The 144,179-nt window shown below is 36.0% G+C and overlaps 1 protein-coding gene, 2 long non-coding RNA genes and 1 pseudogene across 5 annotated transcripts; 2 read left to right on the forward strand and 2 right to left on the reverse strand.

The window, feature by feature from the left end:
- Positions 1–10,040: 10,040 nt before the first annotated feature.
- Positions 10,041–10,562, reverse strand: LOC102967760 (annotated as a pseudogene).
- A 32,485-nt stretch (positions 10,563–43,047) lies between these two features.
- On the reverse strand, positions 43,048–118,026 carry CHD1 (chromodomain helicase DNA binding protein 1). Of its 3 annotated transcripts, XM_042990748.1 has the most exons (38): positions 117,437–118,026; positions 115,159–115,354; positions 108,788–108,845; positions 92,562–92,763; positions 91,494–91,607; positions 90,385–90,449; positions 87,579–87,728; positions 87,178–87,449; positions 85,273–85,498; positions 84,715–84,815; positions 84,311–84,489; positions 83,166–83,293; positions 82,183–82,399; positions 81,409–81,498; positions 80,174–80,364; positions 79,270–79,458; positions 77,356–77,518; positions 76,136–76,288; positions 73,228–73,299; positions 72,622–72,771; positions 66,453–66,601; positions 65,965–66,061; positions 65,742–65,837; positions 63,562–63,738; positions 62,228–62,388; positions 60,889–60,930; positions 59,658–59,788; positions 58,816–58,954; positions 58,449–58,599; positions 57,339–57,461; positions 56,384–56,512; positions 55,668–55,931; positions 55,176–55,316; positions 49,914–50,092; positions 48,117–48,213; positions 47,077–47,128; positions 46,362–46,572; positions 43,048–44,589 (listed from the first exon to the last, which is right to left on the reverse strand). In XM_042990748.1, the coding sequence occupies exons 2-38, from the start codon at positions 115,205–115,207 to the stop codon at positions 44,244–44,246; spliced, it is 5,454 nt and encodes a 1,817-aa protein (XP_042846682.1). In that variant the 5' UTR covers positions 115,208–115,354; positions 117,437–118,026; the 3' UTR covers positions 43,048–44,243. The 3 variants fall into 3 exon arrangements, with proteins under 3 accessions (XP_042846682.1, XP_042846690.1, XP_042846693.1); XM_042990756.1 differs by lacking the exon at positions 108,788–108,845; XM_042990759.1 differs by lacking the exon at positions 55,668–55,931.
- Positions 87,580–102,458, forward strand: LOC122239745. Its single transcript, XR_006219146.1, has 2 exons — positions 87,580–87,748; positions 102,195–102,458. It is a non-coding gene; the product is annotated as an uncharacterized LOC122239745 (long non-coding RNA).
- A 581-nt stretch (positions 118,027–118,607) lies between the features above and the next one.
- Positions 118,608–140,545, forward strand: LOC122239737. The gene is made up of 3 exons (XR_006219145.1): positions 118,608–119,965; positions 136,793–136,916; positions 139,340–140,545. It is a non-coding gene; the product is annotated as an uncharacterized LOC122239737 (long non-coding RNA).
- Positions 140,546–144,179: the final 3,634 nt, after the last annotated feature.

A 144,179-nucleotide genomic window follows, 5' to 3' on the forward strand; every position in this document is an offset into this window, starting at 1 on the left:
AAGGCTTTCAAAGCCTTTACACAGGAAGCAGCAAGGTAGTAACCACTGCCAAGGACAATAAATTTATTTTCTAGCAAGATTTTCTTCTGAGCTGTCAAATAACAATGCCATTAATACATTGTTGGTGATTTGTGCAGTAAGGACTATGGAGAGATCTATTCATTTGCTCATTCTAAGTACAAGGGATACATTCTGAGCCATGAATGTTCATCCTCCATCTTGGGAATAAAAAGGAAAGAGTAGTCAAATAACTTGGGATGGCACAAAATATAAGATTCTGAGTTTTCTGTCAAATTGGAAATTTGGTTGACATTTGGAGGTTGGGAAATAGGTGAAAGTTTATTTGGGGAGCTGGGAGGAAAGGAAGATATGTTCATTTTGGGGAAGTGGCAAACCCTTGAGCTATTCCTAGAACTAAATTTGCATTTATGCCCCTATGAACGTTCCAGAATCTAGGTCTGGGTCAAAGTTCCAAAGACACCTAAGTTAGACATATCCATAAGGGGGATGAACTTGGTACCAGGGCTTCTAGAAAAATGAGTGAGACCAAATGCAAAAGTTGCGCATACCACATGACTCCTGCTTGCCTCCTGATGGTAATGCCCCAGAAATCTCAGCATAAACTCTGTAAGGCCCTAACTGAGAGTAATGATGACCTGCAAACAACTATTTGCCCTGGACAGAACCTTAGGGATGAAGAGTGGCCTGGGGACAGGAAGAACTCTGAAGAAAAGCTGCTACCAGAGAAATTATTGCAGATTTCTGGTCGTGTATTATGCACTTCAGCAAGTAAGAGTCCCAGTAGAGTATCCAGCTTTGGGAAAGGACACTCTAAAATGTTTTCATTGACTGGGTTGCACATAGAGTGTTTGGAGACAGGTCCCTGCAGTGCTTACAACGTAACCTTAGCTCTTGTCTGCAGATCCCTTCCAATTGTTCAGACTAGGCCAGGGATAGCATTTTGAACTCTTCAGAACTGCTTGCAGTAGAAAATGGCAAAAGGAAGGCAGCCTAGCCTGGTGGTTGAACAAGTCTTTCCACTCTCTGATCTTACAATTTTTTCAAAGGTAATAAGTGAGAGGAGACAAATGTGAGAAATTGCACACAGACGCTCAATAAAAAAGCAACATGGACAAAAGTTAATGAAAAGATGTTGAAAAGGACTATAAAAATAACAGAACTGGGAAGAAGAAAGTGACAAAGAAGTAAACAGTGAAGGAGGGACAAGTGAAAAAAATTGTACATAGCTAATAAAAACACAGAATGGAGTTATAAAAATGCAGGGCAATACTGGAGATATTTACGAAAAAAAGTAGTGGCATAGAGTAATCCCATATCCTCTGTATCAGTCAAGGTTCTCCCTGAAATAGAACCAATGGAATATATAATATATAACAACATGTACATATATAAATATAGATAGGTACAGATACAATGTGTATATAACCAAATGTGTATGTATATACATGTGTCTGTGTATACACACATATATATGTAGATGTATATGTAAAAACACAACAGTTGACCTTTAAACAACACAGGTTTGAACACAGTAGTACTTGGGTCTACTTAGGATTTTCTTAATATTTTATCTAGCTTACTTTAAGAAAATGGAATATAATACATATACAAAATATGTGTTCACAACTGCCTATGTTATTAGCAAAGCTTTCAGTCAATAGTAAGCTATTAGTAGTTAAGTTTTGGGGCAAAGTTATATGTGGATTTTTTACTGTGTTGGCAGTTGGGACCTCCAGGCCCCATGTTGTTCAAATGTCAGGGATGTGGGGTGAGGGAAGGGAATTTGTAATAGAAATTTGCTCATGCAGTTATGGAGTTTGAAAGGCCCACAATCTGCCATCTGCAAGCTAGAAAACTAGGAGAGCCAGTGGTGGAATTTAGTCTGAGTCCAAAGGTCTGAGAAATGGGGAACAGCTGGTATAAGTCCAAGACTCTGAAGGCCTAAGAAGCAGCAGCCCCAATATGCAAGGGCAGGAGAAGATGAATGTCTCAGCTCTTGAAGAGAGAGAGAATTCACCCTTCCTCCACCTTTTCATTCTGTTCAGGTCCCCAGTAGATTAGATAAAGCCTACACACATCGGTGAGGACAGATCTCTACTCATTCTACTGAATCCAATACTAATTTCTTCCAGATACACTCACACAGACATATCCAGAAGTAATGTTGTACAGTCTGGACATCTTTAGTCCACTCAAATTGACATATGAAATTAAACATCACATCCTCCTTTCATATATTTGCTTTTAAAATTTATTATACATCTCTTAGGCATTGGAAGGGATAATAACTGATCAAGACTCTATGATGTCCTCAACACAATCCAATTTGAACTACCTCAAGCACAAAAGCACGAGGGATTTATTGTAAGGTTTCAGAAATATCTTATGCAACCCCAAGGGCAGGAATGGAGCCAGACCCACAAGGCTGGAAACTGCCTGGAAAGCTGTTAGGGTCTCATTTCTGCTTTTGATTCTACAAGTACTTTTTATTCTCTCACTCTGCAAGCCGGTTTCTCTACTTCACAGGAACTCTTACTGGAACGTGGCCACCTGTGGTTCCAACTACCTGCAGAGAGTTTACATTCTTGGGAGCAATCTCTTTGTTAGGTGAACATAACACAAAATGGGCAGTGAGCCTCTCCCTCACTTCACCACAGACCTTCATGAAATTTTGTCACTTTGGTGCTCTACAACTTTGGTGTTGCCCACTTTATTCAGTTTCTGAGAGGAAGGAAGGGAGGAAGGAATAATTCAACTTAGTAATGCCACAAGAGTAGAACTAGGACTGAAATTAGAAGAAACAAAGAAGGAAAGAGTCAAGAATAAGTTGACAGATGTAACTGAGATCATTGTAAAGACTCCAAGCTCGTGGTAGCCACTTTTTTTTTTGACCCTAACCTATTAAGAATACCAACATGGAGGCTGTGTGAAAGGGAAAAATACTAGAACTGGACTGATCCTACACCAACAGAGGGAAGCAAAGGGATTTTTTTGATCATCTATCATGTCAATGCAGGCACTTTGCAAACTCTAGGAGATTTGAAGAAAATGAGCAGAGAGGTTGACTAATTAGGGTGTGATCACCAAGCAGTAAGGGGTGGAGCTTGTTTACATTAGCATCCAGGTTCACTGAGATTATCAAGTCAATGCTTGCCATGTAAAACCATGCTGAGTCCAATAATGTTTTGTTGTTGTATATGATTTAAAGTATAGTTACCTACCTGAAAGAAAATGCTAAGACAGTCTATTATCATTTTTTATGAATTAGTAAATACTACAAATTATCATTTTGTTAGTTAACAATGCATCTAAAATATTTGAGAATATTATCATAAGAAGATAAATCACACACCCATAATCTTAAATACTTTATTTAGTTACTATAAAAAATGAACTTCACCATCCTGTTTGAATCAATAGGGTTAAAAAATTTTAAATATTTAGACTGCTTTATATATAAATACTGATATAAACTCATGTGCATGTATATAACATCAATAAAATCTTATATAAATATCAACATTACTAATCACCTCACAAAAATGTGCTGGAACTTGTCAACTCATCAGAATCACATTCTTTGGCAATCATGGGATAGGACTATAAATTCACTATATAAAATAACTCACTGCAATTGAAGACATATATTAATGAGTAGAAGAATTGGATTGAAGGTAATATTAAAGGGAAGAGTTATTCAGTTAACAAATGTTTGTTGAATACCTACTAAATACAAAACACTGTTGAATGCTAGAGAGTCAAAGCTAAATAGTCTTTTTTTTAAAGCTAAATAGTCTTATTTCCTTACCTAGAGAAACTTACAATCTAGGATACACATTTCTATGATGTGTATCCACGGTTTCAATAAAGTAAAGTACCTTGTCTCATGGTTCTATGGATTAGCTGGGTTCAGTGGGGTGGTTCTTCCTTGGGATCTCTCATTCGGTGGTAGTTAGAGATCAACTGAGGATACTGTGATCTAAATGCTCACTTGGGCTGGACATCCAAGATGGCACACTCAAATGGCTGATAGCAACTTCACTGGGGGATCAGCTGGGGCTGCTAACTAGAGTACCTGCACATGGCTTTTCTATGTTGACTTTGCCTTGGGCTTACATACATAGCATGGCAGCTCTAAGAGGGAGATAGTATAAAAGCAGAGAAGATAAATAAAATGGAGTTAATGGCTATACCAGGACTAGCACAGTGTCACTTCCACTGTATACCATATGTCAGAGCAATCACAGGGCTTATCCAAATACTGTATAAGAAAATAGAGAAATAAACCACCTCTTGGTAAGAAAGTATAAAAATAATATTGTAGAAGATAATGTAGGACTAGAGTTATCTTTAGACATCTTTGGAAAACACCATCTGACACAGATACAAAAGCATTGTTTTGGCAAATGATTTATTTCAAATCATTTTAACTTACTATTAAAACTTTGTATGCAGTAAATTACTATCTATCTAACAAATGAAATTATCCTATCTATACTTTCCTGAGGGAAAGAAAGAAAGAAATGCCTCATTTAGGGAAAGAACCCCCTACAAATAGTAAGATAATACTAGTTTGTGTCTAACATGTGTATCACACACACACACCCCACATAGAACAAAAACAAGTCTTTAATACGCAGGGCAAGATAATAAATCCAAACACAACCTTCACTGATAATGAATCTAAGTGCTTATCTTAGAGTGTTGTATCTTTTCAGCTCTTCATCAATTCAAACTGAAATTAATCTATTGAAATCATCTATATGATACTGTTACATGTTTTAGAATATATAATCATGTCTTCTTGGCATTTACAACCTATGTCCAAGAGGAGAAAAATGCTCTCTCTCCTTCATGAAGAGTCTTAACAATGGTTAATGTGTCTATTACTGAGTGTTTGGTTTTTGGCTCTTTCCCCCCACCCCCAATGGCTACCAAAAAAAGTTACACAAAATACAGAATTGAGTGAACTGCCTCTTAACCTACATTAATTTTGAAACAGGTTCAAGCATCTCTTCTTGCTCATCAATAGACATGAGATCACTGTAAAAGTCTCAAAATTTTTCCTATAATGCTCTGTATAAAATAGAAATGTGAATCATAAATTTGGTGAAACTTCTATCAACTCTTCATTTTTGAATAGGGTCATTAGATAGGCATGGAAAACCCAAAAATATCCCCCTGCTTAAAAATGTCTTCCTAGTTCTCTACATATTTTAGTCTTCTTATAAAGACAACTTACTTAAGTGGAAACTTAGAAAATCCCAGATGGTAAATATATAGGTTCTTCCATGGCCAGAAGAAAGAAAAGTATATTAAAATATTGCAGTTTTTCTGAGAAGAACCACCTCCTCCCTCACCTTTTGGTACAGCGGAGAGAAGTCTTTCTTTCACCTCATGTTCTCCATGAGCAAAAATTCAGTCCTCTTTCCTAGCTCTCATCCCCAGTGTAAGCCTTGCAGCCATTTATCAGTGAAGACAGTCTTGATAGCTTCCAAGCTCTCTGAATGATGAGGTTAGAAAGAAGTAGAAGGCGGCTGATTCACTGGAGGGCATGTTGAATCAATACCCAGCATGTGTTGGGTATGCAAGTCAATGAATTCTGGGAGTGGGCTCAGGTGGCTCACTGAAGAAGGTTTCTTCCTTAGGCTACCTTTGACCTCAATTTAAGCAATTTATTTATAGTTGGGACAATGTAGTGATTATATGACCTCAAAGTAAATTGAAGAAGCCCATTAACAATGCAATAATCACCCATTATGAAGCCCATTTTTTACAAGAAAGATGCATTTATCTCTTGGATAGAACTTGATAGGGACCAAGATGGTAGAAGCGTGGGGAAAAATTTCAGAAACAAACATAAACGGTTTGTTTTCTGAGGAATAAATACGTCAGGGTTCCAAACACTCCATTTCATTAATCAACTTGGCAGGAGCATCAACAAGCTCAATTGTAAATTATTAAAATGGGAAAATAATACGCCCAAAGAGGTGGGAAGAGTGGTCTAAATTTTGTAACATTTTAAAATACTCTTAATAAATTCTTCACTGACGGTGCAAGTAATATGTTGGGTAACACTTTTTTTGGCCAAAAAAAAAAAAAAATGTCAAGGATTTATTTCTTCATTACAGACTATATATCCCTTATTATCTGGAGAATCTTACTTCACTTCTCAAGTGTACTGAACTATATTGATCCACTTATAAAACTAAACTGATTTCAGTTATCCTTGTTCATGATGCTAAAAATGAATTCCTTAAGGTCATATTGTGTTATATTGTCCATGCATTTTGTTGTGCCATTCTCAAATATATCTAGGTTACTAAAAATAATTTTGGTAAAACAATTAAATCACTTAATGAAAATTAGATACAATATGCAAAACATTCAGAGAATAAAGGAACATTCTTTTTACTCTACCCACAAAATATGAAAACGATGAAGAGAGGCAATGACTAACCCCAAACTCTTGCTCCAAGGACAGGCAAGCGATGTTTCAAATGGGTACAGATGGATATCTAGGACATTCAATTTCCAAGCCCTGAGCCTTCAACACTTCTGTCTCCTACGTTAGATGACTCAATGCTACAGTCTGGTTTATCTAGTCTCCACTCACCTGGAGCTCTTGCTTAACTAATCTATTATGTACAATAAGAGGACTTTCCCAGAAACACTTCTACAACCTCCTCCTCATGCAATATTTTACATGAAAGCTCTCCCTTTGACCCCTTACTCAGCATAATACTGTATCCTGTGTAGATTAATATTGCATTTGTCTGAGGATCAGTTATCTGCAAAACTCTGCTATCCAGAACACAACCATGATTAAATAGGAAGACAAGAGGTCAGGTGAGCCAAAAAAGGAATCTTACAGAGCATGTACACAAAATTGTGCATTTTACCCACCCTCTGGTCATCGCTCAGGGCTTATTTACTTCTATGTTAGGTACAATTCTTACATCCCAATAAGCCAACTTCTTATTCACCATCAGAAGGAAAATAACAGATATACAAAGGGAAAAGAGAAGGCTAAGAGAAGCGGCACACACACAGTAATAAAAAAGAAACCGGACAACTACTTTGGATGCAGAAGTGAGAACTTCAAAACATACATCAGAATAAAAGATACATCATTGTGAAGCAGAGTGCAGGAGCAGACAAGCTTGTGCATCTCACCACCCCCCGAGGCCATTGGTGATGTTCACTGTGGTGGAACTGAGTCATCCGAAAGAGGTTAAGTTATATTTTGAATTTACCCAAATAAGAAGGCAAAATGTGTATCACCCATTATATAATGTTTTTCAATAAAATGGCTGAAATTACTCATTAAGTGGATTTTGAGTGTTTATCATGTGCCAGGCTCTGCTCCCAACGCTGCCTTTTGTTTTTAATTTTAGGTAACTGAGTCCTGGAAGATAAGCTGCCTTCCTAAGGACATTCTCCAAGTCAGTCCTAGACTAAGCCAGGCCATAAAGATAGTCTGTAACCAACCCAGCGGTCCACCTTCTGTAGTTTGCTGCAGACCCAGATTGCTCTCAATGGTATATTTATGATGTGACTGAAAAGGATAATGACACATAGGCCAATAAAACCTGTTGCTTCAATAACTGCAAGAAACTTTGGGGAAACAATAGATATTAGGACCCAGGGATGTATTTATCTCTGCTCTTCATATAAGGAACAATACTAGCTCTTGTTTGTAAGTTATGGGCTCTATGAATCATATAACTGATTGCCTTTCTATTTTCTCTTGGAAGCATAAAGCTCAAAGCTAAGACTGTGATTCTGCTTCCTATTAACGTAAAGGATTTCATGGGCATGTTTTTGTGCACTGCATTTTGTCTTCAAACCTTTTGTTTTCCATATGTCTCATCCTCCTCACTTATTTTGACTTTATATCTTTTTTTTGTTATGTTGTTTTATTTTTAAAAACTTGTATGGGATTTGCCATGTGCTGGACACTGTTCTAAGCACTTTACAAATATTAACTCAATGATTTCTCATAATTATGCCATGTAGTAGTACCTGTTATATCCACTTAGAGGTGATTAAAAACTGAGGTACTGAAAGATTAGTGAAACATCAGTGATTTGATGTTTCAGAGTATACTTCTTCCTGGACTTCTGAGAGATATGTTTCCTTATTTAGAAATCTATAGTATCTATAAGTGCTCTAGTGAATGTCCTCCGTCATTCATCTTATTGCTTTATTAAGCAATTAAGCAATTAAGTCCTGTTAGCTGCCTGAAACTAAGTATTCCACATCTTCAAAAATCCTGAGAACTTGGGAACAGGATTTCCGTGAGTATTTTAAGGATTCTTTTTGAGGATTTTAGTGCAACATGCTATGAATACTTTCTTGAATTATTAAGAATCATGGGACATCTGGATTAATTAGCAGGGCAAATCTGAATGAGTCTTTTACTTCCAAAGCACAGTGCTCTTCTCCTCCTGGGTTGATATTATGCCCTTGACTTTGGCTGTGGACAATTCAGCAGCTGAAGGAGGAATTAACAGTTCAGACAAGACTAATCCCACTACCAAGAACAAAATGGCAAAGAAAATACCTTTTGATCCCTTATTCACTTTAAAATCAGCCCAAAAATGGGAATAAAAGAAAGTCAATTTTAGATGATCCTAAAATAAATCCACATTCCCTAAACCATGTTTAAATCAGAAGTGAATAGGGGAATGGGAATGCATTTACCAGACAAAGAAACACCCAATGCAGGTAAAGGTAGATACCAGTGGAAAACAAGTCAATTTGCCCTGAATCATTTCTGAAAACCTCAGGAAAAGGAGATACCAGGTACCAAGAAAGGTATGGGTGATTCCAGAAGTGAACGCAATAAGAATCCAGGTCTCCCCTGAAAAACTGGTCCAGAGAAACAACCTGTAGATAACTACTCCTGGAGGAGACCAATAAAGAGTGACAAATGAACACACTACTGACCTACAGTGAAGCTTGTCAGTAAGTGGGTCAGTAAGACCCACTACTCACAGGGAGTTTTCAGTGAGCCTCTGAATGTCCATGCTTACACATGAATGGGAAACCTAGGGTCACCAAGAGGTCAAGGGACACCCCTTCCTGAATGAGAAAAAACCCTCACCTCTAACCCACCCAGCCCTGCCATGAGCTTAAAAGGTGTCAGGGAAGGGGGAGAAGCAGGGGAAAAACAAACTGCAGAGAAGAGATTTTCAGATGTACAAGATTTCACAACCACAACCAAAGAATTGGATCCTATTTTTTTTAAATCTTGAGAACAAATGAGGAATTCTGGAAGACTAAAAATATTATAGCAGAATTAAAGATACCCCTAGGAGACATGGAAAATAAGTCTAGGAAATCTCTAAGAAGGTAGGACAGAAAAACTAAGTAATGAACAAGAGGAGAGAAAAGGTTTGTTTGGTTTGGTTTTGAGTATCAAACCTGGATGTGAACATTGACTCTTGAGAGTTGCAGAAAGATTGAACTAAAAAATCATTTGGAAAAGACAAAGAGGATTGAAGAATGACAAGCAAATGAAACCATGAAACAACTCCTGGTGGGGGAGTGGGGCACTACTTGGTCCACTGAAGAAAAATACTTGAATATACTAACGGAAATACTACATGAATTTAACTAAAAAATTATGTTGTGGTTGTACCATATTGAAAAAAAGAGGTGGACAAACTATGTAAGAGGGCAAAAATTATTATTTGCTATAAACACAGAAAATTCTTAGAATTGATGAATTAAGAGAAAGCAATAAATATATAGAGATACAAAGGTAAATACAGAGGACAAAATCTAACAATTTAAAGTGGTTGCTTTGTTGTTGTTGTTTAGCCTTTATTTCATGATCATAAACTTCACTCTGCAATCCAGCTAAACTTAGAGGGGAGTAAGGAGGACACGGGACCCATAGAACTGCGGCGGGAGCACAGCGACTCTAGATTTCGAGCACATGGGGGCGGAGGGGCGCACTCCCGAGCTACAGAAGGAATGGTCTGGTAGTTAAGATAAAACACGAGTCAAATTTATTGGATTTGTCCACAGTCAGCATTGGTGATCTTCCTGCTGGTCTTGCCATTCCGGGACTCAAAGGGCTCCACGGCTTCCACGATGTTTGTGCCCTCCTTCACCTTGCCAAACACCACGTGCTTGCCGTCCAAACACTCGGTCTTGGTGGTGCAGATGAAAAACTGGGAACCGTTCGTGTTGGGTCATGCCATGGACAGGATGCCAGGACCTGTGTGGTTCAGGATGAAATTCTCATCGTCAAACTTCTCCCCGTAGATGGACTTGCCTCCGGTGCCATTATGGCGTGTGAAGTCACCACCTTGGCACATAAATCCCGAGATGATCCTGTGAAAGCAGGAACTCTGTAACCAAATCCTTTCTCCCCAGTGCTCAGAGCACGGAAGTTCTCTGCTGTTTGGGGGACTTTGTCTTCAAACAAGTCGAAGGAGACGTGGCCCAAAGGCTCGCCGTCCACGGCTATGTCAAAGAACATGGTGGGGTTGACCATGGCTGAGCCGCACGGGTGATTCCAGGGCGTCAGCGTCTGCCTAAAGTGCTTGCTTTTAAAGAGTGGGATTTGGAGGTGAGGGACATGGATACTGTATGGGGTTTTTTAAAGCCTTTTCATACTTAAGTTTTTTAAATTTTATTCTGAGAGAGAGAGAGAATGCATGTAAGCATGGGAGGGGCAGAGAGAGGGGGAGACAGAATCCCAAGCAGGTTCCACGCTGTCAGTGTAGAGCCCAACATGCTGCTCGATCCCATGAAGAACCGTGATATCAAGACCTAAGCCAAAGTCAAGAGTTGGACACTCAACTGACTGAGCCACCCAGATGGCCCCATACTTAAAAATTTTTTAATCTGGGGCATGATTACCATAAAGAATTAAAAATACAATTACAACATCTACATAAACTTTCCAGATCACAAAAATGACTATCCTTTGATAAATAACTATGTTCACTGGAAGCATATGGACAGTATGATGATCTATCATAGGGGATTTCCTGGGTAACAAGATGAAATTTAAGGTAATACTTGCTAGAATATAAGTCTGGCTGCATTTGAAGCTGTTAGTACAAGTCTCTTGTCAACTCACAGGTCTTTAGGTTGTTTGAGTTTTACTTTTCTGAACACAGTATAGAGCTTTTAAACTGTGAAGTAAATGCTTTAGGACAGTGTGTTTCAAAGTGTTTTCCTCAGTCCCTGGATGGTTCCTCATAGTCTACGAAGGATCCTCAGTCTGGCAATTGTAACCTTTTTTTTTTAATGTTACATTTTTTTCCCATTTATTTCATAAATTTGACACTTAAGGTGAATTTTAATTTTTGCTAAGATCTCATTAGATCTTAACAATGTCTAAGCTTTTAGAGTTGTACATGTGCTTTTTGCACTGTACTCATCACAAAATCTTGTATAACATTCAACTATATGAAAATACTGTCTGTTCACAGTGTTTTCAAGTCTACTGAATACTGTCATTTCAATTTGTTAAATATGCATTTTTCATCGTCCAAATTTAAAGAAAATATATCCATAGTATAAAGTAGTTCACTAAAGATTAAAAGGAGTGACGAAAATGGTAATGTACATACTGTGACTCATAATAAAAGCAGAAAAATAAATAGGGTGCAAAACATCAGTATAAATATAGAAAGTGAATCTGCATAAGTGAAAGCAAGAAAATCTAAACATGTAATGCTATTCCACAAGCAACCAATAAAGAAAATTATATACAGTGAAAAATATAAGATAAATGAACTTTATTGGAAAATTGATCCACTGCCTCCAGCCCTAGTGCATTATCTGTTAAAATACTTGTCTACAGTAGCATATAGCCCTAGAGGGTCTTATGCATAGTGACTATTCTTGTAAACTTAATCACATTTTTGTAAAACTATGCAAAATAATGTTATTCAATATACAGTTGCTTAAATTTTTTTTCTGAGAGCAGATGAATGACCAAACTACATACTAGTATTTATACACCTGCTACCCTTTATAGCTGTGAAGATTTAAAAACCAAAAAAGGGGGTGCCTGGGTGGCTCAGTCGGTTAAGCGCTTCAGCTCAGGTCATGATCTCGCAGTCTGTGGGTTCGAGCCCCGCGTCAGGCTCTGTGCTGACAGCTCAGAGCCTGGAGCCTGTTTCAGATTCTATGTCTCCCTCTTCCTCTGACCCTCCCCTGTTCATGCTCTCTCTCTCTCTGTCTCAAAAATAAATAAATGTTAAAAAAATTTAAAAAAATAAAAAAATAAAAAAATAAAAAAAAACCCAAAAAAGGTCAACGTCTTGTTATATCAAAAACAATGTCTTGTTTTCTTGTTATATGTTTCAAGAAAAACATCTTCAAACAACATGTCTTACCATGTATCAATAATTTATATAACATCAAAACAATAAAACAATGTGATACTGCCTCAGAATGAGAAAAATAAGCCAGTGAACAGAAAAGAGGTAAGAAGTTGACCTAAGCATACATAGGAACTTGATATATTATGGGGATCTGTTGAAAGTTTTCCAAGGATGAAAGCACTAGCAGGCACCGTTTTTTTGGCCCTTCCCTTCTACCTAGCTGGCCTGGCTCTCATGGAGCTCTGATACTCTCTCCATCTACTTACTCACTCCAGCATTTCCTGCAGACTCAATGGCCCATGCCACCCACGTGGCCCAGAGCCCCTTCCAAACAGCTCACCACCCTGCCACACCTGACAGGCCCCCATGGCCATCACCAGAGCCCTTTTCAAGGGGCTCACCACCCCCACCACTCCCAACAGGTGGCCTCAGCCAACACCAGAATTCTTCCTGGGCACCTCTGTCTGAGGGGATCAGCCCAGTACACTAAAACATCTACAAAAGTTGCAGCCAGACCTCACAGCAAGTCTCACTGGAGGCCTATCTTGCCCATCGGTATGCTATCACTGTCACAGCCAAGCCTGTAGCCAGCTATACCAAGAATTGACAGCACACCCAGTGGGCCCATAACAGTCATATCCAGGCCTCTCAGTGAGAGAAGCCAGGGGCCAGCCCTGATTACTGGTATGCCAACAGCAGTCACAACAAGACCTCACAGACAGATGCACCGGGGGGACAGTCCTGCAAAACAGTGAGTCTGCACCAATCACAACCTAACCACAAAAGGAAGGTACATGCAGCCCACACAGGGGGTACTTCTAGGGCAGCTGGCTCAGGTTACCAAGGTTACCCATAGGACTCCTTCTGCACAAAGCCACTCCTTTATGATGGGGAGACATAAATGATCTACCTAACACAAAGAAACAGGAAGTTAGGCGAAATGAGGAGACAGAGGGATATGTTCTCAAGAAAAGAGCAAGAAAAACACCTTAGAAAAAGAATTAAAACAAAGCTATCTGTCACATTAAGAATTCAAAGTAATAATCATAAAGATATTCACTGAACTCAGCAAAATAATTAATGAACACAGTGATAACAGTGATAGGAACTACAAAAAAGAACCAATCAGAGGTGAAGAATACAAAAACTGAAATGAAAAATACACTAGAGGCAATCAATAGCAGATCAGATGACACAGAAGAATCAATCAGTGATCTGAAAGATGGGATGATGAAAATCACCCAGCCAAAACAACAAAAAGAAAAAGAAGAGGGGGAAAAAAAGATAGCTTAAGGAAACTCTGGGAGAACATCTAGCATAATAACATTCACATAGTAGCGGTCCCAGAAAACGGGAGAGAAAAAGGCTGAGGAAAACTAGATGAGGCAATATTGGATGAAAACTTCCCTAATTTGGTGAAAAAAACAGATATCCAGGGGCACCTGGCTGGCTCAGTCCATGGAAGAAGCAACTCTTAATCTTGGGGTTGTAAGTTCGAACACTATGTTGGGTATAGAGATTACTTAAAAATAAAATCTTAAGGAAAAGAAAAAAGAAAGAGACATCCAAATCCAGAAAGCACTAACAGTCCCAAATAAAACGAACCCAAAGAGACCCACACTAAGACTCATTATAATCAAAGAATCAACAGTTAAAGATAAAGAGAGAATCTTAAAAGCACCAAGAGAAAAACAAGTAGTTATTAATAAGGAAACTTCCAGAAGAATATTAGCTGATTTTTCAGCAGAAAATTCATAGACCAGAAGGAGTGGCATAATATATTAGAAATGCTGAAAAGAGGGCACATGTGTTGCTCAATTAAGCATCCAACTCTTGATTTTGGATCAGGTCATGATTTCATGGTCATGAGACTGAACCTTACATCAGTCTTGGGATTCTCTCTGTCCCTCTCCCTCTGCCCATCCCCTGCTTGTGTGTGCCCTCTCTCTCTCAAAAAATAAAAAGTTTAAAGAGTACTGAAAGGGGAACACCTGGGTGGCTCAGTAGGTTAAGTGTCCAACTTCGGCTCAGGTCATGATCTCATGGTTTGTGAGTTTGAGCCCCGCATAAGGCTCTGTGCTGACAGCTCGGAGCCTGGAGCCTGCTTCAGATTCTGTGTCCCCCTTCCTCTCTGCCCCGCCCCCGCTGGCACTCTGTTTCTCTCTCCTTCAAAAATAAACATAAAAAAAAAAAGTACTGAAAGGAAAAAAATACCACCAAGAATATTCTACGGGACAAAGTCATCACACAAAATTGAAGAAGGGATAAGGAGATTCTCCAACAAACAAAAGCTAAAGATTGTCAACACCAAACCGGTCTTACAAAAAATGTTCAAGGGACTTCTTAAAATGAAAAAGAAAAGGTCCTAACTAGAAAGAAGAAAATTATGAAGGAAAAAATATCTCACTGGCAAAGATAAACATATAGTAAAAGTAATAGATCAACCACCTATATAACTAGTATGGAGATTAAAAGAATAAAATAGTAAAATCATCTAGACCTAAAGTAATTAGTCAAGGGATACGCAAAATAATAAGATGCAAATTATAACATCAAAAACATAAAATATGGTGAGGGAGAGTAAAAATGTACTGTATGTATGTATGTATTTTTATATTTGAGAGAGAGAGAGAGAGACCAGGGAAGGGGCAGAGAAAGAGAGAGACACAGAATCCAAAGCAGGCTCCAGTCTCTGAGGTGTCAGCACAGAGCCTGACATGGGGCGTGAATTCACAATCAGTGAGATCATGACCTGAGCCAAAGTCAGATGTTCAACCGACTGAGCTACCCAGGTGCCCCCCAGAAATGTAGTACTTTTACAATGCATGAACTTAAGTGACCATCAAATTAGACTGCTATATACATAAGATGTTATATATGAACCTCATGCTAACCACAAACCAAATACCTTTGATACACAAAAAATAAAGAGGAAGGAGTCCAAGAATAACACTAAAGAAACTCACCAAATCACAAGGAAAGAGAACAAAAGAAGGATAAAAGAACAGAGAAGAACTACAAAACCACAAGAAAGCAATCAACAAAATGGCAATAAGTATGTATCTATCAATAATTACTTTATTTTTTTATTTTTTATTTTTTTTAAATTTTTTTGACATTTATTTATTTTTGAGACAGAGAGAGAGAGAGCATGAACAGGGGAGGGTCAGAGACAGAGGGAGACACAGAATCTGAAACAGGCTCCAGGCTCTGAGCTGTCAGCACAGAGCCCGATGCGGGGCTCGAACTCACAGACCGCAAGATCATGACCTGAGCCGAAGTCGATGCTTAACCGACTGAACCACCCAGGCGCCCCTCAATAATTACTTTAAATGTAAATGGACTAAATGTTCCAATCAAAATACATAGGGTGGCTGAATGGCTAAAAAAACGGACGTGCATACCTGTTGCCTACAAGAGATTTATTTCAGAGTTAACAACACACACAAGGTGAAGTGAAAGTGAAAGGATGGAAAAGTTATCTCATTCAAATATAAACAAAAACATAAGGCAGGATACCAATACTTACATCAGACAAAACAGACTCTTTTTTAAAATTATTTCTTATGTTTTATTTTTTATATTTGAGAGAGAGAGAGAGAGAGCAAGCAGGGGAGGGGCAGAGAGATGGAGACAGAATCCAAAGCAGGCTCCAGGCTCTGAGCTATTAGCAAAGAGCCTGATGCGGGGCTTGAACTCTTGAGTGGTGAGATCATGACCTGAACCGAAGTCAGACCCCCAACTGACTGAACCACCCAAGTGGCCCCAAAATAGACTTTAAAATAAAGACTGCAACAAAAGACAGAAAAGAGCATATGTAATAATCTAAGTAGGGGATATACAACTTATGAATATCTATGCACCCAACATAGGGGCTACTAAATGCATATAGCAAGTATTGACAGACATAAACAGAAAAACTGACTGTAAAACAAGAGTAGAAGACTTTAATATCCCACTTACATTAATGGATAGATTATCCAGGCAGAATGTCAATAAGAAAACATTGGTCTTAAATGACAACATTAGACGAGATGGACTTAATAGATGTATACAGAACATTCATCCAAAAACAGCAGAATTCACATTCTCTCCAGTACACACAGGGCATTCTCCAGGACAGATCACATGTCAGGCCACAAAACAACCCTCAATAAATTTAAAAAAAATAAATTTTCAACCACAAGGGTATGAAACCAGAAATCAGTTACAAGAAGAAAACTGGAAAAACAAACATGTGAGGCTAAAAAGCATTCTACTAAACAACGAATGTGTCAATGAAGAAATCTAAGAGGAAATAAGAAGAAATACCTATTTACAAATGAAAATGGAAACACAGCTTTCCAAAATCTATGGGACTCAGCAAATTAGTTGTAAGGGGCAAGTTTATAGCACTATAGGCCCAAGTAAACAAACAAGAAAAATCTCAAACAATCTTAAACTTGCACCTAAAGGAACTAGAAAAAGAACATAGTAGAAGGAATGAAATAATAAAGATCAGAAAAAATAAATGAAATAGAGACTAAAAACAATAGAAAAGATCAATGAAACTAAAATGGTCCTTTGAAAAGATAAATACAACTGATAAACCTTCAGGCAGACTAATCATGAAAAAAAGAGAAATGATTCAAATAATTAAATCAGAAGTGAAAGAGAAATTTCAACCATACTATAGACATACAAAAGATCATACAAGACTTCTATAAACAATCCTATGCCAACAAATGGGACAGCCTAGAAGAAATGGATAAATTCCTAGAAACATACAACATTTCAACACTGAATTAAGAAGAAATACAAAATCTAAACAGACTAATTACTAGTAATAAATTGAATCAGTAATCAAAAAACTCCCAACAAACAAAAGTCAAGGACCAAACGGATTCAAAGATGAATTCTACCAAACATTTCCTCAAACTATTTTGTTCCAAAGGAACAAAAGAAGAAGGAGAAGGAGAAGGAGAAGAGGAGAAGGAGAAGGAGAAGGAGAAGGAGAAGGAGAAGGAGAAGGAGAAGGAGAAGGAGAAGGAGAAGGAGAAGGAGAAGGAGAAGGAGGAAGAGGAGGAGGAGGAGGAGGAGGAGGAGGAGGAGGAGGAGGAGGAGGAGGAGGGGAAGAAGAAGAGGAGGAGGAGGAGGAAGAAGAAGAAGAGGAGGAGGAAGAAGAAGAGGAGGAGGAAGAAGAAGAGGAGGAGGAGGAGGAGGAGGAGGAGAAGAAAGAGGAGGAGGGGGAGGAGGAGGAGAAGGAAGGGGGGGAGGAAGAAGGAAAGTTTCCAAACACATTCTATGAAACCAGCGTTACCTTGATACCCAAACCAGAAAAAGATACCACAAAATAGAAAATTACAAGCCAATGTCCCTGATGAACATTGATGTAAATATTCTTAACAAAATATTAGCAAACTGAACTTAACAATACATTAAAAGGATCACACACCATGATTAAGTGGTATTTATTCTAAGAATGCAAGAATAGTTCAATATCCACAAATCAATCAACATGATACACCACATTAACAAAAAGAAGTATAAAAATTCTATGATCATCTCAATACATACAAAAAATTTGGTAACATTCGACATCCATTTACAATTAAAAAAAAAAAACTCTCAAAAAAGTAGACATAGAGTGAATGTATCCTCAACATAACAAAGACCATTTACGAAAAACCCACAGCTAACATTATACTCAATGGTGAAAACCTGAAAGCTTTTCCTCTGATTAAGAACAAGACAAGGATGCCCACTCTTTCTTGCCACTTTTATTCAACATAGTATTGGAGGTTTTAGCCATATTAATTAGGCAAAAAATAAAATAAAGAAAATAAAGAAAAGTAAAACAAAACAAAATGAATTCAATTTTAAAAAATAAAAAAATTATAAATTAAAAAATAAAATAAGATAAAAGGCATCCAAATTGGAAAAGAATAAAACTATTTGCAGATGATATGATACTATGTACATAGAAAACCCTGAAGAGCACCAAAAAATTACTAAAACTAATAAATACATTCAGTAAAGTTTCAGGATACAAAATTAATAGGCATAAATCTGTTTCATTTCTATACACTAATAATAAACTATCAGAAAGAGAAACTAAGTAAACAATATCATTCATAATTTCACCAAAACAATAAAATACCTAAGGAATAAATTAACCAAAGGGGTGAAAGACCAATACTCTAAAATCTATAAGACACTGATGAAAGAAATTGGAAGAACAATACAAATGAAAAGATATACCATGCTCATGGATTAGAAGAATTAATATTGTTAAGATGTCCATACTACCCAAAACATTCTACAGATTCAATACCATTCCTATCAAAATACTAATGACATTTTTTCACAGAATTAGAACAAATAATCCAAAAATAGCCAAAGTAATCTTGAGAAAGAACAAAGCTGGAGGAATCCACTTCCTGATATCAAACTGTATTACAAAGCTTTAATAATCAAAACAGTGTGGTACTGGCACATACATATCAATCAATGAAACAGGACAAAGAGTCCACAAACAAACCCATGCTTATACACTCAATTAATATTCAACATAGGATGCAATAACATATAATGGGGAAAAGTCAGTCTCTTCAATAAATGGTGCTGGGAAAACTGGACAGGTACATAGAAAAGAATGAAACTGGACCTCTTTCTTACACTGTATATGAAAACAAACTCAGAATGGATTAAAGACTTACATGTAAGATCAGAAACCATTAAACCCTTAGAAGAAAGCATAAGCACTAAGATCAGAAACCATTAAACCCTTAGAAGAAAGCATAAGCACTAAGCTCTTGGACATAATCAGTCTGATGAATGGTTTTGTGTGTGCGTGTGTGTGTGAGGATCTGCCTCCTCAGGCTAGGACAACAAAAACAAGAATAAATAAATGACACCACATTAAACAAAATACTTTTCAACACTGATAAAAATCATTAACAAAATGAAAAGGTAACCAAGTTATTTGTAAATGATGTAACCAATAAAGAAAGAGTTAATATCCACACAACTCAATATCAAAAAACACCAACAATCCAATTTAAAATAAAAGGGGGGGGGCAGAAGACCTGAATAGACATTTCTCCAAAAAATACATACAGATGGCCAACAGACAAAAAAAAAAAAAAAAAAAAAAAAAAGTGTTCCATATCTCTAATCACTGGGAAAGTGCAAATCAAAACCACAATGAGATATCACTTCACATCTGTTAGAATGGCTATGATCAATAAGACAAGAAATAACAAGCATTAATAAGGATGTGGAGAAAGGGAACCTCATGCACTACTGGTCAAAATGCAAAATGGTAGAGCCACTATGGAAAACAGTATGGAATGTGTTCAAAAAATTAAAAATAGAACCACCACATGATCTAGCAATTTCACATGTGGGTATTTATCCAAAGACAATGAACACACCAATTAAAAATATATATATGCATCCCAGGGCACTTGGGTAGCTCAGTCAGCTGGGCGTCTGACTTGGGCTCAGATTATGATCTCCCAGTTCATGAGTTAGAGCCCACTTTGGGCTCTGTGCTGACAACTCAGAGCCTAGAGCCTGCTTTGGATCCTGGGTCTCCCTTTCTTTCTGTGCCTCTCCCCCGCTGGTGCTCTCTCTCTCTCTCTTAAAGTTAAATAAACATTTTTTTAAAATATATGCATCTCAATGCTTAATGCAGCATTATTTACAATAGCCAAGATATGGAAGCGACCCAAGATGCTGTGGTATAGATACACAATGGAATATTACTTAGCCATAAAAGAAAGAATCAAATCTTGTTATTTGTGAGGACGTGAAGGAGTTGGTAGCATGCTAAGTGAAATAAATTAGACAAAGACAAGTATGTATGATTTCATTTATATGTGGAATCTAAAAACATAAAACAAACGAGCAGAAAAAAACTAAAACAAAATAGAAACAAATTCTTAGATTTAGACAACAATCTGGTGATTGCCAGAGAAGAGGGTGAGGAGACAGGCAAAATAGGTGAAGCAGATTAAAAGGTACAAACTGTGCTGACAGCTTAGAGCCTGGAGTCTGCTTCAGAATCTGTGTCTCCCTCTCTCTCTGCCCCTACCCCGCTCACGCTCTGTCTCTCTGTCTGTTGGGATGAGCACTGGGTGTTGTATGGAAACCAATTTGACAATAAATTTCATATTAAAATAATAATAATAATAATAATAATGATAATTAATAAAACGTTAAAAAATTTAAAAATAAAAATGAAAGGTACAAACCTCCAATTATAAAATAAATAAGACACAAGGGTACATGTACAGCATAGGGAATATAGTTAATAATATGTAATAACTTTGTATAGCACAGAGGGTAGCTAGTTTTCCTGGTGATCACTATGTAATGTATATAAATGTTGTATCACTATGCTGTGCATCTGAAACTCATAATGTTGTATGTCAACTATACTCCAATAAAAATTAGTAAACAAAATTTTTTAAAAAGCAACCTATGTAAAGAAAAAGGTTGATAAATTTGAAATCTTGAACTTTGATATGAAATTTTAGAACACATTTACATACAGAAAATATTTTTAAAATGAATCATTGACTTGGGAGAGGTCAAAAGGGAAACAGATTCAGAGAAGATACCCAGGAGATTCCATTATGTCTATAGACTTTCTCCCAAATATGTGTGCTTACGCATGTATAGCAAAATGCTATTGTGTGATAAAGTTAACTTACTGGCGTGGGCTATAATATTTTCTAAAATTTCTCTACTTTATGAAAATAGTTCATAGAAAAAACACTAAAGAATGTTTCAGAAATGTGGCAAGTAGAACGTGATTTCCATCATTTGTGAAGTATGAGCTGCAGAAGGAAATGTGAGAGTGAGTGGGAGAGTGGTATTCTCAAAGAGATAATGGCGAGATACTTTTTAAAATGGATGAAAGATATGAATCAAGATTTAAACACACCCTTTGTGAATTCTCGTGAACACACACCTTTCTTAAGGAAATATTAAGCTTGAACTAAGATGTGTTTGGCTATAATTTGTACCAGAAGAATCAAAGCATCTGGGCTGGGATGGAACAAATTTATTATCAAACTGGAATACCAAACATTAAGTATTCTTATCTGCCTGCCAATGAACAAATAGAAATTAAACCACTGGTAAAATTCCCTTTTTAGATGACATGGTTAGATGTTATACAATAGAAAGGACATACAGTGTGGAGGAGCAATCATTTTTTTCTGTGTGCTAGCAGCTAATTTACTTCATTGTTTATCATTGGTGATCAAGGTGATGATTTAGATTATGTATGTAACACATATAAGGTAGAAATATTTGATGATAGATTCTTGTTTTGTTTATCACTGAAACCCCAGACTATATGAGAATAGACTTTTCATTTGGTAACTGGTTTTTTGTTTGTTTGTTTATAAATGTTTGTTTATTTCTGGGAGAGAGAGAGAGAGAGAGACAAGGAGAGAGGGGGACAGAGGATCCCAAGCAGGCTCCGGCTGACAGCAGAGAGCCAGATGTGGGCTTGAACTCACGAACCACTAGAACATGACGTGAGCTGAAGTTGGATGCTCAACCGACTGAGCCACCCAGATGCCCCCAGTAACTGGTTTTTGTTTGTTTTTCTGTTTTTGTTTTTGAGCCATAATATAGGTGGGGGTGGGGCGGTATTAAACTATGGCCCACAGGCCAAATCTGACCAACCACTTGTGAGCCCCCTAGCTAACAAAAGCTTTTATACTTTCAAATGGTAAAAAAATAATAATACTCATAATAATTAACACTAAATTTCCTGATATGTGAAAATTATGTGAAATTAAAATTTCAACATTCGTAACGGTTTTTAACACAGGCACTTTCCTTTATACAGTGTTTCTTGCTACTTTGATGCTACAAACAGTAGTTGCAACAGAGAATGTAGGGCCTGTAAAACCTGAAATATTAACTCTGCAGCATTTTAGAGAAAAAGTTTACTAACCCTCCTGCCGTAGACTCTAAACGTGTGTCTCAAAACACTCCAGCTGATATGCAGAAGGAAGAGACATAATTGGAAATCATCTATAGATTGATACCAATTTATACACTGCTTAATTCACAGAGAAGAGTTAGTTACGTAGAGAATATGACAATCATGATTCAGCACTAATTGAAATTGTGAAAAATATTACTATAAACTGTGGTTATGACTGTAACTCCTTCCCATAAGCTATGTGAAGAAATATGAGCTAGTAAGTTTCTCTGCTTTTACATTCTACAGTAAACTGGCTTTGAAGGGAGAGTTGCTTGCGTGAGTTTTTGAAAGGAGGGATGACATGAACACACTTGATGCTACCATTGGAAATGCCAGCAGGCAAAACATTTTTAGTTTAATGTTGTATCACTCCAGCGAATAGCCAGTTTCTAACAGCTCAAAACCCATATCCCCACAAATTTTGTATTGAGAATAGCATAAAACTGTTTACAGGAAGACAAAACTGTAATTCAAATTATTGCATTGTGGAGTTTGACTCTGCAAACACTTGGTTTTGGTTTTTGGTTTTTTTTTTTTTTCATTCTTTGGAAAATGTAATAAATAATTTATTTTGGGGCCAAATGTCTCCAGATCTAAATGAAACTTACAAGTTCAACTGCATATGTCAAAGCAACCAACGTTAAAAGTTAATTGTTGCTATTGCTGTTTTTAGTTTGACGGCCCACTTATAGTGTGCAACGAAGCGATTGAAAGTAAGCAATCTCTTTTAACTTTGAGATTCCTGTTCAATTCAAACATGAAAACCCAATTGTTATCAGTCGCTCCCATTCTCAGTTATACACAAATGTGATTTTTTAATTAAAATAAAATTGAGCTGAAGATAACAAATCCCCCAGATATGGAATTTCACTATGCTAATTTCATGAAGACCATATACTGTCATTCGTCTCTACGATTTCAAACAAAGATCATACATGGTTTAAGTAGTGTTCCCCTTTTAAAGTTGTGATGAAGTCTTGTTTTTTGTTATCTCCCTAAATATTGGTTGCTATGCTTTACATATAAAGTGGCCCAAAGCTACTGGAAGTTTGCATTAAATGTTCAAAAATAAAGTTTTTTTAAGAAGTATATGGTAATAATAGCATGAAGCAAATAGGAACTCAAGTAGGAATTCAAAGTCTTTGCTAATAGATATGTTTCAAGGCCCAGAAAATTATACAATCAAAAGACAGAGAAGTATGAAACGTCACGTACATTTGTGAGTGGTGAGTAGACCAGTTCCCTGGAGTGAAAAAATTAATATATGGAAGACTGTGTTTCTGGCATAATGGATAAAAGAAGTAGGAGAAATGTGCCATAAATAAGGACAAAGATTGGAATGTATCATGTTCTACTAACCCCATTGATTACAAAAAAAGCAAAAAGGATTTTCAATCTAGAATTCTGATGTCTTCCCTATTATCCATTAAGTTGGAGGTTTCAAAAAACACATTTTTAGAAATACGCTATCAGAAACTTAATTCCTATTTACCCTTTTTCAGAATGCTGTTGGAGGATATGCTCCACCAAAATAAGGGGATAAACCAAGAAAGGACATATGTGATCCATGAACCATCCAACACAGGAGGGAATCAAACAGGATCCCAAAATGAGGTAAAGGAAGATCCTAAGACTATCTCTGTGCAAGAAGCTAGAGGCCCACCCATCCCAAATGAGAAACATCAGTAGACTTGGAAAAGGCTTCTAAAGATGGAATTGGAAGAGTACTTAATGTGTTGGAACACAGTAATTGAAGATTTGTACAATTGATGGAGAATTTGGAAGTGAATTGAGTACATAAAGCTATGTAAATGATAAATAAGATGTAATTCCAAGAAAAACAAAATATTGTGTAGATGAGACAGAGTAATCACAATGTACTGTTTGTTTGACTCAGCAGCAGACAGTGTTCACTAGGTCATCATAATATGAAAACTGAATATTATTTATATTAAGGTTCTATCTATACAGGAAAGATCACCATGGCAACTCTGTGTGGGGCTAAGATGGAGTAAAATTGAACTAAATCCTCTTCTTTCTAAATGAAAAGTTAATAGTGAATGCCTAAAATGGTAAGACTGAGAAGTAGCCTCACACACATTGTATTTAGGTATATGTTAGTTACAGCCATTGGATCAGGCAGGAGAGTCTAAAAAGGCAGGCAAATAATGTGAGGGGTAAGTGGGGCAGACAGAGGATTACTCTTTTTCATAATAGGCTTCTGGAGGTATCTAGGTCTTTATAATATATGTATTTTTAATTTCAATAAAAATTAAAAAGTACATTTCAAACAGTTAAAATGCAGAATACAAAATAATATCTATTGTAATATGAACAAGAATTAAAAGAAGGTATGAACTAATAGGGACACCTGGGTGGCTCAGTTGGTTAAGCCTCTGACTCTTCATTTTGGCTCAGGTCATGATCTCATAGTTTGAATCCCACGTTGGGCAGAACCTTCTTGAGATGCTTTCCCTCTTTCTGTCCAGAGTGCATGCGCGCTCTCTCTCTCTCTCTCTCTCTCTCAAAATAAATAAATAAACTTAAAAAAAAGAAGGTACTAATTAATAAATATATTGATTTGGAGAAAGAAATTTCTTCCTTGAAGAAATAAACAGGATGTTTATTTAGATACAAATGAAATATGGGGCTTGCATCATTCTCAGTGTTCATCACATGTTCTCAACTCAATTGACCTCAAAGTTCTAGATGTGATAAAAGCCTTGTATTTTGTTTTTAGTTAGGCAACAAACTTCCAACTAGCTTACATTAATACTTTTCACTGTGCCCATGATTTCCAGATTCGCTTGTTTCCTTTGTAGTATGTCCTAAAATTGTTCTGCCTGAAGACATCCTTGGGGTTGAAGACAATGCTGGTTTTTCTTGCCCATTCCATCTACGTAACTGCCTTTCTCCCAATATACAAAATGAAATGCATATCCTTCACTCATCCCTCGTTTAACCAAGGGACAGTGCCATGGTTTGAAAAACCTCTGGAGCATCAAGCCCTGGGACAAGTCAAAATACTACTTACACAAGTGAATGACTCTCATGAATGGGGAACAAGCATTTTCCAAATCAAGTCGTTTTCAATTCTTTCTTACCACCAAGTAGGAGTATGTAATCCAGTCATTAAACTACTAGACCATTAAAATATTTCTGACGCTCAGTCACTGTGATTATCAGCCTATGACATGGGAAGAGTTTAAGGAATCATGTTATTGCCTCAGCAAAACACTTTCCATTTTTATCTACATATTTATGTGATCAAGTTTGTCAGAGTAGAAGAAATAAAATTGATGCTGAATCCTGTATCATTCTAAAATAAATATCTCCTCATCCATCTCATCAACATCTACATTTCAAATACAGTTTTACTTTTTAAGTTCAATAATTATCAACCTTCATAATATATTTATGCTATCATGATTAATTTTATATTAGTAATAACTAATAATTATGGTCACTTGATTTATTTTAATATAAACTCTTTCAGTTTTCTATTTGTTGCAGGAAAAAGTTGAAAGGGCAATCTAGAAAACCCTACAAGTATATATGTTGTGATGGAAGTGGAATTTATATATAAGAAGTAGAAAAGTACAAATTTTCCAATATTTAAAGGAAGATTTTCCTTATAACTTTTTTAAGGAATTGCAGAGGTTGTTTGTTTTCAATTTATGATTTTTTAGGGATTACAAAGTTTGTTTATTTTTGTTTTTAAATTAGTTAAATACAAGGGTGAGTCCAGGCAGGGCAGGAGTAGAGGACCACCACCCATAGAAAGCACAGTCCCTTGGGACCTCCCTCCTCTGTACCCCACCATCTTAACTTTTATATGGATGGTGATATCTATCAAATTGTCATGTGTTTATATTCCTTTGGATGTATAGAAAAGATTATATACATTTTATTTCAAAATGTCAGTATTTAAAAATGTATGAGAAATGACATGTTGTAACATAAAAATTATGCCTTCATCTTGAAAATTTTTAGATACCAATATAAATAAAGATGGATTTTAAATATCTTAAATTTAGTTATCAATTCTCTGAGGGGATTCACAGTTTTTGAAATTATTTTTAAAAGTCTGAGAGCAAAAATTTTGCAGAACCCCTGCCCACTTTAATGGGTGGATTTCCACTGCCCTCTTGTGGTTTCACTGGTGGAACACATGAAGTACAAACCTGGACATGTGGCATTTTGGAAACACAGGAATTGCACTTCCTTGTTGTTGCATTGAATAAATAGCAACTGGTCATAGAGATGACTACATCTCACATACTCATACTAGTTTTATGAAATGAAGATATAGTAAAAGGATTTGAAAGTTAGTATATAACAACCAAATGGGTCAAAAAAACCCAGCTTGTCTGCATTCAATAATTGTGATTTGGTATTGACAAAGTAACAAGATTTTTGCTTTCCAGAGATATCTAGACTGTACATAAGAGTCTAGACCCATGATGTGGACACTCCATCAGCTGAATGCAAAATCAGCCCATACTCTCGGGTTGTTCCCTGTGCAAATGTGGAGTTTACCTCCTTTCCAGTTTCTGCAACAACTTCCTCCTTCCTTGCCCTTTCCCTCCTATCTCTACCCCCGGGGGCCCCCCATGCCCTGGTGCTGTCAACAACTACAATATCCATTATGGAGAGAGTGTGGCATAGTAGACGGACCAGGGGATAATGAAATCGGAAAGAATAGTATCTGAATTTTTACCCAACCCATCACTAACTGTGATCTTGGTAGAATTAATAGAATTCTCTTGGACAGTTTCTACAGCAGTAAATAACCGACCTCACGGATGCCATGTACAACTGTAAAAACACACAGATAAGGTGCTCAAAAATAGCAACCAAATGTAATTATTGCTATTTTACACTCATGACAGATAAGCAGGTCTTTCCATTTGGAGGACACAGAATATAGTCACAAGGAATCACTCCAGGTATCTTGGTCATTTTGAGTTATTCAGTCACAGCAGTGCCATCACATATATCTTCCTTAGTGTTTTTCTTCCTACCCTCTGAGAGAAATATTTCACCTTTTTTCTATCTGTATTAAACTTGCTCACTCTCCTCCCTTCCTCAGGTGATTGAACGTGGTTTGTAACAGGAAACTAGATGCAGCCTCCACAATTACCAGCCTGCCCTTAGTCAAACGCCGACAGCTATGCCATGCTCACTTCTTTCACTATGGGGAGGACCTGCTCTCCTTGCATGTTCCGACACTCCACCACTCTTACCTTCATGAAGGCTTGACCACTGCAATTACCCATTCTCCTCTGCATCATCTTGTTTCCTTTCTAACGAAAAATATCCTCATATATCTGCTTCTCTTTCAAACAAACAACTTGTACCCACTAAAAAAAAAAAAAAAAAAAAAAAAAAAAAGCTTTGTATTCCACATAACCCTGAAGATAATGATTGATTTCTCTGCTCCCTTCATCATTAAACATCTTGAAAGTGTTGTCTATATTCACAGTTTCTATCATATGCTTTCTTCAATCTACTCCATATGGAATAATGTCCTTCCCCTTGACTGAGGCTTGTCAAGGTGAGAAATTTAATTCTGACACCAAATCCAATAAACCCTTCTCTGTTCTTAATAGATTCCTTGGCAACTTCTGACAGTTGACCGCTCAAATGAGCAAAAAAATATGGCGGATGCAAATGGTATCTTAGGGATGATTTGATGGTAAAGAATATAAACTCACCCAAAGTAACTTAAGTAGACAAAGATTCATCTGAAAAACAAAAATCTCTACTGTCTCACAAAATCTAAGGGCAGGAAATACAGCCAAGCCCTAGAAGAGAATTCACTGGGCCTCTCTGAGTACACTTAGTCTCTTGCTCCTCCTTGTCTCTGCATGTCTGCTTCGTTCTTCTGCTCCTTTGAATACTTCCAGTATATAACTTTTTAGGTCAAGGGATCAATAAAGACCCACAAAAGTCTCTTAGGCTCCCTCAATAAATGTCCATAAGAGAGACCGGATTAGTCTAAGCTTAAATTGTGCATCTTTTCTCAATTAGCTATGGCCAAGGAGTGGCAGGGTCACTGTGATGGTTAATTTTTACATCAATTTGCCTATGCTATGTTGCCCAGTTGTTTGGTCAAACACCAGTAGATATGCTGCTTTGTAAAGGCTTTTTTAGATGTGATGAACATTTAAATCAGTAGACTTTGAGTAATGCAGATTAACTCCCTCCTCCCTCCCCTAAATTTGAGGGAGCCTCATCCAATCAGTTATAAGCCTTGAGAGCAAAGACAGTTTTCTCAAAGAAGAACTTTTGTTTCAAGTCTGCAGAATAGAAATTCTCAGCTTCCAGCCTTCGGACTTGTTATAAGGATTTGGGACTCAGTAGCCCCCAAAATCATGTGGCCCAGGGCCTTAAAGTTAAATCTTTCCCTCTCTCCCTTCCCCTTCCGACCCCTTCCCTTCTCTGTCTATAAATACAGATAGGTAGATAGGTAGATATAGAGATAGATATTGTTTCTCTGGAAAACCCTGACTAATACAGTCACAAAGAGCAAACCTGACCACAGCAGTCTCTCCTGTTACTGGAGAGCAGGTGTAGGAGACAGGATACGAACAGAGTGGCCCCAGCTGTGTTATATACATGAGTATCAGAGAATCTCTAATTATTTATATTTATAGTTCATTGTACATGCTTAAGTTTGGAAATGATGCTCTTTCTGTGTTTATTGACAGCAAGGCTACACCACTGGAGCTCAGTCCCACTGTTATTAAATAACCCCTGCCTCAGAGTATTCAAATGGTTCAAATACCAGGCATTTCTAATAAAACTCAATGTATTCCTGTCTCTCAACCAGTGCCCTTTTATTTAAGCCCTCTAAGAGATACTCATCTTTTTCTCCTTACTTCTTTCACCTCTATTCTTTTTGGGCTGAGATTTCTTAAGAGAAATATCATGCTAGAATTTCTTTCTCCTGAAAGGGGGAGATAATTCTAGAATATGATAGCAGCATCCAAAATCGGCAACCAGATGAATCTAATAACCCTTCATCATCTTTGTTCCATCTCTGAAAACACTAGACCTAATTTTAAAGATATTAACAATTGTTCCCTACTGTATCTTCTGTAGAGCATCACACCCCAATAATAAAAGATTATAATAAAATATTATAAGAAGGTTCAGGGCCTCGTTACTTCTGCCCTGGGGATAAGACCTGCCAATATCTCTTTGCTTTGATTTAGGACAGAAAACATTACAACTTCACAGTAATGCCCAAGGATTTACCAAAAGTCCTTCCTACTTCTCCCCAAATTTAAAAGCAGTTTTAGATGATACAGAGTTACTAACCTGAAGGCTCTGTTTTCTGACCATTTGCAGACGACTTGCTTTCTGTGCTCTCCTTCTCAGGGCTCTTCAGAGGAAGATAGCATCCACCTGTTACAACTTTTAGCCTTAAGGGGACGCAAAGTCTTCATGGAGAAATTGCAATTTGCTTACACTAAACTTTGCTATTTGGGGCACCCAATTTCAGAACAAGGGCTACATTTAGATCCAAATAGTTTCCATGGCATCTTCAACTTGTCCAAACCGAAAATTAAGTGCCATTTACAAGGTTTTCTCAGACAAGCAGGCTACTGTATGAAAAAACAACACATATGACCCTATCATTTGGGAAGATCAGGATGATTTATCCTTTAAAACCCTAAAGGAAAGCTTAAAGAAATCCCCTGCTCTTGATCATCCCAATGACCAACTTCCTATTTTCCTCTCCCTCCTAAACTCTCATCACACTTACCCACTCCCCACATAACTAATCTTCACCCTGCTACCCTCCCTCCCTCTTCTGTGGATGGTGCTCTCAGGACTATTTGATAGATCACCCCCCTGACCCTGCCTGATGTCTTACCAGAAACTCCTGGATATACTAAATCAACTCCTTTTGAAGTCATCTGCCCTTGGTTACCTCGGCCCAACAGTCTGAACTGTCTTACTTCGGCCTGTATTTTAGCCAAAAACAAAACTGCATATTCCTATAGGACAATAGGTATGCTTTGCAGTAGCTCATGACTTTAGAACGCCACAAAGAGCACTGCTCTCAAAGGAGCCAATAACCAAACTCCTGTCGTGGCCCAAGAGATGTTCCTCCAAATGATAATCTAGAAATGTTGACCAGAGATGCCCAACAATTGGATCTAGAAAAGGAAAACCAATATTGGAAATCTACTAATTGTTTTTTGGTTAAAAAAAGAAAACTCTGGCTTAGGCCAAATAATAATCCAGTCTTGCCAGAGACTCTGAATTTCCATTACTGACTGCTATCCATGCATTGAATCATTGGCATACTGGGAAAAAAATGATAATCTTCATGGATCAACACTGGTGGTGAAATATTAATATGGCTGCAAAAAGTGCCTACTTTGCTTGCCTACCCCACCTGCCAAAATGCAATTCAAGAAAACCTGTCCACACTGCTCCCAGGTACTTTACATTCCCTAAAGGGGGTTTGATATTCGGGGCCCCTCACTTCAGAACAAGAAAAGATCTTGATCTACTAGAAGATTATCCCCACCTGAGGAACCGCCCTGGAACTTCATAGTGATGGGGGAACTCACTTCACTGGGCAAATGCTTGTAAAGGTCTGTGCTGTTTGGTTGGCCAGTTTTATACTTCCACTGTGCTTACCACCCTCAGTCCTCAAGCACAAAAACTGCATAATTAAGACCCAATTAGCAAAATTTGCAGAGACCCTTCAGATACCTTGGCCAAAGGCACTGCCATTAATCCTTCTAAATCTCTGGTCTACCCCTTTTGACGTTATTGTAAAGTCCTGTTTAACCACGCTTTAGTAGAACAATCTTTACACAGCACACCCCAGGGGGTGAAGACCTTAAACATCGCACCTTGCAGCCTGGAGATTTTGTCTATTGGAAGCGATATCTCCAGAAAGACTGCACCTCTGTTGGAAAGGCCCCTCTCAGTTACTGCTGACCAACGCTTACGTAGCCAAACTCCAAGGAGTAGACTCTTGGATCCATGTGTTGCATCTAAAGAAGGCACCAAACCCTGACACCAACTGGTGGCCTGAAAATAAAGATTTCCAGGAACTGAAGCAGCTCAAGGAGATAGCTTTCCCGGGATGACAGAACCAGGCTTGTATGCCTTTTTCTTGCTGTTGCTGCTTACCTTGTTTCCTTCTTTATTTTCTTGACCCAATTTATTGCAAAAAAGAGGAAAACTCTCTGACTATTGGATCTATTATCAGAAACTCCAGTCTATTCATGATATCAGGGATCCCTTGGTCTTATCAGTAAGCAAGTATCCCAAAATTATATCTGCAAGACCTATTCAGTTATGCTGTTAGAGCCAGATGTTCTCATGCCTGTTTTAACCTTTCTCTAACCATAGCCATACTTCTTTAGCTGGTTGCCTTCAACCAGGTTGAAGTAACCTGGTTGCTCCTGGTTTAGAACTACATACAAACTGGAGTCATTGTCCTGTTATATAATCATTTTTAAACGTTGTGCGTGTGGTCAAATCTCTACAGAAGTGATGCACCCAGGTGGGTGGTGTTAGCTCAGCGCTTAGAGATGATATCCAATGCTTACAACCTTGATAAGATATAGACCTCGGCTGGAAAATACCTGAGATTTTTTTTGCCCTCATTCCCTTCCTTTTAGTCAACTATGGCCTCAATGGTTTGCAATCTGTGCACTTTCCCTCTGACGTGAAACAGGACAACCTGTAAATGTCCTTTCTGGCACCAAGGGACATAACCACTGAATATCAGAAACCTGATCTTGGGGCACCTGGGTGGCTCAGTCAGTTAAGCATCTGACTTCAGCTCAGGTCATGGTTCGTGAGTTTGAGCCCCACACTGAGCTCTCTGCTGTCAGTGCAGAACCCACTTTGAATCCCCTGTCTCCCTCTCTCTCTGCCTCTCTCTTGCTCTCTCTTCAAAAAATAAATAAACATTAAAAAAACAAACCCCCTGATCTTGAGCAGTAATGTTTTGAGGAAAGATCTTAATCAAAAGGGGGAAATGTGAAAATAAATAAAAGAAAACCTCATTTAAAATAGAATCAGGAAGCCCCAAAGGGTGATCTTTCATGTACTGTCAGTCACTGCAAGAAGTCTACCTGATATTTCCCAAGAGGAAACTTACTTTACATACTCCAGCAGTGGGAAGGAAGAGTTTCTCCTTGTCCTGCAACAGCCCAGCTAATGAGAACTCAGTGAAACACTCCTCTCAGCTTCCTCCTTTCTTCTGTAAAAGTAAGCCCATCTCTGTTCTCCAGACTTGCTTCTGGTTCACCATAGTTTACTTGTCCTGAAATCCAATTCCTCTGCTATTCCCCAACAAACTCAATAGCTGGCTTTTTGACGGCCAACAAACATAAACGACTTCTAGTAGCCAAAACAATATGAAAAATGTACAAAGTTGAAACACCCTTACTGTCTGACTTCAAGAATTTAATATAAAGCTATCATAATCAAGACTATTTTATTTTAGCATAGGCATGGCTATATAGTCAATAGAATAGAATGTTCAGAAATAGACACACATTTGTGGTCAACTGATTTTTTTTCTTTATAAACTAGTCAAATAACTCAATGAGGAAAATTACTCTTTTCAGTAAATGATACTGGAGAAACTGGATATCCACATGGAGGAAAAATGAACCCCAACTATTCCTCTCATCATACAGAAAAATTAAGTCGAAATGGAACAATGACCTAAATAACTCTTCTAAGAAAAACACAAGAACTTTTTTGATTTTAGGGTAGACAAAACCTCCTTATATGGGTGTGATACAAAATGTATGAAATATTAAGGAAAAAATTAGAAAATGGACATCATAAAAATTTAAAACTTTTGCTCTTTAAAAATTACTGTTAAGAAAAAAAACCTTTTAGGTTTGGAGAATACATATACAATACATATATTTGTACATATACATATACAATACAATATATTGTAATACATATTACAATACATATATTTGATAAAAGATTAGTATTAAAAATATGTTATTTATATTTACATAAAATATTTATATTTAAAATGCTTAGAGAGGATGTTGATAATGCAGGAGGCTGTGCATGTGTGAGGGAAGGGGATCGATGCAAAATCTCTACCTTCTGCTCCATTTTGTTATGAACGTAAAACTGCTTTAAAAAATAAAATCTAGTGATGCCTGGGTGGTTCAGTCAGCTGAGCGTCCAACTCTTGATTTCCACTCAGGTCATGATCCCAGGATCGTGGGATTCAGCCCTGCGTTGGGATCCACACTCAGCATGGAGTCTGCTTAAGATTCTCTCTGTCTCACTAAGCCCTTCTCCCTCGCTCACATGTGCATTCTCTCTAATAAAATAAAAAAAAATCTATTAAAAAATTGGGACAGAAAAAAATGCTTACAACTTGTAACAAGAAAGCAAACAATCCAACTACAAAATGGGCAGAAGTTTTGATAGGTACTTCACATAAGACATATAAATAGCCAAAGGCACACAAAGAGATTAATATCAGTCACCAGTAACATGCAAAATAAAACCATGTCATTGCATTACATAACTATTATAATAGCTTAAAAAAGAAGGCTATAGCTAGTGCTGGCAAGGATGCAAAACAACTGGAACTTTCATATAAAATGCTACAGCTACATTGTACAAGTTTGCCAGCCTCATTAAAAGTTCATTAAGTGTTTACCATATGATTTGCCAATTATTTTCGAAAATATTTACCCAAGAAATGAAAACATATGCACAAAACAATGTGTAAAGGAATGTTCATAGAAGTTTTATTTATATTAGTTAAAAGCTGTAAACCCATTCGTTAGGTGAACAGTATAGCCACACGGTGGAGTATTATAAAGCAATAAAAAGGAACTACAGATACATGCAACATTAACTAATCTTAAAAACACTATATTGAGGGGAGTCTGGGTGGCCCAGTCGGTTAAGCGTCCGACTTCAACTCAGGTCACGATCTTGCAGTCCCTGAGTTCGAGACCCGCATCGGGCTCTGGGCTGATGGCTCAGAGCCTGGAGCCTGCTTCGGATTCTGTGTCTCCCTCTCTCTGCCCCTCCCCTGTTCATGCTCTGTTTCTCTCTGTCTCAAAAATAAATAAGCGTTAAAAAAAAAAATTTAAAAACACTATATTGAGCAAAAGAATCCGGACAAAAAAAGAGTGTGTGATTTCATTAATTTACTTACTAAACTAGTTGGACAAATGTAATCTGTAGTAATATAAAGTAATATAAGGCCAATCAGTAAGTGCTTTCCTGGGCTATCTTTTAAGTGTAGGGATTGACAGTGAAGGGGACAATGAGCACTTCTAGGGTGATGGAAATATTCTGTATCATTATTATGTTAATATATACATTTCTCAAACCTCATCAAACTGCACAAGTACAGTACATGCAATTTGTTGTAGGTATATTATGCCTCAATAAAGGTGACTAAAAAAAGAAACACACACACATACACACACACACACATTTTGGAGTGCATCTTCTTAGGATATAGTCATAAGAGAACATTCCTCCTATCCTAACAAGAAAACAATACAGTTAATCTAAAAATCATAGTTCTTACTTGAACCCATTAGAGAGTAGAGGTCACCAGGCAACAGAGTGAGCTGAATTCTAAAAAGTGACCAGATTCTCCAAGGGGAGCTGATATAAATGAACTGTATATTGACAAGAAAGAGTGCATAAAGCAATTAAGGATAAGTTAGAGGCATCTCACTGGCTCAGTCAGAAGAGCATGTGACTCTTGATTTGGGGTCATGAGCTCGAGTCCCATGTTGGGTGTAGAGACTACTCAAAAATAAACTTAAAAGAATAAATCAGTTATTTTTTTCTTCATTTTTTAAATGTTTATTTTTGACAGAAAGTGTATGTGTGAGAGCACACACATGAGGGAGGGACAGAGAGAGAGAGAGAAAGAGGGAGAGAATACAGTGCAGAGCCCGACACGGGGCTCAGTCTCATGACTGTGAGATCATGATCTGAGCCAAAATCAAGAGTCAGATACTTAAATGACTGAGCCACCCAAGCACCCCCAATCCATTAATTTTTGATGGACTCTTAAAGGCCGATTGTGGGCTAGTGCTGTAGTTTGCAAAAGCAGAAAAAACAGAGGTACTACAGGAAATTTTAAGTTTTTGAAGGAAACATATTGATAATGTCCATTTGTCCAAAACAACATTATCTATCCACTTGAGATAGTTCAGTTTCATCATTAGATCCCACTACATTACAAAGTTGTTTTTTGATGGTTTCTTTCATAAGAATCAAGTATTATGAGAAAATCAATGTAGAATAGGTAATGAGGGTGGCAGACTCCAATCTGATTCCATGATTTAAGAAGTTGTACAACAGTGCACATATTTCGAGAATAAGTACTTGTGGTTATATTAACAATGCAAAAAATATCATTTTTTCTTTTAATACTCAGAAAATTAAGATTAGAAGGGAATCTCCTTGACAAGATAAAGGTCACATACAAAAAAACTATGGCTAATACCATACTCATTGGAGAAAAGAATGAATTCACCCCAGATGGGAATAAGGCAATTCTTATAATAAGATACCTATTCTTACAGACAGTATAACAGAGGTCCTAGGAAGTACATTAAGGCAAGAACAAAAGGCATAAAAGATTGTGAAGATACAAATAAAACTTCTTTTCAGAGAAGATTGATGTAGAAAATCTTAAAGCACTTGGAAGTAGCTATTTTAACTAATTGTTGAGTGTAGCAAGGTCCACAGGAAAAAGGTTGAGTCCAAAAATCAATACTGACTAAAAAAATGGAAATAAAAAAGCATTTTAAGGGGGTAAATATAACAACATATGTGCAAGATTTATACACTGAAAAATCACAATGATGAGCAAAATTAAAGACCTAAATAATGGAGATAAACACTGTGTTCCGAAGTCAGCTGTCTCAATCTTGTTAAAGTGACAATATTCCCCAAATTGATTATAGGTTCAATATAATTTCAATCAAAATCCAGCAGGCTTTTGGTAGAAATTTACAATTTGATTCTAAAATGTATGTGGAAAAGCCAAGGAATTTGGAAGGCCATACAATTGTGAAAAATAATAAAATTTAGAACTTAGACTACCTGATTTCATAATTTACGAATTCAAGTGCAGTAATCAAGACGTGTTATTGGCATAGACAAATATAAATTAAGAAAGAATAGGGAGCCCAGAAAGAGGCCCAGCCATATACGAACAATTGATTTTCAATAAGGTAAAATAGAAATTCAGTGGAAAATGATAGTCTTTTCAACAAATGGTGTTGGAAAAATTAGATATGCATATCCAAAAAACAAAGTCAAAAACTAAAAACCAACCCCCCCCCCAACGCTTGGTTCATACCCCACACTACATACAAAAATCAACTTGAAATGGTTCATAGACTTAATGCAATTCCTAAAGGTATAATAATCCTTTTAAAAGAAAACATAGGAGGGACGCCTGGGTGGTTCAGTCAGTTAAGCATCCGACTTCAGCTCAGCTCATGATCTCTTGTTGTGAACTCGAGCCCCGCATTAGGCTCTGTGCTGACAGCTCAGAGCCTGGAGCCTGCTTCGGATTCTGTCTTCCTCTCTCTCTGCCCTTCCCCTGCTCATGCTCTGTCTCTCCCTCTCTCCAAAATATTAAAAAAAATTTTTTTTAATAAATAAAACATAGGAGAAAAATCTTTGTGATCTTGAGTTAGGCAAAGATTTCTACACACAAAGAAGGAAACATCCATAGTAGAAATAAAATGGAAACACTGGATTTTATCAAAATTTTTTTAAATTCTCCATTTCAAAAGATACTGTTAAGAAAAAGATAAGCCATAGACTAGTTTATCTAAACTCATATCATAGTTTATCTATCTGATACATGAATTTTATCAACAAATCTACTTTGTAAAATTAAAAAAAAATTTGAATACTAGAAATAAGAATGGCAAGTAAACACATTAAAAGATGTTGAGGGGCGCCTGGGTGGCTCAGTCGGTTAAGCGGCCGACTTCGGCTCAGGTCATGATCTCACAGTCCATGAGTTCGAGCCCCGTGTCGGGCTCTGTGCTGACAGCTCGGAGCCTGGAGCCTGTTTCAGATTCTGTGTCTCCCTCTCTCTGACCCTCCCCCGTTCATGCTCTGTCTCTCTCTGTCTCAAAAATAAATAAACGTTAAAAAAAAACAAAAAAAAACAAAAAAAAAGATGTTGAATATCAGTAGTCACTAAGGAAATACAAATTGTTATCACTACCCACCTATCAGAATGGTTACATGAAAAATTAAACCCTACAATACAAAATGCTCTTACATGGTTGAAGAGTAACAAGAATTCTCATCTATAGCTGGTGGGAACATAAAATGGTATATCCACTTTGGAAAATAGTTTGGCAGTTTTTTACAAAGTAAAACATATATTTTAGCATACAATCTAGAAATCCCACTCCAAAGTACTTCCCCCCAAATTTAGAATATGTACCCAGAGACTTGTATGTGAAAGTTTGCAACATCTTTAAACAAAATGGCCAAATAACTGGAAACCCAGTTGGTGAATGGATAAACAAATTGTAAACACTCAATACAAAGAATATCACTCCATAATGAAAAGTAACGAGCCACTGATAAATGCAAAAAAACAGATGAATCTCAAAAACATTATACTAAATGAAAGGCTGGCTCAAAGCCAATATTTTGTATGATTCCTTTAAGTAACATGAAAAAGTAAACACTATAGGGACAAATCAGTGGTTGCCAGGGACTAGATGTGGGGAAATCAGCGTGTGATTACTTTTTGGGGGTGATGGAAAGATTTTAGATCTTAAATATGTTGGTGGTTGAACAACTGTATAATATGTCAAAGCTTATTACAATGCACACCTAAAAAGGATGAATTTACCTTATATAAACATGATCTAAAGTTTTTTTAATGGGAAAAAAACATCAAAAACCAGAGAGATGTTTTTTCTATTTCACTTTAAAAACATTGGAAATGCAACATAGTTCTCTTGTATTATGGTGCCTTTACAAGTTGTGTTCTTTCCTTATGAGTAGAAAAAGACAATCTATCATGCCACCTAGAAACATATGTCCTATCAAAAGATAAAGACAAATCAAAATATTTTATATTTTCCTAACATACATCTCTGAATATCTCTCCACAAAGTATCATATTTCTTAAATAGCCTTAAGTTACAAAAACTAGTTTTTCATTACATAAGTGTTTTAATTATAACAGGAGAATTAACCTCTGTATTATTCAAGTCAACAGAATATTAAAATTCTTAAAATCATATTACTTGAGGCCTTTCTCTGCCTATTTTAATTTCTAGACATGAGACTTGGGTGTTTCTCTATGTTTCAGGTGATTTTTATTAGTTGAGTTAAAAAACAAAAGATAGCAAAAGACTCTAGTTATATAGATAATAATAAGTGATACAAATGTCTCCAAAAACATTAACAGATCAGGTAACAATGGAAAGACAAAAAGTTTAATAATGCTGGCCACTTATGGGACATAGCATTTCTGGGAAAGAACCAAAATAATGGAAAAAAATACAATTGATACGTTGAGACACTGTTTAAAGTGCTAGGGGATACAGTGGTGAACAAGATAAGGTCCCTCCCCTAATGAAACTTACATGTTAGTAAGGAGGGAATGACAAATCAAAAAAAAAAAATGAAGTCAAGTAATAGTGAGTGCTAGAAGAAAAAGCAAGATAAGGGATACAAAAATGGTAGGGGCATGTTTACCAGTTTAGAGACTTGATGGGACTCATTCAAGTGAGGGAACAAGCTTTGTACAAATCAGGGATAAAGGCTTTCTTGACAGAGGAAACAGCGAAACAAAGATCCATATGTATTCTTTGGTGCATTATAAGAGGGTAGTGTGAGTGAGGCAGAAAAAATAGAAAAAAAACAGGGATAAAGCGCCATAGATTATAAAAGTTGTGAATGCTGAGTTTACTCCTTTATCAAAAATTATGGAACACTGGCAGTTCTTAAAAAAATTTTTTTTAATGTTTATTTTAGAGAAAGAGAGCGCAAGCATAAGAGGAGCAGAGAGAGGGAGACACAGAATTGGAAGCAGGCTCCAGGCTCTGAGCTGTCAGCACCAAGCCTGACACAGCGCTCAAACTCACAAGACATGAGATCGTGACCTAATCAAAGTAAGACGCCCAACCAACTGAGCCACCCAGGCACCCTGCCAGTTTTTTTTTTTTTTTAATGTCATTGGTGGGGAAGAGTCTGGTTTTCTGTATTTTAATGGTAGATATCTATTAGGGGCATCTGCGTGGCTCAGTTGGTTGAGCATCCGACTCTTGATTTAGGCTCAGGTCATGATCCCAGGTGTGTGGGATCAAGCCCCAGTAGGGCTTAGCCTGGAGTCTGCTTAAGATTCTATTTCCCTCTGACCCACTCCCTTGCTCCTGCTCTCTAAAATGAGTAAAAATAAAGAAAAAGAGTAGATACCTATTAGATATCTAAGTGGAGACGAGTTCAGGGGAATGGCTGAAGCTGAAGAGACCAAGCAGAGAAATGGAAAGAGAAGGAAAAATAGTAAAGTTGTTAAGACAGAGGACAGAAATCAAAAATATTGTGATAGTGATACCAGGTTTCCAGAAAATAGAAAGAACTGGTCAAGGGACAAGACTTGAACAAAAATAAATAAATAAAACCACACCTAGACTCAGCAGAGTGAAATTGAAGAACAGAGACAAAGCAAAGTTTTGAAAGGTAGTAACAGGAAAAAACAATGAGTGCCAGGTTAATTCCACAGCTCATCTACAGACTGGAAACCTAATAGTAGCCTACAGTAATGAAATTAAAATGCAATTCCCATTTCTGCCAGATAATGTAAATCAACACATCAATGCAATCATCCTAGCTCATTTAACAGAAGCATTATGAGCTCAGGTTTTGTTTTGAGGCTATTTATACCTTTTCAACTTAATATTTAGATCCAGACTCAAATGTAGACTGGGACATAGAATTAAAAGCATCTTACTCATTTTTCAGTTTGAACTACCAATCTTGTTTCAAATAAAGGTTGGTTATGTTTTTGTAATGTTTATTTGTTTTGGGGAGCGAGAGTACATGCAGGAACAGGGGAGGGGCAGAGACAGGGCAGACAGAGGATCCTAAGCAGGCTCCATGCTGACAGCATAGAAGCTGATGTGGGGCTCAAACACAAGAACTATGAGACCATGACCTGAGCCAAAGTCTGATGCTTGACTGACTGAGCCACTCAGGCACCCCAGTTTTGTTTTTGTTTTTTAACTGAAGGCCAAGATGGCAATAGCCTTTTAGGATAGAAAATGTGGCACATAAAGATCCATTGAAGAATTTGTATAGATACTTGGAAACAGTTTGGAAAGTATTTTTTAATCCTACTTTACCAAGTAATCTTATCTTTCATTCTTTAACTTAGCTAATATCCCTATCCTTAGGTCTTTCTTTATAAAAGAATCCAAAGATTTCCTAATAAAATCAGTCTATTAGGTTCTTGGAGGAAAAAAAAAAAAAAAAAGAAAAATATTAGCATAAAGCATCTATAAAATTACTCACTACAGTCATTGTCAGGAGAAAATATAATTTCAATTGAATTGTTTTAAATGTCTAAAATGAGAAGATGAGAATTTTAACACAGAAATTCTGACATTGTCAAGATATTTTTGTTGTACTTGCACCTAGTTGCCTCCCCTTAAACATGCTCATAAATCTTGCATAAGGTGCTGCAACATATGTAATAGTTTTATCTATACTTTTAAATCGAGTCTTAAACTTAAGCAATGGGTTTGATAGTTGTTTATATTAATGTTAGATATCAATTTAGAAACATTTAAAAATATTATTCCATTATTTGCTAAGTAATGAACTACTCAAAATTTTAATAATTAAGCCACATTTACGAGTTCACATTAAAATTTCAGACGAAGCAAGGTAAGTCTAAATGAAGCCCGTATTTAAAAACTAGTTGCTTTTCCAACCCCCTCCCCCTTTCAAATCACCACAGCCCTTGACAAGAAATATCACAACTATAAGCCTACATTATTATTTATGGCTTAAAGATCATTGTCTAGTCAGAAACAGAGTAACGAAGATAGGAATTATGCCATTTATACCACTGTATAGTCTTGATAAATCTCAAGAAAATGAAATCAGTGTATCTATACAACCCTTTCATAATTTAACTACAAAAATGAATTACAGAAATTATTGTATTTGTAATCTACCATGTCTTATGCAACTTCTATAAAAATTTCAGTTTTATTAAGCCACTCACTCTGAAATTAGTGAACAAATCATTCACACTCCAGTTTTCCACAGCTTTCCAGTCTAAAATTATTTTCTAACATACCCTGAAGAATACTTTCTTTATAAGCAAACAGGCCATTGCTTTTAATAAGAAATCATTTATTGTATATTATTAAAGTGGAGGGTTAATTGGTACAGTACTATGCATAATCTCTCACCCTTAAAAATTTAAACACAAATGGATATAAATAGCAAAGCAGAATGAGCATGTAATAGACAAAATTTAAGCATATTTTATAGAGAATGTTCCCTGTTATATCTATGTACCAATGTTCTTCTCCATTGTGTCTTAGTAAGTTTATGGCTTGTTCCTCTTCTACATGATTGCTGACTTTTTACAAATAATGAACATATTTTCCATCAATTAATGTTACATACAGTTTTAGGTTTTCCATTCAACTCAGCTAATTAGGTGATTGATATATTCAACTAAATATGGCATTGTTAAGAAAGAGCCCATTCCATTGCCTCAAAAAATGTAATATTGTTCTTCTATGATATTTTGTATAATAGAATATAATGCAAATATCCCAGCTACAAAGTGATGAATTAAAAATGCAACCCTGATCTTTTTACTATGTCAATATTATAACTTCGTTAAGCATTATCTTGTTGTGTTAAATGCTATCTTGTGGAATAATCATTTACATTAAATGTGGAAAAAGTGGAAAAGCTTAAAAATGTGTACCGGCACTATGTTTTATCACTTTTAAATTTAATTATAAATTGACATTTAAAAATTGAGTTAGTGTTCCTATGTTATCTGATATACCAGGAAAAAACAGATTATCGTTCTTCAGGTAACTAAAAGAGGGATCACCAAAAAAAAAAAAAAAAAAAAAAAAAAAGGAAGCTTTGTTCACATAAAATTTTAGACTTTAATGGAGAAAATTAAAATGTTTAAAAAAAATACATCCATCTATGGACAAATTTCTGTAGATTATTCCCACAGTTTATCAACATGGGACACTTTAAAGACTATTATAGGCATATACCAATATACTTATATTTGTCAAAGTTAAGATTCAAATTTGTTACATCACAGCGCACATCCAAGAATGTGTCACATGTTCAAAAATCCCCACTGAATATAACAAAATAAAAATCTGTGAATAAATATAAGGCATTCTGAAATAAAATCTGCAGGAAACCAACAAAGATTTCTATGATCTAATTTTACTTCATAGATTCATATAGTCTTCAAAATAGACTTAGTTTTGTAGTGCCACACACTTAATATTCAACTGCTTACCAAAATACCTTTTGCCTGGTAGCTAAACGTTACTACTTTAAAAAAAAAGAAAAAAAAAAAATTAAGTGCTTGAGCGAGTAAGAATGCAGCAGAAAATTACAGGAGCCCACATATCCTTTTTCTTAAATTTAATTTGTCATATATAAGGTTTTTATATACAATCAGTGTGCATTGTAACAGTTTATATTAAAAGTCAATCAAGTTTATCTAAAATGTTACCTGGCTGCATAGCACATTTGACATTATTGCCCACATGAAAAGGGAAAACAAATGGATTTTACAATAACTTTTGGCCATTTTGGATTCTGAAAAGTGTTCATACACCTACCCTTTTAAACCAAATGCATCTGAAAAAAATGTTTCCAGAGCATGCAGTTTAGATTTTACATATTATCTCACCATTTTGTTACTACAAACACAATATTTACTAAAAAAGAAAAAATGAAAGAAATAACATTTATCTAATAAAATAGTCAATATAAAAAGAGACTAATGGAATTAAGTGGCCCCTTTCCCCATTTTTTACATTCTAAACAATGATTCCATCAAGACAAATCATTAAAAAGTGTTATTACACTGATAATTTTTTTTAAATGATAAGAAGGCCTGAGTTGGTAGGGAAAGGAACAGTCAAAAAAAGCCTGAGCAGGGAAAGGAAGTAAGGAAAGCTCATTTAATCCATTTACAATAATTTACAGCCATGTGTGTGTGTATGTGTAAAAAGGCATAATAACAGATCACAACAGGAAATTCCTGGCTATTTTACAGATATAAGTACAGAATTTAAATATTCAAGCTTGTGATGAAAAGCGGCAAGGTGGTCGCAGTGTACAATGTAAACAAGTAGCTTTGGAAAGTGAACAAAGTCCTTGAGTGTTTTTTCTTTATTAAGAAAAGAACTCTCTTTCATTCCTTCCTGAAACATGATCACAGGTCAGAGTAAAGTTCATATACAAACATAATTTAAATGGAGGTCAGTCTAAAATCACTGACTTAAAAACAGTTTTATCCAGCCTATATGGAAGGGCAGTGTTGAGGTCCCTGTAATAGTAAACATTTTCCATTTCTTTAAAAAAGAAAAAAAAAAAAGTACTACAGTATTTGTAGTACAGTGCAGCATAATCCTTAAATATAAAAATATTTTCTCTTCTGTTGGGATAATAGACCTTGCATCCTGGAAAGAAGTAACAATACTGCTACTGATAGAAGATCTGTTTATATCTTTCAAGTCATGTAAGGCAATTACTGTGTTGGTTTATGATATATGGCTAAAAGAAAAGTCCAGAAAGACAAAAAGTATCAGTTTTTGTTATGTTTTCCGACTACTCCAGGTATGCTCAGGTGTACTTTTGTGTTCAACTGAGTGTTCAAATGGAGATCTGGAGCCATAAGGAGACCTCTGATCTAGTGGCGATCTGGGGCCACTACTGGAAGCTCTGTGGTCCATCTGCCAATCTGAGTGATACCTATAATCCCTGGAAGATTTATGGTGTGTATATTCAGAACTTGCCCGATGGTCTGAATGCAACCGATGGTCTGAATGAGAACGATGATCAGAATGAGATCTGTCCTTTAAACTTCCTTCCAAATTTGACCTGTGATCTCTACTCCTGTGATCATCCAGTTTTCTGTGTTTCTCTCTATCACTATAATACCTAATGAAAGAGAAATTAGGGATTAAATTAATGATGGAAATTAAATGTTTCCAAATAGAAAAAATATTAAAAAAACAAAACAGAAAAATACTTTAAGGCATCCTTTTAAATTGTATAGAAGCTCTGTGTTTCACAACAAGACCTCCTCAGTGAGCTTAAGTCACTGGACCTGTCTCTGCATGCCTCTGTGGAAAAATCATTCAATTCACAAAACTAAAGTGAACCATACAGAGAACCTCAGATACCATCTAATTTTACATGCCCATTTTTAATTATTTACTTAATATAATTTTATTTTTAATTAAACTATAATGGACATGCAGTATATTAGTTTCAGGGGTATAACACAGTGATATGAAATTATATACATCATGAAATGCTCACCAGGGTAAGTGTATAGTTACCATCTGTCACCATACAAAGTTATTACAATATTACTAAGCTGTACTTTATATCCCCATGACTTATTTTATAACTGAAAATCTGTACTTCTTAATCTCCTGTACCTATTTCACCCATCTCCCTGACTCCATTCCCCTCCCTCCTGGCAACCACCAGTTTGTTCTCTTGTCTTTATGAGTCTTTTTTGCTTTTCTGTTTGTCCACTGTTTTTGTTTGTTGTTTGTTTTTTATTCCAGATACAAGTGAAATTTTATGCTATTTGTCTTTCTCTAACTTATTTCAATTAGCTCACATGCCCATTTTTCAACTGATTGTTAATTTTTATTCTATGGGACATTTGTCTTAATGCATCTTAATTATCTGGAAGTGGGGGTTAGGATAATGATATAGAATACCCTTGAAATCAGAGCCTTTTATAAAACTCTAAGCAGAAAAAATAAAAACCTCTAAAATTCAGTCTATGAACTAATTTGTAGAAGAGAACTTTCACTGGTTGGGGAAAAGTCCTTGTTACAAAAAAAATATGAATTATGTTCTGTAAGTCTGTGAAATTATAAATATTTACTGCTACAAACAGGGCTTTGCATTTTGTGCCCTTTTCTAATTATAAGAGCCATTCTACAATTGATACTTATTATGTGACAGCACTTCTATCATAGAGAAGAAATGATTGCAGTAAGCACAACTAAAATGTGAAGAAAATCTAATTCCTCTATTTCTGATCTTTTTTTCTTCTCAGTTTTTTCTTTTGCTTTTAATTATAACTAACTGATGAAAATACTCCTTTATGAAATAAAATGTATTCTGTTGTTATATTCAGATTGTTTAACTACTTAAAGGCTTCAAAAAACAACAAAACAATACTAAACAGAGAAAACTTCCTGATTTCAGGACTACCCCAGACTGCCATGATTAAGTTTATCCTCAGTACGGTGTTTTCACATAAATTAATTTTTCCCCTAGGAGTTTTTTAGTGGAATGGAACACAGAATTCTGCCCATCAAATTTCAGTCATATTCCATCAAGCTTTAATTTTACTCTGTTATTGTATTTTGAAGAGTATTTGAGCCAATATCCTCTAAAACCAACAAAAATGAATCCTATGACTTATACAGAACTCCCTATACTTTCATCTCTTACTGCACACTTTATAACTAAAAAAATTTTTGGAGAAATTCAGTTCTTAATACTAACAAAAAGTACTCTATATCAGTTTTTTTTTTTTTAATTTGTAAACAAACACCTTAATTTCACATAAGATCTGTTCTGATTACCTGAATAATGAATTGGCTGGCAAGGTCAAATAGAGTACATAAAGGTCAAAAAGAGAAGGACACAAATAAGCAAAACTGCAAAACCATCCAGTTTACCTGCTTTCTTGCTTGTAATGATCCCAGTCACGATGATCTTTACCATTACTAAAGGAAGAATAGGGTCTTTTCCTAGAGTCACTCTTTTTGTAAGAATCTCCCTGATGTCGGTCTTTATGATGATCATGATACTGAGATAAGTGTCTATCAGATGAATAACTGTCCCTGCTGCTATCATCGTGATTTGTATTCTCTTTTAATCTTTCCACATCTGTTAGATAAAAGAGTACAGCTTTTGTTAATGACTTAAAAAAAACACATGGTAAACAAAAGTAACTTTGCTGCTAGATTACAAGAACTCTTATTTCAAATCCAGATAAACAAAATCAGTTGCCAAATACTGTTAAAGACTTTAGAACCGGTCTATAAAGGCAGAGCTAAGTCTTATAAAGGGTTACTGTATTCTGAAGTGTGAAAAACCACAACTGAAACAATTTGGAGACCATTTCCTTCTCAGACTATACTTTTGTGACTCTTGCACAGACAGAATACATTATATTCTAAATATTGTTTAAAAATACATTCATTTTAACAATTATTCTATCATTTCTTGAAACTGGCAAAAAAGGTTGATTTATGGAAAGGTTAATAAGCTAAAGTTATTGTTTAAGATAAAAGATTCAATACTAAAACCTGAGTATGTGTCATCTAAAACAAACCTGAAAGAGGAAAACAGTTTTTAAATTTACTTTCTAAAACAATTAGTAACACTTACCTGGATTTCTAATTACTTGAGCATTCAGGCTGCTGTTCTGGTCATTATTTTGCTAAAATAAATGCACATATGTAAGAATCTTTTAAGTGGCTTCAAATACCCTTACAAAATAGGAAAAAGAAAAAACACCCCAAAATGGAAATCCTGATGCTGAAAGAAGTTCTCATACACATGTATAAATGCATCACTTGCAGATTTTTTTTTTAAACATAGACTGTCTTTCTTAAAAAATTCGACCTTGAAATAATTTTAGAGTTACAGAAAAGCTGCAAAAACAGTAAAGTTCCCATATGCTGTTTACCCAGCTTTTCCTAATGTTAATATCTCACATAACACCACAGTATGATAATCAAAACTAAGTGTTAACACTGGCACAATACTATGAAATGAACTAGAAACTGTGTTCAAATTTTTAACATTTTTCCACTAAGATCCCTTTTCTGTTCCAGGATCCAATCTGGAACTCCATATTACATTGGGTTTTCTTATCTTCTTAGTTTCCTCTAATCTAATGAATAGCTTTTTACGTTTTTTTGTCTTCAATGACCTTGACACTTTTGAAATGTAAGACAGTTATTTTGTAGAATACCTCTCTCAATTGGAGTTTGTCTGGTATTTTCACATGATCAAATTAAGGTAATACATTTTTGCCAAGAATTCCACAGAAGTGATCTACCTTTCTTATTAGGACACTATACTGATGGTTCATGATGTTGATAGGTCTTATTTTAGCTGATGTTACCCTTCACCATTTAAGGTGGTGTAACCAGATTTCTCTTCTATAAAGTCATTATTTTTCTCTTTGTAATTAATAAACATCTTAGATGAGATACTTTTAGACTATGCCAATATCTTATTTTCTCAGCCACTAATTTTAGCTTCCTTCAGAACATCTACCTGCAGCAACTTTTATTGTGGTCTGACAGTGATTCTGTATTTCCTTTATTCCTCCTACATTTATTAATTGAATTCTTCTACAAGAAAGAATGTCTCAGTTTTAATAACATAAATTAAAGGAAAAATATGATGCATCAATTTACCTGAGATTCCTGCCGTTTTTTAATAGCATGCTTATATAACTTATGTAATTTTCTTGCATCAAACTCCGTAAACTTAGATACAAAAATCCACAGGTTTCTAGAAAAAGAACAGGTAATCAGTCTGGTAGAAAATATTTAGCTTTTTCATGGAATCCTTATCCCCTAGGTAGAAACACATACACATATACTTAGCCTTCCGTAGAACAAAGTCTAAAGAGATTATTTCTACAAACTGTATATTTCTACAAACTGTAAGAGACTCTTAAATACAGAAAACAAACTGAGGGTTGATGGGGGGGTGGTGTACGGAGGAGAGGGGAAAACGGGTGATGGGCATTGAGGAGGGCACTTATTGGGATGAGCAATGCGTTTTGTATGTGAAGTGATGAATCATGGGAATATATCCCCAAAACCAAGAGCACAGTGTATACACTGTATGTTTAGCTAACTTGACAATAATTAAAAAAAATAAAAAAATAAATAAATAACTTTATATGGAGGTGCCTGGGTGGCTCAGTTGTTTACACCTTTGACTTCGGCTCAGGTCATGATCTCCAGTGCGGGCATTCGGGCCCCTCATCGGGCTCTGTGCTGACAGCTCAGAACCTGGAGCCTATTTCAGATTCTGTGTCTCCTTCTCTCTGCCCCTTCCTGTTTGTGCTTTCTCTCTCAAAAATAAATAAATAAAAAATAAAATAAAAACTTTATATGGCTAAGACACCAACCTTTTTTTTTTTTTTTAAAGTAATCTCTACACCCAACGTGGGGCTTGAACTCATGACCCTGAGATCAAGAATCACATGCTCCACCCACTGAGCCAAATTGGTGTCCCCATTTGGGTAAGACTCCAAATAAAACCAAACATTGTTTTAGTTCTCTTCCAAATCCCTTAATTTTATAGCCTTTTAGAGCAAAAAAGCAGTAATCCATCCTATTGAAACCAAAAATATGTAAATTTACAAGTCAAAAAGGGACTCGTATTATGATTTATATTAGGTATAAAAGAAACAAGCTATGTTAGTAGTCTGAGTAAAGATACCATCAGATAATGTGCATTAAGGAGAAAGGGGACAAGGATAGAATTTCTTTTTTAACTTTAATCATCACTCCTTCAGAAATATGTCATTACAGTTTTTTGCTTTGGTATGTAGCTGCACTGCATAAAGCAAGAAATCAGCAGACTAATAAACTGACAGGACTGGTTTATGGTCATTTTATAGTATTCCTAACTTGTCTTGCAGTTTGGCTTAACACTGATCTGATCTGGTAATCATTAAGTGATTTGTATAATACAGCAGCTCAGACTTAAAATTTTAAGATCAACTGTGCTGCTGCTTCTAAAATAAAAGGGAAAATAAAAGTGTGCATTTTACACTGTTTGAGAATATTAATTCTTACAAGGCTATATACTCACACCTGGAAGATGAATTGCTAAATTTATGTAACAAATTTGTTTATTTGGAACTGCAAACTAAAGATATTACTAAGAAGAATTTGGTGAAGTGCAGAGATTTTTAAAAATAAAATGCAATCTGAATTTTAATGAAACAATGTTGACTATTTCTTAATGACAGAGGTGCCACCTGTGCCTTATCATGATGTGAATTAAGCAATCATTCATAAATAAAAAGCTTTAAAGGGAAAAAGTGAAAACAATCGCCTTCAGATTACTTCTTTAAATAGTATTTTGTTATCTAAACTTCAGAATAGGAAAAATATATTGAAATATGAGACAATTAGATGGTTACATAATTACAATTTAGGAAATTAACATTTCCTGAAAAGTACATCACTTACTTTCTCCACTGCTTGATTTGTTCAGGATTTGTATACTCTTTCAGACATTCTGTGATATGGTCTCCAATTTTTATTAAACACTGTCTAGTATGCTCCAGTTGTTCTCTTTCTGAAAGGCCTTTTTCAGGCCTATCAAGTTGTTTCAAAGCTGCTTTGACAGGCCTCATTCTTTCTTTACACTTTAAAATGGGAAAATAAGAACATGTATTAAAAACAAGAATTCAACAAAGATCTACTTCTTTCAATGATATCTATATGAGTAAATATAGCACTGTTTGATGTTAAAATAAGCATTAAAGCTCGCCTCACAGCTCTTAAATATCAGGGTTTTTTTCCCTCAGATTATCTTCAGAAAGTCAGGTTTTTCATTATCATTTAAATTCAACCTGTGTGCATGTAAAAGTTTTGGATTAATTTACCTTCTGTAAAAATGGTTACTTTCTGCACTGCAACACATCATGAAGCAGTCTTTTTTTTTTTTTTTAAAGTTTATTTCGAGAGAGAAGGAGACAGAAAATGTGCACTTGTGTGGGGGAGGGGCCGAGAGAAAGAGAGAGAGAGACAGACAGACCAATCGACCGACCGAGAATCCCAAGCAGGTTCCATGCTGACAGTACAAGGTTGAGATCATGACCTGAGCTGAATCCAAGACTTGGGTGCTTATCTGACTGAGCCACCCAGGCGCCCCAATCATCATCAAGCAGTCTTAAAACACAGAATGTTAAAAAATAAAATATTTCAGACTATAACTTAATACCCTAGACTCACTCTAATGTAGAACAAAATGTAAAAATATGAGGACCTTTTATAAAATAAAATATGCTGTCAAACTATTAAAATCAATTGACCTATAAGTATAAATTGTCTATTCTTCTAAACCTTTGGGACAAAACAAAGTAACTAATGAATTTTGCTCTTACCATATTTTGGCTACTCAAAGAGTTGGGGATACTTGATAGAAACCTTTTTCCTTACCCTACATATCACTAGCATGCTAATAAAAAGAGGATATAACAAAAATTGATGATTCAGTTAAAATACAATTTGTGCAATAAAAACTATAACCTCAGGGGCGCCTGGGTGACTCATTTGGTTGGGCATCCAACTTTGGCTCAGGTCACAATCTCAAGGTTTGTGAGTTCAAGCCCCACTTTGGGCTCTGTGCCGACAGCTCAGAGCCTGGAATGTGTTTCATATTCTCTCTCTGTCTCTCTCTCTCTTCCTCCCCTGCTCGATCTCGCTCTCTCTCAAAAATAAATAAAAGATTTAAAAAACAAAACAAACTATAACCTTACACCAAAAGTAGAATGAAAATATCACTAAAAAAGCAAACTAATTTACATATATTAACATATATTAATATATATTAACATGTAAAGCAAATTTAAAATGAACAATGATTAATAATTAATAATTTACAAGTAGTAAAGTTGGGTTAGTTCAGGAATGTTAAGGATGGATCAATTACAGACAATATATTTAGTGAGTTCAAGCCCATGTCGGGCTTGGTGCTGACAGCTCAGAGCCTAAAGCCTGCATCAGATTCTCTGTCTCCCCCTCTCTCTGCCCCTGTCCCACTCGTGCTGTTTCTCAGAAATAAATAAACACTAAAAAAAAAAAAAAATCCTTGTATTGTTGCTGTGGAAGGGCCACTCTTATTATAAATTAACTGTCTATATTATGTGTGGAATTGTTTCTGTGGATTTTATTCTGTTTTACTGACCTATTTGTCCAGATCATTTGGAACTTATCCAACTTTTGTCAGGAATAACTTAAATAACATTAGAATCAAATATTTTTTACTTAAAATTAGAACTCAGCCAGGCCTGATTTTTTTTTTTTTAAGAAATCTTTTTCTAATTTTTAGCATTACTCCTGTATCTGTTCTCTACATTTCCTGCTTCTTGTTCAATTTTGGTAGTTTATATTCTGCTAGAAAATGATTCATTCAGTGTATGTCATTCGACTGCATACCCTGTTCTCAGCATTGTCTTAGACTCAGGAGACAGAGCAGTAAATAAAAAGATACCTTGCCTTTGTGGAACCTGTACTCTAGTAGGAGAAAACAGCCAATAAATAAATAGACTGTGTTGGATGGTGACAACTGTGATAAAGAAAAAGAAAGCAAGAAAAAGTAGAGAGGTTTCTACTTCATATACAGTATCAGAGAAGAGTGATGTTTGAGCAGACATCTAAAGAACATGAAGGAGTAAGCCATTTTGAGCAGAGGAAGTTCTAAAATTTTTATGTTCAAAGGAACAGTATAAATGACAGTGTGGCTGGGACCTACTAAGTGAGGGAACTAGCAGAGATGATGGGAGTAATAAATCAGATGCAGCATCTTTTGGCCTATAATTATGAATCTTTTAATACTGAGTGAGAGGGAAAGCCACTCAAGGATTTTAAGTAAAAAATAAGAGGGGTGACTTTATTCTCCCTGATAGTCACTATCACTCTGGTTGCTGTGGGGAGTAGGAATTGAGGAACGAAAAGGATATAGCAGGGGATAGAGTGGGAATGGTGAAAACAGCTATGAAGCTGTTGAAAGAATCCAGGGAAGAGATGGCTGTAGCTTGAAGCAGTATGGCAGAGCCAATATCATTTGCTTAGTCCAGTATCATTTGTTCATTGACTGATTGGGGGGCGGGGGGAGGGGATAAGAAAAAAGGAGGAATTCATGACTGAAATCCATGCGTTAAGGCCAGGGCCTGAAGATGGGAAATGGAGCAATGGTAATAAATATTTATAAAGTACTTACTATGTATCAGAAGCTGTGTGTTGTGTAAAAGGCACCTCTTTTGATTCCAGTAGTAGGCCTTTGCAATACTATTTATTTTATTGAAGAAACTGAAGTTCAGACTGAAATAACATCTGGCAAACCCAGGTCTGACCTGGAACTCTGTATTCATTCTTGACTATTAAATTATACTCACATTTAGGAGACAGATCAATAAGGCACAAAATAAGATGTTAAATTAGGCAAGGATGTGAAGGAAAATGAAGACTGAGAAAAGGCCATTAAATTTATAATTATAGCTATTCCCAAATAAAATTTATACAGTAGTAAAATCGTAATCATGTAAGCTCTGGCTCCAGAGTCCATGTTTAAAATAATTCCATTCTTCATCTCCATAATACAAGAGATTTTAAGATCAATTATGAAGGTTAGTGAAGAAGAAATTCATGTATTGGGCACAACAGGAAATTTTCCTTTAAGGCAGTTACATGAACAAGTCAGAAAGCCAAGGAGGAAATGTGGGCAAAGAAAAGAGGCAAGAGGTGCAATTACACCAAACTCAGTAACGAGCAGGTAAAGGAAGCAGTTCAAAGAGTTCATTTTCACCTCAGAAAAGCAAAAGCACATCACCATCTATCTTCCCATTTCTACCCAACAGAGAGGGGTTTAAAATAAAAAATTAATAGAAAATGGATACGCTAGGTTAAGAAGAACCAAGTCACAAACAGAAAGATTAATCTTAAAAAGATGCTAAGTAATGCCAGCCTGTAAACCTGAAGACACAGAAATGAAAAGTCTAGAGATATGTACAAATAAGTAAGATGGAAGACAGGAACAAGAGTAGCTTATCTGAATGTCTCCAATATTATTAGGGATTGGAGGGATGTGAACAGCCAAAAATAAGGAGGAGAAAAACCTATGGTAGGAACTATTATACTTAAAGTGCATGAATAATATTTGAAGCCCTATTAGGGCATGCCATGGAATTAGCAGGAATGAATAAATGGGTTCACTGATCAACCTTCTCTAGTTAGGATACAAAGTAGAAGAAAACAGGACAAGAAGTTAACCCGGGGAATCTAGAATGGTACAGTAGGTAAAACAAAAACGTGATTTTAGAAGTGAAAATTTCCACCTTTCAAGTCTAGCATTTAATTTATACCAGCGATAAACCTGACTTAAGATTACACCTTAGCAGTGCCAAAGATTCAGATTCTAGGGATCCTAAAGAGGAAATACTTTCTTATAAGAATATATATTTACACGTATTTGTGCATACCGTAACTATATATAAATATGATACTTTCTTTCTGAGGAGGCTCCATGCCCAGGGGATGTGCCTAGTGTAGGGCTTGAACTCACAACCTCGAGATCAAGACCTCGAGATCAAGAGTCAGATGCTTTACCAAGTCACCCAGGTGCCCCAATGAGATATACATTTATATATCAGACTATAAATTTTCACTTTGGGTGCTACCAATAACAGCATGTCTCTTATTCAAGGATAATTTGTACCGGTCTCATATCATGCAGTCTTTTTTTTCTAACAGTATTACTCCTTCTTCATTTTGCTCTGTATCTGGATTCTTTTAGTCCTTTATCAATCTGATGGCATGTCTATATTCAATAACAACATCCACTACAACAATTTCTTAAAATAAAGGCACTAGCTGAAAAACTTTCCATGTATTAACTCATTTAATCATTATACTTACTTTTTGAACTGGTTCCAGAGCCAGTATATTCAATTACTATACCAAACTGTTTTTCCACACTGCAACCTCACTATAAAGTTTTCCTCAAAATTTGTACCACAGTTAATTTCACAGTTGAGACTATTTTGGTTTCCTGATTATATTCAGTAAATAAATCATCTGGAAAAAGGCCAAGATAGTTCCTCTCTGACTTTGATGAACATAAAAGCATGGTACCATGTAAAACCAGTATTTTTTAGACCAGTGTTACTCAAGGTCTATGAACTTGTACTAGTCCACAATGGGGGACAGGTACAGAAATTTTAGAAACCTTCATATCAATTTGACAGTGCAATTTTATGTCTGTCGTAAGCCCCAGTGGGCTTATTACATTTTGTGTTATTTTTCCCTTACTTTCACTTCTCTAACGAAATTATTATTATTATTTTTTTAACTATACTTTCTAAGAATACTGGCCTATAAAATACTGGGGGGAAAATAGCTAGTCATTTACTGTAGATAAGAAGCACTGTTTTATATAGATAAAAGGTTCAGGAACTGAAAACTTTAAAATTCTGAAGTTGAAGGGAAAAAAATTCACTCTAAGTGTTCCTTAAATGACTTTCCCTAAAGTCTTTAATAAGAAGTTTTTCCAAGTTAATTGTACATTTATAACTTTCAAAATTTAAATCTATTGCCTTTATCAATCTGAATTGCAATACTACCCAATTCAAATACATTTCTAAATTAAAAGCTCCAAAAGATAAAACTGCCAATTAAAATAAAATATTATATGAATTCTTACTAATAACCAGTAAGTCTACTACTTACAATGCTGAATGTCTTCTGATCTAGCTCTTCAGATTCTTCAGATATGGGAACTGGTTCACCACTTGCTGTGATATGAACTGGAGCATCTGACACTGAAGATTTCTTGGATCTTTCCTTGCTATCAGACTTGGATTCACTCAACTAAAGAAAAAGGGGAAAAAAATCCAGCAACAACAAAGATGAAATGATTAACACTTTCAGAAAACAATTAATGTATCTTTTTATTCTATAATTGCTTGTTCACATTCCATACTCTTTATCTTTCCCCAATTTTATTTGGGGAAACCAAAAATAAATTACTGTGTAACATTACCCTACAGGTAAGGCATTTAAAAAAACAGATCCAAACCTATTTTTCTCCTCTTCTAGATACCCACATGTATTTTTAAAGACCTTATTCAGGCTAATTTGGGCTGATAGGCAGTTTATTTTCCTAAAATGTAAATATGTTGATTTTGTCACTTTCTAAGTTTTACATTATGATTTGCATACCTTTTCTTCCTTTATGTCTTTTTCTTTCTGTATAGCTTCTTTTACTTTGTTTTCTCTTTTCTCTTTAAAATCTTTTTCCTTTAAATCTTTCTTATCCTCTTTTTCTTTTATCTCCCTTTTAAGTTCTCTTTTATTCTCTTTTTCTTTTGCTTCCCTCTTTTCTTCTGATTCCTTCTTTATAAAAACATCTGGCTCAGGTCTTTCTTCACTGTCTCTTTCTGTTTTAATTTTTTTATTTGGATGTTTCACAGAAGTGATCTCATCCTGAAAAGTGCAAGTATGGCCAATGTATTACTAACCAAATCTTGACAAAGACTAATTTCTTTCTTTGTATGACTATGGATTGCATGTATGTGGATTCGGAAAGAAATAACCCAGAATCCCATTAATAATGATACATGCAATGTTCAACCTTCCTATAAAAACTAAAGTAAGCCAGTCCCATTCAAAATAAAATTAAAGGAGACAGAACCTCATTTAAATGGCAAACCTCTGAAAAGGAAGAACCTTTGCTCTATCCCTCTTAGTGACATTCTATGGGACAAGTAGAATTCTGTTCTGCATGTGAGACTATGTAATAAACTACACAAAATGAACTTCAGTACCTAAATGTAAAATTTTAGGTCTTAGTTCAATTTTTAAATGGCAAGTATACTAAAACACGTTATGTTCCCTTTCTAATACAAAAAGGCTGTTCTTCCAAAACACATTCTTACCTTATCATCATCTTCATCAGACTTCTCTGAGGGCAAGGGTGAAGAATCACTCTTTATTTCTTCTTTCACTTTTATAGACTTCAATGCTTTATTCTTCTTAGCTCTTGCTTTTCTCCTCTTTGAACCTCCCTAAAAATAATTATTTTATTCTAACCAACTCCAGAGATTCAATTTTAAAAAATTCCTTAAGTAGTAAATCTTAAAAGTTAATACATATTCCTACCCAATCCTTGGTCTATTGGTAATAAGTTACACCAATCTTAGAAAGTCAACAAAACTGACATAATTTAATGAGTCAAGTACATATTATCATGAGTAACTGATACTAACTATAATTATTCCTTTAAAAAAGAATTAAAGCAAAGTGGAAGTTGAAAAAAATGGAAGGTTTTTCACCTTCCTAATTTACAATTATCTTCAACTAAATTTGATCCTAACAGAGATAGCATTAAAATTATTTTACATAAAAATTATTTTACACAATGTAATTATATAATCACATTGTGATTATAATGTAAATTGTAAAGACTGTTTCTAATGACCTCTCTTTCAGTGTATTTTTCCTACTCTTCTGAACCCCTCTCATAAATAAGCTCTGTGACCTTTAATGCTGTACCTTTAGCTCTCCAATAACACCAAATAAAATAGTCATAGAGGCCCGACCTCTCAAAAATTACTCCTCTCTAAACAAGTTGCCCCCACCACCTATCCAAACACCAGGAAACACACACATACATACACACACACACAACCCAGGATCCTACTTCTGAAATACTTACCAGTTTTAAAAGAAATACAGAGACAACTGAAGGCAAATATCACCATATACAATTAAAGCTACTAAAATATAGAAAAATACACTTGTAAGGTCATATTAGACTCAGATGTCTAGGGCTATCACTAAACTACACTTACTGAAAAGTAAATTGCTCTCAAGCACTAAGTTTTAACTTACTGCACCAGAAAGTCTCTGAGCTTCTTTTCTTGCAAGATCTTTACTAAGTAATTTGATGAGGTAGTCTGCACGTGTCTGCAACTGCTTTGCTTGTGGTTTTTTATCAGGATCATCTGGAAGAATCTGAAAGAAATTAACTTTCTCAGGTTGTTCTTAATAAATTACATGAAAATGTTACTGCCTAAAAAATTCTCACTCATTGAAAGAAATACATATAATTTACTGACAGGTTACAACTGTTAAAATTTATGGGCATTAAAAAAACAACTAAGAGTGCAAAATACATTTTTATATACCTGCGCCACAGCAAAGATTTAATTTGCCTGGGAATAAATTCTAAATAAATACATGAAAAAAAAATGCCTACATTCAAAATAATAATACAAAGTGTGAGGTTAAAAATTTCTTTTCCAATATACAAGTGTATTTAGCATTCAGTGTTATTAAACATTACAGTATTCTTAGATATCCTTCCTTTCTCAATAACAGTACATTTAACTGTACAGTATACAAAGAGTCCTAGAACAATGTTATCATCTATTTAAGGTGACCCAAAGCATGCACCTTGAGAAAATATCCACAGTGGGATTTTAAACTATTTTAAGTTTGGCCTCACAGGCAACAAATGACACAGCACCAATATCAAAAGGTTCCCCTCTGTCTGTGAAAAAGTAAAATATAAAAATATAATTTAAATAAGATAAAAAGATAAGGCAATGCTTCCCCTGTTTTCCAGTTTAGGCAAAGAAATGATTTTAGCTACTAGGGTAGTATCAAATCACCAAAATCCCTAAATATTGTTTGATTTTAGCAAAAAATTATAAAATATTTCAGAATCATTTTTTTGCTAAAAATAAGATAATGATGGAATTAGAGGTTTAAACTTAATGCTATGAAGAAAAATATACCTATGCCTTAGTAACAAGTATATAATTTTAGAGGTAAAGCAAAATCTCACATCATTTAAATTCAACCCCTTCATGAAAACCAAGAAGCCAAGGTCATACAGCTCGTTAGGGCCTTGGTTTCCCATCAGTCTAATTAATTTCTAACATAATTTAAAAGCAAAAATCTAACATCAATGGTCAACAGAAACAAATATTTAAGTACCTTGTGTGTTAGACTGAGGTCAGGATCCATTTTAATCATTTCCCAGCTTCCATATCCATATTCGTAGATACCAATTAACAAATTGGAATCATCTTCTTTGCCCCAGTCTATATCAAAATGAGCTGCCTTTGTATGGCATGGGATAGTATACCTAATAACAAAGTTAATAACCACTGTCAAGTTTATAACTGCCATATTAAAATTTTGAAAAACATATTTAAATTATTAGAACTTCAAAATACTATGCTTTATCTTTAAAAACATTTCATTCAAGCTAGCCAGTGACATAAAAAAACATTTTGAACATCCATACACAGCTGAATTATTAACAATAAATATTTTATAATGGGTATAGTAAGTAACTCACTGTTTTCTTTCTTCTGGATCTGAAGGAATGGATTTATGCAATGGTATCAATTCTTCTTCATGGGAGATGACGAGCTTGGCATTCACCTGTACTCCTGATATTCGGAATGTTGGACCCTTCACTTTTCCAAGTCTACCACCTTAATTTTTTTTAAGACATAAAAAAGTATGAAATATACAATTCTAAGCAAGATACACTATGATGTATATTAATAAGCATTACTTATTTAGCTAATCAATTCATTTTACCTGTTTATATTATTGGGAGGGGGCACTTGTTGGCAAACTCTAAATTCACTACAAGATTTTTCAGTACATACTAGTACTTACATTATAGCAGATGTGAATTCACAGAAAGCATTTCACAGAAAGCATTTCTTAATTGTTTTATCAATTGCACAAGATACTTCAATCTATTAATGCTGTCACCTTCTAAATAGAGTTCTAGCATGATTTTTTCCAGTACATTTTATTACTAAATCTTATCTAAATATTTTCATTTAGGTAAATTACAAAATAAGCATAATAAAGTAATTATGCCCCAAAACAATATTATACATGTACACTATCTTTTCCTAGCCATTTATATACAAAAAATACAGTAACACCTAATGCTACCTACCAGCTAGAATATACCAGACAGAAAGACAAACTCTATTGGTTTCAGTAATACAATTCTATTACCCATTTCCTATTACCCAGGAATGGTCCTGCTTTGTTTTTTAAAGCATCTTTCAAGAGTGATGAATAGGTAGCTAAGATATAATACATACCAAACTCAATAAAAGCATAATTTGAAACTTCTATTTACCTCCCTTTAAATCATTCTCACTTTAATATTACCTGTTCGTTCTGTTCCTGAAGAATTATCCTTTAGAGCTTTAATGCAACCGTTATGTACCAATTCTCCTAGTCGTCTGAGGTCGGTCTCTGACTTATCAACTAATTCAGCATCCCGAGCAATTGCATCTAATCTGTTAATGAAATAATGTAATTCTCAGGTAAACATGCAGAATAAAGTGGCACCATTTAAGGGAGACTAAGTTTCACTTTATCTCAAGCTCTACAAGTCACTTTCCATGCCCTACAAATTCTGGTTCAGATAACTGGCACAAGATACATTAAAAAAAAAATACAATAAAAAAAAAAAATTTTTTTAAATGTTAAAATATTTGGCAGGGAAACAATTCATTTATATATTCAAGAATAATACAGTTAACCAATTCATTACAGAATGGTATGCTTCAAATTGAAGATTATGTAATAATTCTGTAAAAGCTTTTAATAACCAATCAAATATTAAATTCAAAAGCAGTTAAGCACTGTAATACAGATGAACTTTAAACAACACAAGCTTGAACTGGGCAGTCCAGTTATCTGGATTTTTTTCGATAAATACAGTATAGTACTCTAAATATTCAAAACAAAACAAATACTTTTAAAATGGAGGTTAAGAGAGAAAAAATAGAACTAAGCCAATTTGAGTCTTTGCCACTGTATATTCAGACAGTGGGTTAGCCACAACCAAAGGTCAAAGAATATTCAAATCACCAACAATTACTGAGATTAACCATTAACTTAAAAAAAAAACAAAAAAAACCTGTCCTGATAATCTGAATTTTAATAGCTGGTATAAGAAGGAACTCTAATTAGGGAAACTTAAGAAAATTTCCCTAGTAGGGCAACAGAACTGGTCTTTAAGTCAAAAGACTGAAATTAGCAGCTCACCTGGAAGGATAAATCTGCTTTTCATGTTTGTGATGGAAAAAAAGGGATAAAAGCATATGCAAAGTACAATTATGAAAACAATGAGTATTAAAAAAAATGTTGAGTATTTTATAGATCTATGTATTTTAAAGAAAACTTCATTTGTAGATAAAATTTTAGAGACTAGAAGGAATTGAGAATATAAAAATCTTTTTAAAAGTCTACTTGAAATTTGCTTTCTACAGACTTTGTAAATGACTTTTAAAGCAAATTTAACAAAGTAGCTAAAGTGAGTATTAGCATAAGTAAATAAAGCTGACGGCATGTAACCCACATGTAATTCTATGAGAATGACAAACATGTTTACCTTTCCAGAGGGCCACCAAACTTCTTGTAACTCTTGATAAACCTAACAGAAAATAATTGTTTGGTTTAAATGTGGGCTTCACTATCCATTAAAAAATAGATTTGTAAATATACAGAAATAAGAAAATACTTGTTAGTTCAAAAATTAATTCAAGGTACTGTTTACTACCAACACAAATGAATAAACTATGCTAAAGACAAAAATGTTAAAACATTAAGATATACCAAGTAAGACAAGACATATTTTTACACCCAGGATGATGTTCAGAAACCAATATAAATAAAACAATAGAAGCTAAATTTTATTTTAGAAATTACTTTATTATTTTCACAAGACAAGTTCAAGGCTACCACAGGAAGTGTCTCCCAAATTATCAATCATACTACTCCTCCTCAAATTCCAAGTACTGTTTTCTGAATAATACCTTTAACTCAGATGTATGGTATTATACCAACAATGGAAAATAAAAATTTTACTTAAGAACAAAGCTACCCAAGTGGTTGATGGATGAGGGAAAATATCCAGGAAAAGTAGAAGCTGAAATGTTCTTCAACTAAAGACAGAAAGTCCAGCAAATCAGGTGGTCATAAAAGTACTCTTAATAAAATCTAACAATATATTTAGTTTTCTGGTAGAAAGAAGGAGGAAGAACTTTATCAGTCAGGTCTATGGTTTAAAAGAAAAGAGTTACAATGACTTGAAAGAAACAACAAACTCCCAAAATACAGCAATGAGCAACCTTTTCACAAATTTCATAAGCAAAAATTGACATAAACAAAAGTTGGCTGTTATCCCGTTCCCCTTAAATAAACGTGTATAAAGAAACGCATATTTTGAAAGAGAACTACAATTTATCCTACATGACTATCTTACCTCAATTCCTACCTGGACATATCAGAAATACTTTTAACATTGTTACTTTCAAAAGACAAATCTCAGTGTTAAAAAAAACTAGAAAAATATGGAACTAAAGTATTCTCACATAAAAATAGTAACGCTGGGAATCATAAATGCAGTGAGAAATTTTAATAAACAAATCGAATGTACTAAAATATACATTATTCAATAGGGCCACTATTCTGAACCAGATTAGTAAAAGCAAAAAAATGTAGCAGTCTAAATAGACTAACAATAAATAACATGCAGAGACTAGATAATCAAACTTTATTTTTCATAGCTATAATGAACACCCAAAACCAGAACCATCTAATCCCTGCACAATCATATATTTGCCTCCTCTAAAACTTTCATTTTAATCTTTGAAAATATGGGATTTGTATATTTTATTTCACCTTCTAAAAAAATCAAGTTGAAGTAAAATAGTCTTATGCCATCTTACCGCCGAATTTCTGCATCACTAAATCCTTTGATAGTTTCCCGAGGGATAGTCCGTGGTCTTCCACGTTTCTTTGGCCTTTTCCTTTCTGAGATCGAGTCACTATCAGATCCAGAATATCTCCTACTTCTACTGCGCCTCCCTTCACTTCCATTAAAACTAATCTGGAATTGGAAAACAAAAATTTACCGAAGCTTAAAGGCGGCTTCTATGGTAAGAGCAAAGAAAACACTACAAAAGATCAACAGAACAAATTCAAATGTGGTCTGTATATCAAAAATTTCCTATAAATAATATTAAAAAGCAAATAAAACAGAGAAAAACATGGCAGGTTAATGGCAAAGAGTTAGTAACAGCCCTAATATTTTTTTAAAACATTATCATAAATCAGCAGGAAAATACAAGATTGTCCTTCGGTAAAAATATGAGAAAAATTATCAACAAGCAATTAATCAAATAACATAAACACAGAATTACAGAACCTCACTGCTAATTTTTTCAAATGAAAATTAAAGTAACTATTTATTTATAACATCCATTATTTAACAGAAACATCAAAACATACTTTCTAATAAGTCTTTGGAGTCTTTCCACAGTCACAGTGCATATTCTGAACCCCTAATATGCTGAAGCTAATTCAAAGTCAAGCTTGGTATACAGTTCTCACTCATTCTACCCTCCTTTCATACTTTGACAAGATGTAATATAATGCTATGCTTCCCATGTACCATAAAAGGAGATCGTTTTGGGGTTGGCAGAAATAATCACTAATAAGAAACTGTATATGGGCACTTTCAAACCAAACACATGTTATTTGGCTCCATTTCTGCCTGGGATGTAGGCAGGTTTCCCTGACAAATAGTGCCAAACATTTAGTGAAGAATACCAATTCTATACAAACTCTTCTCAAAACCAGAAGAGGAGAGAATACCTTCCAACTCATTTTATTTTTTTTTTTTTTTTTTAAATTTTTTTTTTAATGTTTTTATTTATTTTTGTGACAGAGAGAGACAGAACATGAGCAGGGGAGGGCCAGAGAGAGAGGGAGACACAGAATCGGAAGCAGGCTCCAGGCTCTGAGCTGTCAGCACAGAGCCCGACGCGGGGCTCGAACCCACAGACTGTGAGATCATGACCTGAGCCGAAGTCAGACGCTCAACCAACGAGCCACCCAGGCGCCCCCCAACTCATTTTATAAGGCAAAAATTATCAAATCAGATGAAAACACTTACAAAAGAAGAAAAGGATGGACCAGTATGCCTTATTAACAAAACCAGATCAGCCCAGATATGACTACTCTTACATCAACAGACATATATTTTAGATTAAAATGTCACCTGTTTTGCACAGTTTCTCATTCTTGGGAGCATATAAATTTCTTCAAGTTCCTTTTGTCTTTCTTCCTCTTCTAATCGTCTTCGTTGATCTTCAGGAATTATTTCCTCCCAATTCTTTGAATTTCTTTCTGGTTCCAACTCAATGTCATCCTCATCCATATTTGAAAAGTTGGCAACCTTAAATTCCAGAATTTTAAGAAACAGTAAGCATTAAAGAAGAACTCATCCTTAAATTACATTTTACATTTCAGAGAAGAGGAAGTGACATGCCAGAACAGACAATAAAACTTAAATATCCTCAGGATAATGAATATGACTATGGATTGAACCAAAATTACCTGCTAAACTAAGTTCTTTATTAGTTCTTTATTATGATTTCTTTATTAGGTCAAAGTAGATCAAACCAAAAGACTTGTAAGAAATCTCTTCCATGAATGATTCTCTTTTGTCCTGCTGCTCAACAAAATTAGTTAAAAGAATAACAAAATAATGTATAGTAACATGCTAATCATCTTCGGCAGAAAATATCACACCAATGCATGTATTACAAAGTGCTGTAGACAATACAATATTCTTATTTTTAGGATCATAATAAATAGTACAAAGAGCTAACAAAACACAAAGAGCTTTGAGTCCATAAACTTACTTAGGTTCCTAGTTTCTTCATCTCTTAAAAAAAAGGATAAAAAGAGCTCACTAACTCTGTGAAGATTAAATGAGAGAATACATTTAAAGAACTATGAAGACTGGTACACAGAAGGCACTCACTCATTAAAGCTAACTGCCAATAGTGGAACATTAAAACTTACAGAAGCTAGATGAAAGAACTTATGCTCACCCTGTGTAAGGAATAACACTGCACAAATAGTGTTCATTTCTCATGTCTATTATTTAAGTGTGATGAAAATCCTAAAGTCAGCAGTATGAGTATCAACTCACTGGTGTAAAAATAATCTGTATTTTGGTTAGCTTATCAGTGACATTTTTTTCAGACTGCCAGTTAGTCAAATTAAAACCAAACAGTATAACTTAATGTAGAGTTCATCACACCAGAATGAGTACTGGTTCCAGAAAAGTTTATTTCTCAAGATTAAAGAATAGTCTTCTAACTTATCACCTTGCTTTTAATTCTTGTTCCATTATAGTATATCCTCCACACTGCAGCCAGAGTGATTCACTAAAATTAAAAAAGTTTTTATTCATTGCTATGTCCCTGGTGCATGCCACACTACAGGTGCTCAATAAATAACTGGTGAATGAACAAATGACACAAACTGGACTGCTCCTTAAAACCTCCAGTTTGTGGGGGCGCCTGTGTGGCTCAGTTGGTTAAGCGTCTGACTTTGGCTCAGGTCATGATCTCATGGTCCATGGGTTCAAGCCCCACATCAGGGTCTGTGCTGACAGCTCAGAGCCTGGAGCCTGCTTCGGATTCTCTCTCTCTCTCTCTCTCTGACCCTGCCCTGCTTGCTGCTCTCTCTCTCAAAAATAAACACACACACACACAAAAGAAATTAAAACAAACAAAAAAACAAAAAAAAAACCCTCGCCATTTGAAAAACTTCAATTTGTTGAAAATGGCTATAGAGGAACTGCTTCTTCATACTAAAGTGGCATACAACTTACTCTGTGAGGTTGGTTCACTTCTGCCGCTTTAGGACTGCTTGCAACCTTTTTAGCTCTCATGAAACCAGGAGTATTTATAAGTACTAACAGGAGCTCATTGCTTACTTGGACTGATTAATTTGGATCTTCTTAGTTGTGATAATGCTTAATTTAATCTAATGTCAAAAACTGCAGAACTACTCCAGTAGCTAAAAGCCTTTGGTCACAGAAATCTAAATTTAGAGATACCACGTTCCCTCATTTGCCCAAATATTTGAAGACCTGCTATTTGCCAAGCATTTTTTTACATGCTAATTAGGAAATAACTGCCCTCCTCATTCCACTAAATGTATCTATTCATATACAATTTGGTCCTTTCCACATCAAGCTGCTACTGCTTTGTCAGTATAAGGGAGAAAAGTTTTCATACACCATACCAAATTTTAAAACAAAAATGTTAATAAGCACTTGCTGATTGTGCTTAAAGAGGTTTTAAGAAAACACGTAATGACAAAAAAATAATCACTATCAACTGAAATAATTACAAAGAAAAATAAAAAAGAAAGAAAATCTACCTTGAACTGGGAAAGCAATTCATCTCCTACAGTTAAAGGGCCTGGTTCATTTTCATGAGTTTCAGCCCTCTTCAAGATTTCATCTATATCCATTTCCTGTAATTAGAAAGAAATCTTTATTAAGTATACTTTAATATATTTTAAAGTAAATACACCTTATGCTTATAGTTTAAAGTAATGTCATATATATATATATATATATATATTTTTTTTTTTTTTTAACCTGGGGCTCTTGTTCTTCTCCTTCAGGTTCCTTAAAAAGTTCCTCAGCACCAAACTTTAAGATGGCTGATAATTCTTCTTTATTGAAAGGAGTAGAACTAAAACCAAGAAAAACAAAAATGCTTAATACTACTAACAGTTAACAATTTAACATTTGTTGCACTTTTATTAATTATTGACACAGTCAACTCTATGGAAGTTATATGACAGAGTTAGGTGAAATATTTTTAGTTTACTTATTTTAAAAGTAAAGTACTTGAAACCTGGAAATTAAAGGAATTTCTCCCAAGACTTAACAAAATTTGAGTGATAAAAACCAGTAATGAACGTGTGCCTTTGACTAGAAATTACTCCAATGCTTTAAAAAATTAAAAAATCACAATACTAAACATAGTGCTTCAAAGATCTGCTTATAGCATGTAACATTTCAGGAAAATGAGTACAGTACGATTATAAAATGACTTTTTAAAAATATATTAAGGTAACTACCTTGACGGGGCAGAACCTGTATGTAGTACTGTCTTCCCAGTTGTGTCCATTCTCTGAATCACAAGATGATCTAAAACCATCTTCTTTTTGGCCCTTTCAAGAATATCCTCTTCAACTGATCCCTTCGTAACTAGACGATAAATATTCACCTGTAAAGATACACACAATGAAAATACAATGTAGCAAAAAGGATTTGTTTTGCTAATGCGAAATACCCAAATACTGTACATAAAGTGAAGCTCATACTATGTGAAATTTTCACTAGTCAAAAATTAAAAAATATATAACAATATATATAAAAGCTAAATTTCTTCAATTTAAAGAGTATTTTATGGTTGTATACTTCTTGCATTTTGAACAGATTTTATTTGCTTTTTATTTTTTTAAAGGGATAACAGTAATTTTTATCTTTTAGCTGAGAAGGAAAAAAAGTGGTAAATTTATAACAATTTCTACCTGTTTCCTTAATTCTAATTAATGTTTCATATTCCACACAGTTCAAAATTCTATGAACCATACCCCAGGTTAATGATGAAATCCTGCCATAAAACGAAGACTTCCAAAATACACAAAAATTGATGTGCAGTAATTTGCCCTATTTCTCAAGGTTAGCAGTTCTATATCAAATAGCACCCAAAGGGATATTTTGAAAATTTATAGGAACATTGTAGCTTTTGCAATGATTAGGTGGGCTTACGAGTACTTAAGAACACAGTGACCTGGGACACTAGACCCTCTGCACTAAACTGTACATTCAGACACAAAGAAAAACTATCCTGAGTCTTTTCTTTCAAATGATTTTTCAAAACTTTTAAAATTATCTTGAGTCTCAATTCACCCTCTATTTCAATGTAAATAAGAGTTTAAATGAACATTATAGTTTTTTTCAGCAGTGCAACTATTGCATGAATCAGCAGATAACTAGATACTGTTTTATTTGGATCTCTACCAAAGTTATCATCTCCAAATGTGTATAGTATTGGTGTCACAAATAAAGCTCACCTGTATTGCTCATCTATAGTCATTTTGTAGTTCTTGCATGGAAATATTTAACAAGAAATATGAAACACCTGTGTCAGATTTAGAACCAAATACTAGTAAAAAAAAGGGCGGGTACATGCATATGATTTCACTCATATGTGGAATTTAAAAAATAAAACAAATGATCATTGAGGAAAAAAAGAGAGAAACAAACAGACTCTTAACTACAGAGAATAAAGTGATGGTTACCAGAGGGGAAAGGGGTGGGAAGATGGGTTAAATAGGTGATGGGAACTAAGCAGTGCACTTGTGATCAGCACTGGGTGCTGTATGGAAGTGGTGAATCACACTATATTATACACTTGGAACTAATAATACAATGTATGTTAAGTGGAATTTACAAAAAAACAAAAAAGCAGGTACAAAAGCACAGGAATCTTACCATAGTGCATCAATAATGAAATAATTAAAAACATCTCAAAATCATAAAAATGTATTTATATATTCATTTATATTAAATGTTATTAAATAATGTATTAAACAAATGTACAATAATTAATGTATTAAATCATATTTTAAAACATATCCATATTTATATCACATCTGTTTTTACACAGTTTTGTAACATAATGGTTAGAAATAACATGTTACCATTATTTTGCCATCTTATTCAGATATTCTTCCCAGAGGTCTACCACACAACTTTCTACAGTATCTTGCCTAACTGGTTCTTCTAATACCCTCTATTTTCTATCACCTATTAGAAAATATGGTGGCCTTTAAATAGTCTTTAAGTAGTTGTTTGAGAAGTATAAACAGAATGTGAGTTCAGCCATGGTCGAGGATTTCGATATAGGAGGTATCTGCTATTTAGTGCAATTAATCACTATTCCCCATCTCATTCATAAAAGAGGTCTATTTTGAGTATTCACATCTACATTAGGCCCAGCTCACTTGTGGGATTACCTTATTTTCTCACCATCTCCTCTATGACAATCTGTAATTTACATTGGCATGTTATTCCTACTTCAAGTTTCCCTCTCTTATAATGTGCAGATAAATTATTAGTATGTAGAATCCAGGCCTTCCTAAAGAAGGAAGAAAGGTCTCAGATACACAACCTAATCTTACACCTTAAAGAGCTGGAAAAAGAACAGCCAATAAAACCCAAAACCAGCAGAAGACGGGAAATAATGAAGATTAGAGCAGAAATCAATGCTACCGAAACCAAAAAACAAACAAACAAACAAAAAGACACATTAGAACAGATCCAACGAAACCAGAAGCTGGTTCTTTGAAAGAATTAACGAAATTGATAAACCCCTAGCCAGTTTGATCGCAAAGAAAAAGGAAAGGACCCAAATAAATAAAATCAAGAATGGAAAGAGAGATCACAACCAACACACCAGAAATACAAACAATAATAAGAGTATTATGAGCAATTATACGCCAATAAAATGGACAATCTGGATGAAATGGACAAATTCCTAGAAACATAAAAACTACCAAAACTGAAACAGGAAGAAATAGAAAATTTGAACAGATCCATAACCAGTAAAGAAATCCAATTAGTAATCAAAAAACTCCCCCCAAAAAACAAGAGTACGGGGCCAGACGGCTTCCCAGGGGAATTCTACCAAACATTTAAGGAAGAGTTAACACCTACTCTCTTGAAGCTGTTCCAAAAAATAGAAATGGAAGGAAAACTTCCAAGATCTTTCTATGAAGCCAGCATTACCTTGATTCTAAAACCACACAAAGACCCCACTAAGAAGGAGAAATATAGACCAATTTCCCTGATGAACATGGATGCAAAAATCCTCAACAAGAAATTGGCCAACTAGATCTAACAGTACATTAAAAAAATTATTCACCACAATCAAGTGGGATTTATACCTGGGATGCAGGGCTGGTTCAATATCCACAAAACAATCAATGTGATTCATCACATCAATAGAAGAAAGAACAAGAACCACATGATCCTCTCAACAGATGGAGAGAAAGCATTTGACGAAATACAACATTTTTCTTGATAAAAACCCTCAAGAGAGTAGCGATAGAAGGATCCTTTCTCAAAATCATAAAAGGCATATATGAAAGACCCAACACTAATATCCTCAGAGGGAAAAACTGAGAGCTTTCCCCCTAAGGTCAAGAACAAGACAGGGATGTCCACTCTCACCACTGTTATTCAGCATAGTATTGGAAGTCTTAGCCTCAGCAATCAGACAACACAAAGAAATAAAAGGCATCCAAATCGGCCAGGAGGAGGTCAAACTTTCACTCTTGGCAGATGACATGACACTCTATATGGAAACCTCAAAGGATTCCACCAAAAAAACTGCTAGAACTGATCCATGAATTCAGGAGAGTTGAAGGATGTAAAAATCAATGCACAGAAATCAGCTGCATTCCCATACACCAATAATGAAACACCAGAAAGAGAAATCAAGGAATTAAACCCATTTACAATTCCAACAAAACCCATAAAATACCTAGGAATGAACCGAACCAAAGAGGTGAAAAATCTATATACTGAAAACTATAGAAAGCTTATGAAAGAAATTGAAGAAGACACAAAAAATTGGAAAAATATTCCATGCTCCTGGGTAGGAAGAACAAATATTGTTAAAATGTCAATACTACCCAAGGCAATCTACATATTCAATGCAACCCCTATCAAAATAACACCAGCATTCTTCACAGAGGTAGAAAACAATCCTAAAATTTGTATGCAACCAGAAAAGACCCTGAATAGCCAAAGCAATCTTGAAAAAGAAAACCAAAGCAGGAGGCATCACAATCCTGGACTTCAAGCTGTATTACAAAGCTGTTATCATCAAGACAGTACAGTACTGTAACAAAAACAGACACTCCAATCAAAGGACAGAATAGAGAACCCAGAAATGGATCTACAAACATGGCCAACTAACCTTTGACAAAGCAGGAAAGAATACCCAATGGAATAAAGATAGTCTCTTCACAAGTGGCACTGGGAAAACTGGAAGGCGAAATGCAGAAAAATGAACCTGGACCACTTTCCTACACCACACACAAAAATAAACTCAAAATGGATGAAAGACCTAAATGTAAGACAGGGAGTCATGAATACCCTCGAGGAGAAAGCAGGCAAAAACCTCTTTGACCTTGGCCGCAGCAACTTCTTACTCAACGCGTCTCCAGAGGCAAGGGAAACAAAAGTAAAAATGAACTACTGGAACCTCATCAAAGTAAGAACCTCTGCACAGCAAAGGAAACAATCAGCAAAACTAAAAGGCAACCAATGGAATAGGGAAAAGATATTTGCAAACGACATACCAGATAAAGGGTTGATATCCAAAATCTATATAAAGAACTTATCAAACTCAACACCCAAAAAACAAATAATCCAATGAAGAAATGGGCAGAAGACATGAACAGACACTTCTTCAAAGAAGACATCCAGATGGCCAAACGACACATGAAAAAATGCTCAATATCACTCATCATCAGGGAAATACAAATCAAAACCACAATGAGATACCATCTCACACCTGTCAGAATGGCTAACATTAACAACTCAGGCAACAATAGATGCTGGCGAGGATGCAGAGAGAGAGAGGATCTCTTTTGCACTGCTGGTGGGAATGTAAACTGGTGCAGCCACTCTGGACAACAATATGGAGGTTCCTCAAAAAATTAAAAATAGAACTACCATGACCCACCAATTGTACTACTAGGTATTTATCCAAGGGATACAGGTATGCTGTTTTGAAGAGGCACATGCACCCCAATGTTTATAGCAGCACTATCAACAACAGCCAAAGTAGGGCAAGAGCCCAAATGTCCATTGATGGATGAATGGATAAAGAAGATGTGGTATATATACACAATGGAGTGTTACTCGGCAATCAAAAAGAATGAAATCTTGCCATTTGTAACTACATGGATGGAACCAGAGGGTATTATGCTAAGCGAAATTAGTCAAAGACAAATATGTGACTTCATCTGAGGACTTTAAGATACAAAACAGATGAACATAAGGGAAGGGAAGCAAAAATATATAACAATAGGGAGGGGTACAAAACATAAGAGACTCTTAAATACGGAGAACAAACAGAGGGTTACTGCAGGGGTGTGAGGCGGGCGTAGGCTAAAAGGTTATTAAGGTATTAAGGTATTAAGGAATCTGCTCCTGAAATCATTGTTGCACTATAAGCTAACTAACTTGGATGTAAATTTTAAAAATAAATAAATAAATAATAAATTAATAAAAGTGTAAAAAATATATAGACATATATATTTTAAAAAAACTCTGTTTTTTTTTTAAACCTAAATTGGTGTTAGGGCATTAAAATTACCTTCCAAATTCATGTATCCAGTTCAAGGAAGAGGGGCTGCTAAAAAGAGTTGTTGTAAAGAGGGGTCACTGGGTCCGATGATGTTAAGAACTACTACTCTAAATACAAGATTTCACTTAAGGGTGCACAACATTGTTCCAGAGTATTAAAAAATTACAGAAAGAAGTGTACTATATTCCCAATGAAATAGCTTTATGAGAATTATTTGGGTAAAATACTTTTTTAGTTTAAAATGATGGATACATTTTTAAATAGAAAATATGAAATTTTTAAAGGTTAATATAAATGTGTGAAGTCCTTCTGTGCTACTCGTTCATATCTTCTGCATTAAAGAAGTTTGAGAAGCACTGCCCTAGATGGCGGTAAATCAATTAAAATACAACAAACACATCAGAATGATGACAGATGGTTTTTCTCACGGCCTATTACTGACAGCAATACAAAAACTACAAATTTAGAATGGCTTGTTTGCATAAAGAATTTTATAGGCAAATGGATAAAATATAGGCTAACTAAAAGGTAGTAATATACTAAGCAAAATCTCTTTCAATAGTTAAAATTAAGTAAATACATTTTAAGGTTTATGTATTGAATGAAAAACACTGTACTCTACAGTTGTAAACACTCTTGACTAAAAGAGAGGGCATGATCCTATTTTGGCATAGTTACCTCAATTCTGTCAAACCTTACAAGTGATTTTGGTAAATCTGAGTTCCTTAGTATTTTACATGTTAAAGAGCAACATGACTGTGTTCCAATGAGGTTTCCAGGAGAATAAACCAAAATCACTTCCAAACACTAATCATAAAAAAAGATTCTAAAAGCAAAATAAACAAAATAAAAAATACCTGTTTCTTCTGCCCAATTCGATGAGCTCTAGCCTGTGCCTGAAGATCATTTTGTGGATTCCAATCAGAATCAAATATAACAACAGTATCAGCAGAGGCTAAATTAATTCCTAGACCTCCAGCTCTTGTGGAAAGCAAAAAGCAGAAATCCTGTAAGAAATTATAAATAGGCTCAACCTTAAATTCTTCTGAACCGTGAATATGAATAATCAGCAAGAGAATTTTACAACTGGTTTTTTGAATTTAAAAGTATTTTACCAATAAAACTGAAAGATAGTTTTAAAAAATACTAATAAAATACAAAAACCTCTAGCAAAATCAATCAACAGGATTCCAAAATACAAATATACATGGAAATAACGAACACCAAATCTACAATGAATTTTAAATGAAAATGGGATAATTTATTTAGAAGCAAATTAACTCTTCTATGCTGAAACAGTATTGATAAGGGCAAAATTCTTCAGATTAACATAAAATACTGATTTTAAAACCTCATTTAGAAAGTAAAACTAGCTAACAAGACTTTTTTTAAAAAAACAATAATGACAAAAATAATTTACTAAAATTATGACTAAAATTATTTAGTTTTAAAAGCATTCATACCTCTGATCCTTCAGCATTAAAATGATCTAGTGCTTGTTTTCTCAGCTCCCCTTTTATTGATCCATCTAATCTCTAAAATAAAACACATTAAAATACTTCACATAACAGAATCAAATATTTAAAAAGGTATTAAAATCAATTATGAAGTTAAGTATGAAAATGCGGCATTACTTTCATTAAAACTATAAGAGTAGAAGGTACTTGTTAGGCAAGAAAACAATGCCCAAGCATTCTGTCTATAGAGTCTGTGCTCTTAACCGTTAGGACTATTTTCCCAGATAATAGTAAATAGCATTGGCTATCATTGTGTCTGAGTCTCACTGTAAGAAATAAATTTTACATGTGAATGAGTACACAACTGTACATCCAAAGCAAGTTACATGACACATGTATCATGATATGGCCTCATATATTAAAATCGATTTCATTTTTTCAAAATGTTGGTACAACCCATTAAATTGATTCCCAGATCCATTAACAGGTTACAGTCCACAGTTTTAAAAACAGTGGTGAAATCCAGTGTGGTTAGTGGACCAACAACATCATTGTCACCTGAGAACTTAGAAATGCAAATTTTTGAGCCCCATCCCAGATCTACTGAATGTACTGAAATCAGAAACTCTGAGAAAAGAGGTACAGCAAAGCCCCTGATTAAAGTTTCAAAGTCACTGATTTGAGTCAAAAAGCCCGCATCTGAGTATCTTCAATATACATGGGTGCCTTGGGCAAGTGATCTGACTTCATCTTGTCAGTTTCTTTCTTAGGTAATGAACATAATAGTACTTTCTTCATAAAATTCAGAGGATTCAGTGAGAGAACAAAGTAAAACACTTACCACAGTGTCTGGCATATATATTGAGTGCTTACTAAACATTAGCTGATGTCCAAAATTAAAAAAAAATTTTTAGGGTGCCTGGGGGCTCAGTTGGGCTCAGGTAGTAATCCTGCAGTTCTGAGATCCAGCCGCCCCTATCCCCTGAATGGGCTCCACGTAGAGTGGAGTCTGCTTAGGATTCTCTCTCCTTCTCTTTGTCCCTCCCCAGTTCTCACTCTGTCTCTCTCAAAATAAATAAATAAACATTTTTTAAAAATTTAAATGTGCTACTGGTTTCATTTTCACTAAAAATTACTATTAGTAAAAACTTCTTAAAAACAGTGGCATATCAGGGCACCAGGGAGGGTGGCTCGGTCGGTTAAGCATCTGACCCTTCATTTAGGCTCAAGTCATGATCTCATGATTAATGACTTTGAGTCCCACATCAGGCTCTGTGCTGACAGCACGGAGCCTACCTAGGATTCTCTCCCTCTCTCTGCCCCTCTGCTGCTCACTCTCTCTCTTTCACAATAAATAAATTTAAAAAAACAAAACAGAACAAAAAAAGAAAACCCAGTATATATCATTTAGTAAGGCATGATCTAAACTAAAAGAATGTTAAAAATAATTTTCTCTGGGAAATAATACTGGAATGAGAAGGGATTAGGGGCAGAGAACTAATTACCAGCACTTGTTTACTATTTGTTTTGTGTGACCATGTAAACACAATAATTTGTCTAAAAACAAACCAACACAGGAATGGGGTAAGGATAGAGGGGTGGAATGGAAACAGGGTGATAGTTAATAGGGTACTGTTTCTTTTTGAGGTCATAAAAACATTCTAAAATTTATTGTGTTGATGGCTGCCCAACTCTATGAATATATTAAAAATCACTGAATTATACACTTTAAATGGATGAATTAATTGCATGTAATGGAAATCACATCTCAATAAAGATGTTAAGAAAATCAAACAATAGTACTTTTTCTATATTTTTCCCTAGCCTAAATGACCATATATTTCTCAATCATGTTCATATCACCAAAGACCTGTCCCTCAAATGATGTCTGTTGAGATTCATCATTATAATTCTACTTCTATTTTATTGCCTGCACTAACATTCATCATTTACTAGCTATGTGAATGTTCACTATGTTCTAGGCACTGTTCAAGAAAGGATTAAATAAGGATTAAATAAATTATTAGAAAAGTACTGAAACTAGCACCTGACTCTAACATTAAACACTCATTCATACTAGCTTTAATTACACTGAATAGATTTCAACATAAACACTGAATAGATGGAATATAAGCTCATTTTGGTCTTTAATACCTTCCCTAAAGTCATCTAAAAGTTTTATTCAGTAAACTATGCATTAGAATAATTATGAGAACATTATTCTTCAGAATCTGTAACAGTCCTGATATTGGCTGACACATAGCAGGCACTGAATAAAAAGTTGTTGAGGGAACAGCATAGCTTTTTTTTTGCGTCTCGCATCCATGAAATACACCCAGATCAACACTAAACCATCCTGCACACCTAGAAAACTGATTTAAGGATTAACACAACAATCTGCACAACCTAAACTACAGAACTCAGCAGGTACACGGCACGGAGAGGTGAACTGGGGGGGGGGGGGGGGGAGAAGCTGCAGAGGGCAGGGAGCTGTTTTTGCTTGCAGAGAAAGGAGGGAGACGGGGGTCGGGGGGGTGAGCACAGGAAAAAGCACACCCTCCCCTTCACTGCAAAAGAATCTGCAGCAGTCCTGGTAACATTCACAAAGGCTGCTCTCTCTCCCTTCCTCAAAATAAAGCCTAATTCATAAGGCTGCCCATTTACATTTGAGCATAGAAGAGAAATACAAAATTAAAATAAAGACTAGAGAATAGAAAAATTACTTTGCTGCTAAATATAAGGTCAAGAAGAAAAAAGGGAATAATGACAAATAGAATGTTTAAAACAGAGATATATTATCTTGAAAATACAGTTTATTAAAAAATCTATACTTCATTTACACAAGAATTTCACAGGTAATTTTGTAAAGATCCGATGAAATTTGTCAACAAAAAGGAAAAAATGAAATGCTTACTTGAAAGGGGAATTGACGGTATTTCAAATATTCTGCAAGTATGTCTAACATCCGCACCATTTGAGAAAAAATAAGAACTCTATTGCCTCGTTCTCTTAGGCGAATTAACAGTTTGTCAAGAAGAATCAATTTTCCGCTACTACGGATTAAGTGCTAGGAAACAATAAATTATAATGGTTAGAGCATGTGAGCATGTGCAAAGAATCAACCAAATGAAACAAATGCCCCACTTAAAACTTTAGCTTAATTATTGAAAATTGAGATTTTGTATTTTTATAATGTTGAAAAAGTTTATTTCAGTTTCCAAAATTTTCTAGAACCTTTTCTAGGATCATTTTTATCTACGATTTAAGCTAAAATTTTCCTTGCCATTTAGCACCTAGGTTTTCACTGCGTTTTGGGGAAAGGGGGGGCGTGTTTCACTATATTTGCTAGTTATTACACTACTTCTCCAAAAATCTCAGCTGAAAAACAATACATTGAAAGCAGCAGCAACTAAGCAGCTGAAGGTTAAAAGAAAACAGATTTTAACTTATATGTATCAGCCACTGAACCTAGCTCTTTTAAAGCACTACTGTGGTTGAATGGCAATTGTGGCCCTCTTCACACCTCATCTGTCTACCAGAAGCAATAGGAAGTGTAAACTCTAAGCTCAAGACGCCTTTCTTAAGACTATCATTTGGGGTGCCTGGGTGGTTCAACGGGTTAAGCATCCGACTTCAGCTGGGGTCATGATCTTGTGGTCCGTGGGTTCAAGCCCCAGGTCAGGCTCTGTGCCGAGAGCTCAGAGCCTGGAGCCTGCTTGAGATTCTGTGTCTCCCTCTTTGCCTGCCCTTCCCACACTCGTGCGGTGTCTTTCTCGCTCAAAAATAAAGAAACATTAAAATATATATATATTTATTAAAAAACTTTCATTTGCCATATCACAAATTCAGCATCATAATGTGAATTTTTGTCATTTAAGAATATACTAAGGGATTTCTACTGGATAACTCTTGGTAGTCCATACAAATCCATTTTTAGAAAAATGATCAAAATAATTGTATAAATTATAATTCTGAAGGCTTTTTTAATAAAGACAAAGAAAATAACACCATTATTTAATATACCATAACCAAAGAAAACTTCTAACCAATATATTAAAGCATCATGCCATTTTCAGTTATAACTGAAATAAACATTTCTAGAATTTTGCTTTACTACAAAGTAAAAATCCTTACTTGTAAGGCCTCCTGTTTATTATAGAATTCATTATTATCTGGTGGTTTAATGAGGTAGCAATGGTTACAACATTTCTTTAGCTCCATCATAATGTTCAAAAAGCCTGAGGTACTGCCCTTGGAACCTTTGCTGAGGGCTTTGTAATTCCTAGTTAATATCCATCTGTTTAAAGAAAAAAAATACCATGAAAATGATGGTTAGCAGAACAATTACCAGGATGAATTCTAAAACCATAAAAAAAAAAAAAAAATCAAGCACCAAAGCAAAACTGTACCATTATGAAGTTCACAACTGGATATACTATGGTCCAAACATCGTTCAGAAGACTCGTGAACTTTGTTCGTAAGACTGAGAATCCGATCAATATACAGTAAAGGCTTAATGTAACACAGTGAGTATAGTGTATTAATCCCTTTCCCCCCAAAGTTACTTCAAAATGGTTAACTATCGGGGCACCTGGGTGGCTCAGTGAAGCGTCTGACTTCAGCTCAGGTCATGACCTCATGGTTCGTGAGTTCAAGCCCCGCATCGGGCTCTGTACTGACAGCTCAGAGCCTGGAGCCTGTTTGACACTGTCTCCTTCTCTCTTTGCCCTTCCCCCACTCACGCTCTGTCCCCCTCTCTCTCTCTCAAAAATAAACATTAAAAAAAAATTTTTTTAATGGTTAACTATTATCTATATTAACCTTCCAACAAATCTTAGTATATTAGGCAACCAATACGTAGACTTATAAAAAAACCTCATGAGCATACCTGGTTTAACCACAATGCCTTCTCTAAATTACAGTTAACACACTACAATTACAACTTGTAGAAAAATTATAGGTAGATTTTATTACTCCAAACTATTTATATAACTATGTAACATTTCCTCTCATTATGATGTACTTTGTCTTCTACCACCTTTTATTTTCTTCATTTTTATAAGGTTAGTCTTTGAAGGAACTTGGAATAATTTATCTCTGATTCGCCTCAAAATGATAGGAAATGGGAATGTCTAGAGATAAAATAAGACTGGCTATCTGAATTGAAAACAAAGCTGAGTGTTGGGGGTTTATTATGTCATCCTCTTTTTGTATATGCTTGAGATTTTCCATAATACAAACCTAAAATTCATGCAATGAATGTGTTTTTTTTATGTATGGCACTTACAGTTTTATCATAAATTTCTGAAAATCCAAACGCAGGTAGCCATGGATTTTATGCAATTAAATGTTTAAACAGATATTAGGATAAATATTCTCTTTTTGATTCTTTGAAACATTATGTATAGTTCTGACATACATAATTTTTCTTTAATGTTTATTTTTGAGAACGAGAGACAGAGCATGAGCAAGGCGAGGGGCAGAGAATCCGAAGCTGGCTCCAGGCTCCCAGCTGTCAGCACAAAGCCTGACGTGGGGCTCAAACTCACAAACTGAGAGTTCATGACCTGAGCCAGAGTCGGATGCTTAACTGAGCCATCCAGGTGCTCCGACATATATAATTTATCTAAAGTGCAATCAATATTCTTCCACATGGGGGAAAAAAGAGGGTGTGTCCTAAAACTTTCTTTTTCTGGCCTCTACCTCTGTCAATTATGTAACTATCATAATTATATAATAATGCCTTAGTATCACTAACACTTAAGTAGTCAATATTAACTAATATTTAACAAACCCTATGTATGTTAAAAGAGCATAAAGTAGACAAATGCAATTAATGATGATTTAATTAATCTTAGGTTACCTGTTATCTTGGACAAGTTGATCTCTCTTTGCTTCAATATGTCATAATATAAACCTATTTTAATATTCAAGAATTGTTATTGCTCTAAGACCCTACTGGGAGGAGAGACAGCACCTCCATGAGACAAGGATAGGGCGATTATTTAGAATTAAAGGTCCAGAACATGTGCTCTGTTTACAGCTTACTTGTAATACTGTTTCTGTAAAGCACTCATTTCCATTCTTAAAATCTGCTCAACCTTGGCAGGAAGAGATTTTTCCACATCTTTTTTAACTCTGCGTAACAGAAATGGTTCAAGCTCCTTGTGGAGGCTTGCATAACCATATTCTCTGCCTTTTCCATGTTCTTCTTCAAAATCTTCCCAGGAAGAAAACCTTAAAAATTTAAGAAAATGGAAAAATCACTGAAAAAGTCATACTACATATGAAAATTTTCAGGGTAGTCACATATAAGCAAAATATAGACTTTCAGGAAAAGACTAGCTAACATTAGTCACTTCTAAGGACTATCCTTCCCAAGAAATCCATCTTATATCTACATAAAGGTGAAAAATAGGTTATTTTATGAAAATTAGGATTCTCCTGGAGTTAAAGATATTAAATAAAATAATTTCAAGTACAGAATTGTCACTAAAATATTTCTCAAAGAATATATTAAAGTTCTAGATCTATGAAAGAGAGCAATTTTGTGATCTTAGACAAGTTATTTATCCTTAGCTAGTCTAGTTTTCCCCATTTAGAAAAAGGGATTACCAGTACCTTATTACTGTTGTTATTGTTAATATTAAGTACTAAGAATGATACTGTTTGTTTTTCAAGCAAAGTATATTTTGAACATGGGCAGAATCAACTGTTGTAATTTATTACACATGACTCAAGCTTATTTATTTACAAATTTGAAAAGTTAAAATATTATTAGAAATGTGAAATGCTGCATCGCCCCCCTTTTTTCTTCCTTCTTAAAAATCTGTAATCTAATGTTCAAGGACAATTAATACTTCTTACAGACCTTATTACCTATACTAATATTTTCTTGCTAAGCTTAACATTCAAAACTAACATTAAAATTGCATATCCTAACTTATCTTACTTTTCTGGCATAATGAAATGTAGCAAAGACCACAGCTCTTTAAGGGAGTTCTGTAGAGGAGTTCCAGTAATAAGGAGACGGTGATTGGATTTAAAGTCTATTAAAGTTTTATACAGAAGAGAGTCATCATTCTTTAATCGATGTGCTTCATCTACACCTATAAACGCCCAATTCAGACCTCCAAGGAATGCCTTAAAATGAACAGAAGAACACAGTTAATGTTTTAAGAGAAAAGTGAAATTCAAATTATTAAACTGAGGCAAATTAAAATTGAGAACATGCTTTTGTCTTGTTTTCAGATAAAAACTACGTATTATTTCAAGATTTATTGGAATCTTCAAATCAAGTAACTCAACATGCAAAATACAGTTCCCTCCATGACTAATTCACCCACTGGAAAACAGAGCATGATAGCATACACATTCTAAAAAAAAAGAGAGAGAAAAAAAATTAAAAAAATTAAATGATAACTATCATTTAAAATAGTTAAACATTTTTACAAAAGATTTTTAGCCGAAGGGCAGCAGAAGCTTCTATTAGTGTCAATTTGGAGAAAGTAAGATATAAATTTGGAAGTGTCTTTACTCCAAGTGTAGGAATAATTCACTGTATGACCTTTAAACACTGTGGATCTGTGTATATTAATATGGGTCTCTGACTTAAAACAGAGACAGGCCAGATTCTACTATTTAGTGGTTGCATGATCCAAGAGACAAGCTCAATAACCACTTTGAGACATGATTTTTCTTTCCAATAAAGTAGAGATGACAGCAGGATCTTATATAATAGATTAGAATTACTTGACATATTAACTATAAAGAATTAAATAAGACAACATCTATTAAGCATTTAGTACAATGCTTCATCCATGGGTAGCTTAATCCTTTTAGGTATTCTCCTCCTCTTTCAAAGATCTTACAAATCAAAGCACTATGCCAAACTCGTTGCATATATAAGTCAGCAGTTGGCAAACTTTTCCTGTAAAGACTCACATGAAGTATTTTAGCTTGTGCAGACAAATGTGTGGTGACCTGTGCTGCATATTCTTTGGTTTTTACACCCACTAAAAATGTAAACAATATTCTTAATTCAAAGGTCATAAAAAATAAACCAGATCTGACCCACAGGATGCAGTCTGCTGACCCATGATTTAAGTTATCTTCTCATCCTATCCACAACACATGGTAAAGGAAAAATGGATATACACCAAACAGAAAACCATAGGTAATACATACCTTATCCTTCAATAAAATTTCATAAGTTGTTAAAAGTATATTAAATTTTAACCGTTTGGTCTGGGGATGCATCCATTCATGAGTTCTTATCTATCAATAAATTTTAAAGATAATTTTAAGATAATCATTATGAAAAGTATACTTGTACTTGAATATCTAAAATCTGTTCAAAATACACACAAAAAATGTATGTTTATGTAATAAAATCATTTTAATTATTTTATTTAGATTTTCGTTAAAAATCATTTTATTCTTAACAATGCCTAACAAGCTGCACTAATCTTACTTATAAATAAAATGTAAATGCCACAGCATATCAAAACCTACAAAAAATAGCAGATATATTTTTCTTACACATTTTCCACTAAAGGAAGTTCTCATTTAACAAAACATAAGTGATTAATTCATTTAATAACATGGCATTTATGGATGAAATGATATTCAGGTTTGCTTCACAATATCTGGGAGGAAACAAAACTGGCAATGCATTAAAAAACTGTGAAGCTGGAGATGAGTAACATGGAGGTTTATTATACTCTTCTGTCTGCTTTCATGTGTATCTGAAATTTTCCATAACAAATTAGGAGAAAAAATTATTACATAAAGTAACATTCAACTGAAAATTGACTTTTAGTATTCAGCCAATTAAACACATATTGAGCACTTACTTGTGGCAAGTTTTACTCTAAAAATTAAGACTACAAAGACACATACAATACCTATCCTGAAAGACAAGTATATCTAGATTTCTATATTTGTGGAGAAACAACTTACCATATTTCTGCTGTTAATGTCACCTAAATAGACCACAGCATTCATCTGAGAAGCCCACGTCTGAATTTCCCTTTGCCAGGAAGTAAGAGTGGAGAGTGGTACTACTAACAGAAAAGGTCCATATAATTGATGCTCATGAAACAAATAGTTGAGAAATGAGATCGTCTGTATTGTTTTTCCAAGGCCCATTTCATCAGCAAGTATGCAACTATTTCCTCTACAAAGTAAAAACAAAAACTACGTATGCAATAAACATTCAAATTTGTAAAGAAACTTTTTTTCATAACCTATGTACAAATTTATATGAACAGTTAAAATAAGTCTGACAGGTATACAAACAATACACCACTTTTATTACCTATAAATAATAAATGTAAATAAAGGCCTTTGTAATAGTTTAAGTGGACAAAGTTTACCATTTTAGTACAAAAGAAGCTTAAAGATTAACGTATTATTTTTAATCAGTTATGCAGCCAAGAACACAATCTACAAGTGATAGAGTCCAGACATATTAAATAAGTAAAAAAATTAGCAGAAAGAAAATATACAGCAGGATAAACTATAGCTACAGTAAAATTTAAATACAAAAAATCTGCACCCTAGGGTTACCTATATTGCCAAGAATAGAACAAGAAACACAGGGCAGGGCCGGGGGGGGGGGGGGGGGGGGGCGGGCAGGGGAAGAGGCCTAAATATTGGAAATAACTGGAAGAGAAAGAGTCCAGGACTGTGGGATAGAAATATATATATGTATGCTGATTATAAGTTCAATATGGAGTACTGCAGCAAACAGGTTAAACCTCAAACTCCACTGGATCTTCTTCTTAGTATATAATAAGTATTATTTATATACTAAGGAAATTTGAAAACCTGCATATAAAAACCAGTCTTTACCCTTCATGTTGGTGGAAATCTTTTCCAAATCCTCTACTTGTAAAATTCGTATGCTCTCAAATTAAACAGATAATTCAAAATATACTTACTTGCACCAAGAATGAGCAAGCCAATTTAAACCATTCAGTTGATAATCTCTTAATTCTAAACTCTCATGTCCTCCAATGTAGGATGGCTGCTTCTTTAGGGCTACAAATCTTGGCCTTTGTTTTAATACCTTTAGTAGAAATAAATGTTAATAAGAACCATTAAATGTGGGAAATTATTTTAAGACATGAAAATCTCAGCTTTTACCATAAATTTTGACATTTCATCTCAAATCATCAAAATCAGAAATTCCATGACTCAAGATGTATCTCAGGATTCATCGAAAGACAGTTTTCTATTACTATAACAAAGTATAGTGAAATATTTTGCCCTTTTTGGACAAAAAATGATAGAAATAAGTTCTGGCTGAAATACCTGGGGTCTCACATAGTTCACAAACAAAACCTATGTTAAATTCATTCAATTAACTGCTGCTGCAGCCCTGACCCAGAAATAAACCATACAACTGGCTTAAATTTCTGATTTCTTAATTACCATTATCAACTTAATTCAATCTTGTAATAAGAAAACAAGTTTTACTAGTATATAGATCCTCAAAACTATTGCTAATAATCACTTTAAGTATAAACATCCTATATTAAAGCAAGGTAATCTTAGGTACTAACTTTTTTCCTATGGGTACATCCTTCTTTTTCTTTCCTACCTTCAAAGAAAATACTCCCTATCTTTTAAACCAAACATACATATATATATATATGTATACATATATATATATACACATATATATATATACACACATATATATACACACACATATATATATATATATATATATATATATATATATATATATATATACATATATATATATATACACATATGCATATATATATACCTATTTTCCAGGAAATTTTCCTATTTGGTCTCCCCAAGCCACTCTTCACAACACCACCACCAATTTATCATCTTACTGATGTAGTTTCACTCACCAGGGCGAAAAGACAGTGCCACATCTAAGACCACATATTACAGGAACACCATTTCCTGTAAGACCTACCAACCAAGCAGTTCTCTCTCTCTCAGCCTATCTGAAATCAGGCAGGATCCATTCTTTATTTGAGCTTGTAATATTTTTATGATGCATATATACTATTCTCAACAATTACAAATTTCAAACAATACTCACTTTGCAATCTTTAAAAGGAGTGGTTTTTGATTGATTCCTGCTAAAATACTCATCTATGCATGCTTGAAACTTTTTGGAAATTAGGGCTCCATCCTCCCAGCTGCACTCTGAGTATGGAAGGCCCTGCCATTTGCAATAATAATCGGGATAACCAGCTGCTGACTTCTGATTGGAATGAGCTGTGAGAAAAATCAGGTTATTTATTTATTTTTACAATGAATTTTATCCAAGGACTAATTTTTGGTAAAACAACACCACAAGCAAAAATTAGCCATCTGGTTTATACTACCCTATTACAGTAAGACTAAGCTACTCTATTTGCTGTATAAATAGTAAATTTATTTATTTTTTCTGATTTCAAGCATGGAAAGATAAAAGTTTAATTAGAATCATTTATTACTAACCAATTATTCGTTCCACTATTTGATACTGTTTGTGTAGATCATCTGTAAGTTCTTGCTGGCAATTATAATATTCCACATCTTCTGGAGAAGCATTTTTCAACCTGAAAAATTATTTTAATCCAGAATTAGACTTAAAAATCTCCTCTAAATAACCCATTCCCCCCCACACTCTCTATAGCACAAAATCTCCCATTTTGTCACTCATCTAAATATGACTCAGTTGAATAAGGAAGTAATTGAAATAGAAATAAAGTGAAGCATCATTAATTTTTAATTTTAAAAATGTGTAAGCTATATTTACATTGTATATTATATTATATTTACATTACACGCATATATATTTACATTATATATGACACACATTCTACATGACCGTCACCAAGGAGAAATTTAGATATGGCTGTTTCTAAAAAGTTTTACCTTGAGGCGCAATACAGTAAGTCTATAAATAATTATTTTAGGTTATTACGGGATTCTTGACTATGTATTCCTTATTAACAAAACTTTAGTAATAACCTTTGAACTGCTAAAAAATTAAGTGTAATATAAAACACTTACCATCTTTTTGTCTCCTGATCTTTTTTCTTGTAATTATCCAATTTTTTCATTCCTCTAACATTCTGCTGCTTAAGGGTTTCTTCTGTCTCCCAAGTATTGTGGATATGGGACCATCCTTTCCATTTAATTAAATACTGGATCTCTCCTGGTTCCTTGTTTTTTTCAAATCCTGCATTTGGGTCACCATCTGCTTCAACTGCATAGATGGTTGTAGTAGCACCAGTAGCTGAAAAAGAAAGCACAATACATTCCATATAATTCAGTTATAAGCTTATTTCCTTCAACTCAAAAATTCAATATAAATAGAAAAATATATTCTTTTATTTTTTTATTTTATTTTGTTGATGTTTTTCTTTTAATGTTTATTAATTTTTGAGAGAGACACAGCACAAGCAAGGGAGGGGCAGAGAGGTGGACACACAGAATCTGAAGCAGGCTCCAGGCTCTAAGCTGTCAGCACAGAGCCCGACGTGGGGCTCAAACTGTGAGATGATGACCTGAGCCAAAGCCGGACACTTAACTGACTGAGCCACCCACATGCCTCACCATTATCTGGTGCCGAGGTCTGTAGGCCAACCAACTGAACCACCCAGGCACCCCAGTTCTCTTTTAAATAGGCAAAATATCAGGGTACAAGAATTTAAGTAAAATTGTATTACACACACATAAAAGAAACTCTGCATTTTAGAACAGGAACATCTAATTTAATCTCCTCAGTTTTAAAATTAGAAAAAACAAGGTTAAAAGTCAGTGACACACCTAAGATCATACAGCAATTTATAACAACTTATGACTGGCAGCCTGATAACTACAAATAAAATAATGAAAAATCATCTTTAAAAACTGCCATGTCCAAAATCATTATGTTGGAGATATCTGCAGCCCTCATGTTCAATGCAGCTTTATTTATAATAGCCAAGACATGGAAACAACCTAAGTACCCATCAACAGGCAAAAAGATAAAGAAAATGTGAGATACACACACACACACACACACACACACACACACACACACACACACACACGATAGAATACTATTCAGCTAGAAAAAAGAAGGAAATCCTGACATTTGCAACAATGTAGAACACCACTGAGGGCATTACTCCAAGTGAAATGTCAAAGACAAACACTGTATAATCTCACTTATACATGTAATTTAAAGCAAACAAAACCTCATAGAAAAAGAAATCAGAACTGTAGTTAATAGAGGCAGCGAGTGGATGTAGGTTGGGGGGGCAACCGGGGGGGGGGGGGATAATGATGTAGATGCATACAAACTTCCAGTTATAAGACAAATAAGTAAGTATTGGGGATATAAAGTACAACATAATGACCACAGTTAACACTGCTGTATGGTATATTTAAAAGCTGCTCAGAGAACAGATTCTAAATTATCATAACAAAATTTTTTTTCTTATTCTACCTATATGAAATGATGGATAAATAGAAACTAAACTTATTGCGGTATCATTTTGCAATATATGTAAGTCATTATGATGTCCACCTTAAACTTATACAACGTTCTACGTCATATCTCAATAAAACTGAAAAGAAAAAAAATGCATGTCAAGATAACTAAAAATAACCTACATAAAAACATTTTGAAATAACCATTTGTAAAGTTGAAAGTACCTAAATAACACCTATTATTTAGGTATAACAGAAAAACTCTGATACATAAGTTAAAATTTTTTCTAATTACCTGCAGTAAATCAAGTAAGGTCAAGTGAGGTTAAATGGATCATTTTGTGGGGAGAAAATACTCAGGCTAAGAAAAGTATAGTTTATAACAAGTAAAACAGAAGAAAAGCCACCCTCTTGACTTTCAAAACTGAAATAACTTCAAGAAATACTTTAGTAAATCTCACTGAAATAATCAAATAAATATGTTTTTTAAGAAAATACCTCCTTTTCTCCCAATCCGACAATCCATAAAACGTTCTATTGTTTCAAATTCCTCTTCCTCAGGTTGAGGAACATCCTCTCCACAGACTTCCAGTAGGTCATCGGAATCTGTTTTCATTTCTTCATCTTCTTTATAGCTAACATTGACAGTTGCTTGGCGACGAGAACTTCTTTTATCATTATCATAATCTTCTTCATCATCCTCCTCCTCAGATGAATCAAGCTGTCTCTTTTTTTGTCCAAGAATTTTCTTTCCATTTTTTGCCTTAGATCTAAGGAAGACCAAGAGATAGAGGTGTTTTACAGAAACAATGGCATAAAACAAGACATGCGACACTATATACAAAAAGAGTATCTCTGTAACCAACAATTTCCAGCATGAAATTGAGAACTATACTTACCTATTTTGAGGTTTCCTGCTTTTAACTTTGTTTTTTGGCTCATAATCAGATTCTGTTTCATCACAACTGCTTTTATCTCTTTCTTCTTCAGATTCTGAATCTGAGCCAGACTGAGATGGAGATCCTGACCCAGACATTTGCCAATCTTCACTGTATACAGAATATACAAAGTATGTTTATTTATCCTTATATTGTATAGCACATTTTACCTCTTATAAAAGTACAAAAAAAATCAAATTATGTTTTAGTTAATATAAAAAAATTGCTGCTTTCATTTACACTAACATATTAAAATGTGTGTAGAATAAAAAAATGCTGGAAAATATTCTTCATACAGTTCTCCTATAACTCCAGGGTTTTGTTAATCATTTAGTTATATCTCAATGAGTGGCAAATAAGTAAATGTTATTCTGATTATCACTACGAATGAAAACATGGAAAGATAATTTAAAGAGTCAAAGGGTTTAATTTTGAAAATCCTGTATAATTATACTTGCTCTCTCATAAAAAAAAAGATTCTAATCTCTTTCATTTTAATTTTCTGGAGAGTGTGATTTTTAAAAATATACACTCTGGGCGCCTGGGTGGCTTAGTTGGTTAAGCATCGGACTTCAGCTCAGGTCACGATCTCATTGTCCATGGGTCTGAGCCCCACATTGGGCTCTGTGCTGACAGTGAGGAATCTTCTTGAGATTCCCTCTCTCTCCCTCTCTCTGCCCCTTCCTCACGTACGCTCGCTGTCCCTCTCTCAAAATAAATAAGTAAACTTAAAAAAAAAACACACTCTGGAACTTATTTTTAAAGTAATACATGTTCATAAAGAAACCTAAAATATACTCAGTATAGAAAAATGTAATAAAGAAAAAAAACTAGTGCATTTTAACCAACATTCAATTATTATCTTAGCTTTATTGCTAATTTGAGTTTATACTCAGTCTATTCAATTCTAGTAAACATGCAGAGAAAAATTACTGGATGTACACATTAATATTCTGCTATAATATCAACTTCAAGTGGAAGATACACATTAAATTCTTATATATATGCCCTAACTAGTCTCACAGCTACTCTTCTACTCCACTGCTCTGTACCTCAAGCATCAATTATGACTATGCTAAGGGTTCCATAAGCAAGCACATATGATAAAATCTGGTTCATGGTAAAACCGTAACAGGGAAGTAATCCCTTTTTTATCTTGAGATCTTTTGAGAGTATGCACACTAGAAATAGCAACAGATAGGTAAAATATATGAAAATGTCTCCATATTTCTTATAATACACATTATGACCTTTATACCTAACCAAACCTACCCATCATCCCAAATCACTAGTTTTAAAAATAGTCCTTGCCTGCACCTATGCCAAGTTTAGAAATTACTAACTCAGCGGAAGAGTTATAGAGCTGATGAGACACAGTAGTTGAAAATGTAAACTAGTAAACTTCTAGTAAACCAGTAGACAGATCTGAGGAAATTAGCCAGGATGTAACACAGCAATAAAGGGATAAAAAACAGGATACAGTAAGATTTACACAGAAGATGGATGATCCAATAGATATCTACCACAGACACAATCCAGTAAAAAAGATATATATTAAAGTAGTACCAGGGATATTTACAAAATGAGAAAATGTCCAGGGATACAATGACTGGATTTTCAGAAACTAATAAAAGATAGGAATCTTCATGTTAAAGATGTGTAACAGGAGTGAATAAAGTGGAACAAATAAATAACAAATCCAAAGGTAGATATACCAAAGTAAAACTGCAGGACAGCCAAGGAAAGTAGAAAAATAAGACACAGACAATCGAACAGTATTTTTGACAAAACAAGGGAGAAAAAAACTCAGACCAAGAGCACATGGGTTGTTTAGTCGGTTGAGTGTCTGACTCTTGATTTTGGCTCAGGTCATGATCTCACGGTTCACGGGATTGAGCCCCATGTCAGGCTCTGCATTCACAGAATGGAGCCTGCTTGGATTCTCTCTCTCCTCTCTCCCTCTCTGCCCCTTACCTGCTCATGCATGTACATACACACTCTCTCAAAATAAATAAATAAACTTAAAAACAAAAAACAAAAAAAAACCCAGACCATCTAAATAAGTGAAAATCTGAAGTACTCAAACACGTTCCAGGTCAAGATCTTGAGGAAATTATAGTGAGTCTCTAAATGAGTTCTACAGGAAAGTAAATTTCACATGCAGATTAAAAGTAAGATAGCTATTAACAAAAATTTAACAGAAATACCCACTATTCATCATCCACTGGTCCTACATTTCTATGTAGGTTTCCCAAGTTATTAATATTTTCTGATACTATGACTAGGCGGATCTCTCGAGTTTTGTTTTTTTTTTAATGTTTATTTATTTTTGAGACAGAGAGAGACGGAGCATGAATGGGGGAGGGGCAGAGAGAGAGGGAGACACAGAATCTGAAGCAGGCTCCAGGCTCTGAGCGGTCAGCACAGAGCCTGACGCGGCGGTTGAACTCATGGACCATGAGATCATGACCTGAGCCGAAGTTGGACGCTTAACTGACTGAGCCACCCAGGCACCCCCGGATCTCTTGAGTTTAAAAACACCCCTCTGGAGAGAGGGATCACAGACAATAAACAAGTGGCACAAAAAAATCTCAGGTCCTCACAGAAAGATAAATGTTATGGATTAATGGTTTAAGTTAACCCAATAAAATGTCATGAGCCAAGAATTTACAAAAGTCTACTTCTGGCAATAATTTTTCATAAAAGAAACACAAAATCAATAGGGTCTTCCTGATATGAAAATGATCAATTGAACAAAATAACATACTCTTTATGTTTTTTCCTTTTGACTTCATTTGATGAGTCATCAGAATCTTCACTGCTTGAAGAATCCTACAGAGAAAAAAAAAAAACCAAGGTCAATGCTATTAATGATTAGAATTTGACCATGATATCAAATTTTTGCTTGTCATACTATTTAACATTCACTTTGCTAATAACACTAACTGTAAAGCTTTTTTCCCATGTTATATTTATATCATTAGCACATAAAGTAATAACATCTTTATTACAAATTTACAACAGCCACTAAAATTAAGAAAACATTACAATCCACTATCTTTAGAGACCATTATTGTTGCTTAGTATGGCCTTCAAAAGGAATTCTAATTGTTGGTATGTCAAATTTTGATTCAGTATTTTTCTTCCCCATTAGCTTTTTTTTCTTTTAATTTTTTTTTAACGTTTATTTATTTTTGAGAGAAAGAGAGAGACACAGAGCATGAGCAGGGGAGGGGCAGAGACAGAGAGGGAGAGAGAGAGAGAGAGAGAGAGACAGACAGACAGACAGACAGACAGACTCTGAAGCAGGCTCCAGGCACTGAGCTGTCTGCACAGAGCATGATGCAGGGCTCAAACCCACCAGGCACAAGATCATGACCTGAACCAAAATCGGATACTTAACCGACTGAGACACCTAGCCTAGACAGCTTTTGATATAGTTCTTCCTAAATGTTTCCATGCAAATATGCAGGTGTGCTTTTGTGTGCATAGGAACTATATTGTTTAAAGCTGTAGCCTGTATTCTTAAAAACATATTGAGAATTCTGTTATTCAATATGAGTAACAAATATGGTTTAATAGACAAATGTGTATATCTGTGCACATAGTATTCACATTTAGTTTATTTCCAGTTTTGCTGTGATGCACAAATGCACATACACTTTCACTGGTTATTTTGGATTAATTCCTAAAATTGGAATTATTGGATAGCAGTATATTGATACTTCGAGGCTCTTGATACATATAAACATAGTTATTTCCTTATCCTTTCAAAACATTTACTATTTCTAATAATTTCATAAATATCTACACCTAATTAAATGATGGCACATTATATCTACTTTTAAAATAAGAGCTTTCATAATGAAAACTCACCTCTTCTGATCCACTATTAGATGAAGCTTGATGCTGCTGCTGCTGCTGCTGCTGCTGCTTCTTGAGCACTGCAGATCTCTGAACAGCCAGAATACTAGGGCTAGATTTCCAAAACTATTATAAAAAGAAATATGAACTAGTGAAGGATGAAGTTTTGAAAAAAATTTTAACAAGGTTAAATTACTGAACATTTTCACTGCCTCCAAATAATAAATTCAGACTATTTTCCTTACATTATATGTAATACGGTATTATAGCAATTAAACTTCTGAGCTTAGTTGCATATAAAAAAACTTATGGTGTGCTGAGACAAACAATATTAATCAACATATTCTTTGATGTGGAATATTATTTTCAAAAAACAAAGTGACAATATGTGACACCAGTGCTACTCAAAAAGTGCCCAGTTTTTTAATTGATGTGAAGATGAAGAGCTTGTGTCAGAATGCAAATAAACTATGTCACTAAGCAGTTTCAGTTCAACGAACTTTTTATTTATTAGATAACAAGACTGCCTCCATAAAAGAAGTGTGTTAATGTATATCCTGGCCAACCATCTTATCATGACTGGCACTCTAACACTACTGTATTCTATTATGAGGTATAGACAGGTTTTAGTAAATCTTACAGAAGCTTTGTTCAGAGGGACCCTTAGCCTATCTACCAAGTATCTTCAAGGAAGCAAATCGATTAGATTCGCCTGCTATTAGCAACAAAGTATCTCCTTTGAAGATCTTGAAAGGAGAGATCAGACACACTAAGATTAACAGAAAGACCTCACAAAGCCTTTAATTTTTATCCATGAAACAATAAATATTTATGAAATTCAGTTTATGCATTAGAAAGTTGTATTTGTGTGTTTATTTTGTACTTGCTTGACAGCTTCTCTTCCAAGCCAATTAACCATTTTTGAGATATTTAACCACAAGTTTAAGAATCACTGAAAGTAATTTCAGTGTTTAAAATTAATGTTTTCTAAAAGCTAGATTAAGAATGCTATAAACCAATGTTATAAATTTTCCCAAAGTAGTACAAGAAATCTACCTTTCAGGATATTGTATTTATTACCTCAGCTCCATCAACTTTCGGTGGTTTTGCTTGGACTTTGTTTTCTCGGGAAGTGTCTGACTCAGACTCTGACTGACTGCCCGATTCAGATCCAGATTCAGAGTCACTGCTACCTGTTTGGCTACTGCTTCCATCACTACTGCTTCCAGAACTTGAACCAGATCCAGAGCCTGAAGCTGACCCAGAATCATCATCCGACTGGCTACAATTTGAAAATAAACAGATTTCGACCAAAATTTATTAGGAATTTAATTTTCCTTAAGTCAGTAGAAAGCCCCAAAGCATTAAATTGTATGTCATATTTCAACTTTCTACAGCCAAACAAATAGAAAAAAAAATTAATGTTAATCTATAGTAACTGACGTACTTGATAAATTTAGTACAATTTTGGCAAAAACATAAGCAATCAGACCACAATCTTTCTCAAAGATAATGAGCAAAATCTATCAAATTACAGAATTCTGGGCTACGAACTTGGGAAAACAAGAAATTGAAGGCATAATCCTTATCCTTAAAAGGCTATTTAATATTTAACCATAGTAAATATAATGTAGAAATTGTGTGGGAAAAAAAGGATACACATCCTGAAAATTCTCACAGTCACAGTTAGAAAAAAATTTGTAGCTTCTACTTATTTTCAAATTTATATCTATGTTCTTTCATTCCAGGGGAAAATAATTTATTGATATTAAGCTATGATCAAATACAATTTACTGAAAGATAGAATCAGTAATTGCTTCTCTGAAGAAATCATTGAATCTGTCATGGTTCCACAGCAGTAAATATGAAATAATAGTAAATTCTCACAATCTTTCTTAAACTCTGTATATGCACTTATGAAAACAATTAACAGTTCACTGAGAAACTACCTTTTTTTCCTAATACTAATTTTCAGTCCAAAGTAACCTAGAAATGGTCTGGCCTAAACAGGTGATTGTGTAAATTACTATTATTTCCAATAGTAAATTACTATTATTTCACAAAGTATTTACATATGAATTGTTGAAAACTAGGGCATTAAATTTTTTACACACATAGTAGACTCAGCTTTTGATATAATTTCACCAGACTTTATGACAAACGACAGGTAATATAGCTTGTGTATACACAACACGGCTAAATTCAACTTCATGTCCTCTGCTGTAATTTTCAGAAATACCACCAGATGGAGGTATTACTCTAGGGAAATAGATTGCAATATTAAAAGTAATTCATTTATAAAAGTAGTATCTCCTTTTCTAGAGCAAGGAGTTTAGTATTCACATGGAAACAGAGACATAAAAATATGAAAGAAGACTTTTGATTCCAAAAGTTAGATATAAATTAAAATGCTCAAAGTGTGAACATATGCATATTTTTAAAATCTGGGAATCTAGAGGAATAAATGTTTTTCTTCACAGAAAACAGTAAGCAAAATTTGCCTTTTAATGGCTGTGATACTAAGATCACTTTTGCCACAATTTCTAACCAATGGTCACATGGCTCAGAGATCAAAAATAACACAATGCCTTTTAATTAATAAATAAGCAAACAACAAACCCCACTTACCCATATTTTACTCAGGTCCCTTCTGAGAAATTTCAGCAAGAATAGTAAGAAGATATTTTTCCTGACACAGAATTTTGTTTCTCCATTAACCCACTAAGAGATAACTCATTTACTCAATAAATTTTACTAAGAGGTATGTTATTAGACTGGGAAAGACTAAGTTTCACCATTAAAAGAACCTCTAACTTGGTATGGAGAGATGACAGTCATATCTACCAATAAATGCTGTTCTGTGTGCTATTTTTAAGATAACAGATCCAGGCGTATGGGGAGCACTGAAGATACAAGCAAGTCTAACAAAAGTAATTGGGGAACACTGAGAAAAAAGTGCAGTTGACAGAAAAGGAGTATGAAGCAGAGGAGTATCTCTGTGATTTCTTGTAAGCTTCTTGAGGATACCATTTATTTTTTCCAGAGTACCTAACAATAGCACCTTACACAATGAGGGTGCTCAATAGATACTTGAAAAGCAGACACATGAGAATGACTGAATTTGGGGGACTATCATGGGCCTGTATTTTTGATTATGTCTTGATTAGCCATTCCAGATGAATGGCTGGTCAAAATTCCTTGTTAATATAACAAAACTCTAAGTGAAAGTGGGAATATTTCCTTTCATACTCTTCAGGTAGAAGTAGTTCTGGATGGAGATAAAAGCAAACAGCCTGAATCTAGGTTACTCTAATGACACAGATTTATTATAGAATGTCTTCACCTTATGCATTAGAAGCACAAAGAATTTATTTTATTTAGTTGCTTTTTGTAGGATTAAGAATATATACAAAGATTAAGTAAGAAATATCTTACATACTGTCACAGAACAATCTCCAGGATATAGTTAAATTAAAAAAAAAAAAAAATACATGAGCCTGTGTGGCTCAGTCGGTTGAGCGTCCGACTTCGGCTCAGGTTATGATCTCACGGTTCGTGGGTTCCGGCCCCACGTCGGGCTCTGTGCTGACAGCTCAGAGTCTGGAGCTGCTTCGGATTCTGTGTCTCCCTCTCTCTCTGCTCCTCCCCTACTCACACTTTGTCTCTCAAAAGTAAATAAAGATTAAAAATAAAATTTTTTTTTAATTAAAAAAAAATCCAAAATACAAAACAATGTTTTATACTATGCTTCCTTTGTATAATGGAAAAACATACATATTTGCCTATATTTTTAAAAAAAAGAATAATGGCAAGATAAACCAACAATTAAGTTAAAAATGGTTAACTACAGAGGGTGGGACAGAGGGAAGAGTAGAGGGAACAAGGTCTGAAATGAATCATCAGATTCAAACCATGTATATGTTTTACATAAGTTTTTTAAAAATAAAATCCTAAAAATTTCAAGAAAAATTGACACAGGTTTAGGAAAAAATATCTATATTGAGACATAAAATTATGAGCTAAAATCGGTGACTAATGTTTCCCTAATAAAGTAATTCTGTTTCAGCTCACTGCTATAAGATGCTCTTTCCAGAATAAAAGTCTGGGCATGGCCCTCCTTTTTTTTTTTTTTTAAAGTTTTCAGTGTTTCTATAATAAAGTGCAAGTACCTATGAGGCCTTTCAGGAATCTGTCTTTGCCAACCTATTTCCAGCCACTTACACCTTTAGTTCTACAAATGGTAAACTATTTGTAATTCTGAGAGCCGGTTTCTCTTTCTACTTCCTGCTTTTGTACAAGTACTTCTCTTTTTTCCCTCACTATATAATTCCTACTTGAGCCTCATCTCAGAGGCACTTCTCCAACAAATCTCTCCTGACTCCAGAGTATTCCCAAACCAACTGTAAATTAGGTATCCTCCCTCAGCACTCCCAAAACACTGTATACATACTACTATCTTGGCTGTGAGTACACTATGCAATGATCACTGTAGTTCTGCTTTCTTTCATGGCTTTTTTTTTTTTTTTTTGGTATCTCATCTTTAATATTCTATCATATCGTATGTTCTTAGAGTGTCGAGATTTTTACTTGTTGCCCTTTACACCAAACAAAGAACTCAATGTGTTTGATGGGTGGGGCGCCTGGGTGGCTCAGTTGATTAAGCAACCAACTCTTGATTTCAGCTGAGGTCATGATCCCAGGGTCATGGGATCCAGCCCTGCGTCAGGCTCCAAACTAAGTGTGGAGCGTGCTTAAGATTCCCTCTCCTTCTGTCCCTCTCCCCTACTCATGCTCTAAAATAAAAAAAATAGGGAGGGGGGAGACACCTGGGTGGCTCAGTCAGTTAGGTGTCCAACTTTTTATTTTGGCTCAGGTCCTGATTTCACACTTCATGGGATGGAGCCCTGCAATGGGCTCTGCACACATGGACAGCGTGGTATCTGCTTGGGATTCTCTTTCTCCTCTTTCTCTGCCCCTCCCTCACTCAAACACACACATACATGTGTTCTATTTCTCTCAAAATAAATAAACGTTTTTTTTTAAAATGATGGGTAGATGGATTTCCACATAAATCCAAGATACATGGGTTAGAATTCCTGTATAAAAGTCACAATTATATCTGCCTACAAGAAATACTGCTGAGCTCTAACATTTTATTTATTTAGGTAATAACCAATACCAGTAACTTTTTAAACATAAGCCACTTAAGAGTTATCCTTGTTATTTATATTAAATCTCACTAGCACAATAACAATAAAGCAGTAGTTACTAGAAACACTGAATTCTTTTCCTCACCTTTCTCAATGTACACAAGAAAATCCACCGTTAAGTTTATAGGCACTTTGATAAAATTATATTGTTTCTTACAGTAAATTAAATAGAAACACAGCATTTAAAAAATAAAAGAGCAATTCAAATTAAAGTCTTTTTTGGGGCTTGTTTTTATACTCAACTTCAAATATAAACAAGAGAGCAATAGAATGAATTACCATATATCTAAAAACCAGCTTCACAATTACCAACTCTTACCAATCTTGTTTCCAACAATCTAGCTTCCCAAAGACACACATCTCAGGCACTCTAAAATTTTATCCATAAATATTTAAGTATTAAAAGTATTATAAATGAACACTATTTTTAAATATCCAAAAAAACAGTACTATACCTTTAAAGCATGAGTTACTCCTGAACATTAAAGGTTCACACATTGCACTTGTATCTTTTTTTTTAAGTTTTTACTTAAATTCTAGTTAACATACAGTGTAGCATTAGTTTCAGGTGTACAACAGAGTGCTTTAACACTTCCATATATCACCTGCTCATCACAAGGGTACTCCTTAATCTCCATCACCTATTTCACGCATCTTCCCACCTGACCTCTTCTGGTAACCATCAGTTTGTTTTCTATGTTAAAAGTCTGTTTTTTGGTTTGCCTTTTTTTCCCCCCTTTGCTCATTTGTTTTGTTTCTTAAATTCCATAGATGAGTAAAATCATATGTTTTGTTTTGTTTTTTTTTCTCTAACTCTTTAAGTCTTCTTAATGTGACAGTTCCCTCTTCCTTTTTGCATTCCCTTGCAATTTATTTTGTGGAAAATATTAGGTCGTTTTTTCTGCTTTTTCAGATTTTGCTTACTGTAACTCTGTGGTATTAACATATTTTTCTGGCCCTATTTCTTGTAAACTGTTAGAACAAGAGGTTCAGATTCAACTTCAGCTTTTCTTTTAGCAAAAATATTTTTAAACACTTGTTGTGGACTTAGAACAAACTGAAGTTTGGTTGTCTCTTTTTAAGTAAAGATAAATTTTAGTTGGCATTTTCAGCCTTATCCATCCATTACACAGTTCCCTATAACCTCTACACCTAATTTTTTAGCAGCCACTGATCATATGGCTTTATCATCTATTCATTTAGAGGCAGTAAGATGGTGATACACCATTCTTCACTTACCCATTATATCATTTATTCGTTAATTAACTTTCCCTCATGTTTGTTAACCTTAAGTTACAGTTCATACCTGAAAGCCATTTTTATTTGTTTTCCTTATATTTGTTAGTTTTGAAAGTGAGTTAAGTTGCTAGCATCCTTTCAAAGTTGACCAATAGTTTTTATGTCTCATGAACTCATGGTTTTGAATTCTTTGATAAGTTTTAATCCACTATATCATTCTTGACGTCCAAATTGTCCCATCTTTAGCCCACAGGAAATACTTTATTAGTTCCAGAGTCCTTTTGACAAGACCTCAAGTAGTCTTTGATAGCTTCCTTACTTTCTTGTCTGACAAGATGAACCAGGCTCATCTTGTGTATTTCCTGCTTCAAAATGTAATCCAGCCATTTCATCAAAATGCTTTTGTTTAGATTAGAACTTAAATTGCAATCTGAGTACTAGGTGAGTCTATTACTATGGGATTGGTCACTGTTTTTAAGATTGTTTTTAATGGAATGAACTAGTAACATACATTTTTAAAGACAATGCATTAAGAATTTATACTAACATTTCCAATTTAAATTTGTAGGTTTTTATTTTTTCGGTTATATATTTATAGTATCACTTGGGTTGAGTTTCTTTGTTCCAAATGACATTAAGATTATTTATTTCCTTACCTGAGAATGTATACAATAGCTCCAAAATGATACCTTATTAATAACATGATTACTAAATGTTAAAATCTCTTTAAAATTCTTTTGTCCTAAGAATAATCCTAGAATCAAATTATTGCTTTAAAACAACTGAAATAATTTATTGCTGTAGAGCCACCAATTTGGTTACTTAGGATCATTTGCCTTTCTTCATTTTAGATACTGCTTTTTACTCATTTTGACTTAATTTTGCTTTGTTATTTACTTGGATCCAATGTGAGGGCTACAGAAGTTAAAGTCAAAATCTACTTTCCATCTTTGTCTCCTCTACACTATGTCGTCTCCCCCTATAGTTCTTTTTTAAAGTTCTAAATGTACTTTCCCTTTTCTTCAATATAAGCAAATTATGAATAAGGATATATTTGTATATATCTCCGCTTTCATAAAAAATCATTAACATATTTACACTCTTAAATGATATATATACATTGTATTCTGGAGATCATTCTACAGCAGATTTGTTTCCTCTCCCTTTATGCAACTACACATACTCCATTTTGTAGATGTATCACAGTTTCACTTTGTCCCTCAAAGATGAATATGCTTTGCTTCCAAGCCTAAAAACATGGCCCACTGCATATATCTTTTTGTATTTGACAGCATATGTTTTGATTTGCTACTTATCAACCAATGTAAACATATCCCTTTAAAGTTTCAAATTTTATAATCGCCTAGCACCCAGATCCTGATAGTTAAGTACTATTCCACACTTAAATAAACTGGGAGTCCTTTGAAAAATGGCAGATTCCAGAGACAGGGAAAGTACAAGACGAACCTAAACTATCCTGCTATACCCAAAAGCGAAAGAAAGAAAGAAAGAAAGAAAGAAAGAAAGAAAGAAAGAAAGAAAGAAAGAAAGAAAGAAAGAAAGAAAGAAATGGAGGCATTTCAAAAGAACAGGAAAAAACAAACAAACAAACATAACAGGACATAGGAGCCAACTTGAAGAAGCTTTCATTGGCAAATCTGACCTAAGCATAGAAACAGTCCATCAAAGGTTACTACCCAGTAAATAAAACAGGAATCCTCAAGTCCATGCTGATAATAAGTAGGTAGGTAGGCAGACAGGCAGAAATAAAGACAGTGGAGAGCTCTGATAGGGCTCTGACCACCAATTGGTCAATATGGCCAGGAGAGCAGTGTTAGAAAATTACCATTTTCAATCACCAGAGAAATACTAGTTTGGGCGAGAATCATCAAGAGACACTAAATCTAGGGATAGAGTTTGATGAGTAAGATACCTGCACAGTCTCAAGGTGTCTTCTTAGAAATTGTTTTCTGGTGTAACTGATAAATGAGAAACCAGATGAAAAACCGGAAACCACCCTGTCCTGGTAATCGAAACAAACATAGTGAATAGGGACCAACAGGCAACATGAGCCTCCAGATATATCTGAGAAAGATATATCACCACTTACACAGTACTCCAGCCAGGGATGCATGTGGTATGGGATGCATTACTTGGATCTAATCCAAAGTGAATAGAAGACAAGCCCAAATTAAGAAATATATTTTATAAAATAACTAGCCTATCATCTTCAAAATACTAATGCCATGAAAAACCAAAAGAAAGTGTTCCAGATTAAAGGAGATTAAAGAGACATGACAGCCAAATACAATATGTGATCTCAGACTGGACTCTATATGGAAAGATGACTAGGATTGACCAAACTGACTACTGACTGAAGATTATTCTATCAATGTAAATTTAATAACTATACATGCCTTATGTAAGGGAATGCCTATATTCTTGGAATACATATATTCTAAGGTGTAAAGTGGCATGGTTTTTCCAATGTGCTCTTAAATAATTCAGGAAAAATAAACACGTATTACGTATACATCACATATATAAATATAAAGGCAAAAAGTTAAAGTAGCAAACCTGAGCAAAGGGTATATAAAGAATTTCTTGGTACTATTTTTGCAACTTTTCTGCACTATTCATTAGTGCTCCTACTCTACTCATCCCTCACTTCTCCAATCAAGTTATTCTAAATCTCCACCCCAGATTACATAAGACACCTAGCAAGATTTCTGGCAGTGGTACATGATTAAGATAGTTGTATTGCCTGGATATTTTACTTAATTCTACCCCTACTTTCTAGGACTCTAACAGACTCTAAAAATATGTAAGTAAACAGTACTACCACCTCTTGGCTTTTTATTCAAAATATCATAAGCCTAATAAGTCTTTCAAAGTCTTGTTCCTTCCTCCTGGTTTCTCTGCCTCTACTTTTCTTCTTTCAGATTTTTTTCTTTCTCTAAGTCATCTAATTTAAAATTGTTTGGGGGCTCAGTCGGTTAAGCGTCGGACTTCAGCTCAGGTCACGATCTCGCAGTCCGCGTGTTCGAGCCCCGCGTCGGGCTCTGGGCTGATGGCTCAGAGCCTGGAGCCTGCTTCCGATTCTGTGTCTCCCTCTCTCTCTGCCCCTCCCCCGTTCATGCTGTGTCTCTCTCTGTCTCAAAAATAAATAAACGTTAAAAAAAAATAAAAATAAATAAATAAATAAATAAAATTGTTTGGGGGAGGGGTGCCTGGGTGGTGAAGTTAGCTGGGCGTCCAACTCTTGATTTTAAGCTCAGGTCATGATCCCAGGATCATGGGATCAAGCCCTGCGTTAGGTTCCCCATGCCTGCTTAGATTCTCTCACTCTCTGCCCCCTCCCCTTCTCACGTGCTCTCTTTCTCAAATATAAATAAATAAATAAATAAATAAATAAATAAATAAATGTAAAAAAAATAAAAATAAAATTGTTTGGAGGAAAATAATTTTGAGGAAACAGAAAATCTAGAACACTGAATCTATTTCCCACATGGTCACAATTGTCTACATCCAAGTAGCACTGGTTCCTTCCAATGATGCACATAATCACCAAATCTCTGCATGACCTTCACTGGTCACCTCCCACAAACAAGTGTCTTATATTCAGACAACTTCATTCATTTATGTTATTGGCTTGGACCCTATGGTCCTTTCTCTCAATTATACTCTAGTTTAGACAAAACTTAAAGTAGCTCTTCACAGATTTCAAAATATCTTCATCACTATACTCTAATTTATCCATACAACACAGGGTCCCAACTTTAAGGAGACTTAATTCCATTGTCAAACACTTATTTTCAATTCCAATCTCACCCTGCTGTCCAGAGACCCCATATCCCCTGCAAATACCCCTGTGCTGCCATGTTTGCTCAGAGCTTACTGCTCCTAATGCTGGCTTTGAGGTCTTTTTTATTGCTGGCACAATGAAGCCTTCTTTGAAGTTTAGCAGTGTGCCTATTTTTTGCCCACTTGCACTATTTTATTTAGATTTTCATATGTTTGTGGGTAGGAAATACTTTACTTTAGGAGAATCTTTTAGCTTAACCTAGCATATGACAGCATAGCAACACCTCCTTTATCTGCACTCAACTCTAGACTCAAATCAGTCCTTTAAACTAAAAAAAAAAAAACCACCAAGACCTATAATGGGTACATGAAAAGAATATATTCTCAAGTGAATAAACAAAGATTCTTCTGTATTACAAGAAAAAGAAGTCTTCAAGTATTTTTTGCTTTTTTATCACAGGAATTGGAAACTAAGTCTGCAATGGCACACAAAGGAAGAATGAATAAAATAATCTAAGAAAATGGCAACAAGGAGCAGCTGCTTCCCTTACCATCAGATCGGCAACAGAAGAAACTGGCCCTGATAAAGGACTAGGAATGGACTGACAAAGTCAAGAAACTGTAGGTTAGACTCTGGAAAGATAGGGAAGGAATGCTATAGGATACACTGATAAAAGGTAAACTGCTTTTCCACAGAAATATTAATAAAAGATTAAATGCCTGACATAGTAATACATAAACAAACAACTATATTTACTATGCTAAAGAACAAACATACTGCACTAAATTCTCATTTCAAGCCTTGTTCCCTCTCCTAATTACTGTTTTAAGATCAATACCATTCAAAAGGAGTTCTTTGGGGGAAGTTTTGAAAGAAGTTTTTGACAAATAATTATGGGGGAAATTCAGGGCTAACCTGATTGAATGCTCTGAAGTTTAACCCTAACCTATTTTTTCCTAGCTTTCTAGCTCTTTCTTCTCATTGTTAATTATATTTATATATGTACACCCATTAGACAAGCCTCAGGTTTCTGCACATGGAAATAATAAATATACTTAAGGATTACTGTGAAGATTAAGAGATGTAAAGCATATAGTCTGATGTATTGTGGGAATTCAATACTAGTAGATATCAGAAATTAAAAAAAAAAAAAAAAAAATTGGTCTTTTTCCTGAGTTCAAGACCAGAATCATTACTTCAAGTTCTGCTTTAAGCTGTTCTTCAGACTGTCATAATTATAAATATATAAAGTGTCTATGAATAACACCTATGATGTACTCAAGTTTTCAATACAAATTACTAACAAGGATAAACAGGGTGATTACTAATTGGTGCTATGTGCCAGAACCTGGATTCTCATTTAATCCTTTCATTTTTTTATAATAAATAAACTGAGGCTCAGAGAAGGATAAGTGAAGAAACCAAATACCAGTATTGTAACAAGTGTACAAATTATGAACACATGTGAAGAAATGAAAGAAAATTCAGAAAAATAAAATCCACTGATTTCTTAGTATAAGTGATTATTTTAAAGTAACTTTTTATATTTATGCCTTATGTACGTTGTCTACTTGCTCCTCCACACTCACCCAGTATCCATTTTGTTTGCCCTTTAGTACTGCATAACTGTTGTCCAGTTTTCAATGGTATACACCCACCCAGCTAAAGGTTAGATTTCCTAGTCTATCTTTCAGCTACATGTGGCCATGTGAACAGGTTCCAGCCAACGGGATATGGCTAGAAGTGATGTGGGATTATTATGTCATAGCCTTAATAAAGTGGCTTGCCTTAAATCTTCCCCTACCCTATTTTGTTCCTGTGGTCTGAAAACGGCAACTAGTAGAGCAAAAGCAGCTATGTATTAAGGATAGCAAAACTGTCCCACTAGTCACAGTAACTGAATAACCTCAAGGAATAGAGCTCACTTACCTGAGAGTGGAAAAGAAGTGACTATGTGAGCCCCTGTGTTTTGAGGTATCTAGTACATACAGCACTTTAACAGGTTCTCTACTTAACATACTATAATAACGTTTATGCAATAAACACTTTTGAAAGAATAAGTTCTATACGTATACAATGTGAATTCACTGGCTCATCTCTTCAATTAACAGGAGTTTTTAGAAGAGACAAAATACCATGGTAAAAAGTAAAACTTATGAGAATCAAAGATATAAAGATGCATTGATTTCTGATTAAGGAACTAGAGGTAAGGGAAATGGAATCAAGGGCAAGGCTTTATGGAAATAGTCATCTTAGAACTCACTGGTAGTATTCCCCATAATTTTCCCTCTAGAGAATGAGTCATCTCTGAAGTAACTGATAATCCACTCTAAAGTTACTCAAAAATATATTCTTTATGTAACCTTCTCCAATTTCTTCAGGCACATCACTGTAGCAACATACGTGTTCACGATATTTTGGTCATGTTATTATTCTTTCACAATATTACAATTATTTTTATGCATGTATCTCTAACTACATCCTAGAATTCATTAAGTCAGGGACTTCATTTCTGTTATTTTTATAGACTGTTATCTACTTCAACGGGACTAGAGAAACAATATGGAAACTAGTAGGTATTGAGGAAATACTTAAAACTAAGACAATGAATTGGTGGCCAAAGGCAATGGCTCTCAAACTTTCTGGACTATGACTTATACATTTTATATCATGAGGCAGTGCACACATGCACATGCATGCACACATAGGCATAAAAGTGTGACGAACTACTACTGTACAAAAGGCACACTGTATTTTCTATTCTAGTTTACACTATCCTCTCTCAGTAAAAAAAGAACTGTTCATAATCCTCTAACATGCTGCAACTTACTATTTAAAATATATTACCCTAGAACAATCATTTAAAAAACGAGAAGAGTTTGGCGTCAGGCTCTGGGCTGACAGCTCAGAGCCTGGAGCCTGCTCTGGATTCTCTGTCTCCCTCTCTCTCTGCCCCTCCCCTGCTCATGTTCTGTTTCTGTCTCAAAAATAAATAAAAACATTAAAAATTTTTTTTAAAATAAGAGTTCATCTAGATAACTAAGATCAGACTACCTTTAAATTCTTTAAAATTACATTGTATTAGAAATTGTTACCCAGCTTATCTTTCACTATAAGCCATCAGATAAATATTAAAGGTTTGAGAAAATATGGAATGTATCTATCCATCTGTATGGTTCTGAAAACCAACTAATGTCACTGTTTGTTAGACACTGAACATCAACCCAACAGTTCCTTTTAGCATTCTAAATTACAAATCCAAGTCAAAATTTTACTATAACCTCACAATACAGTATGCTTCTACCACCTTAAAGTTTCCAGTTGCATAAATAAGAATAAAACTGCTAGGAAGGGTCACATTTAGCATCACTAATTTCAAAGATGACTAGGTTTAGTCATGTTGAATATCAGGTAAAGACCGTAAACTCAAGAGTTTCTCTAATAAATATTCAGGGAGACAGATGAGAAATAAAGGCTACTATATATATTTGAAAGTTACTAAACAGTAGTTTCATAAAACACATAAAATCTGTTGTTAATATTAATGACATGACACAAATCTAATTCTGTAATTTATAACAAGTAGATAAAGCTTAACTGATGACATTTATGTTTTCCCCATAAGTATTTCCTACCATAAGTCTAATCTATGTAGAAATTAAGACATTTCAAAATAAATGAGTGGGAGAATTTAGAAATTAAACTAGATTGCCCAAGAGATGAAATGTGTTGAAGCTAGATGATGTGTACATGAGGGTTCATTTTACTACTGGTCACTACTTTTGCATATGCTTAAGATTATCCTCAACTTTTAACAGTAATAATAAAATAAAATGACTATATTTAAAAGTTTAATTTTAAAGAGATTATCCAGGAACACCTTGGTGGCTCAGTCAGTTAAGGATCTGACTCTTGATTTCAGCTCATGTCATGAGATCAGCCCCACATCAGGCTCCACATGTATGAAGCCTGCTTCAGATTCTCTCTCTCCCTCTGCCCGTCTCCCTCACTGGCATGAGCTCGCTCTTTCTCTCTCTCTCAAATATTAAAGAAATAAACATTCAAGAGATTATCCATTTGATTAATTTGTTTTAAAAAAGATTTTCGAGGGGCTCCTGGGTGGCTCAGTCGGTTGAGCCTCCGATTTCAGCTCAGGTCATGTCATGGTCATGAGTTCAAGCCCCAAGCTGGGCTCTGAGCAGACACCTCAGAGCCTGGAGCTTACTTCAGATTCTGTCTCCGTCTCTCTCTTCCCCTCCCCCACTCACTCACTCTCTCTCAAAAATAAATAACCATTAAAAAAATTAAAAAAGAAAGACTTTTGAAACATGTATTGTATATACTTTTTATTACTTTAATGAATACTACTGCAAAAACTAAGTTCCCAGCACTATATGCTTTACTAACAAAGTTATTTATAGTATTTCATCAGTCTGCAGATACCCATGGGAGTGTACTGCACACAACAAAAAACCTCCACTTACTGTGAACCATTCAATTAAAAAAAAATTTTTAAGTAAAATCACCAAAGTAGTATAACATGACTAAGACAAACTACCAAACCCTAAGTCAATCCTTTGCTATAAAATACATACAAAAACGGTAATAAAGAAATTTACATTTTTTGTACTCATGTACAACTAATTGTAATTCTTATAAAATTTCCTTTCATATACTTCTTATTACTTCAGGATTTACTCATTTAGAAATGGGAATATTGTAGTAGTTTGCATCAAATGGCAATAATCATATTATAATCTACTTCAAGCACAAAAATAATGGTCTCCTTTGAAGGAATTTAGACTGCAACTCCACTCTTCTCCAATGGACCCATTTCTTTACATAATAGCTCTCCAGCACAGTATTTACTGCCATCTAACCAATCATTTTCCTGGGTATAAAAATTTCTCTTTGCTTTTTGCCTAAGCCTGTCAACACACCTCACCATCATAAAAGCCCCATTATCAAGACTTTTAACACATAAAATCTAAGATCACCAGGGTTTTACATGATCTCTTTAAAAAACAACAATAAAAAATTTCATTCTGACATTGGGCTTGATGTAGAAACTAACCATTTGTCTTACAATTAAACTTCTCTGTCTCCTACCTTCAAATTGATGCATGCTGTCATTCTGTTTGTACCGACTATAACCACCTGACACTGCCAATACTTGACTTAGGGGCATCTGGGTGGCTCAGTCGGTTAGGCATCCGACTCTTGGTTTCATCTTAGGTCATGATCTCACGGTTCATGAGTTCAAGCCTTGTGGTGGACTCTACACTGGCAGCACAGAGCCTGCTTGGAATTCTCTTTCTCTCCCTCTTGAAAGAAAAAAAGAAAAAAGAGAAAGAAAGGAAGGAGGGAGGGAGAGAAAGGAAGGAGGGATAGAGGGAGGGAAAGAAGGGGGGGAGGGGGGAGGGAGGGAAGGAGCTCCCCACTATTTTTGGGCCTTATGGCTCATCTCCGAGAGTTACTGTAGACATTGGATGCCAGAAACCAGTACTGTTTAGACAAAACTTTCCATGTCTTTGTACTTTAATCTCAATGATAACTTATATCTCAATACATCCACACCAAAGAACTTTCAAATACAGTTTACCATTTACTTAAAGTTGACTAAATAATCACCTCCTATCACAGTGACAGATAATATATCCTTAATTATAAACAGCAATTTTCTCAGTCATTCATACATTAAGAACTTGATTCTGGTACAATAAATTTCTAGACTATCTCCTTAAACCAGTGGTTCTGACCAGTCTATTCACATGAGTGATTTTCTCTCAGTACATGATGCATTTGGGGCTCCTGTGTGGCTCAGCTGGTTAAGCGTCTGACTCTTGATTTCGGCTCAGGTTATGATCTCAAGGTTGTGAGACCAAGCCCATGTCTGCCTTCCAGTTGAGTGTGGAGCCTGTTTGGGATCCTCCCTCCCTCCCTCCCTCTCTCTCTCTCTCTCTCTCTCTCTCTCTCTCTCTCTCTCTCTCTCTCCCCCCCCCCCCCCTTCCTTCTCTCCCTCACTCCCCTGCTGGCACTTATTTGCATGCACACATGTGCTCTCTCTCTCTTCAAATAAACATTTAAAAAAATACATGTTGCATTTATTCAGCTATACTTCTTTTCTCTCCTTCCTTCATTTGGGACTAAACGTCAGAGTAAAGAACTGCAAAGGTAGCAGGTTCAACACATTCTCTTTATTAGGAACTTACACTTCTTTATTGGGGGACTATGACCTCTGCAAAAACTTTCCTCTCCATCCCACTACTGAATATATACCATTTGTTCTTCCTTTCTTTACAAACTACATCATTTCTTATCATCAAGATTACAAAAGTTGAAGAGCTCCATGAAAACTTTCCCTATAGCCTATTATTTACTCTAGTAATTCCATTTTCTTTCACCTCACTTGTATACCTATATGTTCCATGAATTTGAGTATATTCACTTCACTGCGCGTTAACACCTAGCTATTCCATTATCACCTCTAAATCATAATAATCTTTCTTCAAGTTAATTTATAATTTTTAAATATGGCAAGATACTGAATGATTCCAGATAAATAGCTTCTCCTATATGCATATGAACTTAATATGCATACAAATCTTCTGGGAATCTTTGTTAAAATGAAATTTCTGATTCAGTATATCTGGGACACAGAAGAACTTTTAGGGTGAAAAAATCATTCTGTATAGTAATGGGGTGGAGGATAAATGATTCTGTGCATTTGTCAAAACTCATAAAACTGTACATCACAGAGTAAATGTAATATATGCAAATTTAAAAAAAATCAACCCATGTGACTGAAGAACACAGAATGGAATGTAAACTGTGCCAAATGAATCTAACTTTATTACAAATTTATGACAACCACACTAAAGGGGGTGGTAGGAAGAAGCTAACTTTAGTAACTTTAGAAAACAGTGTTTTGACTAGAAACCGTAAGGCTAAATATATTACCAACTGTGTAAATACGCTACATAAACACTGTATTCTAGCTGATAATTTTTTTCTTCCAGGAGTATGGCCTAAAAATTCTGAAACTGCTTTACCTGTATATGAGCTTGAAGTGCATGATGGGATGGTGGATGGTAGGAGCCAGCTTTCTCTCTGAAGGAGATTGAAGTTATAAAGGAGCAAGAAAGGAAGGTTAGGATGAATCCTGTAGTACAGAATTAGAGTTGGAGACATCAGTACGAACTCATGTTTACCTTAACATGCATACTGATAGACACTGAAACTACAGATAGGCAGATATAGGTAGTTTAGTATACATACATATACTACATAGCTCTGTCTGCTTTTTCCACTGAGAGGACCTGGAAGCAGTGATAACTGCATAGTAACGAGCATACCTAGCACCCAAACCTTGGTTTCTAATACCCTTGTCTCCAACAAAAGGATCCAGAGCTCTTTGGAAAAATGGCTGGTTCTAGGGCAAAAGGATAGAAGTATGTAACAAGGACACAGTGGCCAACTTGAAAGTCAGTTCCCAATGGGCAAGGCTAGAATAACCTGAGCAACAGAATAAATAATTTACTGGATTATAATCCAAAGTATAAAATACATATACATGAAAGTCCAGGCTCATATAAATGAATGACTGAATGAATCGAAGAGAAGAGTTCTTTACAGAAGAATTCTATTTAATATATGTAGATAGTCCCTCCCAGCAGGAGATGGAACTTAATTCCAACCTTCCCCCAGAGACGGCTGGACATATGGTACCTTGCTTCCAAAGAATACAGTATGGAAGGAAAAAAACAGTAACTTAAACTGGAGAAGTATGGCAAATATTACATTGGCTAAGTGATGAAGGTTAACATCATCAGTAATATCATGTGGCTATTAATGCTTCTCATACTATGTGACTAGAAGAGCACTTCATCTCTGATATTCTTTCTAAAAACTGATAACCCCAGTTTACCCTAATAAAACATCAGAAAAATTTAAATTGGGGGATATTCTATAGGATACCTGGCCAGCACTTATCAAGACTGTTAAGGATATCAAGGAAAGACACAAACTCTCACAGACCAGAGGATACTGGGGACAGTTGACAACTAAATGCAACATGGTACCCTGGATTGAATCCTGGAACAGAAGTGGCATTGATGGAAAAACCAATGAAATCCAAGTAAAGTGTGGAATTTAGTTAGTAGTTTTTTAAAAAAGATTTTTAAAAATGGCTAAAAATCTGGTTTCCCCTTCTGGAGAGTAGGAATCATAATACTGCATACATCACAGGAATTTTATGAGAATGAACTATGATAAATTCATGTAATACACTGTGCACTATGTGCACCATGCCTGCCTAGTAAGAATAAGAGCTCAATAATTATTGCATGCCATTAATATTGTTTCAAGAGATATGAAATGTATTCAACCTCTTGCTGGCATGGGCCATGACACCATCTTTTGGGGGTTCCGGGAGAGGGGGGGCAGAAAGCATGTGTAATAACAACAAGTTCAATAACGAAAAAAATAGCAAGGTACTGAATGACTCCAGGCAAAAAGCTTCATCTACATACATATGAATTTAATACGAACACGTTATCACTTGCGAATCTTGTTAAAATGAAGATTCTGATTCACGAGGGCTGGGGGTGGGGATGGGGGAAGGCCAAGGTTGTACATTTCAAACAAGCTCCCAGGTGATGCTACTGGTCCAAGGACCACAACTGGAGCTTTAACTTTTCTATTTATGTATTTTTTTAAATTTTCTGTAAAAAAGGTAAGAAAATTTTTTCCATCTATTCTTTATCTCTTCACCACAAAGAAATACTCTTTATTTTTAAATACAGAACTGTACCAGATACAACCCACCAGTCACCAAGACGTTAAACAAACAACTATGTAAACAGTATAAAAAGGGGCAATTACAAATTAATGTCTGTCTCCACACTGTCTCATGCCTATGCAGATAAAAGTAATGTATTTGAAAGTCAAATCATAAACAGTTGTCTTATCCTTACCAGTTATAAGTACATTTAAACACTTTATAGTAATCTAGATTAACAACCATCCTAGGAAATACTATGAAAATTTTAATTCAATAAATTCTACTTAGAGAGAGAGTAACCTATTGCTAAAGCTCCTGGATAATGGTTTATTGAATTTTCAAAATGTAAGAAATGATCTTAGATTAAGTAGCACATACAGAATATTTGAGGAAAGAAAAAACTAACAGGAAAAGATGAAGACAGTATATACAGAGCTGAAAAACAGGGATTAACAGAATAGGGCATAAAAGAGCTATACTTTCCTGCAAATAATGACATCATGGGAAAATGTTTCTTAGCACAACCTTTTGAAATTTATGAATGAGCTGAGGGGCTCCTAGGTGGCTCAGTCAGTTAAGTGCACACCTCTTGATGTCGGCTCAGGTCAAGATCTCAAGGTCAGTGGGATCCAGCCCCATGTGGGGCTCTGCAGTGACACTGCAGACCCTGCTTGGGATTTTCTCTCTCTCTCTCTCCCTCTCTCTCTCTCTCTCTCTCTCTCTCTCTCTCTCTCTCCCCCCCCCCCGCCCCTCCTCCACTTGCTCTCTTTCTGTCCCAAAATAAACAAACATTAAAAAAAAATTAAGAATTGTCTTTTTTTAAAACTGAGATAAATGCAAAGAAACTTAGAAAATACCATTTTAACTAGTATTGTCTTTAAAAATTATTCAAATTTACTTAGTGAAAAAAACTGTTTTGATGCAAGAAAACTTTCTGGAATGTGTGTACATAAATGCAATGTTTCCAAAAATGGTATACCATAGTAGTCTTCAACAAGACACTAATAAATATATGGTAAAAAAACCAACATGGCCTGTGTCTAAGTTAACTTTAACTTGGGTGTTCCTTAAATTTAACAGGTCCTAGGGGCGCCTAGGTGGCTCAGTCGGTTAAGCCTCTGACTTTGGCTCAGGTCATGATCTCCAGGTTCTGGAGTTTGGCCCCACATGGGGCAGGCTCCATGCTGATAGCTCAGAGCCTGGAGCCTGCTTAGGATTCTGTGACTCCCTCTTTCTCTGCCCCTCCCCCATCATGCTCTGTCTCTCTCTTCTTCAAAAATAAACATCAAAAAAAAAAAAAAATTAACAGGTCCTTTAGACTACAGGGCTTCTCAAAGTCTTTAAAAAGCCTTTTAAAAACTGTGAGTTTCTACAAAAGGAGATTTTCAGTTGGAAACTTTTCATTGATAGTATTTTCTACTTAATAGTTATAGAAAACACTTTAAAAGTTGAAATCCAAAGAATTTTAAGAGTAAGGCTGATAAAGCTCAATTGCCAGACATACATTAAGTGTAAATGCTTAAGACCACTGTAGCACATCACCAACAATTTCCCTCACTCTAGAAATTTTTCAAGAGCATAGTTTGCTAATCAAAGTGATTCAAGTACATAATCAAATTTACATGAACAATTCTAGATTAAAAATTTAATCTGCAGGCCAAGGAGAGAAATTCTTCTGAGGATTAAGCATGTAGGAATCATCTAAAAATTAGCAAAATGTGACTATATTTCTGGTCTTCATCCACAAATCTATTTCTGGATTAAATCATCATTCAAGAGAACTTTAAAATAAAGTCTAACTAGGATTTGGAAAACCTGGGGGGGGGGGGGAAGGGATTGTTTGTTTGTTTGTTTTTTTGCTCAAATCCACACAGCTGGGAATTGATGCTTTGAAATCTTCCAAAATCATCTTTAGAAAGCTTAACTTCAGTTATATAATAAACTTTATGCTGAGTTTAAACTGATGTGCAGGTGCATCCTGACCCACATTTCTTAGTAAATAAGTTTCAAAATTGTCAGTTATAGCATAGCCAAAGAGACATCTTCCTGTGTATTCTTCCTCCTTTCAGTCAATGGTCATAGATACCTTTCCACATGACAAGAATAAAAAAAACTTTCAGTAGAAAGCTAATTATACCAACCAAAATTGTCAAATGGCTACTTGCTTAATTTTATTTCATGAAACAAATGGAACCTCCACAAAGAAAAAAAAAATCTAAAGCACAAGTACATTTAAAACTTCTAGCTAATAAAAATCAAATTTTACCTTAAAAACTATTTACAATGTATATCAACTTTAAAAGCAGAGCGTATTTCTCCTCTTTCAACCCTATATTAATATTCATAGTTACATTTTGTTTCTGCAAGAAATCCCCCTAATATAAATTCATATCCTCACTCTTAACTAGGCACAATCTCCCTTCTCTGTACTGCCTTAATATAAAAACTTTTTTTCTGGGGTGAGGGGTGACGGTGACTGAGGGTTGGTAACAATGACACTAGAGCAAAGGAAAAGGATAGCATAACACCAATAAGGAAGAAAATGAAAGCAAATTAGAAGCAGGTCTCCCTCCTTCTGATAAACACCGGGCAGTTGCAAGAACAAGATAACTTGACAAGCACACTTCTCAGAAGCACATAAAACTTATACACTAGAAATAATGACACAGAATAGAGAGTATGATTTGCAATTATTTTAAATAAGTATACATATAAAAGATTGCTTTAAGTGAATTTGATTTCACAGGGGTTTTTTTCACTTTATACTACCAAATCTGACTTACCACTACTCCTTTTTTGCTTTGGATCTGGCAGCAAAATACATAAAACATGACTGGAGCAATAAGGGCTCACACTGTAAAAGCACAAGATCTATCTGAATACTCAACTATAAGATTTACTCTCATGAGTCTTATTTCCTATTTTGTGAGTAGTTTATTAAATTCCTGGGTATTCTCTAGATATTTCTGTTAACCATTTCATTGCTCACTGATGAATAAAAGAATGTGGACAAGGTGACTCTTCTAATCACTTAATACAGTCAATACAGCTATAGAGATATGAATCAAAGATGAGATTCACAACTCTTATAATTTAACCTCTCAACTCTGGTGATTCTGGAACTCCGTTGTCTGATATGTTATTATACTTTGTAAATTAAGTGGTAAGATGAAACTTCAAAATCATTTGGTTTAAGTCTTTTTTTTTACAGTTGAGAAATAAGTTAACACAGAGTTGTCAACTCAGGTTTTGTAATGTTGATACCATACCTATTCAACTAAATAATGCTGCTTTCCATAACTGCTCCTTTTTCTCTATGATGTTCTTGTTATCTAAATAGTCTGCCTGTGAAAGCTGATAAACCCTACCTAACATGACCAGAAAATACCAAGTTTCAAGTCAAATACTTATACCACTGCTTCATTTTCTCATTTTCTATCCAACATTTTTTCTGAAACCCTCCCAACTGCCAAAACTTTCCTGTTTCTTGTCCATCACCTTTCTCCACTACTGTAATTTAACGTTCCAGTTATGTAGTATCCTATGGTACATAAAACATGATGCTAATTATAATAAGCAAATATTGAGTGCTCATTATATCAGGAACTCTCTTAAGACCTGTACATAGAACACCTCACTTATTCTCAATTTTAAATAAAATAAACAATATTGTAATACCCATCTGTAAGTGAAAAATCAAAACCTCAGAGGTAACATAATTTTCCCTGACACTGCTAATAAGGAGAACTGGGAAAAGTAATCAGGTAGTCTGACTCTAATGCTCACATTCCTGATCTCTACTGATAAGTACACATAACTATGTGGACTGTATCAATGTGCAGATAACTCAAAATTAGGGGGCTACAGAAGAATTTAAAGAGTCTTTGTATTTAAGAGGTTTCTAACACATTCAAACAGCTTAGTATGGGTTATTCCCATTAACTATATCTTCTTTGCAAAGACATGGCCCAAGTTACTCATTCGTATATAATTAAAACTCAAATTTAAAAAGAAAATAAAGGAGAAAAAGAGTTGCAACAATACTTTAACAGATGTCCAGAACGGTGTTGCCCAAAAGAACTTTTGCAGTAAGGGAAAGGTTTTCTATGTGCATAATACACCATGGTAGCCATTAATCACATATGGCTTTGAGCACTTGAATTGTGTTGAGCATGACTGTGTAAATGAATTTTGAATATTCTGTAATTTTAAATAGTTTAACTTTAAATAGCAATATGTGGCTAGTGGTTCCTATACTGGACAGGACAGGTATAGAAAACAAAATCCTAGAGAAACTAAGTAAAGAACTTCTTGCTGCCTTTATTTGGAGAGTGCACTAATAGGCAAATCAATTTAAATGTTTCTTTTTACTTGCTCTAGTTCATTGACCCAAACAATATAAACCACCAAAGAGATTTAAGTCACCTAAACTTTCTGTATTTAAATGCTTCTTTGTACATCTCAATGAAAAAAAAAAATGAAAACCTGTATTATCGACAAAGCATATGAGAAACTTTTAAGTGTTTGGATAACTAAGAGGAAGAATTTGATCTGAAAACTCTGCCACCTATTAGGAAAACTAAAGAGTCACACAAGTTTTACATTCTCTTCATAATACATACTTGATAATAAAGTGCTTACCTTGATTCTCCACTACTGTTTCTAACACTTTCTTCATCGCTGTGTCCATTCATTGTAAATATCAAGAAGTTTTAAAATAAAACACAAATCTTCCCAGTTAAAAAGATGAATACAAATATGAACTCCTTAAACATCAAAAATTCACAGATGAATTCTTTCCAACATTCACAGGCTTCCTGGGGCCCTTTTGATTCACCTAAAAAAAAAATATTAAGAAAGCTAAGAAAATATCCTGTAGAAAAAAGATAAATCCATCTATTTAGAACTTATACAAATCCACCTAGGCCAATTAAATTAGAGATGGTAAGGAAGGAGTAGGAGTCTTTCACTCAAAATGCTTAGGCTTCTACTAACTACACTCCTGCCTACTTACTAGAATTTAGCACACTATTGCTTATTTTTGACAGACGAAATTAAAATATTTGTGGAATGACAAAACTTTTAGACTAAAACTGTGTGTCAATACACATACATACACATTATAAACAGATAACTAAAGCAAAGTGGCAGTACATAACATATACATACATGTATATGTTCCCAAGAACCGAAAATGAAGTCTTAATGGATACGTGGTCAAACAAATGAAGGGGGAAAAACTTAATCAAGCACTAATTCCTATTATCAAGAACTTCTTGTACTTGAGTGAGAAAAAGTTTTGAAAATGCTCACATTAAGAACAGAATAAAAGTGTATCACATAATCTTAGCGAAAAATGTGTAGGTCAAAACAAATGTGTTCTTTCACAGGTAAACCGAGAGTGGAGTGATAAAATTTAAATAATATTTATCCAGTTTGGGCTTGCAGAGGTTCCATTCAAAAACAACAACAAAAAAGGTAATATACACTAGGATTATTTAAAAAAAGGGGCTTGGGGTAGAAATCATGAGCCAAGACACAGCATTTCCACCTTTCAAGATTTCAGCACAACAGTGGAGAGTCACCTACAAGCCATCCACGAATAAACAAAGGAGATCTCTGGCAGGGGAGGGAGAGGAAGAAGCGGGGGAAGGAGACGTCAGATCCTTCCCCAGCCAGAAAGTACCGAGACAGGCGACTGAAAGCAGAGCTGTCCGCCGACCTCAGCAAAGAGAATTTACTCCTACGATTATTTCCACTCCACAAAAAAGAGGGGGAAAATATGCTGTTGCCAACTCAATCAGAGCAAACTCTGCATCTTCATTGGGACTGTAATTCTCCAGAGACTACAGTCCAGTAGACTCTTTGCAAGAATTGGTCATCCAAAAAGTAACCATTCCACGCAACATTTATTCTTAACACTAAATATTAATTCCAACTAGTCAAAGAGCTTTACACCATAAAACAATTAGGTCTTAAAAATCTAGCTACTTAATAAACTGCCTCTCTTTCTCTAAAGTCTCTCTTCATCGAGAAAGTTCACTCATCTTTTCGTTATTTCCTTTTCACCTTCCTTTCGCCCCTCAAAATGGCTTTCTCCGTACATTGTCCCCCCCCCCCCCCCCCATCTTCCGTGTCGGAGTAAGTCCTCTTTCTGAGACCCTTCTCACAACCTTAAGTTGTGAAGCTCCAAGCGCACGCAGCTCTCTGGTGCCTTTCACGCGTCTTAACAATGACTCTTCCCTAAGTGGCTAAACCTCTTCAATCTTCCTTCTCTGCGCCCCGTCTTTTCACAGTTGCTTCACTCCTGCTAAGTTTTCAAAGCGGTACTCGAAAGGAGGTTGGAAACCTTCCCCCTCCCTCATCTATACTTCGCAGCTTCGCTTCAAGCAGCCTCCCAACCAGACGCACACGACCCCACTCCAGCCCCGTCCTTCTCTGGGCCTTCATCCCGGTCCCAGAGTCTCTCTTCCCGCCTCAAACTTCCCGCAGACCCGCCCCGCGCCCTCCCGGGCTCGCCCGGGCCGCCGCCCCCTCCCCCTCCCCGCCGCTCCCCACGTGCTGGGAGCCCGGGTCGCGGCGGGACCAACGCACCGGGCAAGTGCTTGCCGCTCGAGCCTTGCAGCTCTCCCCTCGCGGCCCGGCCAGCCCCAAGCCGAGGAGGCCCGGGCTCGACTGCCCAGCTGCCCGCCCGTCCTGCGCGAGGATGCGCTCCTCGGCGCCGGCCTGCGCTCACCACTCACACGCCCCCTGTGCTCCGAGCCCGTCAGCCACCGCCGGCCCTCGCAGAGCGGCCCGGCCTTCGCCCGGCGCCCGGCCGCTGGGCCGCCGCCCGGGCACCGCGCCGCCCCCGCCCTCCGCCTGGCCGGCTCCCGTCCTCCCCGCCACATCCTGACCCGCCCGCCACCCCCTTTCTTACCGGCGGGCGTGCAGGCTTCGCGGGGCGGAGAGAGCCCACTCGGATCAGCGGCCTCCCCCGCGCCCGGGCCCGCGGTCTCCGCCGCCGAGTGAGTCCTCGGGCTCCGGGCGTCTCGGGGTAAGCCGGAGTCCGTGAGGGGGAGGGGGAAGGGGAAGGACGCGGAGGGGAAGGGGAAGCCCCGGGCCGCGGCACCAACGCGCGATCCCCTGCGGAGCGGATCCAACAATCAATTCATTATTGAAGCACCAACGGCGAAGGCAGCAAAAGCGAGAAGTAACGAGCCGTCGTCGTCGCCGCGGCCACGCGCGCGCTCCCGCTCCCGCCGCTTATCGGCTCCCGGCAGCCGCCATGACGCCGAGAGAGCGAGCGCAACCGTCTCCGTCGTAGCCGCCTCCGCCGCCACCACCACCGAGGTCGTCGTCGCCTCCGCCTCCCGCGCGACGTAAGCGCCTCTGCTCACTCCCCTTCCCCACTCGGCGCGAGGCGGGCCGGCGGGCGAACGGGCGCGCGCACGCCGAACACCTCCGGCTGGCGCGCGGACGGTGGGAGGGGCTACGTTGTGGAGCCGCGGGGTGTAGAAGGAAAGCTATTGGTGCTGAGGCGGGCGGAGAGTGAGGCGCGCACGCTCACGGTTGGGGGCGCGCACGCCGGTCGCGCGGAGGCCGCAGGACTCTGGCCACGGCCGTGGGCTGTTGATCCTTGCTCCGGCGCCCTCCCTTAGAGGCCCGGAATTGAATTCCGGGAAGTGGGAGCTGCAGGCCCGCTCCGTGCGGGTATGGACGCTGCTGTCACTGGGAACGTTGCGCAAGGACCTCGCGGCGAAGAGACTGAGAAGCTATCGGGGAAGCGGCCGGGGGGAAGGGGGGCTAGGGAAATGCTAAAAACCACATTGGGCCTGGGGGTGCAGCGGGAGGGCCGAGGTGGATACGCGGAGGGAGCAGGGTCTTGCGTGGGGTCCGGTTGCCCAAGCCTCGAATCGCATCTCCCTCGGGCTCCCGGACCAGACAGAGCGCCTGTCCGGAGGGGTGTGGAGTGGCTGTGCGTCACACCAGGCAGCCTGGGAACCCAACTGTTGGGCAACTGTGGTCACCTCCCGCCGCCTACTACGCTTAGGCGACCTGCGACACAGGCTCCTTCGGGGTGGGGGGGGGGGTGGGGGTGGGGGGGTGGCTGTTGATCCGAACGGGCGGGGCACCTGAGGAGACGGAGAAAAATAGAGACCGGGTTATTGACCTCCTATAACTCTTCTTCATTTGTGGGTATCCCTTGCCTGGTTCAGTAAAAAGCTTTTACTACCTTTGTAAGTCCCTGGAGGGCGGGGTGGAGGGTGCGGTGCCAACTCGCAACAGAAAAACAACTCAAGGGACGTTGGTAACTGTGTCAGTTTAACCTGCTGCAATTTAGTTGACGGTTTCTTTCATAACTGTAACTGCGGGCCTGTTACAAACCTTTAGAAATGTCGACGGAAACACTTTTCAAGCCTGGTGGTGTCCCGTTTCACTCTGTTTGAAAGAATTTTTAAAATCAGAATTGTTTTATACTTTATTTCCAGTCCATTGATCAGTCTTGAATCAATCGAGGTTAATGATAAAACTCTCTAATCCTATTCTCCAGTGATTGGATTTGGTGCAAAGGCCTCCCTTCCAAGCCAAATGAGTTTGAATGCGGTAGCTCCATCCCCAAAATAATGCTTTTCTCCTGTGGGAAATATTGATGTTTTAGTCTACCAGCTGTTGAAATAGTTTGGTTTAAAGCCTTCAAAAAGATCTCAAAACGTATCTCCAAATACCTGTTCATTATATGGAAGAGTATATTCATTCACCCTTTGGGAGTAGGGAAGGACAAACAGGTGCACATGGTCTACTCAAAAAAATACTAATGACTAGTAAAACAAAATGTAACACTACCATAATTTGCAAAATGATGTATGCCTCAGTCTCTTTATTTTTCTTTTTTCCTAGTTGTTAAATAGTTCTAATGCTGGATTGTGAAGAATGATAGAATCATAACAAATATCCATTTCTGAAGTCCCTAAAAGTAGGAACTGCTAGTTTTTAATATTATGCTTTGAAAATATAAAGATGCCTTATTGATAGGGGCTTCTTGTGCCTCTAATCTCTCTTGGATTACTAGAGTGGTAAGTAAAAAGAAAAAGGCCCAGAAAAACAGTAACCATTGCAGTAACCATTGCAGTAACCATTCTGAATCATCAGAAGTATGATTCAGATAATAAAGTCTTCAGTTATAACTGTACTGTAATTTGTTATTATCTTACAAAAACAATTGTATGAACTTACTCTTTTTTTTTTTGAAAGCATATAGCAAATGTTTTTAAACTACTGATTGCTATTCGGGTGTGATATACTACATATAAACACTAGACACTTTGGATTTTTTTGCAAAAAAAACTTAATAAATTTATAAGAAAATATTGAACCTTGGAGATTTATATTTCTGGTAAAATCATAATATACTTTATGACTCCACAGAATTTTAGAATGACTGTTGAGAATGTGAAGAAATAACAAGGTAAGTGGAAAATGGGAACACTCTTGCCAGTTAAGTTTTTTAAGTTATTTGATAAATAAAGCAAGTGTATTTTTTTGATATTTATTATCTGCACAGTTAAATTTTTAGGTTCACTTTGTTTGAACAAACTTTGTCTTTATTGGTACTAAAAAGACAGTTGATAATCTCAGCACATGACTAGCAAAATCCTGAAAATTAATGTCAACCAGGAAGTCTTTATTATTTCCTGTTTGAGAAATTCCATATTCTTTGGAAAGCATATTACTTTTACAAAATCTAGAATAGCCCTTTGTGGGTCCTTGATTCTGATATGCTCTACTGGGACTAGTTACTGATGGGTATCCGTAGGTGAAGGTAGATTGAGAAACATCCAGAATTGCAAGATGTTCAACATAAAGACAATGGTAACTCTTGTTTTTCTCATAAATGTTTTGGATGCCAAGATAGGATTTTAATTCCATAATTATGTTCTTGTTGCCTAGAGAATTTGTGTTTGAGAAGCTGCTAAAACCATCAGAATAGTATTAAAATAGCTTAGAATCTAAACCTATGTCATCATCCCCCAGATCCTTGCCAAACAGAGGAATAGCTTTCCAAATATGATACTTAAATTTACAGAGCCCTCTATAAATAGAACCCAGGAAATTCTAAGTCACCTTATAGTGAATATTTACATTTTCTATTTTCTTAATCATTAAAATTCTAGAACAGGAGCTGTGGTTCCCAGCGTTGGGCAAGGGGCAGGAGTCTGTACCTAGGAAGTTTTTTTCCTAAAGATACATATTGGGCACTCCCTTCCCTTCTCTGATGCACAGAAATTTCTAGGTTCTGGATAGTGTTTAGAAATTTTTTCTGACATCCACCAACATCTCATTTGCCATGTTTATGGCCATTGCATTTGGGTTATTTTTACTGATAAATTCTTGAATCACAAGTTAAATTTCAAATGAAAGTTTTAAGAGGTGATACTAAGGGGCAACAATACATAAAGTCTAACCATTGGAGTATATATGAAGATTCTACCTCCTCTAATTTCAAAGTGAAGTGTACAGATGGTAAAAAGTTTAGCTACTAATATCAAATTGGTACATTGATGCTGTATCATTCCTCACCTGCAGATTCTTTATTGTCCATTTTACCTCATGTATGTTGTCTTCAGCCTTTCTCTTAATCCTCACTATGTTTATTTAGGCCTCAATTTCTCTACTTCTTTTCCTCTAGCTCACCCTGTAGGCTTCCTTTCAGACTTGAAATCCAATGAAATTGCTCCCCTGATTTAAGTACACATATTTAAATATACCACAAATCTGCCTACATATTTTATTTAGTCTTTTCACAATCTGACCCCAGCATTGCCTCCCGTCATTCCTAAGAGGCACATGACGCTAGCCATACATTTCTTCAGGTCATCCTAAAGGTATCTTTCATTGTAAATGGATATAGTTTATCTTATGAATTAGCCTCTTACAAGTTTAAGTAAGTCATGAAGGATTGTTGAGTGTCCTCATGCAGTTGTACTGACGCCTTATGCGACACCTCCCTTTTAGGTCATCAAATTGTGTATCCTAAGTGCAGCCGTGTCTTTGTAATAAAGCATTTGTTTTCATACTACATCGTGAGCTCCTTGAGTACAGGCTGTCTGTCCCCAGTGCATTATGTTGATATTTATTCAATAAATTGCATACCAGCCATTCTGCGGGGGGAGGGGGAGAGTTGTGAGGGGATCATAATAGAGTAAAGACAGATACTTTAAAGAGTTAAAGTCTAGTACAGGAAACAATCCTAGTGTGAAATCATAACAGAAAAATGGTATGAAGAATCAATCATAAGAGAATTCATAATGGAGAATCCTGGTCAGAAAAGTCTCCCCAAAGGAGTGACATTCTGAAAACTGAAGAATTAATATGAAGTAGGTAAGCAAAAGAAATGTAAAGAGCTTTACAGGTAAAAGAAATAACATGGGCAAAAATTCTGGGGCCAGAGAAATGAGGTCAACTTCTCTCCCAGTTTGCCGAGGATGGGCATTTTTCACTTTTAGAAATGCTCTGGTTTGGACTGGTATGGAACCTGGTACTGCTAGAACAGACAGTACTGAGGGAGATGAAGCTGTGTAGGAGCCAGGCTATTCAGGGCCCAAAGCTAGGTAAAGAAGTGGGTTCTTGGAACAAAAGGAAACTTTTGGAGGAGTTTAAACTGTGGAGTTTATTTTGCAAATTGGAAAGTTTAGCCTTAAAAAAAATATTAGTGGCATGTCAAGGAAGACACAACATTCTTAAGTGAATTAGGCTAAAAAATAACTTGATAGTGTTAATGGTAGAAGAGAGCAGATTTGTAAGTGTCCACAGGATTTGCCGATGCAACTAGAATCAGGGTTAGGAGGAGGAGGGAAGCTGTACACATAATGGAATGGAAAAAATGGTAATGGCATTCACTTCAGTTGTAAAATGTTTGGAGGTGGGTAGGTGTGGAGATCATAAATTTGGGATTTAACTGACTTTCTGATGCCTCTGAGCCATCTAAGTCTTTGAGATAGGAGTCCAGAACTTAGAAGAGAGATCTGGACTGAATAAAAGCTGTTAAGTGTGTGTGGAGAAGTTAAAGTCTTAAGTATACATGAAATTAACTTGGAAGACAGCCTAGGAGTATGCAGTCAAGAACTTAAATTAATTTTTGGCCAGTAGAGGAAGATGAGCTGGATAAGCAGTTGCAGATGTCAAGGGTGTTGTGCAATGGAGAACAAAGACAAGTACTTCAAGGAAAGAGTGGTAGGTAAATAGTGTATAGTACTATTGAGAATCATGAAATAAAGTCAAAATATCCATTGAACTTAGTAACACGATAAGCATCTGTTGCCTTAGAACTATTTTGTTGGAATAATAGGGCTAGAAGCCTGACTGGAGTGGAAGGTGATAAATGAAGAAATTGGATCATTGAGTCTAAAATTCTCTTTCAGATGGTTTGACTTTGACTTGGGAGGAAATATGAACTGCTCTGTTTGCTTATGATGGGGGAAGGGCTGTGGATTTTTATTAGTTTAGGTGAGAGACTTAACATGTTTCAAAGACAGTGAGAAATGCCCTTTTGAGACAGGCTGATTAGAAAAGAGGGATAAGAATTAGCTGGAAGGATTAACATATTCATCATTCAAAAAAGGAAATACATTAAAAGTCTGATCTGAGAAAAAAATATATTTTTTTTCAATCAGGAACTAAACGCAAGATACTACTATTTATACTTAGGGGCTATAGGTGGTTAATGTGATTTGAGAATTTCTGGCAGCCTTCTAGTCCCCAAATATATGTATGCCTCATACTCTACTAATGTTTGAAAAATTGTTGGTACAAATCTATTTTAAAGCATATATTGCTGGGAAGAGTAATATGCTATAAAGTAAGTTCTCAACTGTGCAAAAAGAAATTTTGGGTGGCTTTGCAAGAAAAATGCTCAAGCCCTACCTCAAGAGATTATATCCCATTGTTTTGAGGTGAAGCCTTGGCCTATGCATTCTTTAAAAGCTCACCTCTTTTTTTTTTTTTTTTTAACATTTATTTAAGAGAGAGTGCATCTGTGCGATGTAGCACCAGCAGGGGAGGGGCAGAGAGAGGAGGAGAGAGAGAGAATCCCAAGCAGGATCCGTGCTGTCAGCATAGAGAGCCCAGTGCAGGGATCCATCTCATAACCGTGAGACCATGACCTGAACTGAAATCAAGAGTCAGACGCTTAACTGACTGAGTCACCCAGGCACCCCAAAAGCTTACCTTTTTTTAAAGATGATTCCAATGTGCTATTAGTACTGGAAAACTGTGGACATCATTGTATTAACACTGCATTGACTCATGACAGTTTAGATAAACTGTGGAGAGGCCAGGACACTTAGTTTGACAATAGTGGTTATTAATGGGGCAAGGAGAAATTTTGGCCCACAGGTGACATTTAGCAATATCTGGAAACATTTTTGGTTGTCACGATGAATGGCAGGTGCTGCTGACATATAGTGGGTAGAGGCCAGAAATACTGCTACAGATCCTACAATGCACTGGACAGCCCCAACAACAAGGAGTCATCTCGCCCCAAAAGACAATAGTACCATTGTTGAGAAACCCTCCTATAAAGGATGACAAGCAAGGTAGTATTTTTAGTGAAAACGGGTGGAGTTGTGGTTTGGTAAGGGTGCTAATGAAGGAGGATTTACTCTGACAGCCTAAACTCAGCCTTGCTTGTAGCTAACAACAAAACAACCCGCAAATACATTTGCGGAACAAAGAAATGTAACTAGCATTAATAGACTGTTGTTTTCCTTGTTTAAAAGAAAATACAGATTACCTGAAACTCTTATTGCTGATGGGAGTGTAAATTGGTCACAGCCACTTTGGAAAATTGATGGCAGTATCCATTATAGCTGAACTTACGCCTGCCCTATATCAGCAGTTTCTACCCCGTGTATTTCCAAGAGAAATTAATGTAGGTGTCTGCTAAAAGTTTTGTATACAAATGTTCGTGGCAGTTTGATTCATTATGGCATCAAACTGGAACAAAGTGAAGTATATCTATGCAATGAAATACTACCCAGCAGTCAAAAAGAAGACCTACAATAAGGATGGATCTCACAGGAATTGTGTTCAGTGAGATAGATATAAAAGAACTCATACTATATAATTTTATTTATACAAGATAAAAAAAAAACTATGATGATAAAAGGATAGTAACCTCTCAGGGCATGGATATTAGAAGAGGCATAAATGAAATGATGGAAATGTTCTTTCTATATCTTGATCTGACTGATTCTATGAGTGTAAACATGAAAAAGTTTGAGCTGAACATTTCAGTTTTGTTACTGTGTATATAATATATCCCCATTTCTTAAAAACTGGGGAAAGAGGGGTGCCTAGATGGCTCAGTCAGTTAAGCATCTACCTTTGGCTCAGGTCATGATTTCATGGTACACGGGTTCGAGCCCTGCTGCTGTAGGGCCCTGTGCTAACAGCTCAGAGCCTGAAACCTGCTTCAGATCCTTTGTCTCCCTCTCTCTCTGCCCCCCTCCAAAATAAATACTAAATTTTTTTTTAAAAAATTGAGGAAGGAAACTAGGAAACCTAATTTTGAACTATTTGAAGTCTTGTATCTCAAGTGCTTGGTTAAATACAGTGTTATTATCTAATAGGTTCACAATGAAAACAACTCTAATGCATTGCTTTAGTGAAAATAAATTTCAAATTTGGAGTTATATCTAGTTTTGAACCACAGCTTCATTATTAGCTATGTGACATTGGGCAAGTCACTGATATTGGGACTTTTTTGTGACTGTGGAAGAACAGAAGATCAGTGAGTTAAAAGTATAGAAAAATCCACCATTTGTTTTGTTTTAATTTTAGTCTTATTTCATTATCCTCCACCACTGAGAAATATTTACAGACATCCAGGGGTGAGCTTCAGCAAATATATGTGTATTAAGTAACTTAATGCCTCCGTCTTTAGCTAGGATGGACAACTGCATCCCATCTGGACCAGTCAGATTCTCTTGAGAATTTGAAATTGGGATTGAGAGGGGCACCTGGTGGCTCAGTCAGTTAAGTGTGTTTGTCTCTTAATTTTGGTTCAGGTCATGGGATGGAGCCCTGCGTTGGACTCTGTGCTGAGCATGGAGCCTGCTTAGGAGTCTCTCTCCCTCTCCTTCTGCACTTCTCACCTGTTCATATTCTCTCTCTCTCTCTCTCTCTCTCTTTCTCAAAAAATTAAAAACAATAAAATTGGGGTTGAGAAAGTTTATCAGTTGATCTGTTCTGAAAAAAGAAGTTAGGTCAAGGCTACCTTACTTGGGAGCAGCAAGTCAGACCACAGATACCCCAACCTCTCAAGCACCTCTCTTTCTCCAGTACAAACTCAATCTGAGTTGTGTTGCAGACTAAGAATGATCTCAGATTATAATGTCATTCAGTGTTCTATGTGAGGTTGGTACTATTATCCCTACCTTACAGGTGAGGAAATTCAGGATCTTGACCAAAGTAAACATGAGAGGAAGCTAAAATAAAACTCAGGCAGTTTGACTCCAGAGACTGTGCTTTCCATGAAGCCATGCTGACAGATCAGACACAGCTGTAAGAGTTGCCTTGGCTCCAGATAGGTTTCCATTTCTTGATCTCATTGCCTTGAAAAGATTGAGTTTGCTTCCTATCTCTGAATTTTTCATCATAATTTATCCTTACAATAAAATTTCTTGCCGTTCCTTAAACTAGCTTGACTGAATTTCTGCCAGTTGCAACTAGAAGAGTCTCCAGTTTGACTGTGAATGGGATTGAAAATAACAAAGCTCAGAGAAACTGAAACTGACTGAATCAAGGTGGAATCCTAGACAATACCTCCTCCCCTAACATGCGGACTTGTTAGCTTGTGTTACACAATTCTGAATCTTTTACCTAGGCTTTCTCCAATAGTCTCTTAGAACTCAAAGTATATATACACTGAGGCAAGGCATTAGAGAATTTTGTAGCTACGTTAAAAAAAAAAAAAGTCAAGTGCATTGGTTACTATATGCACTTGAGTTTTTAAAAGTCGATTAGGAAAGAGAAATTCTAAAAGTTCTCAGAAGAAAGTCAGTTGCACCAAATTTGGCTATTTATGCCAAATTTAGCACGTTGGACAATTATTGGAAGCCAATTTGCCTTTGGTCTGAAAGCGTATAAACAGCTCCAGAAATTAAGGGGTTTATTGAATTGCAACATTTTTTTTTTTTTGCCACCTTGTTTCTAACACTGAAGTTTTTACATTGAATTCCAGAAAGTGAAATTTTATTAATAGCAATGGAACACTCTAGAAGAAGCAAATGATGTTAAGGAACTCCAGTTTTTCAGTTTCCTTCAAAACATTTTTCACTGCCCATCCCCTTCCATGCCTCACAAAAGTGTGATGATCCTTTAGATTGTCTATCAGTAGCTGCTAAGATTGGAATGCACTATGTGTCTGGGAATGTTACTAAATGGCAAACTGCAAGCTGTCATGCAAACGTTTCCTCTTGTTTGCTTTGAGGCTAACTCAGAACAATGAGGATGGGCAGAATCACAGCTGTTGCTAAGAAACAGAAGTCCAGAAGAATTGACAACTTTAGGAGAAACCTGACCCACTAAGGTCTTCAGCATTAGCTAAATACAAAACAAATCTCCCTGAAAGAAAATTGGCAGGTTGCATGCCATAAACCCCATAGTAGACTCAGACCACAGACTACCTCAACCCCTCAAACACCTCTCATTCTCCAGCACAAAAGAATCTGCACCAGCCAGAAGTGGGCACCCTTGACCCAAATGAAGAACCTTAGTGTCCCTTGTCAGGGGTGGCCCTGGAAGACTCTGTAAATGAGAATACAAATTGGTTGCAGCCAGATTTCCTAATAACTTACTAGGAAGTGTGTCTATTAGCTCATGCCTGATAAGATTTCAAGGGCCTATTTACTATCCCATTCCTGCTGGATATAATATATAATTTAGTTGAACTAGTTGAATTTACATTTAGTCCCCATATTGCAGAATTCAAGTATTTCTTTTTTCTTTTTCTTTTTTTTTTTTTAACATTTATTTATTTTGAGACAGAGAGAGACAGAGTGTGAGCAGGGGAAGGGGCAGAGAGAGAAGGGGACACAGAGTCCGAAGCAGGCTCCAGGCTCTGTCAGTCCAGAGCCCCACACAGGGCTGGAACTCACAAACCATGAGATCATGACCTAAGCCGAAGTTGAACGCCCAACCGACAGCCTTCCAGGTGCCCCTATTCAAGTATTTCTTAGGTGCTCTTTTTTTTTTTTTAATTTTTTAATGTTTATTAGAGAGAGAGAGAAACAGAGTGTGAGCAAGAGAGGGGCAGAGAGAGAAGGAGACACAGAATCCGAAGCAGGCCCCAGGCTTTGAGCTGTCAGCACAGAGCCCGACGCAGAGCTCAAATTCAGGAACCGTGAGATCATGACCGAGCCAAACTCGGAGGCCTAAACGACTGAACCGCCCAAGCATCCCTCTTAAGTTCGCTTTCTATGCCTATCCTTGTGGTAGGTACATGGAAAGCAGTGTTAAGATGGACATGGGTTTTTTTCTCACTTGGAGTTGATATTCTACTTTTGGGGAGGGAAAGAAGAGAGATCATTAAGGAAACAAGTTTACAAATTGGGATGGGCTTTGTAGGGGAAAGGTGAGGTAACGCCAGAGAAAGTAAAAACACTTAAATGGAAAGAGAAGTAGAGTGGTCAGGGAAGGCTTCTTTGAGCTGTTACTGGTAGGATGAGGTAGTGCCTATTGTATGAAGAACCATGGGAAAAGCAGGAAGAAGAACAGGTGCAAAGACCGTAAGGTAAGAAGGGGTTTCTTCTATGTGAAGAACCAAAGGAGGCAAGTATAGCTGTAGCATAGTGTGTGAGAAGTTAAGTTGCTAATGGACTCAAAAGACATTCAAGGAACCTCCTTTGATCCAGAGCCTTGTCGTCTCTGGAAAGCATTTGGGTTTAATTCCAAACACAAGAAGATGCTATTGAAAGGCTCTACACCAAAGAATAGCATAATCTGATTTACTTTCTACAAAATTGTAGCTGCTATGTAGAAAATGGATAATAGTAGCAAAAGTGAAAATGGCTCTAACTCTCCACTTATAAAGCTATTCTAGTATACAATAGCTGTGAGGATTAGAAGAGTATCTTTGAAATGTAGAAAAGGTGGAATCAAGATTAATTTGGGATGGAAGAGTAACAACATTTGAGTTGAGGACCTTGTTTGCTATACAGTAGAATCTAAGTATATCAGTAAATAGCAAACAAGTATTTTTGGAGTCGAATGTGGAGATAAATATCAAAGCGCTAGAAATGTTGAAGGTATTTCAGAGTGGAGACGACTGGGAGAGGGAGATGCTATTTTTTTTCCCATAAACATTCAATATCACTGTTTACTAAAAAAGTGTGTGTGTATGTGTGTGTACATAAAACCTTTGTTGTGAAAAGGTGTGTGGTAATGGATGGTATAAGTCAACAAAGCATTTTTTTTAGTTGAAAATACTGATATATGTTGGTACACTGGCATGAATAATAAGCAGAGAATGAAAGTTTGATGATGTGTTGTAGACAGAATAACTGAAGAAGCAACACTGAGAAGAAGAGAAAATATAGGTGTCAAGAGTTACAGTCGCCCATGATTGGGAAAATGACACTATTTCCATTTTAACAGGAAAGAAGGCTGAGAAGGTGCGTGCAGATGCAGAGAGGTTTGAATATTTGTTATAATGAAAATGAAGTAAATCCTGTCTGATGGTTTCTGTACTCACCATGACTTATGGAAATAGATCATCAGCTGAAAATGAGTAAAAGTGAAGGAGTCTGACATGATAGGAAAAATATATATATATATGGCATTTTCCCCTTATAGGATGTAAAGACGAATTTCCTAGGGAAGCATAGTAGGACTGCCAGATTATCTTGGATGTTTGTTTGCAGTCTGTGGTTATGAGTTTAAAGAGAAATGAGTTAGCTGATTGTATTATTTATGAAATTGCTTGGGTCTCTGTACAAAGAAACAAATAATTGAAATCAAGCAGATTTCAGATTTTGTGAAATGAGCTCAACAGAGAGATGGGAACCAAGGCAGTTGATTTCACTTCAAAAGGAATGGTTGTATGATGAAAACATGAAATCCAAGCTGGATAAATGTAAGAGTGAATATAGATAATTAAAAAGCAGTGGGAGTGAAGGAGGCTGTCAATGAACTGGAGGTCTGTAAGAAGCTAAAGACTTACAGCCAAGCTAAAGTGAGCTGGACATATAGGAAGTAGTGGACCAAAAAGGATGTTCAAAATTGATATTTCACAGAGTACAGTTATCAGTGTTTACACAGTCCAGGATTAGTCCAGGATACAAACTGAGGTTGGCAATGGTCTTTGGAAGTGATGAAGGTTCCATGTGTAAGGAGCTTGGAAGTCTCCACTCTATGCTAGCAAACTATACAATCAGCAACTCTTCTTGGATCAGGAAGAGAAGGGACAACACAGGACAAACCTCTGCCACCAAGATTGGCGAGACAAACAAATACACAGATTAGAAAAGTCTGAACTGTAATTGATGAATTGCTGGAGGCTTCGTGTAGACAACTCTGAGAGCTACAAAATCAGGGGACCCAGTCATAGAGGGGCCTACCCAAATATTGTGAGATTTACCTCCAAGAGCTTGACTAGGTTCCCACAGTAAATATCTGACAAGAATTCCCTTGTGCTTTCTACAGGGGGAGGGGGAAAGAACCATTTGAACATACTTCAGATCATTCTTCTTTTAAAACAGGCTTGCCCTCAGGAGAAACTAGTTAACCAGCACCTACCTAACTTGCTAGGCTATTATCAAAGCCTAACTGACCTAGGGGAAGGGAAACACCCAATTCCTACCCACTCTAGTCATCCTGTCCCACCTCAGGAGGACAGAAAAAAACTGAGAAACCCAGTTCACAGTTCAGAGACCTAGGGACACTAAAAGACTAAGATCTAATCACCTGATTGTAGAATGTTTCTCCTCCACCAACACCTCAACACTAAGTCTATTTACTGCAATTCCTTTTATTCAGTACATTACGTCCAACTATGAAGAAAAAATTTCCAGGTATACCAAAAGGCAAAAAAACACAACTTGGACAGTGTAAGCATCAGAACCAGACATGGCAGAGTTGTTGGGAATTATCAGATGAGGAATTTAGAACAACTATGATTAATATACAATGAATAATAATGAACAAAGTAGGCAGCATAAAAGAGCAGATGGGCAATGTACGGAGAGAGTTGGAAATCCTAAGAAAGAAACAAAAAGGAATGATAGAGGTTAAAAAACAAAAACGTAACAAAAGAACTAAGAGACTATGCCATTGGATGGATCATCTAAATATACTTGAAAGTCACTGAGAATGACTACGTATAGTGTTGGAAAGGGGAAATAGGATAATAAACCAGGAAATAAAGCGGTCAATAAATAACAGAATGACTAGAAGTGGACAGCTGTGGAGGGCTGACCAGTGATAGAGCTGTGACATTAGCTTCAGAGGACCTTATATTCTTGGAGACAAGGAGGACATGCCCCAGAGCCTGTCCCTGGGATTCACTATATAGGGGCAAAGAAAGTCTTCCATTGAAAAGAATATAGTTGAGTCATTATTAATTTAATACAGCAGAGACTCATTTAATGCTAAGAATGTAGGTCCTATTTTGATAGGGACACATTCTATTCAACAGCTGTATGTGAAACAGATACATATTGTGCTTTTTGTTTTAGGTGTTTGACATACAGCAATCAACAAAAAATCCAAGTCTCTGCATTTTTTTGGAACTTGTATTCCTGTGTGGGGAGCCAGAAATTACACATACCTTATATCTGGTAGTGGTAAGGGCTGCGAAGAAAAAAAATACGCATTTTGAGGGATAGAGGGTGATGGAGATGGTATTTTAAACAAGGTCACAGAGAGCTTTTCTGATAAGGTCATAGCTATGTAAGCCAAAAACTGAATAAAGTAAAGCAGAGAGTCGTGCAGATATTTGGCGGGGGCAGGGGCATTCCATGCAGAAGGAAGAGAGAGGACAAAGCCATAAGGCCAGAGGGTACATAATAATAAACAAGGAATCTAATTTGAGTTCAATAGAGTGAGCACTCACATTCAAATTATTTGTTTGTTTATACTAATTTTTGTATTAACATTGAGGAAGTAAAAGTGCTCATTTAGCCAGAAGCTTCTCTATCTTTTCACATTTTATTTAAAAAAAATTTTTTTAAGTTTATTTATTTTTGAGAGAGAGAGAGAGAGAGAGAGAGAGAGAGAGAGACAGAGTATGAGCAGAGGAGGGGAAGAGAGAGAGGGAGACACAGATTCTGAAACAGGCTCCAGGCTCTGAGCTGTCAGCCCAGAGCCCGACGTGGGGCTTGAACCCACAAACCATGAGATCATGACCTGGGCCAAAGTCGGACACTCAACCAACTGAGCCATCCAGGCACACATTTCACATTTTAAATTCTCCATAGATGTTAATTTTTCACCCTGAAATGTGAAATATTTAGAGATTTGGTATAGCATATTAAGGCATAAATGCTTTACTTAAAAAGAAAAACTAAAAATCAATTTGATTTTATGCTTTCTTAATATTATTTAATATGGTGGATCACCTATTTTTTACTCTGACTAGTTAAGATCACTTTCATTAGAGAAATGTAAGTAAAAATTACATGACACTATCCTTTTATTTATGTCACTAACAAAACTTCCAGAGAAGATGGTAGCTGAGCCTACCTGATTCATCTGAAATAAATGAATAAGACAAACAAGTACAAGTACTTTAAATTTGATGTTCTTTCTGTCTTCATAGTTAAATTAACATCTAGTCATTAATAAATAAAGCTGATTAAACATTTTCAACACTATTCAAACTTTTTTTAAAAAAAAAAACATAGGATGGGGGCACCTGGGTGGCTCAGTCAGCTTTGGCTCAGGTCATGGTTTTGCGGTTCGTGAGTTCAAGCCCCACGTTGGGCTCTGTGCTGACAGCTTAGAGTCTGGAGCCTGCTTTGAGTTTTATGTCTCCCTCTGTCTCTGCCCCTCCCCTGCTCATGCTCTGTCTGTCTCTCTCTCTCAAAAATAAATAAACAAAAATTAAATAAATAAATAAATAAATAACATAGTATAAAGAGTACAGTCTGTAGAATTGCTATGAGGAAGGAAGTGGCAGCCAGTATCGTGCCTATTCTCATACTTCCATTTCAGCTCTTATCCCACCCACCCTCTGAATCTACTCTTAACAAAGAATCCGTAGAGCGTCTTTAAAAACGTAAAGTAAATCCTATTGCTCCACTGTTTGACACCCTTTCAGAAAAATCCAACCTTTTTCCATGGTCTTCCAAGAGCCTGCATGACCTCACTTCAGTCTAGCTCTGCAGTCTTACCCCATCATTCTCCCCCCTACTCATTATGTCCCAGCCACTTGGCCTCCTTTCTATCCGCAAGCCTGCCAAATTCTTCTCCACTTGCAGGCTTTTGCTCTTGTCCTTTCTAGGCCTGGAATGCTTCTCTCAGCTCTTCTCCTGCAGGCTATCCGTCATCCTGTAGGTCTCCGGTCAGATGTCACTTCCTCAGAGAGGCCCTCTAAACAGCATTCTCTAAAGAGGCTTTCCTCAGTTACTTTTGCTAGTTCTCTTCTTTATTTTCCTCATACAAATAGTGATTAGGATTTACAGTTACCTCATTTTACTTGTGTTACTGGCCTATTGTTTTCTCCCCTACTACAGGATAATCTTCCTGATCAGTTGATACGATGAAACATTTGGAAAAGTTTGAGGATATGTTAAAAGTAACTTTTTTTGGTAGGATTTTTAAAAGCAATTAAAAACTACAGGTAAAACAAACATTCTACAGAAAGGAAATAAAATTGTAGTACCCTCTTGCCATCTTTTTCATGGCTATCATGAAGTTGACACTATTAGGGATTTTAATACATACGGCAATGTAATCCTCCTGAAGTGGTAGGGGGTGGATGTAGTAAGTGAGTGCTAAATGCCTATGGTGGAAGTTGGCATTGCTGATCCAACATCCATTCCACCCTTCCCCATTGCATAGTGGCCATGTAGTCCCTTTAGAGCTCATCCTGATGAAATCAATTATTGTAATCCAATTCCCCTTGCTACTCTAATAAATCTGTGGATGGGCAGTTTGAAGCCAATAAATTCATGGCATCCCCTAGATTACAGGGAGTGGTTCAGGAATGAACATATGACCCAATTTGTAGTAGAGGTCTATCGGGGGTTTGTCTAGATATTCAGAAAAAGAGATTTCTTTGTTTTAATGTGAAAAATCGGAGAATGACCTCTTTCTTCTTTTGGATGTCAGCTGTGTTAATGTGAAACCAGGAATTCCTACAACCCATTTACCTCCACAGGAGAGGCAGTCTAAGGATGGGGACATCATACCGAGGATAATAGAACTGAGGGAACCACAGAGAAATGGAGCCAGTGCCACTGGAAGTGGACTTGGGTTCACAATAAACTCTGGGCTTCCAATTGTGGAAATCAGTGCAGTTCTTATTTCTTAAATGAGGTGGATTGCTATTACTAGAAGTTGAGGCATCCTACCTGACAAAACCGTGTCAGGACTGGAGATCATGACCTGACCCAAAGTTGGGCACTTAACCAACTGAACCATGCAGGTGTCCTTTGCCCTATCAGGTTTGTCTTAATAAGTCTCTTAACAAGTGAAGAGACATTGTCTAAAATATGTAAATAAAGAAATAAAATAGCTTTTAATATCTATTATTTAGGAAATGGGGCTTGTTAACAGAAGAAACAGCTTTAAATACCTGAAAAGTGTTTGCCTCAGGGCCCAGAGATGAAGAGAAGAGAAAGGAGGCATCGGTTATTCTTTTAGTTGTTAGTCCATCAAAAATATTTCATTTTTTTAACCATGTACTTTAATTTTTTAGACTTTTTCAAAAAGAACCAAAGGAGTTTAGAATTTTTTATTTTATTTTAGAGAACATGAGTAGAAAAGAGGGGTAGAGGGTAGGGGGAGAGAAAGAGAGTGAGAGAATCCCAAGCAGACTCCATACTCAGCACAGAGCCTGACTCGGGGTTGGATCCCACAACCCTGGGATCATGACCTGAGCTGAAGAGTCGGACATTCAACCAACTGAGCCACCCAGGCACCCTAAAGTGTAGAATTTTAAACTGAGTCCATTAAAAAAATGATTTTTTTAATTACTTTTTAACCAAAGTATCTGACATCCTAGATGTAGAGAATGGTAATAGAAGAGTGGGGTATAGAGAGTGCACATAGAAAAAAAGGCAGGCTCTTAAAAGATAAAAAGTTAGCAGGTTTGTTTGTTTTTAAAGTGCCCAGTGGATAATATCTCTAAATGTATGTACTATGCTGCAGAAGTATTGAACAACCCAAACAATACTGAATTCTTGTTTGTTAAGATTTCTTAGAACAAAATGAGCATTTTATGTATACAGTTGTTATAACCTGTTTCTGAGCAATAAGAGTATCAGTTTTTCTTTTTTTTTAGTTTGATACTGATAGTATGCTTTCTCTAAGTAATATTATGGCCCCATGCTCCTCTTGTAAAATATTTTCCTGTTTCAATGTGAAGCAAATTTATCGTTCCCCTATAGATTTTCACAGTGCTCTCTTGTTCACTCTGCATAAAATTCTAGATGGATAATTTGATACTTTCCTCCTCTTACTACAAATTCACTTTGCATCTTTTCTCATCCAGATTTCAAATGTTGTCTAACATATATTTTAGTGGAGTGTTTCAGTATCTCCCACAACCACTTAATTTTTCTATAGGATAAATAATTGGAGACACATCTAATTTTTTTTTCACTACAGAAAAATGCCCGCGTGAGAGGAAAGTAGTGGCTGAAATCCAGCCTGTGTCCTCTTGCTATGTAGTCTGGAATTTGCTGCCATGAAGAAAGGGCACATTCGATAATTCACACAGTTTCTATATGTGTTAGAGGAAAATAAAAAACAGCAGTAGGAGAAGATCATAGAATATATAATCAATTTTCAACCAAAATTTTTGGAGCATCCTCTGAGTGTTAGGCACTGAGATCACAGAAGTGAGGAAATCAGTGGGCCCATAATGAATATTGACTACCCCAGTTTTTGTATTTTCTCCCATTGTCCCACCTGGTTCGTGTCCCCTTTTGCTCTCAAGTATGTACCAGTTTGGACAGTAAATGATATAGTCACCCTGAAGAAGAAAGAAAATTTCATTCTAGACTGAGTGGCAAAGTCATAAGCAAGTGGAAAAGCATGATCCCCTCTGCTTTGGCAGGGCAGGAGGGTCGGTGGGGGAAGTGGAAAAAGGTACAAATATGATTGAAAACACAGGGACTCCGAGCTGGTGAAGGGATTTACACAGCACTTTAAAGGAGTTTTTATTTGTCTTGAGAGCAATGAGAACTAGCAATGGTCTGGGGCAGGCAAAGGATAAGATCAGATATGTTTAGGGTTGGAAAGACCAAAAGTACATTTCTGTACCACTGCCTTTCATTTCATCTGCGCCCCCACCATATACACATACATGGCTCTAGGAAGGAGAGGAGAATCATGTCCTTTCTGAGTATAAACATAATCACAACTGAGGGCCACTTAATCTTAAATCCACTACACCTCCTTGGAATGAAGAACCCACCCTTTCCATTCCCTCTGTAAAACACACTGACTGCTGTCATCAGCACGCTGAACTTCTAAAGGCTTATAGGTGGTAAGCTACTCTAGTGCAATATACATTTCTGCTCCTATAAGTTGAATTGCATATTTTAAATTATGTGTTTGTTCTTTGAAGGCTGTTAATGCTAGTTGTACTTGTTATTGTAGTTAAGTCATTGAAAAAAATTACATAAACTGGTGAACTAAGAAGGGAAACAATTTTCTACAAAAATTTTGGGAATGATTTTGAAAACCTGAAAGACAACTGGCCAAGAATATTCAGATAAATGAGGTGTGTGTGTGAGGCAACTATTAAAAAAAAAAAAAGTAAAATAGCATAAACTTCCAGAAGATTTTGTGCTCAGTTTGCTTTACCATATACTTTGTAACTGAAGCCATATTAATATGCTCTATTAAAGGGACAGGCCAAGCCTGGGCTGCAGTCAAGGCTACTACTTGTTTGGGCTTATGGTGGTATATGATAATTCTCCAGGATTCACCCAGTTTTTGCAGGGGGCAGACAAGTGAATTAAATGGAGATATGATAGGGACCATGTATTAGGGTTCTCCAGAGGAATGGAATAATAGGAGATAGATAAATATATATATCTTTAAATTTTTTTTTTTTTTTTTTAAGGAATTGGCTCATGCTTTAGAGACTAATTCCCAAGATCTGCATTTGGCAAGCTGGAGACCCAGGAGAGCTGATGGTATTGTTCTGGTCCTAGTCCAAAGCCCTGAGACCCAGGAGAGTTGATATTGTAAGTTCAAGTCTGAGTCTGAGTCCAAAGGCAGAAGACTGATTCCCAGCTCTAAGACAGACAGAGAAAATTCTCCATTATTCAGCCTTTTTTGTTTTATTCCGGTCTTTAATAAATCCAGATGAGGGCCACTCACATTGGGGAGGACAATCTAGTCAGTCCACCTATTCAAATGGAAATTTGGATCCAGATGCACTCTTACAGACACACCCAGAATGTTTAACCAAATATCTGGGCACCTTGTGGCCCAGTCAAGTTGACACATAAAATTAACCGTTACAGACGACCACCCAGGCATCCTTGTGATCCTTAGGAGTGGCACTCATCTTTACCATCTGTACCCAAAATATGATATATTGCTTTGTTTTTGTTGTAGTTTAGTCAGAAGTGAACGGGGTATTAGTTTCCAAGACTCCTATTTAGCCTTCCCCACTGTAACAGCTCTTGCTTTAGGAGCTAAAACCCAATGTGGGGATTACTCCAACTGCCGAATATGTCAATCATACTCATAACATTTAGGGACTGAAGAAATGAGAGCGCTAGCTGTTTCCACAGACCCGCTGTACTCACTGCGAGCCCAGGTTTGTCCCAGACTACATTTATTACCTGGCCTTTATATGTTCCTATTTTTAATGGGGAGACCAGGATAACACTCTTGGTCTCCAAGTATCAATGTCAACTCATACCCTATGTCCAATTTTCCCTGAAATGTCTGGATATTTCCTTTTCCTTAATGTTCAGTCACCTGAGAAAATGGCCGAGGTTCCTTTGGGAGAAGGACTAACTAGAAGAATCAGTATAATATCTATTTTCCATAGTATTGTGGAGTCCTTTCCTCCAGGACCTGGCTGCCTCCATAATCAACAGGTTCTGGGCCTGAAAATGAGCTGAGATCTGGGAACTGGGCAAGGGATCATGACTTTTTTTTCTATTATGACCAAGTATCTTCATCCACTCTTGCTTTCTTTGATTACATATATTAGGCAGTATCCTTGTTGACTGCCCATCAATTTCTCCCCCTAGGAACACTGAGTTCTAGAAAACATCTCTACAACTCTTTCCAGGTTAACTCCTTTGGCTATAATGCTGGTTTTGACAGTTATTAGGATAATTGTGAATACCCTGACTTCTAGCATTAAGTTTTGTCTTCTGGATCTATTGTGCATTTGGGTCCCAACATTCCTGTTGCTGTTAATAAGCCGAGTTCTATGATAATATCACCTATTATGAACTCTGGCCTTTAAAGGCAAGCTGTCACTGAACTTCTTTGTAAGGGTAATGCCTCTCTTACCTGGGCATGCCCAATGTCTTGGTGAATGGTGTATCCTCTGACCTCTCTCATGGAACATAATCTTCCCTGTGGGCTCCTGGCCTCAATAATGTATCTACTTTTCTGATTTTTTAAATCTCGTCCTCCATTGCTTGCCATGGCAATTCAGGTATTTCAACATCTCTCAGCATACCAGTACTTTGTCCAGACTTCTAGGAACCATCCTAACAGGAGGTTTGCACCACCCCCTGGGCCCCTGCCAGGGTGTTAAATCCCATATTCCAAGAATGCTTCCAAGTCAATAAGCTCAGCCTTGTCTAGTTTATGTTCTAGCTCTCTTGATGAAGCACTCTGAAAATCCAGTCCCAAATACTCCTCTGTTTGCTATCAGTATATGCTGACTAGTTCTTGCTCTTCTTTGGGATATAAATCAGGGGTAGCTTATTCCCATGTGGATTATGCTATGACTTAACCCTAGTTATTGGTATGGCAGCCATGAGAGAAGGTGAGGTAAGTTTCTGAGAGAGCCTCCTTTTGCTTTGTTCAGAACCACTCACTATAGTAACTTTCTGCCTGAAGGGAGTGCTAACTTTTAATCAGAAAAGTGGGGAGCATACGTAGGCTCTGAGTGTTCAGATGAGTCTCAGCAGCCAGAATCTCTGGGGGCATCCGCACAGCTGTCCATATCCCACGTGTCAGGGTCCCAAGTTGTCCAACAAGTTACCTATCCTTGGCTTCAATTGTTTTAAAACTTTCTTGATTAATTAAGTTTTGAGTTTGCTGTTCAAGCTTTTTCTGTTTTCCCAGGGTAGAGGATAAGAGTGACTTTGGAAGCTACTAGTGAAGTAGTGAGTTTTCACCTGGTTAACTGCTCTCTGGTTTTCATTAACCTTTTGTAGGCCTTTGTGCAACTTAATAAGACCTTGTATGTATTGTTCCTACATGTACACACACTTTTGAATTGCCTGAAATTTTTGCCCCAGCCATAGCATTCCTCTGCTTCAGAATAATTGCCTTAGCGCCAACTGGCATAACTGGGCCACCACATTTCTCCTAGGGCCTCTCCGTGCCCCAGATACCATGTGTGGCGAGGTTCATTGACAGTGGGACAGTTCTGATTTAGTTTCCCAAACCCCATCTACTGCTTTCTCAGACGACACCTTTTATCAACTGTGCCGCCTTCAGTGTTCCAAGAAAAAGATGACATGAAGTTAGTTGTACAGGAAGTCTATTGGAAGAAAGGTAAATGGAAAGACAGCAGCATCGGGAAACAAAGCTCTCAGATTATGGTACAAATCTGACAAAAGCTCACGCAACACGACATGGAGCTCTGGAACAAATATTGCCTGTTGGGGAAATCCTACATTGGGAGAAATGGCTGTGCCCTAGTGTGATTGCCATGCTCAGTCATTGGCTGAGGGCTACCAGAGAAGAGGTTGTCTCCACTGGAATGCTGTATCAAAACTCAAAAATGCTGCAGGTAGAGGCAATTACTTTAATGGCATTAATTGCAGCTGAACTGCAAGTTCTATCTTGAAGGGAGATCGAAGTAGTGCACTTCCATGTCTGTCCTACTGATCTAGTCTGAGAAGGCTCAGGTGTGCCAGCAACGAGTAGCCAAAGAACTTGATCCAGGGGATGGGAAGGAAGGCTGAAATAGGAGGGCTGATTGAAAGCTACTGAAGAAGCAATTACAACACTAGATCTCTCCAAGTCCGTATCACCAGGCAAAGGCCAACGGGAAAGTGGAGTTTTACTGGAACACAGCTATGACCTTCTGTTTACATACTGCCTATGGCTGCTTTCTTCCTACAACACAAGAGGTGAGCAAATCGAAAATATTTACTACCTAGCACTATACGGAAAAGTTTTTGTTGACTCCTTCTCTCTCAAGGTTAGTTATGTCTATATATTTCTATGGCAGAAATAATTTTAAAAATGTTGTGTTGTGGCATATCCCTTCCCAAATCTGTATTCAGAGAAATCACATTGGTAGCTTGAAATAGGCTGTGGTGGGAGAATTTTTGTCATAGAAACTAACAAATGCTACCATACAGGACCTTTCCTTTTTGGAGAGCTGCTTGTTAAACATTTACCAGCAGCATTTATTGCTTCATGGTAAGCATTGTGAACTAAATTGTGCCTTCCCAAAATACATACGTTGAAGTCCCAACTCCCCGTACCTCAGAATGCGACTGCATTTGGGGATAAAGTTTTAAAAGAGGGAATTAAGTTAATCAAAAAGACTGGTGTCTTCATAAAAAGGAAATTTGAAAATGGGTACGAAGGGAAGACCGTGTGAGGACTCGGGGGAAAATGGCCAACAAGCCAAGGAGAGAGGCTCCAGAAGAAATCAACCCTGCCGACACCTTGATCTTGAGCTTCTGGCATCACAGAACTCAAAATAAATTTCTGTTTTCTGAGAAACCCAATCTGTGGTACTTTCTTGGGGAAAACTAATATACTAAGTGACCTAGAAAGTATCAAAGTGTACAGAAGACAATTTATTGACATGATTTTCAGAGTTTTGGTAATCTATTGTGTTCACCCCCCTCTTTTTACCCCCTAGTTCAGCTGGTCACGCTAAGTGTCAGATCAGCCTTTTGTACTCCTTGAAAACTGGTTCCCCTAGGAAATAAATACTATATTAATAGAAGTACGATACTAGTACTGAGTATATATTGGAGTAAACTATTTGGCAAAGTGTCTATATTGCTCCTTTAGGCATAATTAGACTTTAAAGCCTTTATAAATTCTTTTAAAAATCAAGTGTTCTTGGGAAGATGCTAATCTATTTTCAATTCGGATTAATTAATACTATGGAAATTATAGTCAGGAATCTGGGTTTTTTTTCATGTATATTTACATTCAGTTAATGAATACAATCATCTCCCCATGTGTATTTGTTTTCTGTAGTTTCAGTACCTGAACATGAGGTCAGTAAATGAAAAAATGCTTTCCTTTTTAGACTTTCAAATATGCACAATATATTTTTAAAATCCTGCTAGCATGAAAAAGGAGCAATTTGTAAAACATATCATTTAGTAAGAAACCTCTTAAGTGTTTGGGTGGTGTTGAGCAGTTTTCTAGGCAGAATATTTACACTGTGTGCAGTAATAAGGTGCATACCTCCTCTGGACAATATGGAGTACTTCAGTCATTTCCAAAATTTATTTTATTTTTTTAAAGTTTTTATTTTAATTCCACTTAAGTAACATATAGTGTTGTATCAGTTTCAGGTATACAATATAATAATTTAATACTTCCATACGTCACCTTGTGCTTATCACAATTGCATTCCTAATCCCTGTTACCTATTTAACCCATCCCCCCCATCCATCTCCCCTCTGGTAACCATCGGTTCTCTATAGTTAAGAATCTGTTTCTTGGTTTGCCTTCATTCTCTCTCTCTCTCTCTCTCTCTCTCTCTCTCTCTCTCTTTCCCTTTGCTGATTTGTTTTGTTTCTTCAACTCCACGTATGAGTGAAATCATATGGTATTTGACTTTCTCATTTGACTTAGTATAATACTCCCTAGCTCCAACCATGTTGTTGCAAATAGCAAGATTTTATTCTTTTTCATGGTTGAGTAATTTTCCATTGTGTATATATACCCCATCTTCTGTATACATTCATTAGTCGATGGACACCTGGGCTATTTCCATAGTTTGCCTGTTGTAGATAATGCTGCTGTAAACATTGGGGTGCATGTATCCCTTTGAATTAGTATTTTTGTGTTATTTGGGTAAATACCTACTAGTGCAATTCCTAGATTGTAGGGTAGTTCTATTTTTAACTTTTTCAGGAACCTCCATTCTATTTTCCACAGTGGCTGCACCAGTTTGCATTCCCACCAACAGTATAAGAAGGTTCCCCTTTCTCCACATCCTTGCCATAAGAGCCTGTTGTTTCTTATGTTGTTGATTTTAGTGATTCTGACAGGTATGAGGTAATATCTCACTATAGTTTTGATTTGCATTTCTCTGATGGTGAGTGATGTTGAGCTTCTTTTCATGTGTCTGTTGGTCATCTGTGCATCTTCCTTAGAAAAATGTTACTCATGCAGCGCCTGGGTGGCTCAGTTGGTTAAGCCTCCGATTCTTAATTTTGGCTCAGGTCATGATCTCACAGTTTATGAGATTGAGCCCCATGTCAGGCTCTGCACTGACAGCATGGAGCCTGCTTGGGATTCTCTCTCCCTCCTTATCTGCCCCTCCCCCTCCCCCTCTCATTCTCTTTCTCTCTCTCTCTTTCTCAATAAACAAATAAACATTTTTTAAAAAAAGAAAAATGTTATTAATGTCTTGTGCCCATTTTTAAATTAGATTATTTATTTTTTGGGTGTTAAGCATTTCCAAAATTTTAAATGTATTTATTTTTTAGCAGGGAAGCTATCTTTAAACAAAAACTTGTTTAGAATCATAGGCAATCAAGGAAGTAAAAGTAAAGATGGTAGAATTGAAGGTAAGGGAGGGCTGCAGAGGTTCTTCCACTCAGCTACCTCTCTGTCGTCCTGGAAGTCCTGTTGGCTCCTTCAAGAATCCTGGGCCCCTAAGAAATGCAGCTGGGAAACTGTTACAGAGAAATAAGCACTAGGTAAGAATTTGAAAGCTATGCTCTGAGTTTGTGATTTTGAGCTGGTCATTAACCTTCTCTGGTCTTAGGTTCCCTGATTTTCTCAGTGGAGATATAGGATATAGGTGATCTCTAAGGCACTTCTCAGCCCTTAAATTCTATGATCTCATTCTACCTGTTTATAAACCATTCCACATCTATCCAGGTGATAACAGAGATTTAATCTAGGTTCATGAACAAGGCAGACTATGCCAAAGGGGAAACAAAACTTGATTGTACTCTGAATTGTCTTTAACTCTGGAAGCATATTTCATTTTTTGTATTGGCTAAATTCATCTCTGGTCAGGAACTAAGAATTATTCCAACATTGCCTGATTTATGTGGTATAGATAAGGAATTTTCATGTTGTAATTTGAAAACTCTGCTAGTACATGAAGATCAAATTGACCAGAAACCTGGAACATGGTAGGCATTCAATAAATAGTTGTTGTCCCTTGTGACTTAGCTAAAAATCACTGCCCTGTATACATTAGGGTTGTGAATTTTATGGTATGTGAGTTACATGTCAATTTAAAAAAGTTGCTGGAGTGCCTGGGTGGCTTAGTCGGCTAAGCTTCTGACTTCAGTTCAGGTCATGATCTCCTGTTTTGTGAATTAGAGCCTAGCGTCGGGCTCTGTGCTGACAGCTTGGAGACTGGAGGCTGCTTCAGATTCTGTGTCTCCCTCTCTCTCTGCCCCTCTCCCACTCACAATCTCTTCTCCCCGCCTCCGCCCCCGTCTCTCTCTCAAAACCTAAATAAACCTTTAAAAAAGTTGTTGAGTGAATAAAATGTTGCATTTTGAATGTAGACATTAATTCATGTAGCAATTTTAAAATGTTTATTTTTTTTTGTCTTATTCCCTGTGAATTTTATTTTTATAGGTAATGTATGTATTCATTACAAGATGCTAGCATTTCTAAAATTAATGCACAGATTGTACATATCAATATTTAATAAATAATGACCTGGTAATACAGTTATTAGTAATTATATTTCAAAATTTACATTTCAATGTTAATGTGCTATGCTGTACAGTTTTTTTATTTGATTTTTTATTTTTTATTTTTTAAAAAATTTACATCCAAATTAGTATATAGTGAAGCAATGAGTTCAGTAGATTCCTTAATGCCCCTTACCAATTTAGCCCATCCCCCCTCCCACAACCCCTCCAGCAACCCTCAGTTTGTTCTCCATATTTATGAGTCCCTTTTGTTTTGTCCCCTCCCTGTTTTTATATTATTTTTGTTTCCCTCCCCTTATGTTGATCATTTTTCTCTTTTAAAGTCCTCATATGAGTGAAGTCATATGACTTTTGTCTTTCTCTAATTTCACTTAGCATAATACCCTCCAGTTCCATCCATGTAGTTGCAAATGGCAA

This window comes from Panthera tigris, chromosome A1 (genome assembly GCF_018350195.1).
Source record: "Panthera tigris isolate Pti1 chromosome A1, P.tigris_Pti1_mat1.1, whole genome shotgun sequence".
In the NCBI taxonomy this organism is placed as follows: Eukaryota; Metazoa; Chordata; class Mammalia; order Carnivora; family Felidae; genus Panthera; species Panthera tigris.

Excerpts from the sequence above, each read along its gene's own strand:
- CHD1 (XM_042990748.1), bottom strand. The coding sequence starts at position 115,207 with ATGGACACAGCGATGAAGAAAGTGTTAGAAACAGTAGTGGAGAATCAA. Across the intron at positions 80,365-81,408 it reads AAATTTTATTGAAGGATAAG|GCATTCCTTGGAGGTCTGAA; the intron begins GTATGTATTACC and ends GTTCATTTTAAG. Across the intron at positions 66,602-72,621 it reads GAATTGGGCAGAAGAAACAG|GTGAATATTTATCGTCTAGT; the intron begins GTATTTTTTATT and ends GTATCTTTACAG.